The sequence below is a fragment of the Perca flavescens genome, chromosome 13, assembly GCF_004354835.1.
Source record: "Perca flavescens isolate YP-PL-M2 chromosome 13, PFLA_1.0, whole genome shotgun sequence".
NCBI classification, from domain to species: domain Eukaryota; kingdom Metazoa; phylum Chordata; class Actinopteri; order Perciformes; family Percidae; genus Perca; species Perca flavescens.
The window spans coordinates 24,476,986-24,591,202 of record NC_041343.1 but is presented as its reverse complement, the minus strand read 5'-3'; the positions used below and the strand labels follow the sequence as shown (position 1 = coordinate 24,591,202).

Genomic DNA, 114,217 nt, shown 5'->3' with positions numbered 1-114,217 from the left:
AAAATTACCCTTGATACTCATCCTAATTTTTTTCCCTCTCATTCAGAACACAAGACATAACGATTAATAACGATTAAAAATTTGATTATTTGCACAGCCATATCACCACTATAAGGTTTGCGTAGGTCAAAAGTGAAGCCCAAGGACCCTCAGGGGTCCGTGGCATTCTTGCCAGGGGGTCCTTGAAATGTTTTCTGATTCATCAAATTATCATGATGTAAAAAAAATGGCTTCATAGTTCAAACTATACTATTTTAATTTTCCAATCTATAATAGTTCATAAATCACATTCTAATCTAACGAAACTATAACATAAAACATGTGCCTACTATTTTTCTAATACACTTTTATATCTTTCTAATACATTTAATACATTTTGTTTCTTATGTTCTTTCACATAACAAAGACTATAGGTGTCAAAAATAGGCTTGATCAAAATATTTAAAGTGTCATTCATGATGGGGTCCCCGGTATATTCTCTGTATTGTAAGGGGGTCCTTCTCCAAAGGTTGCTCTAACATGGACTCCTACAGGCAAAAGAATACCTGGATGACCAATAAAGACCTAACTTGGTGTTATGGTTAAAAGAAACCAATGTTGACTCTTGGTAGGCGACAAGATGCAATCGCAGTCTCTGTGTCAAAGTCAGACTCTTTGTTAACCCAACCATCCATCCTGACACACTTAAATATTGTGCAGTAGTGTTGAACTACTTGCCCTTTTGTGTCTGACAAACAAAAAATAAGTAATTTACTGTAAGCGTGACAGACACACAACCCCAAAAATATTAACTATATTATATATAATATATAAATATGAATTTGTCCATCTGTTTGTGTGTCTGATTGTGAATTCTAATCACAGCTGAGAGCTTTCACATCTGTCTGTCAATAGACCTGGCATAGGACGGCATACTCTTCATTACAAAGTGCTGTGTGTGTGCCTGCGTGCGTGTGTGTGCTCTTTCACTAAATGAAATGTGTCACCTCCTCTCCTCTTCACGTTGACTGCATGTCTGTAATTAATCACATGCATGGAAATATTGCTAACCAGGAGCAGTAAGCCTCTGTCACTGTCGAGACAAATTGACCTCACTATGTGCATCTTCCAGAGAAAAACAGTCTAACAGCAGAGCCCTCAAGTGATCACACACAATAGCTACAGTTTAAATCTCTTAAATATATAAATGATTTAATCAGGAAGTTACACTGAGATTGAGATCTCATTTGTGAGACCGGATTACAGAGAAGAGGCCAAATTTGGATTAAATAAAATATTAAATATATTTATTTAAAAATTTTTTAGAAGAGGAGAGCACTTGTGCTTGCAATGGGGTCAGCATCTAGTTCCATAATTTCAACTATGCTAGTTAAAGGTGGGGATATTTTTATTTTTTATGTTTAGGACAGAAATACAAGCCTGTGTCGGTGGTTGATGTGCGTCAAAGCCATCTATCAGCTTTAACGTCCACGCACCAAGCTGCATTCAAACACCTGGCTGTTAAAGAGGCTGTTTACATAATTGATAAATTTATATAGACCATGACACATACCTGCTTAGCAATGACACAAATAGCAGCACATATTTCTTTGAAAGCTAATCATTTTTAAGTGACTTTGGCTGTTAGCCTTCGTATCTTTAGTGTGACTGGTGCTTTTTAGGTAAATGCTAAATATATAGAAATATCTTAATTAAGACAACATAATAAAAAGGTTACAGTTAGGCTTCCCGTTTTTTGCTTTCCAAGCTGCCTACTTTACTGAAAGTTATTTGCAATTCATTACCTTGCATATTAGAAATGACGTACTGAGAAACAAAATCTGATTGTACCAGTGAGTAAAACTTGACAGTTCAAGTTAACAAGAGTGGATTTACAGTAATAGTCATTCAACGATTGTGCCAAAGCGATTGAGAAAAACTGTAATATGTATGTATATGACTTATCAAAATGTTCAAAATACACAATGTGTTAAATGCACATTGTTGTTCTTCTTCTATGCAGTCAAGTGGTATGGTATTGGACGTTTACTGTTGCAGTCAGTCCCTCATCACCAACAATTTGCTCCACTTCTGGCCACACACACCGCTGATGTCACTGCAGGAACTTTGGCAGCTGATGGAAAACACCGCAAAATATGATGTTGTGAGGATCTGTGAGGCGTCTAACTTCCTGCCTGTCTGCCACACTGTTAGCCATGGTCTTTTAATGTTAATTATAGTTGTGTGGTCAGATTTAGCCCTGTTGCAGGTTGTAAAACTAAATATGTTTTATTGTGAAAACATGACCTTTAACTGGAAACCCACTGCATTTTAAAGGGAAGTTACAGGCTAGTCCTTGCGTCCTTTGGATGCTCACCGACTTCGGCACAGTGAAGCTAGTTATAACTATTCTTTTCTGACCCAAGGTCAGCAAGATCAAACAAAAAAGAATGTCATTAAGGCTATGTTTAAACAGTTGTGTTTATCAAATCAGATCTTTAAGACAGACTTTCCACACTGTTATTTGCAAGGGATCAGATCGGATTTGTTGGTCCCGACTCCAATAACCTGCATGGGTTGCTGTGGTAATAGTCAGCAGTAACTACGTAGCTACGCTGGCGGCGCAGCTTTCCAACACAGAAAAATGAGAAATGCAGGTCCGTCTTTTGTCAAGTCGCAGTGCAGAAATCACACCAGACAAACTCAGCAACTGTGGTCGCTAGCCTGTTGGATTCCGGGTCATGTCTAGATAGTAACCAAAGGTTTATAAAAATCTTGTGAGGTGGTTGAGGTTAGGCATAAGTCCTCGAATGGTTAAGGTTAGGCTAGGTCGTCATGCTGCAAGTCTTGCTAGAGTTTTAGCAAATCTGTTGTTACCATCCAGACACACCATGGATCCTGCTCAGCAATTCCATCAGAATGGATTAGTGTCTTGTCGTTGTGTGTCGCATTGTGAGTGGCTCAAGACACTCTGAAATCCGATTTAAGCGACCAGAGTGGCCCAACTGTAGAAATCCATTTGGAATTACATTTCAAACCACCTCCAAATGTGGTTTGGACTTGATTTGCAAAAATCTTTGGTTTGGTGTCCAGACTTTCTAAAAAGCAATCTGGATACAATCTGGATATTCCAAAAAACGGATTTGGGATGGTAGTCTGAACAAGGCCTAAACCCTTAATGAAGAGTATGATTTTTCTCAATACAGCGCTAGATGTAAACATTAATGGCGTCCTCCTCAGCTGAGCTGTATCAGGTGAGCTAGCAGTATCTGTCAGGCGTTATTATGGAACCCACGCAAGTTCTAGGAATGGCCCGCCCTTCAATAGCATCCACACACTACTATTGGCCAGGTGTCCATGCTTACACAAGGTAACGTAACCCGATTTGTTTAGGTTCTATCCCCTGACCAATCGGCTATCCTAACCTTAACCACTCGAGGTCAATGCCTAACCCCAACCAATCAAGCTGCTTCGTAGGGCAGGCCTTTCCTAGAAGTTACGTGGGTTAGCCGAGAAGGACTAGCCCCTCTGCCATGAGTACACTTCCTTCTGCACTGTGATACAGTTGATGGATGTAGTTTGTCGGCGCTTTGAGCACCACAAGCCATCTAGTTCCATTATATTCGAGAGGAGGCAGACATCTCTACAGCTCCAACACTGGGCAACTCACACCAAAACCATCTAGATACTGTAAATACATACAGATACATAAATACGCTAGCACTACAGGTAGGAGGAAAAATATGTATTTTTGATTTGGGGTTGAACTGTCCCTAAATGAAGTTGTTATAGAATAAATGTAGGGTTTAGTCTAAACTTTTCATAACCAAATAAAGACAAGTTCTACCACATTGAATCTCAAGAGTAAAAACAACATTGCTCCAACCGATTTTAATGACACTGAAACAAAACAACATACAACAGTGTAGGACCAACGGTTTAATACCTGGGTCTGTGAACTGTGATGACTCTGTGTTCACATGTGTTTTTTGGCTTGGAGTGTACAGGTGTTAACTTTTCTTCACTGACACTGTTTTTGTAATAACCTTGCACCCACGTGATGTACGTTTAACTTCCCTTAAAATCTATGTTCCTCCATCACACAATCTCCTGCATCATTTTGCATCAACAGTGCCAAATCAGACACAGTACACTATGTTTTCTCCTGCGGTATGAAAGATGAGCCCCTGCTGGATCAGGCCAGGGGTCGAGGCTGTAGCAGCTCCCCGTGTCCCTTTTCACTCCAGCTGGCTGAGGATTTTACAACCTAGAAGTGCGCAGGAATGTTCACGTCTTGGTTTTCTGTGGGACATAATGTTTTATTGCACGGACGCCATTTCTCTCTCTCCTTGTTTGGCAGCTATGCAGCGTGGCAACAAGTGTTTGCAGATTGGTACGGAGAAGATGAAAAAGAGGAGGGAAAGTTTCTTAAACAGACCAACTGGAGACCAAACAGCAGCGAGCCAGAGAGGAGGAGAAGAGGAGGACATCACAGCTTCAATTGCTAAGACAGGTAAGCAAAAAAAACACTTTCACTAAACACAGCAATGCAAATCCAGAGCAGGAACCTGACATTGCATCAACAGGGGGTTGCCCTAAAGTTGGCAGTAATTGATTTTCGTGCCAATATTCAAAACTTTCAGCTATAAACAAGTATATTATAGTTGCTTTTGCTCGGATTGTAATAAGACCAAATCAGTTTCTGTGTTTCAGTATCACTGGCATGCTCCATTAATTAGTGCAGCTCTTATGTGTGGTTAGGCATAGTGCTAATTGTTCGAGCTATGTGGACTGTTGTTAGATTTCATCTAAGTGTATTTTAAGACATATCAGATTAACTGTTTATAATCCCCTTCAATTAAAGGTATCAGTCACCTATCTCAACCATCTGGATTGAATTAAATCACATCCCATTCAAAGTAGCACCAAAGCTTTAAGAATCAGAAGGGCACGAGGAGAGTGATTTCAGACTGTCAGTTGTCCTACACTTGGGTCCAGAGCAAAAAAAACTGTCCTTAGTATAATTGTAGGCTTTAGTTATTTGTTAAAACCAGATTTCATGTTTTTGTGGTGGGAAACAATCCAAAAAGACAGTAACACAGACAACAACAATTATGAAAGAAAAAGAGTGTGGCAGAGAGTTCTAGCAGCACACTTTACATACTGCAGATCAAGAAAGCCATGTCTTAAAACATCTTGATGCATAGACATGGAATGAAAAGGTAAAATAAAATGGAGCTAAAAGGAAAAGTTACAACACTGTGAAACATCAGGAGAGAAATCAATCATGAATCAACCAGTAAGAGACACACCTAAATCGGAGAGGTACAATGTGATGTTCTGTATTATGGAACCTTTTGGATAAAAGCAATCCAAGCCGTTTAAAATTTGGCAGCTATGTTGCAGAACTGTGTTATGATTGCAAAAACAAAATGTTCAGAATAGATAAAAGTGCAGATTTAATGGCTCCGGCTCCATTGCAATGGCAGAATTTATAGTCATCAGCATAGAAAGAAATTGTAAAAATGATATGATACAAACGTCATCAACACACTTGCTCGCTGTGAATTCTCTGGACAATGACCTGCTCTATTACGCATGGGTTCACTTGGACATTACACAGACTTTGTACTCGGGAGCTTGCAGGTCTGTTTAATGCCTTGTTCAACTGATTCAAAAATTTGCGTTCTCACATACAGCTGCTCCGGGTAAAGTCTGGATAAATTCAGGTTCCAGTGTGTGAAAGGGGGCTTAAGAGTCTCTAAAGAGGTGCTAGAGGCTCTGTAAGCGGTGCTTACTCAGAAACCTAGAAGGCTTAAAACTTGTTTCCACGTTAGGTTAGTGTGCTAACATTTACTAATTAGCACTAAGTATAGCTGAGGCTGAGGAATGTCATCAGTTTTGCAGTTATTTGGTCATAAATGAAAGTGTTGGACAATTTGAAACTATACAAATTATAATTCTGACCTGATGATGGAGCTAGTTAAAAAGTTAAGGGATCACCAAAGTTATTACAATTCAAATAATACTTTCCGACACATATCACTCAAAACCAAATGTGAATCATATGGTGGTGCTGGAGAAAAAAGTCAGGGGATCCCTAGAAGTAATCTGGATAAATAATTTGGGAACCATGGATAACTGTACAAAACCAATGTATCTTGTTGAGATATTTGACTGGATAAGTGAACAGTTTGACCTGCTGGTAATAATGATGATAAGGCTCTTCCCTCTTTTCCACTCTATTAAACCGAAACATTACAGGCAAGTGTTGATTCCTGAAGAATACCACACAGACTATTTGCAGAGAAGGCTGAGATGTGCCAGGCAGTCCAGAATTTAAAGCATTTCTGTGAACTAGTTCTAGACACATCAAGTTTATTAGTGGCTTAGTGGCTCCCTTGTTTTGCAAGCTGTATGCACTTCTCCACTCCGGTCAGTGGTTGTTGAGTAGTGAGTGTTAGAGGATCTTAAGTGAGTGACAACGGTTCTGCATGTTGTCAGCAGGAGTGAGTCATCCTCAGCGCAGATTTACAGTCGATCAGAGACAGCTGAGCCGTGTCGCATGGTTTAACACTCCTTCACATCGTCGGCTATAAAAAGCAAAGCCCCTCTGCATTATAGGCCATTCAACCAAAAGATCTAAATATTTCAATAACAGCACAGTAAAAAAACAGGTTATATATTTTAAAAGCATTAAAAAATGACAAAATATTTATTTCAATGTATTCATTTGAAAGGAAAATTCTTGCTAATTCCTTACTTTCACCTTCTTGGAAAATAAATAAATAGGAATTTGCAAATCTGGCATTTTCTGCAGGTTGTAGGTGGCATTGACATTTAACATCTGTTGCAAAGGTAAAAAACAAATTAAAAAAATATAAAATAAAGATAGATATACTGCAGGAGTGGAAGAGGTGATGAAAAGATGAATAAGTAATAATGTGGAGGGAGAGATAAACCCCCGCTGTGAATGGCATGTATGCTATTTGTGGAAGAGGTGACAGGGAGGGGCAGAGAGAGAGGTTTTCATGGCATGATGATTTACTAGAAGCAAACTGTAAGCTTGTAGACATGTCTATCTCCAGTTGAAAACCCGATTTACTTGAATTAAAAGACAGAGTTCATAAGAAATGTCTGACCATATGCTGTATTTTTCTTCAGACTAAAACCAACACTGATTTGATTCTATTACAAGCATTGCCTGTGTATCCAAAGCTTGACATGGCTCATACATCTGTGCCAGTGTCCATTGTTGTCCTAAAACTATGAAAAACACATCCGTGAGCCATGACTGTTGCATTGAGTGACATGTTCCTTCATGGCCATGGTCACACTAGTTTATTTTGAGCATACAGTACATACAGTACGCTGCCCTGCTGCTCGAGCACTATATGCTGAAAATATACAGTCCACTATGCAGTATTCACTCCTGTGTGAGTAATGTTTACTAAAAACTACAGTGCCCAGCTGAATTAAAAAATTGCCTAGCCCTTTTAAAAATGAAACTCCATATTGAGAACTGTTCTTAAAATTGTGAGTCTTCAGAAGTTGCATATTTTAATGATAGCTAACTTGAAATCAAATCACATGAATGTCATGGCATCGTTGCTTTCGTTCATGTATTTCTATGTCCTGTTGATATAATACTCTAAACATTATATTCTTGTTTCTATTCTATTTAATTTTGCCATATCCGATGACTGCTCTAAAAACCTAGTTTCCCCACAGGGACTATTATAGTTTCATGTTATCTCCTCGCCCCTCTGGAACTTGACATGCTGGCAGGGGGGTCGTAACTAAGCCTTTTCCTAAAGGCCAGGGAAAGATAGCGATAGAACCAGAGGATAGAGAAACCAATAGGTTTGTAGGTTGGAGGATGTAGCACTATGTATGGCTTTGGAAACGGGGGTTGAAGGAGACTGAGAAATCTTTGTCCCTGTAGCTCAAGGGCAATGGAGGAGGGAGGGTTTGAGTACCAGGCAGAGGACAGAGGAAGAGCAGAGTTCCTGCACCTTTCTCTGCAGCCAAATGAGACATTTAAATTGAATTGATTTTGTTTCAATTTATACGTTTCCACCTTTACAAAGTGTGGCAGAACAGCCGAGACCAGAAAAATACCAGAGGAAGACACTGAAGAGTTAGTGAACTTTAGGATCCATTCAGGTGCAGCAACAGATCTCGTAAGTTATAATGCTCCCTCTAAATATTTGTAGAAGCACTTTGCTTGTAAGCGTATGGAACAGCATGACGTTTATCGGGTTTTGATATTCAAGGAATGCATTTTTTTGTCTTCTTAACTAAGGTTGGCAATAAATGTCATTGAGTCTGTTGATCCAATTTAATCAAGTATCTTGATCATTATTTGATGGATTTCTGTGCCATTTTGGTGCGCAGAGAATAAATCCCAATGCCACTGAGATATAGAAAAAAAACTACCGTTAACATGCTGAGGGTATTGTCATTACAACCACTAGTTGTAAGAATCTATACAATAGCAATGTTGTCTGTCCATGTTTTACGCATCCTGCAACTTTGGTACTTACTTACTGTAAGCATTGTCTGCCTGTGTGTTTCTTCTTCTTATATGTTCAGTACTCACCAGATCTCCAGAGGCTGGAGCAGAGGGAGCACATTGGGGTTACAGAGCAAGGTGTGTAGAGCAGTACTATGGGCAAGAAGGACAACGTATACGGATCTCAGAGCGGTAACCCTATTTTCTTTCTTATTTTTTGGGTCATTTAACTTATATTTATTATTTTTTATTTTCTAGTGCAGCTCACACTGAGTCAGTAGGCTATGTAGGAGCGTCTTACTCAAGCACACTTCAACAAGTAGTATGTGTATGAGAAGAAAACAGTAAAACATTGTAAATAGTCCACTGTTTCTCTGCATTAACTGCTCATACCTGCTCATTATTATTCAACTTAGGGTGACAGTTAAAAGGAGTTTTGGAAATCCTGCACGTTCAGTTATACGCAAGAAAATGAGAAAATTGAACATAAGCTCTGCTGTTTACCTCTTTGTTAGCAACAGCTTGTTTGATTTTTACAAACAATCTCAACAAATAAGTATACAGTAATATCTAATATCTATCAAATGTACTCACGCAGCAGTATAAGTCTTTCTTTGTGCTGGTAGATGGTGATGACCCCAAAACAGACATTCATGCTGACAGAAAGACTGGAAGATTCAACCAGAGGACACCCGGCAGCTCCTTAGAAACTGGTAACTCGGTACGACTCTCTTCCTGCTGTTTATCCTCCTCTCATTTTGATCTTTTGTCACAGTTTGAATGGAAATATTTCCCAGATCATTGGTAAATGAATGTTGTTTGGACTTCAGGTAGACACATCAGCTATACAACTAGAGTAGCCAAAAATATGGGACAAAATCTTTTAATCTTTTTTATTTTGTTCAACTGTTTGCTAGATATTGTGAGAGCTTTCTATAGAGGGACAAATTCATTACCATAAAATCTGAGCCAGACTGTACTATTTCTTATATGATTTCATCTGTGAATTATTTTTGCAGGGTTCTTGACACTTGATATGGTTTTATCTGAGGTTTTAGTTTGTTTTATTTGGATCTCCATTAGCTTCAGCATGAGCTAAAAGCTGTTCTTCCTGGGGTCCTACAATCTGTCAGAAGTGAACTTTCCCTGCTCTCCTTGCTCTTCTTGGTGTGATTTAAGTTCAAACTGTCACCCATTGGAAACTAACGTGTTTCAAATTGTCACCCTGGCTTTCTCTTGCACTGTCTTGTCCATATGTCTTGTCGACCTGTGTGTCACCATGCACACCCCATCACTTCATCTTGTTTGTGGCATGTGTCAACACTAAACTCAGCCTGAAGACAACTCGCTCCCGCTTGAATGTGCTTTTCCTGGTGACATGGCTGTCACTGCTGATGATGATGGAGTGAAGAAGAGTCACGTAGGAAAGAGCTGCGAGGACAACGAAGAGGGATACCTGGACTATCACATCGGCCTTGTGATGAAAGAAAGATGTACTCGACACCAGCCTTTGTCTTGTCCTTGTCATAGCTTTGATCTTTTTAGAGACATTTTCATATTTAAAGGAGCAGTGTGTAGGATTTAGTGGCATCTAGCGGCAAGGTTGCAACTAACATAATAATAGTATTAATAATAATAATAATAATAATAATAATAATAATAATTCATTACATTTTATATAGCGCTTTATCATAGACTCAATGTGCTTCAGGGGTGGGGGGGGACTACTCTCTACCACCACCAATGTGTAGCACCCATCTGGGTGATGCATGGCAGCCTTACGACATCAGACGCTAACCACACATTAGCTTGGTAGAAAGGGAGGAGAACATGTTTTTAGTGGTGGGGGAAATGGAGCACCCAGAGAAAACACACACGGGGAGAACATGCAAACTCCACACAGAAAGGCCCGCTACCTTCTTGCTCTGAGGCCACAGTGCTAACATTGGACCACTGTGCTGCCTTACATAATGCCACTTACATCACCCCTCCCTTTCCAAGCGTGTAGTAGAACCTACAGTGGCTTCAAGTAAAAACGCAAAAAGCCCTCTCTAGAGCCAGTGTTTGGTTTGGCCTTTCTGGGCCACTGTAGAAATATGGCAGCGTAACACGGCAGGCTCTGTGGAAGGGTGGTGTGTAAATGATAACCCTAGACCTCAGCCATCTAACCATAGCATGATAGTGCCTTTCAGGTGATTATACACTTGTGAAATTTATTATTCCATTGTGGCCAATAGATCCCCCTAAATCCTACAATCTACTGCTCCTTCAAGATATATATATATATATATATATATATATATATATATATATATATATATATATATATATATATATATATATATATATTATTTATCTTTTTTATATATATTTTTTGCCTCCTTCACATAATCCTTTTGTGATGGGTGAAATATTCTCTAATTCTTTTGCATTTACATTTGCCTTTTAAGACATTGCTGTTGACACTGTTAAACCAATGAAATGTCTGTCTGTCCTTCCCAGATGAGGTGGTATCCACACTGGGAGTAGGAGCCTTTGGAAAGGTTGTGGAGTGTATTGATAGAGACAAGTAAGCCTGCATGCTGATTGAACCATGACCAGGCACTTAAGGATGGCAATACTGCTTGTGATAAGTTTCCCAGACTTTTTTTTTGGTTTCCATCCACCATGAAACAATGTGCACACTTTTTTGTGCATAATCCTACGAATGTCCAGCAGCACAAGTGATCAGTACACCTGCACGAGCCTCTGCAGTGCATAACCTCTTTAGGCAACAAAACTACTTGGCTAGGTTTAGGAAAAGATGGTGGTTTGGATTCAGATATGTACGTTTGTTACTTAACTTAAAAAAAATGGAGTGGTTAAGTATGCAAGTTACGTAACGAGACTAACTTGAAAAAGGTCAACGTTGACTTTGGATTTCACAAGGTATGCAATAGCGTTTTTTTGACTGATCCATCCACCCCTACCTCTTCCCTATGCGGACTTGCTCTTTATACTGCGTCGCCTGACTTCGTCAGAGGCAGCCCTGCATGTCCGTACTGCACGATTACATGGGTTATATACAAATTAAATAGAAAGGTATAAGTATGAACAGTGAATAAGAACAGCCTGCATGACAACATCCTGATTTATTAGCCAACAAGCCTGAAACCAGAAACAGTTTAATCATCATGTAAACTGCAGAAGAATTCATTTTTGTGGCATAAGTGCAGTTACTTTTCAGTACTTGCAGTATCTTTTTCTGCATGTCTTTGTACACCTGTTTGGATGTTCAACAGAAAGGACCACGTGGCTGTGAAGATTGTGAGGAACATTGAGTGTTTCCGTGATGTAGCGAGGTCTGAGATCGCGGTGCTGGAGGAGATCAACATCCTGGATGATGACAACAGATTGTGAGTGTAGCTGCAGCAGTCCCTCAGAGTAAATCCTGGGGGGTGAATTTCTCCTCTAAAGCCATTCGATTTTATCTATCATGTCCTTGTATTAGCTACGGGCTAACACAACTGCTGCGCCTCGTGTTTATGGATCATTGACTCTCTCCTGCCAGTGCCTGTGTGAGGATGCTGGACTGGTTTGAGCATGACGGTCACATCTGCATCGTGTTTGAGCTGCTCGGCCTCAGCACCTTTGAATTTCTCCGACAGAACAAGTTCCTGCCGTTCAACGTGGAGCAGATCAGACATATGGCATTCCAGATCTTCAGAGCCGTCTGCTGTGAGTCAAGTGTGTGGGTTAGCCTCTTTCTACCAGCCATGTGTGACCTCTGACCCGTGATCTTGTCATTATTGATAACTTTTCATGGTGGAGAACTAAGGAAAAAATATATATAAATACAAAAATATCACAAAGAAGATTTTATGTTTGGCTGAGGTGGAAAAGTTTGTTTCCCTTTACTTCAGAGTGACATTGGATAGACAGGAAAGGTGAGAGAGAGATGGGGGGATGACAAAAAGCAAAGGACCTCAGGTCGGATTCAAACCTGGGCCACTGCAAAGGCCTCAGCCAACGTGGGGCGCATGCTCTTACCGGGTGAGCTAGAGGTCACTCCTCTGAGGTGGAAAAGTTAGTGCAGAAGTGCAGGACTTTCCTGCCAGGAAAAGCTCTTTGTATTTTGCAGTATACCGGAGTTTTGATGACGTTCCTGCACTGGTGCACCAGAAGTGATGCATTCTACATAAACCAGCCAGAGCTAAATGGAATCTGGAGTGGATGCTGCAGTTAAAAAAAGAAACTCGGGGTTCAGAGGAAGGATTACAATCAAAACGAGAAACGATCAACGGTGAGGACAAACACGGATCACAATCGGTGTAGCTTTTCCTTGTTGGGAGAGAACTGACAGAAGAGAAGGGACCAAGGGCAGATATAATGACCTTATCTGAAGACTCCATCCCTCTGCCTTTTCTTTCCCTCTGCCCTTATTTGCACGCAAGGACTTGAAGAGATCGCTCCCGGGGGCGGTGGAGATGCAGCGAGCTCACCTGCAGTCATACGTCATTGTGTCGATAGTATTTGTGTAATTACTCTCACTGCCAGAGGGGGGAAATAACAGTTCCACACAGCATGTTTAATATATTGGTTAAAACATAAATATCTTATTTCCATTGTAATGGAAGTTTCCTGTTGCAGCAGGGGAAGAGTTTTCAAAGTTTAGTAAAGTGAAACAAATAAGACAGTTGAAACTAAACCAAGTTTAGGTTTTTGTATTTTATTAAAAATATATATATTTGCAAATATAGGAGCAACATGATTTCACAAAAGGCACAGCGGCCCAGTGTGGAGTCAGTTTCTCAAATGAGTGAACAGAACACTAGGCTTATATGCATCTTCAGAGTGACAGCACACACACACTTGGCTAATTATGACGCTACAATTTTGACAGGCAATCTGATACACATGAAGACAATCAGGAAAAACACAAGAGACATCTCGGAGCCATTTCACCTCCTCCTCCCTGTACGACTTTCACCCCCCCAGTTACATCTTAACTGACATGGGAAAACTAGAGATAGTTTTAGGGTGACCTTGTAGCCCCTATCTGTTCAGACAAACAGTGCTCACATTATGTTCCAGACTGGATATCTCACAAAGATAGAATCAAAATCTACATGTGGGAAATGAGATAAACTCTTTCAGCATTTGTGAGAGAATTAAAGTACAAATAAAACATAAAAATATAAGGAATTATGCTTAAATGTAATTTTTCCCATTACACCATCATATTTTCCACATTATGAGGTTTGACAGGCGCTCTTTTAATTATGTAATCTCATTGCGCCCTCTTCTTCTGCAATGGTTTAATGGCACCCAACTGGAGAATTAGTGCCACCAACTGTTTAGCTCAATGCTCAATGTTTTTGTGTGTTTCACAGTCCTGCATCGTAACAAGCTGACCCACACAGACCTGAAGCCAGAGAACATCCTGTTTGTCTGCTCTGACTACGACCTGGAGTACAACGATGTGATGGTAAAAGTTCGTAAAAACAAATAAAACATGTCATGCTCTCATTTCAAGGTTTGTCAAGTAGTGAAGGATGTTTACCTGTGTGTGTGTGTGTGTGTGTGTGTGTGTGTGTGTGTGTGTGTGTGTGTGTGTGTGTGTGTGTGTGTGTGTGTGTGTGTGTGTGTGTGTGTGTGTGTGTGTGTGTGTGTGTGTGTGTGTGTGTGTGTGTGTGTGTGTGTGTGTGTGTGTGTGTGTGTGTGTGTGTTTTTACAGGAGTGTGAGGAGAGGAAACTGAGGAGTTTCGATGTGAAAGTGGTGGATTTTGGCACTGCAAAATTTGACCACGAAGACCATGAATCCGAGGTATCAACACGCCATTACCGAGCTCCAGAGGTCATACTGGGTATACACGCACACACACACACACACACACAAACTATATTTGCTTGTCAAATGATTAGGGGTGTGACGAGACGCTTACTCCACGAGACGAGACACATCACGAGATTGGGTTCACGAGAACGAGACGAGACGAGATTTTAAATTTTTTTTTTTAAGAAATCCTCAATGATGAAATATATGAATGGAAAATAGTTTTTTTATTCAACTGAAAAATCACAAAATGCAAAACAATTTAGGTGCATTTTGAAATCAACTATTAATGATGAATGTTATTTAACTTTTTTTTTTACTATTTTAATGAATCATATGTAGTAAAGGACATGCAAACACTGCAAAATGTTTTGTATAAAATCTACCAACTGGCTTCTGCCTTGTGAAATCTAACTCCTTTCCACAAATCGAACATAAAAAAATAAACAGTATAAATAAAATAAATGTGTAAACAACAGAAAATGTTTAAATGCAAACAGTAAGTGTATCAATAACCAAAGTACTGCTCTCTCAAAACTACAAGTGCAAACAGAAACAATTTTTTTCTATAAGATAAACTACACAGAACAGCCTAAGATATGGTCATGTTATTTTTCAAGAATATAAGCATGTCGACTATTTCTGGCAGCAGTTGAGACCTTTGGGCAGTAACTATGTCTCCTGCAGTAGAAAAAACACACTCACTTGGAACTGAGGTAGCAGGGATGGAAAGGTATGCTTTGGCAAGTGGAGACAGCAAAGGATATTTAGGAGTTGCCGAAATCCGACATTTTCCACCACAGAAAATGGTCTCATATCAGCTGCAATGAAAACGCCTATGTCCCTCGTTATTGCCGTGGCTCTTGCACTTACCGGTGCCAGAGATGCAAAGGCTTTTAGAGTTGTTCGGCCTTTTAATGTTTTCGTCGCGGGTGCTGTAGTTGGTAGAGAGCTGTGGTGGTGCTGTAAGTGTTTTTGCATAGTGCTCGTGTTAGCTTGTGGTATCGGCATTTTTTCTTACAATGTTTACATATTGTGTTCGTCTTGTCTGTCACTCTTTCGCCGTTTATTATTTCCGCAGGAAAACCCAAATGTTTGCACACAAATGATTTAAAAGTGGCAGGGGGATCTTCAATAGTAATTTCACGCTCCATCACGCTGACATCACATCGCCTCACGAGACAACTTTTCACCTCGACGAGAAGTCTCGTCACGTTTTAATCTCGCGAGATTTCGTAAAACGAGATCTCGTCACACCCTTACAAATGATCTATGTTTTTAGTTTAAACTTTGTGTTTGTGCACAGATCTGGGCTGGAACCAGTCTTGTGACGTTTGGAGTTTGGGCTGCGTCCTAATGGAGTTTTACCTGGGACGTACACTCTTCCAGGTACACGCACGCACACACACACACACACACACACACACACAGAAATAATTCTAGGTTTTTTTTTTCCCTGCCTGTCTGTTGTTTCAGACCCATGACAGTAAAGAACATCTGGCCATGATGGAGAAAATCCTGGGACCGATTCCCCCCCACCTGCTGAAACAGACCAGGTATCAGACACATATATAAGGGCGAGCAGACTAGCCCAACTATCCATTTCTCTAAAAAGATCCTCCCTGGCTCCCAAAGTTCTCCCAGGCCGGTTAGGAAGTGATCTGGGTCAGCCTTACAGTTGTGGAGGCATCTAGGAGGCATCCTTATTTGGTACCTTTGGCACTTCTGCCCTCACATTAACTGTACCCTGGAATTGCACTTCCTCCCTACCTCTAACACTGAGATGAGAAGCCTAAATGCAACCCATAAGCCAAGCTATTCAAATATAGCACAGTTGTCTGTGTTTCTAGCCACTTCTGTCGTGCAAAATCTTTACTCATCAGTCCAAAAACATGTAACGTTGTTGTCTGCCGAAAAGTTTAAAAGATGCTACAATCACATACAAATTATTTACATAGTGTTTGTTTAGACAGATTTAGAGGATTGTGTGCGTGCAGGGAAACAACAAAACAAAACATTTCTTTCTCAGACTGAAAGCACCACAGGTTATCTGTTAATGCCTTTTTCTTAATATGCTCTCCACGGCTGCAAGTGTGACTTGAAATTGAGTGCCAGTGGGGAGGATGTAAGTCTATCTTACTTGCAACTAACTACCGAATGACCCCATGTGTATGTGCTGTATTGTGTGAAGAAAGCTGCATTACGTGCACAACGGGCGTCTGAACTGGGACGAGCCGAGCTCCTCTGACGAATACATCTGGAAACACTGTATACCTCTCAAGGTACATAGATCAGCCAATCAGCTGCAGCCGTGAGGTAGCAGCAGAAACTCAGAGTAACTGTCTGTTTCTCTGCAGTCCATGCACAAGAAGAGCGAGGAGGAGAGTCAGCTGTTTGACCTGATCGGCTGCATGTTGGAGTACGACGTCTATAGACGGATCACCCTGGAGGAGGCACTATGGCACCCGTTCTTCAGCCCACTGAGGATGCAGAAGCCGCACAGCTAGCACACGCATAAACACACACACACACACACACACACACAAACACACTCAACATATGCCTCAAGCTGTTAAGCAATCCAGTTACTAGACTGTTTGGGTTTGTAGTTCTGAGTTGATGAGTTGAAGATTTTCAGTTTCATTTACAGTCATAATAGTTCTACAGAGCATTCCTGTCTACTTGAGATCAATTTGAAAACATGCCATTGTGATCCGTTTGCATGTCACTGTAAAGAAAGTCAAGTGTAATGCAGAGTATTTTTATTGTGTTTTCCTTTATTGATTTTTAGTCATTTTTGTCAGCAGTTTGTTAATAAATATTTTACATTTTGGTGTGTCTTAATTCTGCTATATACAATTAATTTCTACTATGTTTTTGCTTGTGCTCATACCTCATCAGAGGTGGGCAGAATATCCCAACCCTTACTTAAATTAAAGTATGAGTATGAAGTATGTTGATTTCGGTAACACTTTACAATGAGGTACACAAAAAAATGGGTAGTTAATGATTAGTTACTGTTTTTGTAAGGGTAACGAATGATTACTTACTGTTTTTCAGAAGGGTAGTTCTGAAAAACAGTAACTCCCCTTCTGAAAAACAGTAACTAATCATTTGTCACTCTTTTCAAAAAACAGTAACTACCCTTCTGAAAAACAGTAACTAATCATTTGTTACTCTTTCAAAAACAGTGACTAATCATTAACTACCCATTTTTTTGTGTACCTTATTGTAAAATGTTACCTTGATTTCTTGAGTACTAACAGCAATAAAGCAGGATGCTAAAAGATTAGCATATGCTGTCAGGCCTATGGGTCTAAAGTGTCAGGGCCCCCCTGGCCTTCACCAGCAGAATGTCACAAGAGACACACACCGACCATGAAGAGATTTAAAATGACCACAAAGCGACACAAAATGACTACAAAGTCTTGTGTGGGAGTGTTTATGCATTATTCCAAGGTGGGACGACTGTGATATGTTCAAACTGCAGGCTCTTTTTAGATGTATGCACAAATAATGCAGCATGATCCTGCAGGGCACTGCTAAAACCCTTTCTGTATAACAACGTGATGTAAAGAAAAAGAACAATTGGCAAATAAGCTCTATTTCCAGCTCAGGGTTTATGTAGAAGATGCAGTCTGTCAGTCTTAAGTAAATGTTAGCAATATAACCTAGAACTCCCTGACATCATCTGGTGAAAGTGCTCTGTTGATACAGGCTGCTGACATGTAAAGTGGACAATATTTATCAAGATTTAAGCAGCCGAGGAAGTTTCCATGACTGAATAGTTACCCAGCTATGAAATATTACGTGCGCAATAATAACCGCTTGGATGAACTGAAGGTTTGCCTGCTGTCTGAGAACCATCAATTTAAAGCTACTAAATCACATGCATGTTATAAAGCAGTATAAAACAAAGCAGGTCCATGGGCCAAGGCATACAATTTCTGCATAATGCCATAGCGAGTCTGGCTCATTACCTTTGCTGCCTGTTATTTGATCTGTTATGAATCAATCTACACAAAAGAGGGACCAAAATCCAAATGCCAAAAGATGGAACTCAAAAAGTGTTTATTTTCTGGTGGTAAACGTGGACATTATATAACTTCATGAATTAAGGTGGCCCACATGCATGGGTGGATTACGAGACAATGGGCCCCTGGGTACATGCAAATGTAATTTTGACATTCATTCAATGTTTCCCTTTTATCAAAGAGCGCACCCAAACAAGTTCCTAGCAACTGTCAATTCCGCAATTTAATCTACTATCTAGATCTAGATCTATCTTGAATTCCTGCTGTGGTATATTTTAGGAAGGCAGCGACCAGACAAAAACCCAAGTGCAGGCAAAGAGTACACCAATCAGAGAATAGAACCTGTCCAAATCATCATGAAAGTATCCCAAACTTTGGAAAGAGCCAGAACTTCACACTCCATGGAGAACGGAACACTAATGACACTGTCACTGGAGAAAAATGAATTTGACTTAAATTTCTCCTACTAGTTGGTAGTAATTCTTAAGTAAATTCTTAAGGTTCTGTGCTTGGCCCTTTGCTATTCAGTCTGTATATGCTTCCTCTTGGTAAGTTTATTGGTAGTTTTGAAGATATATCTTACTTATATTTATCTTTTAGCCCTGATAGGCTAGACAAACTGTCCTTGTTGCACAATTGTTTAGCCTCCATTAACAAATGGATGGCTGACAATTTCTTGCAATTAAATTCTGACAAAACTGAGGTGATGATCTTTGCCCCAGACAACATTAGCCCTAGGATTAGGCAGGCCATTGGGACTCATTCTCTGACTGTAATGCTGTGCAAAATCTGGGTGTCATTTTTGACAAATCTATGTGTTTTAACAGTCATGTGAAGTCTGTGGTTTGTTCCTGTTTTTTTTCCATCTCAGGAACATTGCTAAGATTAGATTTGTGGTTTCTAAAAAAGAGATGGAGATGCTTGTTCATGCTTTTATTTCTTCACGTTTGGATTATTGCAATGTACTGTACACTTGCTTAAACAAATCTTCCTTGGACAAACTGCAAGTCGTACAGAATGCAGGAGCAAGACTTTTATCACCAGCAGGAGGTCGCATATTACTCCTGTGCTTAAGGCTCTTCATTGGCTACTGATTGGTTTTAGAGTGCATTTTAAAATTTTCACCATTACCTATAGAGCCTTACATGGCCAAACTCCCTCGTATATCCAGGAACTACTGCACGCACACACTCCTGGTCGCTCTCTGAGGTCTTCAAGCCAAGAACTTTTAACTGTTCCCAGAACACGTTTTAAAACGAGGTGATCGTGCTTTTTCTGTGGTGGCCCCAGGGCTCTGGAACTCTCTCCTTTTAGCCTTGAGAGCTTTGGATTCTGTGGAAACCTTTAGAAAACTCATCTTTTTAGACAAGCATTTAATTAGCCATATAGCTTTGTACTTTATGTGTTGTTGTTTCGTTTTGTTTTTGTTTCACTGTAAAGCACTTTGTGACCCCTCTTGTCTGTGAAAGGTGCTATGTAAATAAAGTTTACATACTTACTTAAGCAAAAGTAAATTTTATATTCAACTTAAGTTTTTTTTTTACTTTGAACTAATTTTTCAGCCCACTTTCTTGTGGGTTTTTCCCTCTGAAGCACATTGTCCTCTACAAGTCTCTGCGGGATCTCAGACTTGCAGTAAGTGTGCACTGATTTCACAGTGGGTCAGGCCTGAACCCTTTTGGACTTATCAGGAAACGCATGTCTAAGTCTGGACCGTTGAACTCTTTAGTGCCCCTTACTGCCACTGACCTCTGACCCCTCTGGTTTCACTGGGAACTATGAAACAAATCTTTAAATTATACTGTAGTGCTGTCACTATTACGTGCCTCCTACTTACTGTCACTAAACTATAGCCATAGCCAGTAGCATGGCTAAAAATAAGTCATAATAAACAGAATGTTCCTTGAATGCTGCATATTTGTTGTGTGTTCACTGGCAATATATTCTACATATGCATGAATACAAACACATGGTGATAGATGGTCTGAAAGCAAAAGTAAAAGAAAGGGAGAGAAGGTTTTGTTTTGACTTTAAACTTTATTAGCTGTCAGATCAGGATCACAACGGGCTGAGGCCCATGTAACATTGTGTGCATTTGAGATGGAGACAGGACTTTTCCATGTGAATTATAATAAGTGTTGCAAATTTAATTTGGAAAGTAATACTTAATATTTTTACTTTTGAAAATCATATTGATGATAGCCATGTTTTGTTTCCACTGATTCTCTGGTTTCCCAGTTTCTTTCGCTCAATGGTGTTTTAAGCCCCCAACGTCGACTTCAAGGTAGCGCTGCGACTGTCGACTTCAAGGCACCTAACCCTAACCTTAACCCTAACCCTAAGACGACGTTGGGGGCTTAAAACACCAAACACCGTTTCTTTCACAAGCTGGTCATGGCAGATAGCGGCACAATGTGAGCCTTGTCGTTGCCGATAATAGGTTGCAACAGCAAAGGGTTGAGGGTATTTCCACCAGATGCATCAGCTTGAGTCAGCACAGGTGTTTGCGGGTCACATCTTTCTGTGACACCTGGTGGTCCAGCGGCCAACGACCTGCTTATAAAGCAGGAGAACATGGCCGCTAATTGCAGCCGCACCTCTCTTTGCCAAAAGGCGTACACCAGAGGGTTGATCAGTGAGTTGGACAGTCCCAACAGCCACAAATAATTCTCTAACATGGCAGTGAGTTCGCAGCGTTCACACAGAAGGTGCACTATGCATGCGACAAAGAAGGGACACCAGAGGACCAAGAAGCAGCCCACGAGCACCCCCACCGTCCTAAGGGCCTTGACGTGGCTCCAGTGATGGCTCCTCAGATGCTGATGCTGCTGATGATGCCCGCAATGTTGATGACAATGGTGGTCAGCCGTCCTGGAACCAGCTTGCCTAACTTGACATATCTGCTTCTGGTGGCTGCAGGCGATCTTCAGGATGTCCAGGTAGATGTAAAGGAATACAGAGAGCATCGGGAAGAAGCATGCGCTGAATAACACGATCATGCCCACCTGGTGAATGACGGAGAAAAAGGCACAGAAGCCGCCATATTCTTCCGCCTGCAGCTGCCGCACCATGACTGAGGAACAGAGGGCATGGGTTATTTGCTATACACAACTTCGATCAAGACAAAAAGCAATGTAACCCATCGATATGCTGCCAGTAAATCCTGTCTGATAAACCTTCAAACTCATGGATGTAGGCTATGTCTCAAACTTGATATCCCAGCAGAACTTTTTGCAACATGGCATGCAACAACAACACAGTGCCTTCTGAACACCAGCTCCTTTTACCATAACACACCATACATTTATTAAGCAGTTGTATATTTTAAGATCTCACCTGGCAAGAATCCCATAGTGAGGGAGCTGATCCACAAAGCCAGCAGGGACCCCACTGCTGTTGCCTTCCCAGAAAGCTGGGAGTACCGCAGGGGCATCTTGATGGCTGCGTAGCGGTCAAGTGAGATCAGGAACATGGACATAATAGATGCTGTGCAGGGTGATGTCACGAAGGCCATCCGCATCAAACACCGGGTCTTGCCCTGAGCAGGAGGCGTGGCGTTTGTGGGCGCATCGTCAGTGACCTGGTTGTGCTGGTTCGGAGAGTTGTTGCCGTCGCTGTTAAAGTCGAAGTTTTCTGTGGCCAGGCCAGTGATGGCCACACCCACCAGGGCATCGGCCAGTGCCAAGTTGAGGACAAAGCACCAGCTCTGGCTTCTCTTCCTGAGGAGTAGCTTAAGTAGAGCGGCTGCCACCAGCAGGTTGGTGGAGGTGATGAGGCAAGAGGCGATGCTCAGGGTCACACCCATCAGCCAAGGCTTCACATCACTTTGGGTTGTCGGCTCGTTGGTGTCCATGCTGTTAGGAGCCATGCTAACAGTGGTCTCTGTGCTCACAAGTCCACTCATATATGACATGTTGATAACAAAAACACACAGCTTTTAAGGTGAAATCCACAAAGCTGACATTGCTGCGATTAGAGACTGTGTTTTATCCTTTATAGTCATTCATCACAAAATGTGGCACTTGCACCATTAGAAACTGTTAGAAGAAATAGAGATGTGCACAAATGCTCCAACACAAACTAGGTTAAGACTGGGTTTAAATATCATTAAAAAAAACTTCAAGAACTCCAACATCTGACGGCACTTCACCACTGATCTTATCAGCCAATATCGTCCTTTTACGTTAATCCAATGTCATGTAATGTTTCCCCGGTTACTTATGTCAACGTTTAAGGAAGACAGTCTCGCTAAAACATCCATTCGATCTCACCAGTTTCATCTGTGTCCTAAAGATCCCTTCAACAAATGCAGAAGGACAGAAACACTGACAGCATTATCAGCAGTTATCGCTTGTCCCTCCCCTTCCCACACACACACACACGCGCACACACACACACACACACATGCACACACGCGCACACACACACACAGTCTATAGACACACTCACACACAGCACATACATAACCTTCTGCTGCTCATCCGTTGCTTCTGTTGCTGCTCTCTGGGATTGACCCTTGTCCCAGCCGCCTGCCTGCTGGCTCTCTGTCTATTTTTTATCATCAATTTAAAATATGTAAGCTTATCATTTGTATCAGAATTTTTTTTTTTAAACTGAGGCTCGGAAAGTGTTCCAAACCTTAGTAGGCTACATACAGAACAAGTTTAAGATTACACATTTATAAGGGCATGGGGAGAAAAGACCAACCGTGTGGCCACTTTTCATGTCAACACCACACAAAGCAGGTTAATGATCTAGAAACCCTATCATTTCTATTCAAATGTTAAATATAAATATAGATTATTACACCACCATACAATCATATGTTAAAGAAAGACACATCACATGACTTTGTCATTTACCTCTAAATCACAGCATGCTGGAGGAACAATGAATTCCACTGATGAAACATAAATCACAGATAACATTCAAATATAAGTGAAAACATTGGCTCCTTAGCAATGGATCCTATTCTGAGTCTAACTCTGATGCTGATTCGGTTTATTATAATAGAGCGTAACAGCATCTTATCCATGTGCCATGTGAATTCAAGCAAACTGTGTACTTTAATGTAGATGAGGGTCCTGTTACCACGCTGCATGCAATGTATTGTTCATTAGTAGTGACAGTGTTAAAAAATAAACAAAAAAAAAGGTATTGCTTTGTGTCATATTGAGACTAATTTACTAAAATCCATTTAGTAATATATAACAACAGCAGCTAAACTGTGTTTATGTGCTGTACAGAGCTGAATGAGCTTGGTTAAACTCTAACCCTGCTGGCTGCTGTCCTACTCTGGCCCCAGAGTTCCCAGGAGACACATCTGGCATGATGGGACCATTTTCCACTAAGATTCACATACAAATAGATCTGGCTAATGATGCTTTCTCGCTGCACCCACTCCAAACATCACCTGGCATCACATCAGCTTCTCAAAGTAGCAGCTATAGTCTGTGAGAAAAATACTAAAAGAAAGAACGGGAAAAAATCCCTATCTAAACTAAATCTGGTTAATGTTTAGCCTTGATAGTGTCCCAATAACCTTTTCATAACCTTTTTTATAGTCAGTTAACTACCTACTTTTTTAAAAAGGCGTTTGGTTGACCTGTCTGCACTTTATTTATAATTTTATTTTACTTTTAATGTGTTACTTTATGATTTTAATGGTGAACTGTGTTTTAATATATATCATATTGTATGTTTTATGTAAAGCACTTTGTGATTTTTGTCTGTGAAAAGCGCTATATAGGTACATTTTACTTACACTCACTAATGTTGGCACACTAAATATGGTGAACATTATCATTGTAACCATGTTTACATCGCTGATGTTAGCATTTACCTCATTGATTACAAATTTGCATATATTTAGGCTAATATTTAATTAAATAATACCTCTTTTGCATATTTAACATTTCAGAAAACTTGAAGTAGAAAAAAATGTAAGTAATCAATTTGGGGAAGTTTCATAGTGTTGTTATAAGTTTGACCCTATTTACCTGTGTCTACCCTTAAACATAATTGGATCGTGATATAATGTGAGGGTTCACCCAGCATCCCGTTAGGTAACACAACCCTATCCTCAAACCACAACACAACAATCCCAGCAAGCCCAGAGCAGCGGAGCACAGTTTCACCAGGTTCAATATGAGTCCACAGAAACCTGAGAGGAAAGATCCTCTTTTTAATACCTTTCACACCCCCCTCCCTCCCAACACACCAAAATAGCTCCAACAGACACACAATGTTATTCACCCCTGCTAGACCTTTCAGGACCTTTCAAAACAAAGTGTGGGTCAGCAGTAATTGTGCCCAGTGCCCAGCAGCACCCAGGGAGCCAAAATCCTGTTTATACCTCTGCCAACGCCGTCCTCCAACTGCTGTGACGAATTCTTGTGCCTCCACCTGGGCCTGGGATCTGTTTCTAAGAAGCCTCAGAGTGTTTTTAACCAACGTGAGGAGTTTTTCCAGATCAGTCTGTCAGGAAAGAGTTCATCTCAACAGGACTGTTAAGGTGATGATGTTATGCGAGTGATGTTTTAGGGTGATGTGTGGCGTTCAACAGGAGCAGGGATTTAGCTGCTGCTTCCCATTGTGGTTACACATCAATGTGGCCTGCAGCAGAGTTTGAGTTGTATCAGAGGCCTTGGGCTTGCGTCTGTTTAGTGACAATCAACTCAACTTTAAAGATCAAGTCCATTACATTACATTATTTTATTTTTTATACAATTTGGTTACTTCCCAGTAGTGTTCCTTACGGATTCAAATCCAAATATTCATATTTTGTTTAAGTACGAAGTTTTAGCGTCAAAAGCTGTTTTCCTAAGCCCTTCTTAAAACCTTTTCCTAAATGACCTGACATACAGTAGGTTTCTGGATGATGACGTTGCTACATATATCCTTATCTTATATAGTCAGTGTATTTGATTGATACAATATTTTTCACCGCTTTATTTGCTGTCAGACAGTCCTTCCCAACGGGGAACTGAAGCCGTTATATCGCTCTCTTCAAAGCCACCAGACTCCTTTGACAAAAATGTTATCTTGCTGGTCTACTGCTGCCTCGATCAGCTAGTTTGTTTGTGTTATTGTGTGACCTTTGGATCTGAACCAATGTGTCTCCTATAGCAGTGATGTTACATTGCTTTGCTTCTGTGCCATTATGTCCAAACTTAGCTAACTTGGACTCATTACATTATTCATAACCTCATTGATTAGCTTACTGAGGTAACCTGCTTTTCTGCTTTTTTGCTAAGGCTGAGTAGTTGTTTGGAATTCGCCTGTAAATAAAATTGCTTTCTAGCCAATTAAAAACATAAATCATAAAACATCAATAGACAGGTGGACAAAATTTCACTTTATTGTTGTGTTTGGAAAAAGGAAGGAAAAAGAAACTCCCAGGATTTTTTTTCCTCAGTCCACCTAATTTGAATCTGGCCTGAAGACTGCTTTGCTGTACCAAAATCTTTTAACCAGTAGATTGAACAAATAATGCAAACTCATAGTCTGTCAAGAAGAAAAGTTTCAAAATAAATATATGCATCATGTATTGGTACTTCAGAAATTTTAAAATACTGGGCATAGGCCAAGATCTTCGAATAAAATGTTTGTTTCTGCTTTGTGTCAGTGTACTAGCCACAGTCACCAATGTACAAGAAAGCAACAACAACAAAATAAGTGATTGCATTTGTGTTTCTATCAGACGGAAGATGTCCTTAAAGAGACGGCTGCTATCCATGTTGTTGTGCTGTGTTTATTGCGTGGCCTCGCTCTTCTGCCTCCACCCAAACCGCAACAACTGCTTCTCTATGGGAGCTCGGTGAGTGACAACTGTTTAAAAACTGTTTTGGTAGAGAAAATTACAGTTTTTGTGTATTTATTTTTTAATCTTATTTTTATTTTATTTTTTTCACATGCTGTATTACAAGTTGTACTTGAACATATCTGAAAGACTACAGCAAATGGACAGTTGACCATTTATTTAGAGGGTATGATTTTCATATTTTTTTAATTCTAGACCAATTTAGTCCAGGTTACTTTGCATGTGCAGTTAGTTAGCAAACTCATGTTAGAGGAGCAAAAAAAGTTGTCAATTTTCAAGTTAAGTTAAGAGTTAGGGTAAGTTAAGAGTCGAACAAAAAAGTTCTTTGACGTAAAGTATATTTGTATATGTGCTCTTTCCCTGTGGTTTGGGCATGCTAGTTTTTTTGTTTTTTTAAAACAGTTAAAGATGCTGACTCACTCATATGGCATTTCAGCACAGCTGCTCTTTTGGCCCTTTCTTCAGTATTTTTCCTTTTCTTCCTTTTCTTTCTTAATTTTTCTCTTTCTCCACTTCTCAGTTCAGTTCTCACTCTTCTTAATTCCCCCTAGGAATCTGGTGTCAGTCGTTCAGCAGCTTTACCAGCGTGTCATTCGACTGCTGCACACCACTCTGTGATCCACAGAGCTGCCTGTGTTTCAACCAATAACTCCAGACCTGTCCTGCCACTGCGGCCACTGTGGCTGTTTTCAAGCATGTCCACCAGTAGTGCATCACCAACTTAAAATAATAAGAAGAAACAGAGAAAGATGGACATGGACTTTCAGTTTTCTCTGATTTGGGATCCAAGTGCCCTGTTGTTTTCGCTACTGCAATTCCCTAACTACATTTTAGATGAAGTTAAAAAGTTAATTTTTTTTACTGACATAGATTAACATTGTGGATATCTGCTGTGTGAGATGCGAGTGATGTGAAAAGGACAGTAGTCTTTTAAATGCATTTTGAGGGTTCACTGTGAGCTTGGCTGCTGTTCTGTACACTGCAACAGCAGAAGAATGAAGGTTAACGAAACAGGCTTGTAACCAGGTGTTTGCTGGTTGAAATTCGTGGACACGCTGGCAATATCTTCTTCCCTTCATTAACAATCACAGAGCTGTCCCTGAGCAAGGCACAAAACGTTTTCAGTGGAGCTGCATTGTAGCCGGCAGTTGCACCTGTGGTGTGAGTGTAGCTTCAAACACACACATTAGAGGTCTTCACAGGTTTAAAATTTGGGAAATCCTGCCCAAAAGTCAACATGTATGAATTAATTTTCATGGAAAGGTCTTAAAGGAGACTGGGTCCACAAGGGACTTGAAAATAATCAGATCCAATCCAAAATGCAGTCGACCCAAACAGACAAAGGGAAGAGAGAGAACACACTAGCACTGGCAGCAGTAGCATGCCCCACCGATTAAAGAGCAGCCATAATAGAAAAGAGTAGCAATACATGTTAGTTTCCACTGAAACACTATGTGATCAGAACTGATAGTGAGTATTCTCAAGACCTGAGTCTTGCACCAATACCACCAGGCACTAGTCTGACCAGTTAGAGAACCAAGATGATCAGTGAAGACTTTAATATATCACATCAACACTTAAATTGTGCTTTGCAAGTGCACAGTTATACATAGTTTATAATGTGTCCTTACTTCCCGGTGTAAGAGCTCTACAGGGGAAATACAGCAAGAGACGCGTTGCCTTGTTTTTGCTGTAATGCCCTTTATAACTATATGTAGGGTATGTGTTAGACTTAAAAGGCATTTTGGACTGCCAAACAGTTTTCTATACAGACTTTATTGCTGTGTAGCTGCCTGTCCCCATTAAATGACAAACTAGGTCAAGGCATATGAGCTGATTGATGGCCTTACTGGCCTTACTGGATGAAGACCTGCCTGCAGCTCTTATTTGAGGTTTAGGCAACTAAAACCACTTCAAAGCCCCTTTCACGCATGCACTGCATCCAATGCTTGCACTGCATGCACTGCTACCCTGAAATTGACCAGAGGATCTGTATGTGAGAACGCAAATGTCCGAATCAGTTGGGCCGGACATTAAACGGACTTTACCCTGCCAGCTCCCTAGTACAAAGTCTGTGTCATTATCCATATTCTACCCAGCGAGCAAGTGAGGGGTGTTGATGACGTTTCTACCATGCAGTTTGTGCAAAACCAAAAGAAAGCAAACGTCCAGAAATGAAGAAGGATCATTTACAGGAAGACGGCAACGAACTGGAGAGACATCTCTTGCCGGCACTACCCCTCACCTAAACCCGAGTATTTCTAGTAGATGAGAATGTGTCTGACAGTGACCATCTTCTGTTGTGTGATATGAAAAAGGGCAATATCATTATTTAATAAATATAGAAAGATGCACTCCATTGTTCACTCCAATAAAACAAAATACATTTTCTTTAAAAGCCTATGTGTAATCTCTCCATTGTTTAACCATGTATTTCCACTAATGCAGGCAATATGCCAAAAATCTTCTGAATGACCTAGGTCTGTGGTTGTAAAGTTTCATAAGGCTTTTTTTTTTAAATGGTCTTACTACAATGAACTGGCTACTATGGGAACTAAATCATAAAACCCACAAGTCTTAGCCTTCCAGTCATAAATATATGCAATGCCAAGACTGTTTAGGGACCCCAGTATGCAGAAATATTCAAATATACCTTAAAATAACTCAAATACATTTTAGAAAAGGTGAAAATAACACATTTGTACGGCATGATAAAAAGGGCATGCTCTTAGCCCCAGACTCTCTGAGATTAACATAAAGTGCTACACTTACACAGATATGAGGTGAGAGGTCAAGGGACCTTTTTTCAAAATGGCCATACCAGTTTTTACCCTGCCAAAATGTAGCCTAACTTTGGAACTTAGTTCCCAACAAGCTAGCATGGCATGGTTGGTACCATGTGGATGTGTGGATGGCAATAGATCCCATATTGTAAAAAGTTAGATTTACGTGTCCTTTTTGATGAAAGCATGTTGAGGTGCTATATGAATACTGTGAAAGTATCAAAACGCTCAATCCACGGAGAAATGCACGCAGCCTGAAGTCAGAAACTGTGCTTTTAAGAGCCGTCAAGACTTCCGTACAGAACAGTTGTGATGTCACAACTATACAATATACTGTATAGGTAGAAAGTGCCACTAGAGTGCCCTTACAGTCATTCCCCGGCTGCAAAAGATAGTGCAGAGACTCCGCGAGCACAGTAGTGGAAGACCCATGGACTGTATAAAGATGGACAACACGACCCACCAATTGCGAGTCTATCAAAGCTGTCAATCTTTAGTTTTTTACCCGGTTTTTATAGAATCAAATAACTAATACAAACCAAACTTAACAGAAAAATTAACATTAGAACAAGCATCAGCGTGAAAAGAATTAGCCTACATAAAATGACAGAAACCATATTTGGAAACACTGACCAATCAGAGCAGACTAGGCGTTTAGAAAGGCAATAAAACAGAGTGTTTCAGACAGAGGTCAATACAGTCATACTGATATATTTAGACAAACAGTATGAGAAAAAAAACGTTTTTTGAACATTTAAGCATGTAAACAGTTCTAGTAGCAACCCAAAATACAAGTATGAACCTGAAAATGCATGATGTGACACCTTTAATTCGTCTAGTTTCAATTCACACTAATTAATATCTCCACTATAGCTTTTAAACAGAGCCAGCTACAGCCTGTGAAAGACAGTCTAGTTGGGGCCAGAGGGGGGCAGAGGGGGCCTGTGCACTGCCTCTCTCTTTAGAACCGCCATTGCTAACGGGAGAACAAGAACATACTGGAGTATGGTGGAACTGGTGGAACTAGACAAGGCAGAAGATGTTTGGTCAGGACTGATGGGGAAAATGTAACAGTGAGTGTTACTTGGGACTGTAGGAGTTAACTAACTCCAGAAGATGGCAGTAATGCAATACAAAGGATGTCAGCTGCCGTTAAACCTCAAAGAAGAAGAAGAAGACGAAGAAAAAGAAACTCATTTCTGCAGTATTTGACATTAGTTGAAATGAGAAGATAACCGCAGACAAGAAGTTTTCTGCTTGCATTCTACTTAAGTTAAGCCACGCGTTAAGTCATGGAAAACTGAGTCAAATAGCAGGTCGCGGATTTTATCGACATAACAGGTACGTGACATTTCGGCTGAATGTAAAGGTTAACGTTATTCGTTGCTAACTGGTAACGTTAAACTCGCTAACTAGCTGGCTAGTAGCGATAACTTCCACAAGTGTTAGCTGACTAGCCTTTAGCCTAGCAGGAGCTATCTGCTTCGAGCTAACGTTAACCGTCAGAAACCGTTTGCACGGCCATCTGTAATAAATTAACGATTGTAAGTTTTTCAAATTTTACTTAGCTAATTGCTAAAATAATGTATCGTATCATTTGTTTATAAAGTAGCGTATTAGGTCCTGTGTAAAACGTTACGATAATAAATAACTTTATTTAATTATCGTGACACTGTTGCTGTATCCATGGTTTGCTCCCCGGCGCCCAGCCAATTGAATCGCTTAAACATTTGATTGACCGATCTCACGGCCAATTGCAACCCGTCAACAAATATGATGGCTCTCCCCGCGGTGTTCGGCACAGCGGGCGTCTCTTTCCGGCGCAGTACGCTGGGATGCAGATGCTGAGGAGCCTCGTTGATCTGTAGCATCATTCGATCTCAATGTTTTTCGCTATGTTGTGTTGTCTGAGGTCGCAGCACTGCGTTGACCTCTGTCTGGGCGGCCTATTGTTGTTTTTAGCGGGGCTGCAGCAGGTGGAAGCAGCCGCCTCCGCGGAGATGGTCAACTTGAACTGGAAGCCGTTCATCTACGGAGGGATGGCCTCGATTGTCGCAGAATTCGGTAGGCGACGTGATGCACCACAACAACATGCAAACCCTAACCGTCATGTATACTATTGGATGTATACCTGTAATGCCATGGCTGTACATGTTCTATGCAAATAGTCTTTTAAATGTAATTCTATTGCAGCCATAGGAAAATTCTGCATCAGCATCTGCTAAGTGATCGTAGCTTTGGCTACCAACAGGGAACATGCATCCAGCTGAATACATATCAAAGCTCTTTGGTGCACAATGCATTGTCCTCAGGGTTGGAAATTAACTTTTTTGTCCACTTGCCCCTGTGACTGGTGGATTCCAGAAGCCTTTGGCCGGTGGTGAGTGAAGCAAATCTAGCAGCCACTTGTATATTTGGCTGGTGCTGATTTACAACCGTGGTTGTCCTCCAATTGCAGATGTACACAATTCAGCAAGTTAGAATTCAGTCAGGTTGTTGGTACACATCCACACTGCTTATTTTATAATTGGCACAACACACAATTGACAGCTTGTTTCATATAAACAGGCCCCAGTTTGTAACAATCAGGTGTTACCATGACAACTTAGTCACAGAGCTAGGATCAGTTTTTCAGTTAAGGTCTGCAGAATGATGAAAACTATTTAACCCATTCCCAAAGCTGCAACTCTTTTTGCTAATCAAGGACCTGAGCCAAACATTAAAAGTTGTACTAGTTATTTTTGTATATATGGATTTTGCCTTCTATTATGTTATAAATGTTGCCATTTCTGTTGACTGAATAGAATTCATTAATGATAATACACAAGAGGTGAAAACTGAGGCAACCCAGCAGCATGAATTTGACAGTGTATTAATATTTGGTACAAAATATTCTCTTTACCTAATCATTGTCAGCTCTACACTACTTTGATTTTCTTTATTAAGTTATTCTTTGTTTATCATTTTTATTCTTCTTGTTATTACATTTTTAACCCTCAGGGACATTTCCCATTGACCTGACTAAGACACGGCTACAGGTCCAGGGTCAGTGCCAGTACACGGAGGTGCGCTACAGGGGCATGTTCCACGCCCTCTTCAGGATCGGCAAGGAGGAGGGCATCCGAGCGCTCTATTCTGGGTATGGAATATGCTTATTTAGGCTCCTTACAAACAAACAAACAGACATTCTATGTTTACTCAAAATTTGGCCACCACAACTGCTTTTTCAAGATCAAACCAAGATCATGCTAGTTTGGAGCACAGTAGACACAAATTCACAAAAATATAGCATAGAATAATACAATACAGTATTATACAATAGCTTATATCTCATTGGGGGGGGGGGGGTTGTTGTTGTTGTTGACCCTGTTGCCACGTAGGATGCTCTACTTGAATATTATTGATTAATCAGGCAGTTGTCCTATCTCCGGAGAGCTCCGGAAAAAACAATTTATGAAGGAAGGAAGCTTCTCTTTGACTTTGAACGATGTGGGTTTGATTCAAGTATTTTGTGTCTACAGTTGTTAAGATTCATCTCTGCTTTTGAGTAATGGACAGTGAGACTGGATTTCAAACTCTTTTAAAAAGACTGACATTTTGTTGATTTGTATCCGAAGCCACATGATAAGCACTCTCTCTTCTTCTGCATCTGCCTTTAGTTTACCCCCAGGGTAAAGGTTAAGGAACATGTTTTACCTCTCCTCTCAGGATTTCTCCTGCTCTGTTGAGACAAGCTTCTTATGGGACAATCAAGATTGGAACCTACAACTCTCTGAAGAGGCTGTTTGTTACTCATCCAGAAGGTGAGTGTTAACCATTTCTATCTCTGATATCCTGTCTTCTACCTTTTTGCTAACCTTTCTTATAAACTCTTTCATAAGGCTTTAAAATTGCAGCCTATGAGACTAGCCTTTTGAATTCACAGACTTGAAAGAATTTTTGACCACAGTTAAGCTCAGCAGAAGGCTGAACAATGAACTATGGTGGTTTGAAAAGTACTGACAGCAAGCAGCGCCCTGTATTCAGATTCCTATTTTCATGGTAGCTTTGACTGGTTGAAGGCTGATGCAGGCCCCTGCAAACTGTTAAGTCTATAAGCATTGATGACAACCCTAACCCAACTGAAAACCCATTGTAAGCTCTCCAGCCACACAATGAGAAAAACTATTTACAGCCATCTCAGTTAGAGTAGAAGAAACAACCCTGAACCGCTGACTGCTGAGAGCAGGCTAGCTTATCAGCAATAGGAAAGAATTTGGCAGGAGTAGCACCTATATCATTTGCTTAAATTTACATTTTAGCTGGTTAACTGATGCTGATATCCAGAGTGAAGTATAATAAGAATTTGGTAGAACATGTTTCAGTCCTTAAACAAGTAGCCAAAAGTACAGTGCTGAAAGTTCAGAATAAGTGCACCTTTTTTGCTGTTGCAGTGAAGGTGGCAGAAAACATGTTTCAATACTGCACTACCTTTACCCTACATTAACACTCAAAAGATGCTGCTGAATAAATGCATCTCAATATCAGTTTAAGTTTACGTTATATTTAGAACATTTTCACCCCTTTACCTTGCTGTCAGACAGCCCTGTGTACACGGAGGGAACTGAAGCTGTTCTATGCTGTGGGTTTGAGGACTTTGGGTTCAGGTACTGGGTTCATGACTGAACCTCTCGTCAAAGCCACAAAAACAGTAAAAACAAAATAGCATAAAAAAGAGCGGGAGTTTCTGGTCTACCACAGTTTTTGTTATTGTGTGACTTTGGTGTTTTAGAACGGTTAGGAACTAACAAACTAACCAATCGAAGCAGCTTTAGACCAGCAACTCCCGTGTTCTGCGAGGTAAAGTTACTGTTTTTGTCAGTGGGGTCTGGTGGCTTTGACAAGAGATAACGACTTCAGTTATCTTAAACAAGGCAGTTTGATGGAAAGGGTAAACTGTGAAAATATTCTAAATATAGCGTACACTTTTTTTAGGTGGCTAAATACATTTAGCTGCTGTCTGCATCTTCAGTGCCAGTATTCCTGCCTGCTTCTCCAAACTGGGTGCATGCCGACCGCCATCTTCTGTAGGTAATGCACTGACAATGGATGAGTACCCAATATAACCCCACTTCAAAAAGTCTGAACTATTACTTTAAAATGAGTCTTACATTCTTTTGGCATTCAACAAATCTTTTGTCTTTTTTTTTTTTTATCAACTTTACAAGTCTCCTAGCAAGTGAGCCAAAAAGGTTTATTTCTGACCCTACTTATATTGCATTCTGCTTATATCTCACCCTGAGACTCATTCTTCCTCCTTCTGTTTGGACTCAAAACATCTTTGGTGCCTTAAAGAGTACAAACTCTTTGCAGGCCTTCACTCCTCTTTTGTTTGCCCCCTGGGAACCACAGAGCATAGTCACATACAGTATGCAAATAATGTCGGATCAGTGCACAAAGACATGAACTGCACAGCAATTTACCCTGGTGATATTGGTGCAGTGACATTTATCCCTAACACATTTTTGTGCATCAGTAGTACTGTACAGTATGTGTCTTTTGAACGTATGACTGTACACCCTACATCCACCAGAAAAAGGTTGGATGCGTCGTAATAAGCTGTGTTGACCTGGCTGGAAGCAGACTGAATGTATTAACCTGCCGGCACTAATTTGCAAGCTAAATAAGAGACAAAGAGCTTCCAGGAAGGAAGGGATGGAGAGGGAAGAGTGGAGACAGACTGTAAGTGCTCTGATGTGCTCTTTCCCTCCTATGTGATATCAATCTCATAAGGAGTACAAAATTATATATATTTAATTTTAATGGAAATAATAATCTTTTATTTATAAAGCACTTTTTGAAATCCAACATACAAAGTGCTTAATAAAAGCAGCACAATTAAACAGAAAAGTCATTAAATCATCAGGTTTTAAAAGAAAACCGACAATTTGGTGTATAAAAACCAATGCAGTGTAGGAAAACGTAATAGTAATTAGTATGGCCAACTCCATCTGCATTGTTTTCCGGTTCTACTCAGCCTACGCAAAAAGCAGTGACGTAGGTTTACCTCAGTAAGCTAATCAGTAAGGTTATGAATAATGTATATAGAATAATGTTGTGGTTTGACAAAACAAGACATTTGAAGATGCCACCTAGTACACAACACAATGACAAAAAGATTGATTAATCGAGAAAATAATCTACAGAATAATCTGTAGGCCTAAATAATGGTAAATTGCAGCTGTAAATTAGAGCAGTTAATTTTAGATCATTACCATGTGGTGTTTTGTTTCCATGAATAATAGCTATGTAATTAGCACTGTTTAAAGATTTGTTAGTTGCTGTGCAGTAAATCTTGCACTTATAATTTACAGCATGCACCGAAGTCAAAGTGGATCAGTTTTTTGTTGTTGGGAGCTCTGAAATTCACAGAGAGCCACTTCAGTTATCAGCCAGATGGGTTTGTGCTACATTTATCAGCGATTGGCCGCCGCCAGCATGTTTCTGAGACTGACAGGAAGTTTGTCACCACAGGCTCTGTCCTTTCCTTTATTACCCTTCTGTCTGCTTTTCTTATTTGTCATTTCTCTTTTCCCATTGACTGGTTCCTTTTTTATCTGGCACCACCTTTTACTGTCTCTATTCGGATGCTCTCTCTCACATATCATCCCTGTAACATCTGTAAATAATAAATTATAGACTAATCTTAATGGCATTGTGTTTAAGTGCTTTTGTCTGAGTGTGTTAATATCATGTCTCTTTCCTGCCAGACGAGACCATGGTCATCAACGTCTTCTGTGGTGTCGTCTCTGGAGTCCTGTCCTCTTCTCTAGCCAACCCCACTGATGTCCTCAAGGTGATTTGATTAAAATATCTGTTCACCAAATATATTAATCAATATCAAGACCAGCCATCGATTCCTAATTCTTAAAGGACTTGATCACAGATACTGTACAGTTCATTAAAGAAAGTGCTGCAAATCAACCAAAAAATTTTTTATTTTCCTGGGTATCTGGTTCAGTTTCTCATGATCCAAATGTCATTTATTGTCTAGTTGGTTACTCTAGATCATCCACAGACTTAGTTGTTAGCAGTTTCATGGCGAAGCTGTTTTCTTTCGACCAGCAACACGCGCCAATCGTATCACGGAAGTGTTCTCACAAGCCGAATGCCATCTAGTTCCATTATATTTAAAAGGAGGCGGACATCTACAGCCGATATCTCCAACACTGGGCAACTCCCACCAAAAGAATCTAGACTGATAAATATCACTACAGTTAAGAGGAATATGTATTCTTGATTTATTTTTATTTTTTTGGGGGGTTAACTGTCCCTTTTAAACTTGTCAATTGTTCGTTAAAAATTGTGAGACACTCGGCAAAGTTCTGCATAAATGATCAATGCATTAACAGATAGTTAATCGATGATTATCTTGGTAATCAAATTGTTTTAAGTCCTTGATCAACAACATGCTGATTACACCTACTCAAATGTAAAGAGTGTTTTAAATATATTTACATTTTGAAATTGAACTACAGTAAAATTAATCCTTTATCCTGAGTTCAGACACCAAGTGCCAGGTTGTAAATTAGAAGCTAAAAATGTTTGACCATTTATTTATTTTCTGTCTGTTTTTGTTTAGATCAGAATGCAAGCGCAAGGCAGTCTGCTCCAAGGCAGCATGATGTCCAACTTCATCAACATCTACCAGACAGAGGGCACCAGAGGGCTGTGGAGAGTGAGTGCTGGATTACTATGTAGTGGATATGGTTTTCCAAGATGGCGCCCCATTCGTTCTTTGAGATATTATTTTTTTATTGGACCTCATGGCTCAAATAGTCATAATACAACATTTAAACTTGGGAGTGTTTGTGAGACTTAAATTTAAGCGTATGCTGAAACTGAGCCATAAGTGGATAAATTGTCATTAGTTTTTTATTCATTAAACAGCAGCTTACTACAGCCATCTTTAATGATCAAATCACCTTTTAACAGCGCCAAAATAATCGTATTTACATGTATCTTGTTATCCAGTAATATGAGATTGTTGTATATATCGAGTCAGCTCTGTCAGTCACTAAATGGTACTGTTAAAATCAGGCTTATTTTCTTCGACCTCCTCCTCCTCTTTAGGGTGTCATCCCAACAGCGCAGCGAGCAGCCATTGTCGTCGGAGTGGAACTTCCTGTCTATGACATAACGAAGAAGCATCTCCTTCGCTCTGGCGTCATGGGAGACACTATTTTGACACATTTTATGTAAGTTTATTTATTCTCTTTTTAGGTCAAGTGTGGTCCTCCTTTATGGCCATACATGTCTTTAAGTAGTATTTTAGCAGTGATGAAAACTGCACTGGAAGCCAGTGGCTGCAGTGCACGATGACCTTTTAACTGCTTGTTGTTTATCAGTTTGTTTTCTTAAATGGGTAGACACTCGAAATTTGAATGAAACTTTGGACTGGTCCATTAACTTTGTTCCATGTCTGGTTGGGTGTACAGTTCAAGTTTCACGTGTGGCTTGGCGGGGGCGCTGGCCTCCAACCCTGTGGACGTTGTCCGGACCCGTATGATGAACCAGCGAGTTTTGTCGGGAGCCCCCATGTATAAAGGAACACTCGACGGACTGATGCAGACGTGGAAGAACGAGGGCTTCTTCGCTCTCTATAAGGGATTCTGGCCTAACTGGCTGCGGCTGGGTCCTTGGAACATCATTGTATCCTTTTTAAAACCTACAGAATTCCTTCAGGTGGGTGAAAAACAGGGACAATCAGATTTCTAATAATTATTAAATTCTTGGGAAAATAGTGGAATTCTATCAAAAGAAATAAATTGTTTCCAGATATACTGTATACCAGACTGTTTATACTTTAAAATGGATTATTTTTTTCTATCTATGAGTTGGGGAATATAAACGTAAATACTCCCAATATTGGTGCTAAAACGATACTATAACAATAAATTATTTCACGTGTCAATCGAGTTTATCGAGGTGCAACATGAGAAATACGAGATGCAATTGAATGAGTAAAGACTTGACGAAGAAGTCCTGTCTGTGTTGTTTCTATGACATCTCCGAATCTGGGAGTGGCCATGGTGTCTCGAAAAGTGCAGCTAGGCTACGCTGTGTCTTTAGCTTCAGGCTGTTACACAGCCTGGTAAGAAAGGGGAAACACTAAAGTTCTAAACTTTATAAATGGCATTGGTATCAATAAAATCCTATCAATTACCATCCCTGTTCCTAGTAGGCTATAATCGTGAAAAATCTGCCGAAAGTAATGAGTTTTATTGATGGTAGCTTAACAGCAAATGAAAAAAACTGAGTGTAAGCGATTGGAAATAATTAGTGAGTGAGACTTAAAATGTACATTATGCTGAATTTACACCGTGAACCATTACAGTACAGGTAATTTACCCCATCAATGTTTTTGTTGCCACTATTGTAATTATGGCTTTTATTTGAGAATATGATAAACTGCTTTGAATTTGAAAATGAAGTTAAATGCTCCAAAATATCCATTCAAATTATTATATTGCAAAACCGTGTGCACACAACTATACAAAGTCCTGTAGGTCAAGGTTGACCCAGGAAAGGTCTGGCATGAGGCGAGGTTGCTCATATTTCAGAGCTGCATGAGTCTGCTGAGCAGATTCAGCCCGTATACTGTTGTGATCTGAATCATGAAGCTTTCCTTAACACACCTCTCAGTTCTTCATCACCTTTGAGCAGCTGAAGAAGCTCCCGTTTTAACAGGAGCAGGAAGTGGGACTTCACTGGTCTGTTTGATTGTGCCAGACATAAGTGGGGTGTGAGCACGGCAGCACCTGGAGTTTTGGCACCGGTATATTTACACAATACAATACATTATTATTCGTCATCTGCCCATACTCATCCAAATCGTGTTGATTTTTCTTTTTTTGCAATGTGTTTTATTTATTGTCACTGGTTCGTTTTTAGTACTGTTTTAAGGACTGCTTCTTTGGTGATTGCTCTCACCTCAACCACCTGCGACACTCCCCAGGCAGCTTCATGTTTGGTTGTAGCAGAAGACTGCAAGTTTGGAAGACTACGTTTATTTCCTTGAGCTGATTGAAAAGACAGAGTTTGTGGGTTGTGTGAGTTTCTCAAAAGACAAACCGAGATGACACTTGTGATTGTTTGTTTGCTCAGGATTCCTATATAGATCTGGAAAAAAGAATTTATAAAAAAGCCTAGGAATTGCAGAATGTCAGTTCAGTCTTGCATGGCTATGTACACAGTTTGTGGAATTTAAAAAAAGGAGAAAATAATGAAGTTCTAAAATGAATGACGTTTAGGAACCCTATACTTAGAATGCGTGGGCGCTGCATGAAATGTGCTCGGAAAATAAGTCAATTTAACTGCTAATGTGAGAACTTGCATGGAAGAGTGGTACAAATAGATTGACTGACTGTTACTGGTAGTTACTGTTCTGAGAGGGAATTAAGACACTGACCGAAAGGAGAAAATAATGCTCAACAGCACTCAAGGCAGGGTGCAAAATTACGTTTTTTTTTGTCCACCGGCCAAATGGTTAGTGAATGTTTAAATTTTACTAGCCTCTTAATAGAGTACCATTGTTTATTTGACTGATAAGTAAAGCAAATCTACCAGCCGCTTGCATATTTTACCAGCATTTGGCTGGTGGATGGTGCTAATTTTGTACCCTGACTCCAGGTGATCAATGGTTGATCTCTGTAAATGGATAATGATACTCGGCGATATCATGTGATCTTTGGTATATTAAAGGGATAGTTTGGATTTTTTGAAGTGGGATTGTAGGAGTATTTGCATCTATGGTTTCTTCAAACTGATATTTTGGTGTTAAGAATTACAGTTTTTCAATTCAATCGGTCAGTTGCCAGAAAATAACACATATTTTTCTTTTATTATTTCATAGGTAAACTAAAGCAATGTCCTGTACTCTGAACATCTGTGATCTTAAAGAGCCACTGCAGTTTTACTTGATGACATCAGAAACTTGAACCAAAGCCTTTAATGACAAAAGGGAGACACTTTTGCTCTTATTCATTCACAACCAAAAGAAGTTTGTTTGTTTTCTTGTCCTCGTTTTAAAGGAAATAAGCAATCCACATCAGTTACTGCTATGAATGTGTTGTTTATTTTTTATTTTTGCTGAAGACATTTTATTTTTTCACATCGTTCATCTACAGTCTGCTGCAGTATTGGGAGCTAATTTCATTATTAACCCACAAAAAAAACGGTCCTGTACATAATGTCACTTGCTGAAAAGACTCATTCACACATAAGAGGTGGATGTATCTTTTTTATGTCCAGGTGTTTATAAAATGCCTTGTTGCATGATTCTTACTGTTGTGTGTTCCGTTTGAGGTCAAGTTCTGGCATTAAAAGAAAAGGGGCAGCTGGTGTGGATAGAAAATGCAAAAGGGGGCCTTTGTGCCAAAATGTGTTTCTCCCAAGCTGGGTTAAATTAATTAGCAGATCATTTTTAAAGAGATTTTGTGTGCAGCGACTCTCATTTGGTTTCCAGGAGAAAGTCTATGCTGGAAAGTTTCTATATTCTGTATTGATTACATGTTTGAATTTTGTAAATCACATTCTCTAAACTCCACCCAAATATAACCAACCAAATGCATTTTTAACTAGACTGGCACTCGGAGAGCGCAGACCTCCGCCAAGGCCAATGGTGCATTCACGTGCTCCAGGGATGGTCCCATTTCCCCGAGAATGTGAAAACAACATGGACCCTACAAAGCAGATATGTTGTACTTTATTGCTCAGAGCGTTTAAACCAAGGTTATAATAGTTTTTAATTTTCAAGTTTTGATATTTCAATTTCATTATAGTTTAGTTTTAGTTATTTTTTCAGTATTTCAGTTTAGTTTCAGTTTTTCATAAAGGTTTAGTTTTAGTTGGTTTTGTTAGGGCTAGGTATAATGTCTCTCAGAAGTATGTAGCTACATATACATACAAAATACATGGTTGAAAATTGGCCTTAATGTTTAATCTTCGTGCTACTTCAGTGTCTGATGTGAAGCACAGCGCAATTTCCTGGAATGGCAAGTCTGAGATTCTGTGGTTCAAGGTCACGAGAGTTGACAGAAATGCATGCTGTCTCCTTCTTTTGGGTCCATACAAAATAAATTTACATTCATTTATATTTGATTTTTATTGTTTATCCGCAACATCGGTTTAGTTCATCAACTAAATATAGTTTTTGCTGATTTCGCTACTATAACTCTCATTTAAACAATGAGTTGATAGCTGTTTCCAGTATCCAATTAGCCATGAAATTTGATTAGGAACAAATTTTTCCAATAATTCCGAAGCCAGCTGAATGCTGCACAAATGCCTTATCTCACAATGTTAACGAAAGTGAAAATGAATTTGTGTATCCGCCCCGTGGTGCAGCTCTGCTCCAAAAATGGTTCTTCTCTGGTCCATGTGTCACCCTTCCAACAAAGTTTCATGAAAACCGGGCCAGTAGATTCTCCAAAATCCTGCTAACTGACAGACCAGACCAAACCGAAATGAAAACGACTTCCTTGGCAGAGGTAATAAGAACGTGTATTTTTAATTATTTATGGGAATATTGTAACAGTAATCCTAAAACATGCTACAAACTACCTACAGCCTTGTAAACTGTATCAGTTTACAAGGCTGTAGGTATTTGTCAACGTTTGGTTAATCTGGTGGTCAGTATCATTCAGTCAGTTGCTCATTCTGGCAGCAATTTTCTGTAGCTTCGTAGCTTGTCATCAGATGGGTGTCCGAAAATGATCCTAAGACTGAGATGAGTCATTGTTCTTCTGTTGCAATGGCACAAGCATGCTGGATTCTATAACTGACACACATTGAAAATATATAATAATTTATAGCGTTGGCACTTCTACATGTACTACTGTAGGCAACAACAATGGTTTGAGCTGTTTGCAACAACATCTGAGATTTTATTCGGCCATAAGTAGCTACTCCAGTTGGCTTTATTGTGTGATGAATTAGAGTGCAGTTGGGACACAACTCAAACTTTTGTGCTGAAGAGTGTGTTTGTGTCTATTATGTCGGGAGTTCCCACGGTATTTCTGTCTTTCTGGGGAACTTTCTGTGAAGTTATTTTAATACAATCCTGGAGTCCTGGAAGAGTTGTACTGTTACAGGCTCACACTTTACGTTGATCCCTTGTTCATAATAGCCGCTTTGCGACCGGAGGGATTTTTTGCTAGCCTAGAAATCTAGAGGCACCCTAGCGGCAGTAAATTTAATTTGCAGCCAGGGGGTCTAGGCACTCTGCGTTGGCTTGCGAGCTGGAAAAACCAAACTCTGGTCAGGCCAATCACATCATGTATAGAGCCGGTGGGCGGGCTTATGGCTGCTGCTGCTGCTGTTGGGAACAGCGGTCTTCTGGAAGACTTGGAGTTAAGCTTTTCTTTGAAAAAAGAACAAAAAGCGGCACAGAAATCATTCTTAAAAAAGGAAGATGTGTTCAGAATTTTGCCAACCGGATACGGCCAAAGTTTAATCTATCAACTAGCTTCTCTACCTTCTTCGTTGCTCTGCCTGGTTGTAGCGCTATGCTATTACACGCAGAGGGAATTTGAAAGACAACCGTTTATCCCGCCCCTCGGATTGAGCCCTGCCAATGGGGAGTTCCCAGAACCAACATCTTGATGTGGGTCTGGCTTGTCAGGCTAATTTTTTGCAGTTCCTAGAACATAACGTTCCTATAACCCGGTTTTTCTTGTGTTCAGACTGAACCAATTTGGGGATTATTAAATTCCTCTGACTGCAGTTCCTGTAACTCTTTCAGCTCCTACTTCAGGGCAGGGTCTTTTTGCCTTTTCCCTTTTCCGCATAGGAACCCTTAGTGACCTAGCAACGTCTGAAACACAAACCGTACATATTCTTCACTGTCTGTTGCAATTCGCCTACGAATGCTAACTCATAAGACAAACATCACACATTCAACCAGCTAATTGTTAATGCTAGTTAAACTTACCCGTAGTTTCGTTTGCCTGTTGCACTCTGCTTTTCTATCTTCTTCCATCATTAATTAGGATCATTTTACGCTGGAGCCTTCGTCTTCTGTGTTTCTCTGTTAAGTACTCCCACCTAGTCTTTAAACGCCACCGTTCGAACTCCGTTATGAGGTTCCCGGCAAGGCACAACAGGAATATTCCGATGGCCTCCTCCATGCTGGTTTGTTGTATGTGGCGCTACACTAAAGTCTAGTGACGACGCTATAAAGACCGTTGCCGTGCTTGCATCACTCCCCTACCCCTCCTACCAGTTCCTATGGCCACTTGGCCAGTGCGAATGCAAATGGAAAAACCGGTTTTGGGGGAGAGTAGTTAGTAGAACTGTTTAGAAGTGGACCGTTCCTATAACTACGTTCCTGTAACTACTTGGTCGGAAAGAGGCTAATGTTGTCTCCTCTGCCTACACTGATGCCTCATTAACATTTTGATTGTGTGGGGTTTTATTTTAGTTACTGTCCAAAGATTGTGCTTAAGGTTGTCAATATTGAAGGTAAAATTTAAATAAAACCGGTTCAATACATTTCAGTGCATTTGTGAGGAGATGTTTTGGGGTGCAACCTCAGCAGTCGTGCTTTCCTGAGCCATTCAAACAGTCTGTTTGAAACCGTTATTAGTATTTATTAAACGGTTATTAGTTATTAGGGCTGCGTATCGGTATCGACTGAAATAACCCAGTTGGAGTAGTACGGAAACTTCTCCAGTCAAACGATGCTGTCACGAGCCATGACAAAAGACAAAGAGATACAGTTTGCAACAAAAAAAGTTCAACATTTGTTAACTAAATTTTCAAGAAAATCACAATGAATGCATTCGATCCTTTTTGTGCCCAGATCTAAATTTAAAAAAAAAAACTACTATTTGTGTGGTTTTGCTCATAGCACCAATCACTGCAAGCGTTCTTCAATTTAATGCAGCCATTGACTGTAAATATTAATGGACCGAGCATGTGTGACGTCACCCGTCAGTTTGTGGAGATCTGCTATGAATCGCAGAGTTTGCCGTTACGGGCGCAGCCATCTTGGTTGCGGATGTGACTATTTTGAAAATGTTTACTGAGGTAATAAATCAAGTGAGAAGTGGGTCACTTTCTCATAGACTTCTACAGAAACCGACCTCCTTTTGCAACCGCACGTGTCGCCCCCTGCTGGAATTCCGATAGAATGCCGGTATAAGGCACTTCGCATTTGCAGCACTTCGCTGAACCGGAGGCTTTGTCCATTAATATTAACGGTCTGTGAATGCGACGTGTGATTGGCCGTCTACCGCAGCAGCTACAACCCATACGGTTTGTGGTGTGGTGTAAAAATGGTATCAAATGAAGTATTGGTATCGGTATCACTTTAGGGGTACTTGTACTGGTATCATTTTTTTTTTAAATGACACCCAGCCCTTACAGTTAGGTATAGTACTCGAGTACAGCAAAGTATCACAGCATCAACCACTGTTAATTTATAAAACATTTTACCTTCTTATAAACTGTCCTATCATCCTAGCAGTGTGTTAGCTTTGTGTTCAGTGTTAACATGAACTTTTAACACGTCCAGCAGGATTTCCGTTTCGGTTTGCCTCTGATCGTCCTGTAGTTCATTCTCGTGATCGTGTTTGTGTTGTAAAATTTTGTCCTTTTGGCAACAATTATTTTAGAACCATAAATGTATTTGGGAATTTAATGTTTAAGCGTTTTGCAGAGGTTTATCTATTCTCTCATTGTTTTAAATAAGCTTTGCTTTTTATATTGATCTATGTTTTCTGGGGGGGCATTTTCGGCCTTTATTTTTGACAGGACCGCTGAAGACATGAAAGGGGGGAGAGAGAGGGGGAATGACATGCAGCAAAGGGCCTGGCCCGCTGAGTCGAGGAGTAAACCTCTATATGTGAGCGCCCGCTCTACCAACTGAGCTATCCGGGCGCCCAAGTTGATCTGATTTGACCTTTTTAAATGATTTATCTATTTATTTGACTCTTGTCGAGTGAACCTGAGAACAGTTCAGCGTGTGCTGCTGCCCATTCCTGCTTGAGTTTTTGCACAAAGTATTTAGTCCTTACACTGGCCTGTTTTTATATTTATTGTTAACGTTTTTGTGTTTTGATTTAAACTGTTACCCAGTGCTCTGAGTCGACCAAGATTCAAGATTTCATTTGCATGGTAAAAGAGAAATGGGCTATACAATCTATTTCTGACTGCTAGTTTACTTTCTAGTGCTAACTATGCACGATTAGTTGCAACTCTGACTGTGTGTTATCCTCACGCTCCAAAAACAAAAAGGAATTCTATCCACAAAACTGCTCTCGTCCAATCAGAACATAGTTGATATGAAAGCTTGTTTTAATAAAAACATGTTTTTGTATTAAAAGAGGAACTTTTGCTCCTTAAACGGATAATGATTGTATAGCACTTTATCTTTATGAAAGAGAGCTTGTGATTGTTCTCCCCTGACTACACAGGAAAGCCTCTGCAAAATGTGCCATGTAATCAGATTTTAATAAAGTAAATACAAGTAAAAGGATACAATTTGAAATAAAGGTCAGTTGGTTGTTGATTATTTGGTGCTTTTCTGTTGTTTTACCTCAGAAGTAGTATAACATTTGTTCCACTTTCCCTTCAGACATGTGTCTCTGCTTCTTGACTGAATCGTGTTTTTACTTTTTCTTTTTTTTTCTTTCCTATCTAGAGCACCGTTTCCCTGTCTCATGTTGCACGAAACAAAAGCACTGTTAACACTGATCAAATTAAGAAGATGTTGGCCATTAATTTAGTATTGATTATTGGCTCTCGACCAGTCAGCATCATTCCTCCTGATCACATTCTAAAAACCTGCTTCGGAAATAGTTTTCTCTGGACATTTAGTTCACAACTTTATAAAGTGATTCATAGTAGTGAATTCTCTACTAAACAAACCTCGTGGAGGTTTTTAAAGGAGAGTAATTCACGTCCCACTTCTGTCAAGATGTTCCAGAGGCTTGAGTGAAAATGTTTCGTCATTTTGATTTTAAAATGCATATGAACTGACAAACCTGCATCTGTGTGGTTGTCTGACATTTTGCAAATGTCCTCTGAACTTCGACTTGTTGGCACTTTGTTGCCGTCTATAACCTTTACGCTTGTTCACTTGATGAATTTCTACGATGGAAGTTTTAAGTGGGGAAGATTTTTTTATTTGACAGACTGGGTTCAGCTTTATGTAAATTAAATGTTCACTCAAATAAAATATGCTATAAATTGTTCCTTTCTTTATCAGTTTGTGTCTTCTTGCTTGTTCAGTTAGACTGGTACAGTCAATTTCCTTGATTTTAATATTTATTGTTCATTTAAAAAAGGATGTTTAAAAGATCAGAGAGTGAGTTTTTAAATGGTTTGGGTCAGTCAGTGAAACCCAGCTTCTCCATGACATTGTGTAGCGTCTGCTTTTCACCACAGGATGGAGCTGTTGAATGAAAGTGGCTTCCCCCCCCCCAGGAAAAACCTACACATAAAACGGAAATATATACATAGCAGTTCTAGAATTATAACCTGAAACGGGCAATATGAAACAATAAAGAATAGAGCTGCAACTAACAAATATTATTTATTATTGATTAATCTGCAGATCCATTTTCTCAATTCAGAATCCGAAACCTTTTAATTTCCATATAGGTTTTCACATATACAAGGAATTTGCCTTCATGTTTGGTGCTTACAATAAACCTATTAAGAGGCAATAAAGCAGCAAAAGTGTATCGGTGTTTTAAGCCCCCAACGACAGCGATGCCTGGAAGGCACTAGGATTAGGTTTGGTTATGGTTAGGTGCCTTGAAGTCAGCGGTCACAGCCTGGAAGGAGACGTTGGGGGGCTTAAAACACCATCGAGCGCAATGCAACGGTCAATAACAAAAAAAATAGGAAAAGTACTAGAAACAAAAAGGCTTAAAACTGGATAAAAAGTAAATTTATGGAAGCTTCTGGCAGACAACCACAACACTGACGCTACATAAAGGGGAGATGAATATTGACAGGCAACCATTTGTAACCAACCGTTCCCTTGAATAAAATGACAGATTTCTCTGGGTTTGAACATTGTTGTGAACATTTTGGATAATGTAAGTACACAACTAAATTTAGGTCTAGTCGTTTTATACATATAAAATACAGAAAAGTTAGCCTACATATTGCACCTTTTTAAAAAACAAATCAAAATCTTTAGGTAATGATCACAATTAGTTTTATTGACTTCTCCATGTGAATGTTTACGGTCCAATCATCGGTATGTTTTTTGGAAAGTGGGAGAAACTTGAGCACCTAGAGTGAACCCACACCAACACGGGGAGCACACACACATGCGTGCGCGCGCACACACACACACACACACCTCACAGATAGGGTGACGGCAGCAATCCCTCACCATGCTGCTGAGAAGCTGCAGAGTAAACTTCGCATCATCATAAGGAGAACATCTGGAGAGTTGATGAGATATTTTCTTATTCGACTGTCAGTGTGGATCTGAGCTGAAATGGCTTTAACTGCCTGACTCAAAAAGGGGAGGGAGGGGGGTCATCTAAAAGTTGGCGCTACCACGGAAGCAACTATTGAAGAGATTCACAATAGGTTTGCCCAAATATGAGAAGAACCGGAAAACAGCGTTCTTCTTTGGAGTTGGGGCGGGCACAGTCAGCTGAGTCCTCAGGGCCTGGATAAGAAGATCTTCAACAATCCGATTCTGTGATGAGATGGCTTTCAGAAGCCCCTCTGCGGAGCTGAGCTCCTGATGCAGGTCTGCGAACAGAGCCTCGTAGATCTTCTTCAGTCTGTGATTGGTGTCGTGATCTGACTCAGAACTACATGTGTCAGAAGAAACAACTGTGGAGTCAACGGGACTGACCGGCCGGGAAGCTGCCTTCAAAGTTGGTTCAATGTCCGTATTTTCAACTGATGCCTGGCTGATCAAGTCCTCACATTGGTCCTGTGTATCTGTGTCCTCGAAACTCTGCAGCCTCTCGCTGTTGTCAGGTAGGCCTTCTTCATTACGAGACCTATCGTCTGCACTCCAATATGATCCGATATCATTAGAGCTTTCATTGGATATCCAGCCTTCCAAATCGTCACACCAGAACCATGCATTTTCATCTGTGACAGTTGGGTGCCAAAACTCTGTAATCTCTGTCAGTATTTCCACGGCCACTCTTTGTTGAAAGTAGAATAGGTTATGTCACAGGGCCCGTGCTCTATTACCATACGCAGTGGCTTTTCCGCTGCATCGATGCGGTGGAAGGCTGTCGAAATAGTGGCCCTCTCTGAGCTTTTGCTCACTGTGCCCTGATAATTCGATTGGCGCATGCATCGTAGTGTTTGAGTAACTAGACCAATCATGGTGTTAAGAGTTGTGAAAGGGATGCAGTTACACTCCAAATTGGCCATCAGAGGCTAAGTGTGGGATTCCATTAACACAGCTATGCGAGAGTTGACTTTTCCCGTCACCTCGCTGGCTGGCGGCTAGCTGGATGAATTCGTCTAAGCTCTGACAGCGAATGTGTGTCGAGTAATTAAAAGCATCAGCAAAAATCCGTGGAAGGGTGTTGTTCACGTTAGCCAGGACATCATTCTCATTGATGCCGAAGAAACACTGTCTCGGGTTAACATGGTTGAATATCCGAGGGGCTTTCCTGACCAGTCTGAAGTCACATGTTTTATAGCTTCCTGGATAATCGTGCAAGACATGTTTACAATGTGCTGACATAAGTCAACAAGCAAAGTCATACTAGACTTACCATGCGTGCCAGATACCACCGCGTCCCAATAATTTCTAACCAAAGACCTCACATATGGGCCAATGTTTATGCCACAGTCTCTGATTGGAGGGAATTTCACATAAGCGATCACTTGGAGTCCTAATGAGTCCATGTTGATGGTTGACAAAAAAAAAGAAATAATCTCACAACACAATCCTTATTTTTCAGTTTCTGTTGTCTGTCGTTCAGTCTTCACTACAGAAACATTACTTTGCTGCAGTTGTCTAAGCAACCTAAGCATTCTGTTTGCTTTCTAGAACGACATCAGGCGTTCCATTGTGACGTCATAGGGGCGGGGCCTTTCATCCGTCTATGCAAATGAGGCCTGATAGGTCTATACTTGTTTGCAGTGATTACAATATATATATATATATATATATATATATATATATATATATATATATATATATATATATATATATATATATATATATATATATATATATATATATGTATGTCTGTTTGAACCTCTGTATATGAGCATGGGTACAATAAAGAAAATATATATATATATATATATATTTGAAAGAAATATATATTTTTTAAATATATATATTTAAAAATATATATATTTCTTTATTGTACCCATGCTCATATACAGAGGTTCAAACAGACATATAGACAAAAAAGACCAAACCATAAAAACAAAAATTGCATTTACATTTTATTGTGTTTCTTATACTATGCATCATGTTATAATTGTTTAATAACTTAAAGGTCTTGATAGTTTGTTTTGTTTTTAACATAAGATTGTGCTATATTGCTTAAATTCATTATATTCAATTAAATGTACGCCTGACCATTTTCTTATGAATATGGCATTTTCCAAAACTAGTAACTTGTAAAAGAGGCTCTTATCTTGACTCAAGTAAAGCACTACATCAAACATATTCATTTCAACATGTATCTTAAAATATTACTTTAAAACAGTTCAAGGTTGTAAAAAAATATGCTTTCAAAGTTATGCGCACAAATAGGCTGCAACAGATGAAATGTAAGAAGCCACAACAAATGTATTTACAGAAAACAACTGTGTTTCAAGGGGAGACACTGGTGAATGGGGTATACATTTAACTAATATCACCTTTCCCAGTTGATTACTTACATAAAAGCTTTAGTAGGTAGATTTGTTTCGCCACAAAACTCTCTCTGTATTTCTCAGTATGGCTATGTTTAGAAAATTATGTATGGAGTTCCATCGTGTTTTTTTTAATCCTCTGTGTCACCGAGGTTGGTAACATGTGGACTAGAGGATAGAGACAAACTACGCACTATAGCTTTAAGGCAATTATTTTTGTATTAGAAGTTTTTTGTGATGTGATGTTTTCATATGCAAATATGTGCTAATTTGCATAAAATTCCTGAACAGACAAACTGGATAAAGCCAGGTTTAAAATTCTTGTTTCGTATTATAGGCCATTAGAGCCAAAGGTTTTAACCGAGGGAATTTTGGATGTCTCTTTTTATCACCCCATATATAACAAAATACTGTCAACAGCCATTAAGAAAATCAATTTTTTTTTAACTGTTTTTACTGCATTAAAATTCAAAATCTAACTCCGCTTTTGTTTGTTTTTTGTACTTTGGGTGAACTGACCCTTCAATGTTTCCTCTGATGGTATTTTAGACACAAATCTAGTGTCTAATTGTAAGAGTCATAATGTTCCTCTATGTGTCTTCACATTTAGACACAAGTGCTGCACACACACACACACACACACACACACACACACACACACACACACACACACACACACACACACACACACACACACACACACACACACACACACACACACACATAGTCGTTAAGTCAACCAGCTTCAGGTGTGTGAGCTTGTCACACAGCTGAACGGTGATTGTATTAAACCACATGAGAAACTAAGGAGGGAGTGACTCTTTTAGTGTCTGATGTATGTGAGGCTTCTCTACTGAACAAGCTGCTGCTTCTTCATACACAGATTAAGATCTATACATTTTGTTGTTTCATTGGTGTAAAAGCATTCCAACTCAAAGCTGAGTTCCTCCAGCAGCAAATATGTTTGCTTAAGTTGTTCTGCTTCCAGTTTGTCTTGTCAGTTTTATGGTATTTTTTCTATAACGGTAGGATCACCCTACACATGTTTTATTCTCTGCAGAGGTTTTTTTAAAGGACAGGTTTGAGTTTGCTTTGTCAGCTAGAGGGTTAGAGAGTTGTGTGTAGCCATGAAGGAGGAGATCGCTGCTGCTGTGTTCTTTGTTGCTCGGCTGGTTAAGAGATATGGATGTCTGGATAATGATAGCAGGGAGCGCTTCGCCTCTGTCCTCACCTCCGTTCTGTTTGAGAACTACAAGAACCACTGGCACCCAGGTGCACCCACCAAGGGACAGGCCTACAGGTCAGTAAATTTCTTTTTTGAGGTGTGTTAGCCAAACTAAACAAATATGGGCACATAAGCCAAAGCAATCACAAAGGAAGAAACAATAGTGGTAAATGAAATACAAAAAATACAATATAAATTGGGTAGCATATTGTCAAACATTTTAGGAATATTTTCAGGTCTGTAAACTTTTAGAAAAGAACAGTTTTGGTCCATTTTGTGATTGACCTAAATCAATGACAGTCTATATGTAAGCCAACTTTTGAAAGAAGAAATTTTAAATTTTCTCTTAAAGTGGAGACATCCTCACTTTTGTCTGGTATGACCAGTAGCAGGGTAGCTAATCCTAAGTAATGTTAAACCTTTAGATATGTATGTGGAACTGCCATAACTCAGTTTGCAAACTGAAATCATTAATTGTGATTCTTTAATCCTACTGGGATTGTCACCAAAATCTCATATCTGGACTAAAACCATCTACCGATGGCACTAGTGGTAAGAGTGAAAATGGGGTGTTAATCTTGGTGAACCAATACATTGAAATTATACTTTCAATTTTCAACAAGAACTGTGAAATTGCAAGAAGTCCTCAATCTAATATTGCTGAAGCGGCGTTGTTTTGTGTGTTTCAGGTGTCTCCGTATGAACCGTGTGCGGCTGCAGGACCCGGTGCTGCAGCAGGCCTGCGTGCGGAGCATGGTGCGGTACGAGGATCTGGGCCTTCCCCAGGAGCTGACCGTGTGGGTCGACCCTGGAGAGGTGTCCTGCAGGTCAGGCCGCTTAACTCGGTAGAGCATAAGACTTGTAGTGAGATCACAAGTTCAGAGGAGCTGCATGTCATGAGGCGTGTGTTCACCAAAAACAGCAGATCTTCAGTAACATCGAGACACCACCAAAAAAATGGTTCCAACATATCTAATAACATCTAATGGTTACATTTCAGTTTGTGTATGAATTAAACCAGTGAGATCCTACCTATTAAATCGGTAAGCTTCGAAATTGTTAAGTGGGAGTTTCTAAAACTTTGGAGAAAACCAGGCTAGCTGTTTTACCTGGTTTCCAGTCTTTATGCTAAGCTAATCATCTGCCGGCTCTAGCTTCATGTTGAGGGTACGGACCTCTAACTATCGCCGTCCTCTTCGCAGGTATGGTGAACAAAGCACTCCATTCTGCATCTCGGTGGTGGACAGCTGTCGGCGTGGGGATGGGGAATTTTCCCGCCGCATCCATGACGCCGTGGAGCGGGCCAGCCTTGACATCCAATCGGGAAGCTCTTCAGACGAGGAAGAGGGGGGCATAGACAACAGCATGAGTAGTAGCATAAGTAGTAGTAGCATGAGTTGTAGCAACCTATCAGCTCTCTGTCCCGCTCCAATCCTGACCACAAACCCTGAGCACAAAACCATCCCAACTGTTAGCAACCCAAACAGTGTCTACCGGGTAGGTTGAATACATCTGTTTCATTAACCGTAACCATCAACTATCATCTTTGTAGTCTTGACGTAGTTACCATGTACAGATATTGTAGAATGAATTTTAAATGTTGGCTATGGAGTTTTGCTAAGTAGTCAATTGATATCCTTGTCTGGTCCTATCTGGGGCTTTCATATTTAGGTTTCTATAATCTCTTTTAAATGTGTGAGAATTGAACACAGATTTGCCAGTCCATCAACTGGTTCATCTTCTAATAAATGCAGAAGAATTGAACCCAGTCCAATCTTTTGACTGCAGGACATTTAGTTCTGCTTTTTTCTTCCCCATAAACGTATGGTAGTTGACAGCTGGAAAGAATTGATAGTTAACGAATGTTGTTGCCTTGGCGGTTTCTGGAAGTCTGTTCTATTACTGTCTTCTAACCCTTTGCTCCTCTGGTTCTCAGTTCAGCGAGTATTCTCCGGGCGCTCCTCAGACCTGGCTTAGGGAGAAGCGGAAAGCCTTCGCTGGGGATGCATTCCCACCTCTGCCTCCCCCAGTTGGAGGGCCGACCTCCCAGTTCTCAAGCCAGAAAGGCTTCAAGCCATATGGAGCCACATTCACCTTCACTGGGCCTCGTCTTGACAAGTACCACTGGGTCAGCCAATCCCGATCCTAGAGTGAGCCCAAACTTCTTCCTAGAACCAGAATTGGGTTACTGCTCGGTGCGGAAGCAGGAACGGCTGCCATGATGCCAGATCAAAACCGTTTCAGGACGGGTTTACGTATTTGTTATTTGTGTATGATTTAAAGTAATGCTGTTTAAGCATGTTTTTAAACTTTCAATATTCAAGTATTTTAAATGATTCTCTCTAAATTTTTTTTGTTTTTTAAACTAAAATTAAACTAAGTGTAAATGAGTAACATTAACTGTCATGGAAAAGAAATAAATGCATCCGTGTCAGCTCTACGTTTTGGTTTGGTTGTTAACTACTACTGTTTCATTACATCAAGTTCTAGTTACGCTAACATTTGGCTGAATTGTCTAATTTCCTTATCCTAAAAGTGTGCTGCTGCTTTCTGCGTCAGGATACTTGTGTAAAACAGATTTTTCATCTCAGCGAGACTTTCTTAGAGACCCCTGGTGTCAAAAATTCAAACTGTACTTCTCTCAATGTGTCAGGGCTAAGCAGGTGTGTGTTTTCCCCCAATGTAATCAATTCAGACGTGTGTATGTATGACACGACACTGCCTGCACAGCAATCACATTCACCACCGGGAATCGGTAATGCAGTATACGCTGCGAAATGGACAACAGTATACCCAATGATGCGCAAGTAATTGCTTAAAGAAATGGCTTGACATTTTTGGAAATTTAATTGGCTTCTGGGAAGACTTGAATGAGAAGATTGATATCACTTGTCTGTTACATATAAGGTTGCAGCCAGCTAACTTAACAGACTTGAAACTGAGGGAAACAACTAGCCTGGCTTTGTTCCCCAAAAAATACACCTACCAGCACCGAAGCCCACTAAAAATGTTATTTCTTCGATTATGCTGTAAAAAAAAAACTGTCCTTGCTCTGAGTAGGCAGGTTAAACCAAGAAATAGTCCAGTGAGCTTTAGGACTTTGTTATAGTTTGGCTAAAGTATCCAGACACCTCATTTGAATGTCATTTCTATGCTAACTTAAGGATAAACAAGGATAACTTACCAAAATTGTAAGAGTTTGTTGACATGTCAATCATTTTTATCCCAGTTGAACTATTGAAATCATTAATTTATCATAGAATATGTTGACAAGGTAGAGAAATGATTTGTTTGAAGGTATGCTGGGTTCAAATTCTTTCTTTTCAAAAGCGCTGCCGTGATGCTCCTCCCACTGGGAATAGATCAAAGGTTTTTTTTTTTTTTTTTTTTTTATATGGCTCTGGTATTTTAACAGGTTACCATAAAAGTAAATACTGATTAGCAAATATTAATAGTTAAAAGACTCCAGAGTTTACCAAGGACTGAGGCACGCATGCTCCAGCCAATAGTTTTCAGATATTTATTTTGAAATTCCTTTCAATTGGCTCTTTCTGAGGCTGGGTCACATTAAGAAAGGAAGTTGAACTCCAATTCTGCTGACCACAGGCTGAAAGCTCTGTGTACCTCCGTATGATTGGATTAACACAACTTGAAAAATGTTTGCACTCATGTAAATAACAGCAGTGTCTAAACTAACTATTGGTGCTGTCATGTACAGTATAAAAGTATTTATATGTGGATATATGAGTGCTGATCTTACCTGCTGTAGCAGCAATTCTCATGGCTCTGTTTACAAGTGACCACTGCTGAAGAAACAACCGTTTCCACAACTACGCTTTACTGTGTGTGTGTGCGTGTGTGTGTTCCTATGCCCATGTCTCAGGTCATGCCTCGACTGGCCCCTGGCTGGCAGGTATGTTGCCGGGCTGCAGCAGTAAACACTCACCCTCAGCCCCCAGGATTTCAATTTGCCTGTTGTATTTAATGTGACCACAGCACTCTTGCATGTCGTTACATTTATTAATTTCAGCCCCACGTTATTCTCTTTTTCAAATCTTAGGAGGCTTTGCAGAACCCTGATTTATTTTTGCACTCAGGGATGATTCACGCATAGGTACTGAAGCAATTTAGTATTGCACTTCCAAATAGTTGGATGACTTGCGAGAGAAAAACAATGTTAAATGTAGGCCTAAAATATGTAACATTTGGGATTTTCCAGTTTTTCCCATTAGTTCAGTTTCATTTACTTTATTAGTCATAGTTAAAGCAAGGTTAACAGTCCAATGCAATACATTGGACGACTAAATGGGTCAGCTCAGCAATAAAAACACTAGCCATATAAACATGAAATTAGATAAAAAATGAGAATAAGATGTTAGATAAGATAGAAGAAAATGTAAATGCATACATGACACAGGATAGTTACATTACGTGTCATTTTTTTTTGATAGCGTGTAAAAGTAGTTAACAAGTTCATCCAACAGTAGAGATATGGGATATGAAAGATAGATACATAAAAATATAGCACTATATACATGAAAAAGAGGATTTGTGTGTGAGTGACGATTGTATACAACAGTTATGCACAAAGGATATGCAGCAGTCCACGTTCAATAGCAGCAATTATATAGTGCATTCAAATAGTCGTGATGCATTGTTAGAAACAAAAGCCCACTTCTGAGAATACCAAAACTATGTTACCATTTGCAAAACTGCAATCGGTGCTCCACAAGGTGCTGTGTTCTTAAAACTGGTCAGCAAATTAGAATACTTTAATAATAATATTATAACCTTTTTTTTAACATAGTAAAGTTCAAACCTGGATCCACATCACGCCTATGATTCCCCCTGCTCAGACACTGTAGATAAAGACGTCTGTGTGACAAATCACTGGACATGACTGCGGTAATGTCATCACATGCCAAGCTCATAACCTCTGAGTGTATATTGACCTAAACTTTGATTTTGTAAATGCACACAAAAAAATCACTTTATTTGAGTAGAAGAGACCGTTGATGCATGGTTTTGGAAAACACTCCTAAACTGCTGCAATGACAATGGTTCATATTGTCTGATCTGAAACTGTAACAAAGTTGGACAACTGTTGTCCCCTTGTGGATTATCCTATCAAATATTTGCACACCATACCATCGCAGCTAGCCTTCTGTTCCTTCCTGCTTTGCATCTATTTTCCAGCAATCAAACAACTTTCTGTGTCTCTGCTAAGTGACCTCATAATGAATCAAGATGAGAAATATAAGTAGTGTAAACAAGTGGCAAGTGGAGTAGTGCAATAGCAACAGCAGGCTGAAATACGTTTAGCTGCTGCCTCCATCCACAGCAGTAGCCTACATTGATAAGCTGTCTGTCCTCCCTGCTTCTCCAAACTGGGGACGTGCTGCCATCTAGGCTATATCCACTCGCCATATCTAGGCTACTGTATGTAATACACATATAGATAAGTACCTTATACAACCGCACTTCAAAATATCCGAACTAACCCTTTTATGTGAATGCATTTGGAGTTGTGACACACATTTTCAGGGTTAGAACACCGTTGACATAAGTGCATCAAAACCTATGTCATATACCATAAAACAGGATTATTTACCCCTATTAATTTGTATGCAAACTACATTTGTTTATTAAAACTGCAACTAAAAACATCTTAAACTAAATTCTGACATAATCATCAAATACCCCTCATCAGTGTGTCTACCGGCGTGCCTGTTCTTTGTTACCGTTACCGAAATAGAAAGTGCGCATGAAACCCTGCAGTGAAGAACTGTTCATTTCTAAAGCTGCTTGAGACCATGGATGTATTAAGAGAACTTAATACATGCTTTTTTATTCGCCGAGCAAAATATATATGTAGCATTGTAGTACCGCATGCGCATCGAGTAAAATAAAATGTAATAACAAACGCGGGGCAGTAAGAAAGCATAGGAAACGAGGGACATTTGCTGCCGTTTCCTCTCTGTCATCAATGCGTCAGCTAATCAGCCAATCACATCATGTCTTTATTCGTAAATGTCCAATCACAGACTTTGTCATTGCGACGTCCTCTCAGCTCCTCCTCACATCCGGTCGTATATATGTTGCCACGAGTTAGCGGCGAATTTGGAGTGTCCATTTTGAGCAGCGAGTCGGCGTCTCCGGTATTTTCCCCTTAAAGTAAGCACGATTTATTGTTTATGTTATTGAGTTTACATATACTGGAGGGAGTTTAGCTTTGCACCGCGTTTCATTTCATTGAGGTATTTGCTATCAGCCTGATTTCATCGGTAATGTGTCTCCTTGTTAGCAGTAAATCTAGCTACCTCTGTGTGTTAGCCGCAGTGGTGCTAGGTAGCTAAATACGTTAACGCGGTTATTGCGCTTATTGATGAGCCGTTTATCAACCGTAGTAGAAATTAAGCCATTCTGCGTGAATGTGATTGTTTGTGTTATCTGTTCCGCCTATTCGGACTTTACTGGTTATTTTTGATTCAGGTTCAGCTAATGTTACTAGCCAGGCCTGCACTCTGTCCCAAGCGGCAACGGAGCAAAGCGCGGTCCGCTTGAACACTGAGCATGGAGATTCACGCTGGATTATTGCTCCTTTTTTGTTAGCCAAGTCTTTGTTTCCTTGTAAACCTGCAACAGTGTATATCACCCTGCACTGTTCCAATATTGACCTTAAGATGGTGTTTGACTACAATATAATACAATATGGTCAAATTAAAAATCAGATTAAATAAAGAAACCTTTGTGTTTATCACTAGCAGATACTTTATTTATCCCCTTGGGGAAAATCGGGTGTCCAGTAGCTCAGCCATTTAACAAGACTTAAAAAAAGTCATGTAAAAAAAAATAAAAGGGATAACGTGAAGGTGACAATAAATACAACTATATTGAAGGTGCAAATGAAGCTAATTGGCCAGCTAAAGACAAAGAGACTAGTATACTAGACGGTATGTTGTAAGAAATGCTTAAGGCCATTTGAATGTATCAACGTTTGCGTTTACCAAAATGTGTTATGCAAGATTTTAGGCATATTTATTTATATAAGCACATATGTCGAAAACCCAAAGGCAACCCAATGTGCTTTACAGATCACACGGATACAAATAAAATAAGTGATCTTGGGAAAAGAAGTATAAAAGACAAATGATTAATAATAATGTAATTTTATATATATATAAATAAATAAAATGTTATTTCTTGCCAGCCATTTTCCCACAAGGAAATTGTTAATAGACCTTATCTATATGTTAATGACCCCGATCCTAGTTTTCATCAATCTCAGGATCATCCTAAATTTGTCTTGTAATATCTCAGTCTCTTGAAGAGCCCACCGTCAGAATGGCAGACGCTGATAATCTCCTCATGGAGACATCGGACCAGAACGGCAACGAGGGAGAGGACGACCAGAACGGAGCCGAGCAGGAGCTGATGGGTGGAGAGGAGGATTGCCTGGAGAGCCAGGAGGGCCAGGAAGGTCTGGAAGGTCAAGAAAGTCTGGAAGGCCAGGAAGGTCTGGAAGGCGTGGAAGGTGGCGCAGATGGAGGCAAGATTGACGCCAGCAAAGGAGAGGAGGATGCTGGGTGAGTTTTCCCCTGAGACCATCTCACTCCTTGTATGAGCACCTGTAAGGTCATGAAACAAAAAATGCATATTCACTTGCGGATGAAACATTAGTTTTATTTATCGCAGGTGATATCGTTATCGCATTTTTTTTTCTCTATCGTACAGCACGGGTATAACTAGTCCGTCTTTTCGGTTAATTTTTTTCCTGGCAACTTGTGCATGAATTTCCTACGCAATTGACAAAGGATGCCAAGTGCAGAGGGAAATAAAGGGAAGGGCAGAAGACAAATATTTGGGTGATCAGAAATGGATATATGCACTTAAAAAGCGCTTTGTATTCTGTATCGGTTAAGGCTACACATGCAATAACTGGTGTAAAATAAAAAATAAAGTAAGAAACAGCAAGGTGTCCCTATTTGTTTGCAGTAAAATGTTCGTGGGCGGCCTCAGCTGGGACACGAGTAAAAAGGACCTAAAGGATTACTTCAGTAAGTTCGGCGAGGTTTCAGACTGCACCATCAAGATGGACTCAAACACTGGCCGATCCAGAGGCTTTGGCTTCGTTCTCTTCAAAGACTCCTCCAGCGTGGAAAAGGTGCGTCACTCTGATTACCAGCTCTTTAACATGTACCATCACTCTATTGGTCTATTATCAGGGCAATACTTGCATGATGATGCCTGAGTGGAAGCATAAGATGAATAACTCCTCGAGCTTTGTTTTTATTTCGGTGTGCACCTAAAGGTAGTGGTTTGTGACTAATATCAAATTCAATTTTAATGAGCATGCAGTTAAAGTGGACCACAGACAAAGTCGTCATATTGCTCAAAAGAATTGGGGTTTCACTCCTTGGGCTGTACCTCAAATGTTGCCACGCCATTCTACCGTCACTTCTAGAGACGGTTACATGAGATGTCACACAATGCAAGGGGATATTTCCAGGCTTTCGATCAACCATTGCCGTGTTTTAGAGCTCCATGCAAACTATGATAATGTGTGTCTTCAGGTGCTCGAGCAGAAGGAACACAGACTGGACGGACGTCCAATCGACCCAAAGAAGGCGATGGCCATGAAGAAAGAGCCCGTCAAGAAGATCTTTGTCGGTGGTTTGAACCCTGAGGCCACGGAGGACACCATCAGGGAATATTTTGGGGCTTTCGGAGAGGTGAGTTTTACTAGTAGTCCTATTATTAATGCACATATGCATTGCTCAAATACAAAATTTGGAAGGGAGGATGATTTATTTTTTATTTAACCAGGTAGGCCAATTGAGAACATTCTCATTTGCAACGACAACCTGGCCAAGACAAAGCATAAACGTGCGAGACATTAAATACGCGCAAAATATAAACCTAAAATACAGTGAAGAATCTACCAAAAAACGGGTCTAATATTGAGTCAATAGTTTGTGTAATGTCTAAGTAGTATGGCAGTAACGCAGTACAATACAGTAGTTAAAGTAAAAATATAGTGTAGTACGGTCTATATGCAGTTTGTGCAAAAGGGCACTATTTGAATACTATGACTGCCACACAACCATGTTTGATTGGTCAAATCCTTGAGTTTGCTTCCAATTAAGCTACTGACTGATGAACAAGGGCCTGGTTGAAACCAAGTTGCAGGTTTATCTGCTAGTGAGAACTCCTGTAGTGTAGTTTGTCCTCAGACTAAAGAAAACACAAAATCCAAAGGAATGAATCTTATGCAGGGAATACAAATGTTCATTGTCTAGGCAAAGATTGCATTTTGTTAGGTTTTATTTTTTTTTCTCTCCAGTTTTTAGCACGCCAACATTGCAATAAAAACAATGGTATCTCTTGACACTGGTAAAACCCTTCAGCCCTTCCTGGTGTCTACCTGGTACTATCCCTGCTCACCCATAAAAGTTAACTTTACCTGGAGGCTCACACTGACAAAATCATACTGAAGGTTTATTTTTTCTCTTTCATTTTAAAATGACCTAAATTTTGAAATGTTGATCATAGATGTTGGGCTTGTGATTGTTGAATTATCCAGAGACTTGACCTACAGGTTGGTACAGACTGGGTTTGGTCTGCCAAATAAAACAACCAGTAGAAAACATCTGCTAAATGAAAATGACGTTTATTGTGATGCCATTGAGTTTCATAGATGTGCATCAACCCTTTTAACACAAGAATCTCCACTCTTATTCTCCTTCTAGATCGAAACCATTGAGCTTCCCATCGACCCCAAATCAAAGAAAAGGAGGGGTTTCATCTTCATCACGTACAAAGAAGAAGCCAGTGTCAAGAAGTGTCTGGAGAAGAAATACCACAACATCCAGGGCGGCAGGGTACGTACACTTATCTCAGCAGCGTTGGGTGGTCGATGGTACCGGGGACATTTCTGATCCATTGCGATGGCGTCCCTGTTACCTTGTGTAGGGCCCTGCAGCGTGACTCGTAGGGCTAGGTATCGCCAGTGATTTTCCCAATTCAATTCACAAGGATTTTTTTTTCTCAATATTGATTGGGTATGTTTCGGTTTCACTACCAATTTTGCTTGGTTATGAGATTCTGACAACTAATGCTGTAAATTCTACAGGACACCTCTTAACTGGTGCATTATTAAAAATATTAATGTTTACATTAAGAATTGACCCCAAAGCTGTTGCATTAAGTACTTTTAACATGAACACACTCTTGCAGATGACGCTAGAGCCCGACCAATAAAGGATTTTTAAGGCCGATATCTATACAAATAGTTGGTGATTTAAAAATCCACGATCGTCCGATATATATTTAAAAAAAAAAAAAAAAAAAAAAAAAAAATCCAGAAACTCGTAAACAAAACCTAAACAGATTTCCTTAACCTTAGTTATTTGTAGTTATTGAGTCCTCACTTAAATATGATAATGAAGTTTAAAAATGTTTTTATTGTCAGAACAGAGGAACATCAAAATCTATTAAAGTTCTGATAAATAAAATGTGTAAAAATACAAACTTAAGATATGAAACTTAAAGTCCTTTGAACAAAAACAGTGTTGCCAACAGGGACGTTGTAGAGCACCCTCTGGTGGACAAACTATGCAACCCCAACACTCGTAACATGGCTGAAGGGTGTTTCATCCTTATTTTATTTTTAAAATGTTCATAAACCTCCATTATAAACGCCGATACTGAGTTTGGAAAATGCTGAATATCAAGGTTTGTCTTAAGGCCCACACGGTCAACCCTCGGCAGAAAAGGCAGTTGGACTGATCGGTCTCCCCGAGTTGGTCAAAAAAGTGCCTCGGAACACCAAAGCGACGAGACATGATAAATCTCCATAACAATCTGTATTGTCGCCCAAAAATTAAAACCGGCAGCTGATTGGACAAACTCTGACTGTTTCTCGGGCTTTAGGTCGTCTAGTTTCATGTGCTGCCACAATCCTCTTCTAGCTTTTAAACAGATTTAGAATTTTGAATTTATGTTGGATCATAAGAGCTGCCCTTGTGACCTGTAACCCCTTGATCTCTTGGTGAGGGATGGGTCATTGGTTCGCAACTTAATCTCACCACAGATGAACTTAAACTTAATTTAGACAAAATTGCAGGAATGTAGTTGAATTATGTGTGTGTTTGCGTCCCTTCCACAGTGTGAGCTGAAGATCGCCCAGCCAAAGGAGGTGTACCAGCAGCAGCAGTATGGAGCGGGACGTGGTGGTGGTGGTGGTGGCGGCGGCAGTGGTTATGGAGGCCGGGGAGGCAGGGGCCGTGGAGGTAAGGAAGGAAACTTTCTGGGTTTCATCTAGCAAAGGAGGAGTGAATGGGTTGTCCCAAACTCTGGAAGCACATCTTACTGGCTGGAGAGCAAAATCAATGTCAAAATTTAATTGAGAAACTTGATTTATAAATGCCTCTTTGCCCTGAAGGTTGGAGTGGTATAGAGAAAAATGGGATAGTAACGGCACAATGTAACAAAGGAGAAGGCAGTTCTCAATGCATCAATCTAGAGTCTGTTAAATGCTTCTTCAAAAATGTATACTTTCATCATTGACCCGCAACCCCTTTTTAAAGGTGTAGTTCTGATATTTGGAAGTTGGGTTGTATGAGGTACTTAGCCATGGTCAGTATATTACCTACAGTAGATGGTGGTCAGCACGTATCCCCGCCCTTTGGCAGACTCTGATCCCAAAGTGTCTTGCATATCTTTTTTTTATTTGACAAACTATAGTAACCAGAACATACCACTCAAACTTGGAAAATGATTTTCAGCATTTAGTGGTTATAATTGTATGAAAAGTTGTCAGGTGTGAACTATGCACTTTGTGTCTCAGGTCAGGGCCAGGGCTGGAATCAAGGCTATGGAAACTACTACCAGGGATACGGTAACCAAGGCTATGGTGGATACGGTGGCTATGGCAACTATGACTACACTTCTGGTTACTATGGATATGGTCCCGGATATGATTACAGTAAGTACTCCCACAAGCTGTCATGTCAGTTTTTGGGTAGATCATGGTTACATGGATCTTTATTTTTATTTTATATTGTGATGGGTATCCATAGAGAAAATGTAGACTAACACGTGTTGGAGGGACAAGCTGTCAATCTTCCTCAATTATGCCATTTGATTTTGGTTAGTTATTTTTGTTCTGTTTGAATTTAATTATTGAATGCTAAAATTCAGCCTGTTTTTTAAATTTTTTTTACTACACTACTTAGGCCTATGCAATGACAATGCCACCAGCCGAGCTCCTATAACAGGCCATGCACACAAGATTGAGTTAATTAATGTAACGTAAGCATTTTGACTCGTCAGTTTTTAAGTATTTCCCATCCATCTTTGATTCCTAGCTGTCACTTCCTCTCTGACTCAGTCTCTCTAGAGTAGCTCCATGTCCCAATGTCCAGCCTTGTGGTGTTTGCTCCAGCAAACTTTATTGTTCAGATGTGACAAAAGCATTTATTTATATGCATGCAGGGCAAGAACGCATTATAAAAAAATACACATTTGAATAGAAATTTTAACATTCAAGTAGTATTTTTTTCCTTTTACTATTCAACTCCTGGAATTTGTTCCAACAGCCTTAATCGGTATTGGTTTAAGTACGACTCAATATTATGTCGGCGCATCACTCGCTTGATTAAAATGCTTCGATTATGTTAACCTTACTATTGTTCCATTAAGACGAAGTCTGTTGTTTCTTCATAGTGTCTCAACTGGTCTTCGACTCAATCTGGCATGTGAACAGAATACAGAGCGATCAACAACTTTAGCACACACCTGTCAGTCTGTGACAATGTAAACATCGTTTGAAAGAAAGCAAATGACTGTATTTCTAGAGTTGTCTTTCCTTGGGAGTCTTACCGGATATTCCAATAACGCGTCTGTCTCCGGAGAGCATGTAAAGTGGCCAGTACTAGCCGACCTGAACTTGAAATTCCTGTTAGACCCCTCGATTTTTCTCTCGTAGATGGCCAATGCGACTTGTTTTGTTTCCAGTTAGCAACCTCCTATGTTTAATTGTTCCTCAACACTGAGCAGATTGAATAGTGCTATGTCTTTGCTGCATGCCGAGGGACTGAATATGACTCGTCTATCCTCTCTGCCCCACAGACCAGGGCAATGGCAGCTACGGAAAAACACCAAGACGGGGGGCACACCAGACCAGCTACAAGCCATACTGATGATCAAGTGGTAGCGCAAGGTATGCCATGGCCAAAACTTCCCTTCTTTTAGATCCTGTCACAGTGCCCGTAAGCACAGGCAGTTAAAGGGATCGTTCAGGTTTTTTGAAGTTGTATGAGGTACTTAACCATAGTCGGTGTATTACCTACAGTAGACGGTGGTCGGCACACCCCCAGGTTGCTTAGCTTCGATGTTTCCTGCTCGGTTAGTTTGTTGTTGTGCAACTTCTTTCTGCTCGGTTAGTTGTTATTGTGTGACTTTGGTGTTTTTTTAAAAGTTAGGAATTAACCACAAAACTAACCGATCAACGCAGCGGTAGACAAGCAAATCTGTTCTGGGAGGTAAAATTACTTTTTGTCAAAGGAGTCTGGTGGCTTTGAGGAGAGCATAGATAACGCTTCAGTTCCCCCAAATGTTTAAGAACTATTTTCTCAACAAGGTACCCCTTTTGTGCAGCTTATTTATGTCTGTTTTCTGAAGTGAAGAAAATGTGACCAAGTTGTGTCGTCCCTCAGGACTCCAGTGATCCAGTGAGACCGACGGCTGGATGGACACACTGGGCATGACACAACCTCTTTTATGACAGACGACCATTTGTACAGAAAACATCTGAAATGTAACTTTTTTTTTTTTTTTTTTTTTTTTTTAAATCCTATCATTTTTAGGTTTTACTTTACCCTTTGGTGTCTTTTTTTTTTTTCTTTTTTTTTCTTCTCTCTTCCCCCTTCCACATTTCCATCAATGGAAGTGTAATTTTTACTGTACTTTTTGGTACCTGTTTTGATTCTAATGTATTGTAAGGCTTGTATTTTACATGTTTGCTGGCTTTACAGGTTGAAAATCTTGGCGCTGTAAAGGAGCTTTTTTGACAAATAAACAGTTTTCAGTAATTTTTTTTTTTTGGTTCTGGTGCTTCCAGGTTTTGGGGTGGAAGATTATGAAGTTCAACGGGTTTAGGATTCAAATTCAGTTGTCAACATTGATTTCTCGGTCTTTTGTAGCCGCACAATTCAATAATCTGTATTGAAGCAATGTTGAGTGTAACTCAAGAATTATGTTTCACATTCCCTCAAATCACACTTTTTTTTTTTTTTTGCCCTTCGCAGTGTATCGAGATTATTTTAACCTTAGCTATAATTTCTTAAAACTGAAACGACTGGCTGCAAGCTTCATCCTTCCAGGACGTTCTGAATTCACCAAGAATCAACATCTCAAAGCATATAGCTGTGTGGGATGTAAAAGGCGGGGGGGATGAATTGAAATACATTTTTACATAAGCAACTTGTTTAAGTTTCTATGCTGGTTTAGTTTGCGTTTGTCAAGTGTTAGTTTTTTTGTTTTTTAGAAATAACCGCTTTGAAGTTAAATGTTTGCTTAGTTTTTTTTCTGGACAGACTTCAGGCCACTGGAGTCTCCTCAACTAGTGTCTCTGGCAATTTATTAGTAATAAACCTTTCCGTTTGTAATATATTGTGTATTTCTAATGCTTAATGTTACTGTTAATTTATTAGTCCTGGGTAATAAACCGTTGAAGTTCAGGTGCTTGAATGCGCTCGGTTTTCAGGACTTAAGTGTGTACAGGAGAATTATTCCTGTCATCCAAACAAGTATGATGCCATAAGGGTGAAGTGTTTAGTAACTGAATTTGGTGAATTATGCTGACCTAAATTGTATCATGATGCTTAAAAGGAAAAAATGGATTTGCCAAACTAAAGACGTGTCCCACTGGCTGGAATGGAAATGCTCAGAAGTCATGCAAGTTTAAATTATTTCTGTTTAAAAGTGGAAATTTTGGTTTGAAGGATGGTTCGATCACCAAACTCGTTAGGGTTCAAACTCCCGAGACTGCAGATACGGAGCAAATATCGGCACAATCTGGCTTCTTATTCAGTTTAGACTATAGTACTGTCTGAGAAGCATCAAGTTCCCCTTAGGAGCAAGAAGTGAAGAGGTGAAAACATTTATGCCTCAGGGTTGTTGAATGTAAGGACTACCACCATAAGTAGTCATCTGTTCACCCTACGTACATTTTTAACTTTGGTACAGTTTAAAGCCAGGATTGAAAAATTGTACCTAAAAGGATCCTCTGCCCTGTGTTATATGGGCCAAGTGTTTCAAAAAACTAAATCTGGGTCTGATCCAGATTTGGAAATCCCATGTTTCGAACAATGGATTGGATTACTGATCCAAATATCAAATTTCAAGATTACCAAATCTGGTTTACCAGAGCCTTAAAGGGAACCAACAGTGTAGCCTACTGGCTAAGCAAAGAACAGGTTGGCAAAATACCGGTGGCCACAAATAGCCATTGTTTTTAGGTCCCATGACATGGTGCTCTTTGGATGCATTTATATAGACCTTAGTGGTCCCCTAATACTGTATCTGAAGTCTTTTATATAGACCTTAGTGGTCCCCTAATACTGTATCTGAAGTCTTTTATATAGACCTTAGTGGTCCCCTAATACTGTATCTGAAGTCTTTTTCCTGAAATTCAGCCTTGGTGCAGAATTACAGCCACTAGAGCCAGTCCCACAATGAGCTTTCCTTAGGATGTGCCATTTCTGTGTCTGTAGCTTTAAATGCTATTTAGGAGGAGAGAAGGTGGGTTAAGGTGGAGGGTGGGGGTGTGGCCTTGACCAACTGCCACTTTGCTCATTTGAAAGCCATGATGTCTCTCTCTCATGGGTGGGCCAAATTCTCTGGGTGGGCAAAGCAGAGAAATGGGAGGTAACCTTGCTCCTTATGACCTCATAAGGAGAAGATTCCAGATCGGCCCATCTGAGCTTTCATTTTCTCAAAGGCAGAGCTTTGAGTTTTGAAAAACCCAAAGGGCAGGTTTGATCCAGATCACATGTAAAATCAGATTACATGCTCTGTTCTTAGTTCGGAATCCCTCTTTTGCTTTTGAAAAACCCATTTCCAAGATTTGATCCAATCCGTGATCCGAAATCCCACTGGATTACTTTTGAAAAACTGGGCCAAGGGGATTCAGCTTTTGCTGATGATCATATACAGTCAGGCCCAGAAATATTTAGACTGTGACACACAAGTTTTGTTATTTTAGCTGTTTACCAAAGCATATTCAAGATAGATTCAAGAAGACAACAGTGGCGGATGATAGCAGGATCCTTTTCATGGTAAAGAAAAACCCCTTCACAACATCCACCAAGTGAAGAACACTTTCCAGGAAGTAGGTGTATCAGTATCTAAGTCTACCATAAAGAAAAGACTTCATGAGAGCAAATACAGAGAGTTCACCACAAAGTGCAAGCCATTAATCAAAAATAGAAAGGCTAGATTAGACTTTGCCAAAAACCATCTAAAGAAGCCAGCCCAGTTCTTGAACAGCATTCTTTGGACAGATGAAACAAAGATGTACCAGAAAGATAGGAAGAAGAAAGTATGGAGAAGGCTCATGATCCAAAGCACACCACATCTTCTGTAAAACATGGCAGAGGAAGTGTGATGACATGGGCATGCACGGCTTCCAATGGCATTTGGGGTTTATTGATGATGTGACAGAAGGCAGAAACAGCTGGATGAATTCTGAAGTGTATAGGGATTAGGCCTGTAACAATTATTACACAATTGTCTAATTGTCGATTCTTTTAAATAATTGCAGTTGCTTTGGTAAACCGCAATTAGACAAGAAGGAGCTGGTTGAGCCATCATTGCAGCAGCGTTAGCACGTAGGCTACTTCCACAATGCGTATTCATGACTCAACCAGCTCCTTCTTGTCTGTTATTGGCTGGAACACTGTTTGTTATGGTTTGTGAGGCAGGTTGGCACAGTTTGTTTTTGTTGCCGTTTGTGGAGCCGGGGCTGTCTACAGAGACCGCGTTTTTTTTACAGTGTGTTCAGGGGACAGGCAGCTAGCGGATAGTGAGGAGATGTTTGCTGTATGTGACAAAACATGTTGTAGCCTAAAAAACGCGTCACATCACTTAGAGCACCTTTAAGACAAAACTTAAGGCAGAAAGACCCACAAACAAGCAACAACTGAAGACAGCTGCATTAAAGGCCTGGCAAAGCATCACAAAGGAGGAAATCCTTTGTTTGGTGATGTCCATGAGTTCCAGACTTTAGACAGTCATTGCCTGCAGAGGATTAACAACAAAGTATTAAAAATAAACATTTTATATATGGCACAGTTAATTTGTCCAATTACTTTTGAGCCCCTGAAATGAGGAGACTTTGAATAAAGATGGTTGCAATTCCTAAATGATTCATAGGATATTTTAGTATAGTATGTCGAAAATAGTGATAAAAAATCATAATATAGTATGTCGAAAAAGTCATAGTATGTCGATAAAGGAGATTGAGATCTTTTCACTACATTTATTTGTAATCCTCATAACTGTAATGTAGTTCTTCAAAGTTATTGCTCCATTCAGGATTTGAACACTCAACCTTCTATCTTACAAGCATTTTCTCATTACCCTAAGCCAACTGACCTGACAAAATGCATATGTTTTCGTGAAAGAATTGTATAGTATGGTATGGTAATGGTATAGTATGTTGAAAAAAGTGATAATTAAGTCATAGTATAGTATGTCCAAAAAAGTCACAGTATAGTATGTCGAAAAAATCATAGTATTGTGTGTCAAAAACAGTGATAAAAACGTCATAGTACAGCATGTTGAAAAAAGTAAAAAATAAGTCATAATATAGTATGTTGAAAATGTAATAGTATAGTATGACAAAAAAAGTGATACAAAGTCATAGTATAGCATGTCGAAAAAAGTGATAAAAAAACGTTATAGTATAGCATGTAAAAAAAGTGATAAATAAGTCATAATATGGTAGGTTTAAAATGTCATAGTATAGCATGTCGAAAAAAGTGATAAAAAAGTAATAGAATGGTTGGTTGAAAAAAGTGATTAAAAAAGTCATAATATAACATGTCAAAAATTGTCATTATATAACATGTCGAAAAAAGTGAGAAAAGTCATAGTATAGTATGTCAAAAAAATTGATTAGGGAGACTGACAACTTTCCACTGCATCTATCTGCAATCTTCATTACTGTAATGTAGATAGTAATTACACCATTCGGGATTTTAACACACAACCTTCTGTCTTCCAATCATTCTCTTATCACTGTAAGATATATGACCGGAAAGAATAGATAAGGATTTTGGCATATTCATCTCTTTCACTTAGTATATTGGCCCACAAAACTTCCTCAAACATATAAGATTTGAACATTCAACCTTCTGTCTTCCGATCATAACCTTATCACCTAAGCTATCTGACCTGATAAAAAGGACACGTTTTCGTAAAAAAAGTCATTTTATAGTATGTCGAACAAAAATCATGGTTTAGTATGTCGAAAAAAGTGAAAAATAAGTCATGATATAGAATGTCCAAAAAGGTCACAGTATATGTACCAGAAAGTGATAAAAAAGTCAAAGTATGGTTAGTCGAAAAAGTCATAGTATATCGAAAAAAGTGATAAATAAGTCAGAATATAGTATGTTGAAAATGTCATAGTATAGTATGTCGACAAAATTGGTGAGAGAGACAACTTTTCACTACATCTATCTGTAATCTTCGTTACTGTAATGTAGGTCTTGAAACTAATTGCACCATTCAATATTTGAACACTCAACCGTCTGTCTTGCAATCATTCTCTTATTACCCAAAGATACCTACACGCACATTTATGTTTTCCTCATTTATCTCTTTACATTTTCGTAAAAAAAGTCTTAGTATAATATGTGGAAAAAGTCATGGTATAGTATGTTGAAAAAAGTGAAATATAAGTCAAAGTATGTATGTTGGAAAAAGTGATACAAAAAAGACAGTTTAGTATGTGGAAAAAAGGGATAAAAAATTCATAGTATGTCGAAAAAAGTGATAAAAAGTCATAATACAGAATGTCAAAGAAAGTCTGGAAGAACGTGCAAACTCCACACAAAAAGGCCAAGCCTTGACTGGGTAACGGAACCAAAGGTCACTGTCTGCACTGCCCACTTGCTGGTGTAGTGGAAACATTTGCTAACAACTGAGCCACCCTGCCAACAAAGAGCATTCAACGAATATATGAAACTATCAACACTTTGATACTTTTGAATGCAGGACTTGTAGTTTTTGTACTCTGCAGCTCAAGTACTACACACTCCTGTCCAACCTGCCATCCCAGTCCGTCTAGTTATTCGGCTACGTCACAGCTCGGTTCACACACACACACACACACACACAGGCGTCCAGCCAGCCAACAGGAAGCTCCTTATATGGTTGTCAGGACGTCCTGCAGCGACAGGAAACACCTTATTTGGGCTGAAGCCGTGTTGTTCTTCCTGTTAAGAGCTGGGGCGGTGACAAAGTCTGATCCCATTGGCTGTTTAACACACTCACACCACACACACTGAGGATTAACTGCTGACACAAATGACAGAGTAGTACAGAGGGAGTGTATGTCTGCAGAATGCATCTTTAAACCTCTGAATTTGACATATTCATTTTTTACCAGAAAACTAAATTGCTGTGTTTCATATTCCACAGCAGCATTGTTTTAAAATAAATGTTTAGCCCTCTGTGAATACAAATGTTGTATGTATGTATGTATGTATGTATATATATATATATATATATATATATAATTTTTTTTTTTTTTTCGGATTCATTATTATTTGCTCTGATACGTAGTTCGTATATACGTAGTCTGTACTATGATTAGACAAAGTTTCTGTTCAGCTGCTTGTAGTAAACATTTCACATCATTTGTGTATCAGTATTAAACTTGAACTGGCACTGGTAAATCAAGCCAACAGCTTTCAACTGTATCATACGGTCTTCATCAGATGGCGATGGAGTTACCGCACATAAATGATATGATGGAATAATATTGTAAGTTCTCTAAAATACCACGGCAATCACATTAACTACACCTGCTGATGAAAACCATGCGTTACAATCGTAAGCTCCACAACTCCACACAATCAGTCTGAAATAAAATCACCAACAGTATTTTGACCTTTTATTCTTGTCACTCTTTGCTAGAGGAAAGACGTTCAGTATAAAATCAAACAATGACCTGCATGTAAAAATACAAACGTCCCAGAACCTACTCAGTAGGTAAATACTAGATGTAAACATTATGCACGCTACAAAAGTACTCATATTTACAGTCATACATCAATGACAGTGTCTATACATTCAGGGAATTTGAAGTCTCTTAAACTCAGCCGTTTTCCCTATGAAGTTTGGTCCTGAGAATTTTTTGTAAACTCAGTTTGTATTTTCTGCTGAAGGTTAAAGTCCAACACATCATTTTTAACTCAACATCTCACAGACACATGTTGACCTTTGACCTCGTAACCACTGGACGAACACAAAAATGTCTGTGGACGGTCAGATATGTCCGTTTTTCGTTAAAGGCAGAGTTTGGGACTGAGGTCAAAGGTCACGATGGGGCAGGTGGACTCCCTCGTCTGTCAGCAGATGTTGGAGCCATGGGGGGAGGGGAGCTCCGACTGAGGACTTCCCATCGGAGAGGAGCAAGAGGAGGAATAGAGGTGCGGGGACGTTGAGGAGGCGCAGACGTGTGACAGTGATGAAGAGGAGGTGAAGCAGGAGGAGAAGGAGGAGGTGGAGAAGACGGAGGCAGCGGGGGAGGGGGAACTGTGAGCGGGGGAGGAGTAGGAGGAGCAGGGGGAGGAGGTGGGAGGGGAGGAGTAGGCGTGGGGCCTGGTGATGGTGATGGGGATGGGAGCAGAGGAGGAGGAATTCTTGCGTTCCCGCTGCCTCTGGTGGATCTTGGCGTGCCTCTTGCGCTCGTCGCTGCGGGCGAACTTGCGTCCGCACTCGGTGCAGGCGAACGGCTTCTCGCCAGTGTGCGTGCGGATGTGCGTCGTCAGGTGGTCGCTGCGGCTGAAGCTGCGCATGCAGATGCGGCACTGGAACGGCCTCTGGCCCGTGTGCACACGCACGTGGCGCGTCAGCTCGTCGGAGCGGGAGAAGCGGCGGTCGCAGCTGTCAGCGGGGCAGGCGTACGGGCGTTCGTGCGGCGGCGTCTTGCACGGCCGGCTTGTGGGGCACTTCCTGATCCGGCTGGGTTTGGCGGTGGGCTGGGCCTGGAAGGCTGGGCATTGAGATTGTGTCTGCATCTGCGAGGAGAAGGCTTTGATGGTGGAGAGCGGCGTGAGCGGGTTCAGGCTCTGCGACGGCGGCAACGGCTTCTGGTCCTGGATCAGGCCGAGCTCGCCGTCCTGCTGCTGAGACAGGAGGTAGTCCGGGAGCATCGGCACCGCGAGGGAGGACGGCTGGGGGCCAAGCCTGGAGGTAGGGTAGGCAGGAGGGGGGCCTTGCGGCTGGAAGGCGAGGGTCTGGGAGTCAGCAGGGGGGAGGAGGAGGTCAGAGCTGGCGTCGGAAGTGTACGTCGGCGTCGCGGAGAAGACTGACTGGACGTCACCGGAGCCACAGCTGATCTGGACGGAGCTGAAGCTTGGCTGGGACAGCGATGATGATGATGATGATGATGAAGAGGAAGGGATGCTGCAGGCGGGGGGAGGAGCCCCAACGCTGACCAACCCTGTGAACAGACTGAGGAGAGGCTCCGCCCACAGGCTGCTGCTGCTGGAGGAGGAGGAGGGCTCGAAGGTGAAGCGACCACTGTAGGCCAGAGGGGGGAAGCGGGGGGTGAGCGGGGGCAGACTCTGCAGGTCCAGGTCCTTCAGAGAGTCTGAGACAGAAACAGAGAAGAAGAACTGCAGGTCAGCGACAAATCACTGCAACAGGAAACAACTAATTAGCTGCTGGACAACACCTGAGAGAGAAGTTTGCTCCGCTCGGATTGGCTGCTCTGATTCTGCCAGGTCTCTCTTGAAAAAGAGATTTTATATCTCAATGAGATTAACCTGGTTAAATAAAGGTTAAATAAAAAAATTTAAAAAATTCTTACTGACAAATATTTTAACTTGACATCTCTCAACTCTTATAAAAGTATGTTTATTGGCAGCCCCCCAATCTCTTAGATGAAATGCACGCCCATGGTTGCAGTCATTGAGGGGACAAACTTCTTAAAAAAAACTCATTATCTTAAATAATCATGACTTCACTAGCACAATAATAGACAGTCAGGACTTCACTTTGCTCTATTCATGATTAAAAGTGATATTTTAATCATTAAAGTGACTTTGGATATATTTTACTTGCATATGAAACGTGTAAGGAGGTATTGCCTACTTAAGGAGTTGTATTCCCCTTTGACGATACTTCTCTCCTCTCCTCTAAACATCCTGCTAAACAGCCCACCACCACCTCCACTACTGCCCGCTCCTCACCTCCGTACTCCCCGAGCTCCCCGCTCAGCAGCTCGGCTCCCTCCGCTGCCGACGCGGCCAGCAGCGAGCCTCCGGCCGCGGCGTTCCGCAGCAGCATCTGCAGCTCCTCCAGATTCGAGTAGTAACCGTCGAGCGGAGAAAGGGGCGGCAGGAGACCGGCCAGAGGGTCGGACATCTGCATAGCAGACAGGAGCATCTCTGCTTTGGTCGCTGCCATCTCTCTGGAAGAGGAAGAGTGAGAAGCAGCGTGCTGTTCCTGCGGCAAGGACCGAGCTTGTCTCCGTTCCTGAACTCCTGAACCCGGCGGAGAGGCGCTCTGACCAGGCTGACGCTGCTGCTGCTGCTGCTGCTGCTGCTGCTGCTGCTGAGGGCGTTGGAAGCCAACGCCGGGTCGTCAGCTCCGGGGTCCCGCGTAGAAAATATATTTTAAAAGATGATTTTCGGATCTTTGTGATGAGTCATCAGGAAGAGTAAATAGCATTAGCCTAAATGTTTGTTTCCGGTTGGTGTTTTAATGTGTTGCTGGTGACAACTTGAACTTGAGTCTGTCAGTTTCTTCAATGAGGATTCTCGGCTTTTTAAAGACTCTCCTGCGTGACGTACATCCCTAAATATGGCACGGAGGAAGCCCATATTTGGTCAGAGCGGTGAGCGTGCAGACCGGGGTGCACACGGACGCTCCGGTGCTCTCTGAGCTCGTTGTGCTACGGGTTTTGGAGCGTGAAAGAGCCGGTAGAGTCCAGACTTCAATCTGGGTCGGTGGCTGTTGTCTTTAGTCGGACTGCAGCCTGTAAACTGCGCATATGGAGCACAGCCAGCCGCCATGGCCGGAAACCCGGAGACATGTCACAGCTCGGATCAGTTTTTTTAAGGCTTTCCGTCACATGGAGATCTTCCAGCGGCGTCATCATTTCCTCGAGCCTTATTTGGGTGTCTTCCTGTCCGACTTCTGATCTGAGAGCGGTTGGAGGCCCCATGGTGGAGGCTCGTAACGTCCTGCAGTTCAACTCCTGCAAAACACATAAATTAATAACATGCAGCTGCACTGCACATTTAACAAAAACAAACAAACAAACAAACAAACATTTCAAGTAGGCCTAGGCTATCAAAAGTACCCTACTACAAGTAGGAGAGCAATAAAAGTGCACAAGTAGGCCTATTAATACTTAGTACACATCCATGATATAAAAGTATAACAGTCACAGGGGACATTTGTTTGCTTTGTGTACTTTTACTTTTCATACGTTAAGTAGCCTACAATTTCCTGATTATAGCCTACTTACATCATTTTAAGTATGTAAAATTTCCAATGCTTTTGTAACAGTATTTTTTACAGCGTAGTATTTCTTTCTTTTACTTGCAACAGAGTAGGCTATAATTGACATGCAGTGAACGTGGGGCTTAAACATTACGTCCTGTCTTATTTATAGTTTTGCATTTCATTATCAAACATCTCGTCTGCAGGTTTGAACCATAGAGTGTAGGTTTGAACTTATGATTTGATACATGTGTTGAAAAATACAGCAGCTTGTTGTTGCACTATTTTCATTTTCAGACACCAGTATGTGAAGGAATTTCTAACAACTTTGTTTCTAACAATGTATAACAACAGGTAAGATTGCATTTAGTGCAGTAAAATTGAGCAGCAACATCGCCACCTGCTGGATGATAAATACAGACCTAGCAGTAATTCATAAATCTAAAACTAAACCTTTTTTTTGCTTTGATTAGTGACTACATTTATTTCAGTTTACATTACAATTTTTTCACTTTGCATTTAGCCTACTGTACATGTCTGCCACAAATCTATATGATGATGCCGCTCCGCAACAATCGGGGTGACGGCGTAGATAGGCCGGTATGGACGCCAGGAAGGGCGGCGGCGTACCTGACTGACCGTCAGAGCCGGAGAACGGCACTTTCTCCGCAGATTTACATATACTTAAGAGAGTCAGGCGGTCATACACCAGCAGCGGTGACACATTTCGAGTGACAAACAGTAGAAACAGACAAATCAACAATAATCCCAGCAGAGGTAAGCGGCGAGACACACACAACGGCGCCATCTTAAACCTCCCGGTATTGATTCCCTCCCTTCCCTTTTTGCAAATATTCACTCATTTTGAAATTGATGCCTGCAACAAGTTCCAAAAAAAGCTGGGACAGGGGCAACAAAAGACTGGCAAAGTTGAGGAATGCTCAAAAAACACCTGTTTGGAACATTCCTCAGGGGAACAGGTTAATTGGAAACAGGTGAGTGTCATGATTGGGTATAAAGGAGCATCCCCAACAGGCTCAGTCGTTCACAAGCAAGGATGAGGTGAGGTTCACCACTTTGTGAACAACTATGTGAGCAAATAGTCCAACAAAGAGGAAAAGGACCATCTAGATTGTTATCAGCGCAAAGTTCAAAAGCCAGGATCTGGTAATCAATTACCTGATATGATTACTGGCAAACTCCTGAAAGTCTGTGCAGATCAGTAATATATATTTTTACCGATATTTTCAATTCATCTCTTACACAGTGTAAGGTCCCATTACTGTGGAAGGAGTCCACTGTGGTGCCGGTGGTCAAGATGGATAAAGTGCAGAACCAGCTCGACCGGACGCAATGTGCTTACCAACCTTTTAGAGGAGCGGAGCATGCTACCACTACTCTACTGAACTTTTCTTACAAGCATCTAGAGCAGAGATCTTCAACAGGGGGTCTGGGGCCCCTTGGGGGGTCCTCAGAGTTACTGCAGGGGGGCCATCAAATTATTGTTAATTTTGTGAAAGTTTCCAACAAAATAAAAATGTGTTAACATGAATCCAACATAGTATTAACAAATATAAATCAGCCTATTTGTGGAAAAAACCCATTGCTGATAGGATTACTGGCCTGTAGGTAAGGTAGTCACCAAGGTAGACTCCACAGATCCAGTTCATCCTAAGGTTTCACTGGGCCACATGTATGTTTAACATTTAAACATGATTTATAAAATCATGCCAGCAAGTATTAATAGCATAGTATTCTATGCAAAAAAAGGTATGTCTACCCCGTACTCTATAAGTTTATATGCTAACAGATCTCTATTGATCATATCAAAAGCTTTGTGAAAATCAATAAAGCATGAATATGTTGGCTTATTTTCACTTATTCTATTAGTTATAATTGTAGACAATACAAAAATGTGATCTAAGCATGATCTTGATTTACAGAACCCATTTTGTTCTTCCACAAGGAGCTCTTCTTTCTCTAAATACAACATGAGCCTCTCATTAAGTATTGTAGAATACAGTTTATAAACTGTGCTCATTAGACTAATCCCTCTATTTAAAGGCACCCTTGGATTCTCATTTTGGGATTTTGGTATCGGATTAATAATTGATTTAAGCCACATAGATGGTATTTTGCCGGATGCAAAACATCCTTTAAATAAATCACACAAAATATCAAATAGTTTGCGTGATTTCAGTATTTCAGTTGGGATATTTTCAAACCCTGTCGCTTTTCCCAATTTAGCTTTATTAATAGCCATTTGAACTTCTTCTTTTGTAAGACTATCATTAAGATCCTTATTTATCCAACATTACCCTTTTAAAATGTGGCTCTCTATTACATTTTTCCTCTGACATAAATCCTCATGGTACCCTCCATCAAAGTCAAACATCTCACAAGAGAAAAGATCTTTGAAATCTTTCTCCCACCTATTAATTACATCAGACAGCCCAGTCACTAAACTACCGTCATTCCCCAGCACTTCCATGGGTATTTTACAACTACGCCTTGGCCCTAGTTTATTAATTTCTGACCAAAATCTCTTAGGGTCAGACGTTTGGATTCTCTTCAGGTTTAATACAAATCCTCTTTGATAACGTCTTTTGTAGAATCTGTATCTTTTATCAAACCTATTCTGACTATTCTTTAAGGTTTCTAATAGTTTCTTCCTTTCTATATTATTATTTAAGCACTTCAGAAACATATTTTCTGTTTTACGCATAGATTGCCACAATTCTTTTAACTCTTTGTTCCAATAAGGTTTCATATTGAATGGCTTTTTTGTAACATTGTAGTTTTCTCCATCTTTAATATCAGACTCGTTATCTTCTTTAATCAATTTACAAAGGTTGACATACCAGTTATCTAGATTTTCTTGTTCTCTAAAACATAACTGTATATCATTCTTAATTTTCAGAAGGGTTGATTGCTGTAAACTGGAGGATAAGAAGTTAACAGGTAAAATCCTGATGACTTTCCTTTTTGTGGATGAATTTTATAAACTCTCCTGATAAGCTACATGACAATGAGCCTCATTCTTTATAAGAAATTTTAACCACAGTAAAGAATGATCTGGGACTCTGCTTCTTTCTCCAATCAAATCCATACAATTTGCCATTTTAATTAATTGATTTGAAACTAAAACTTACAGCTAGCTAAGTTAGCTTTAGTTGATAAGTTCAAGTTCATTTATTTATATAGCACATTTAAACAGCCGCTAGACAGACCAAAGTGCTTTACAGAGCTAGCATAAAAAAACATAAAACCAGCAAGACAGAGCGTAAAACACATAATAAAAACAACATGGCTAAGAGCAACCTTAAAACACTAACTCAAATATACAAAAGAAGGACAACTCAAATAGGAAATCAATATGCTAATGAGAATAAGTAGGTTTTTACCAGCGACTTCAAGATAGCGAGGTTGGGGGCTGTTCTAATCTCTAGAGGCAGGCTGTTCCACAGACGAGGCCCTGCCACCGCAAAAGCGAACTCCCCTCTCCGCTTTAGTCTGGCACGAGGGGCTACCAGCAGAACCTGGTCGTGTGATCTAAGGCTTCTGGTAGGAGTGTACGAATGAATGAGTTTGGGATAGGTAAACCGGAGCTAAGTTATGTAGAGATTTGAAGACAAAGAGCAGGATTTTGAAATCTATTCTCTGACGAACGGGCAACCAGTGTAGAGATTTGAGGATAGGGGTGATATGGTCATATTTGCGACAGTTAAAAATAAGTCTGGCCGCAGCATTTTGAACTAACTGAAGACGGGCAATTTGGGAGCCAAATATACCACAGTAAAGTGAATTGCAGTAATCTAGCCGGCACGTGATGAACGCATGAACCGCCATTTCCAGAGTTCTCGCTTTGAGAAAGCCTTTGATTTTAGACAATAGGCGAAGTTGGAAGAAACCGGAGCTGATTACCGATGAAATATGTTTATCAAATCATTTCTACAGATTGGCATGTAAATTTGAGTGTCATCCGCATAAAAATGAAATGATACATATAGCGCCCAAGGGCAGCATATAAAGAGAAAATAGAGAGGGAGCCAGAATGGAGCCCTGTGGAAGACCACAGGACAAAGGTGCCATAGAGCTGGAGAAGTTGCCCATCTTTACTGAGAACCTTCTATCAGAAAGGTAAGACTGTAACCAATTCAGAACTGAGGCTTTGAGGCCTACTCGCTCTCCTGCGAGTGCTAAATGACTATTACTACTAGAATCAGTAGAAATGTAAACGTCATTTAGCACTTGCAGGAGAGCGGTACCATTGATACAATTAGCTTTTCCCAAACGATCAAAAAAATCAACTGGGAAGTACAAACAGTGAGTGTAATGAAGAATATAAAATAGAAAAAATAGAAAAAAGAATATATATAATATAATATCTTTTTTTTTCAAAAAAAAGAATAGAAAAAAATATAAGCAGGGAGTGTTATAAAGACTTATTTCATTCAGACTTACTGAACGTACACTTTGCACAACAAAAACAAAACAAAGCAACAGAACTGGCAAACAGAGTTCCTTTCAAAACAATCCTTTGGAGAGGTAAGTCGCACTTTACAGCAGAGCTGAAACTACTTTTTTACTCAACTCTTTCTCTCCGTATTTTGTTGGGGAAGAAGTAGGCTACATTTACTTTCCTCACATGTTTCTGTCAAATAAATATATTTTTTATCAGTTAGCTATATTCCAGCTATCAGATGTGCTGTCTGTGATCAGGAGATGCAAATGCATTTTGTCTCTTGCACAAAACAATTTTAATTATTAAATGTTGCATTACGTGTTGCCTAAATTGACTGCATGTGTAGTGTTTCCTTGCACTCGAGGACACTTTAAATTGACCAAGAAGTAATTTCTATACTCTTTGAATTTACTAAGAGGTTTGCAGTCCCTACACTTGTGACATTCTGCAGCTTCTATCACAGATCACATGTGAATTAAACATTATTTTTCAAATGTATGACTAAATATGTCCTGTTTTAAAATTATCTGTGGGTTGTTGATCTAAAACCAAAATGTCTTGTTGTGTTACAGTGAAGTCTTTCGAGATAGCTAGTCGTAGAAAACACTGCTTTCATTGTAGTGTTTTTATTATTTGTATTATTCTTACTTAATAATAGAAATATTGTCAATAATTTGTCTCAAAAGGTTATTTTTCAAAAAGTTATTTTTCAAGAAGTTATTTTTCAAAAACTTTGTTCGCAAATCGTATGTAGAAAAACAACACTACCCTTATCCTAAGCGTTGCAATGACGTCATTGTTTGGTCCAACTCGCTGTTGCCATGGAAATGTTTACAGTACCATGTCTTATACATTGACATATATATAAGGTCTTATATATATATGTCAATGTACCATGTACCCGCATGTACCATGTACCATGTACCGTGTTTTGGTGGAGCTGTTGTATTATGTAGCTAGCTAGCTACTGTGCTAACGTCGAGCCGTTGTATTTGTGCCGGCTGTGCCTTTAGTGGAGCGTATCATGTCGTAGCACCGCCACCTAGTGGTCTGCAGATGCTTCAAAATGTTAAACTGTTGTTGGCACATTTTTGCTTTTTATGTTGTTGTTTTTTGGTATGTTTTATGACATTTGTGTGACGTTGGTGCATATAAATAAAATAGCATGATGGCAGTTTATACCTTAACATGGCAACGGTACACCTTTCTGCTACGTTGATTTGAATGGAAATTGCCTTTCTATCCATTTTTATTTCTATGGGTTGGTGTGGTTTGAAAATAGGGCCTGTGTGTTGCAAATGCCTGTAGCCTACTAGTTGCAGCTGTAGTATGTCAATGGATATATGTACTGTTTATGTGTCTGATATACATTAATACTTGATTGATTTATTTGAAAGTACATTATACTGTAGTCTGAAGTCTATATATTATTATTATTATTATTATTATTATTATTATTATAAGTGATATTTGTGGCAGACCTTTTTAATTTTTTTTGACAAGCAATAATGATGTGAATGACCAGATAAATATTTCTCAGTTCATTTAAGTTCAGTTAGAAGGTTTAGTTAAGTGAAATAACTTGCTTAATGTGCTGCTTGAAACAATAATGTGATTATCAGTGAAGTAATTGCTGTGTGTGTTTGTGTGTTTGTACTTTCAGTTTCACAAACGCCAAACGAAAAATCATTGAGAACATTTTTAGATCCTTTGTTGGAGAAAAATTCTTTACAAGACCTCGGTCTTCAGGAGCTAAGGACTCTTCTTCTAAGAAGTCCAAACGAAGGAGTGAGAGACCTTCGTCTCCTGAAGACCTCAACCCTCCCACCATCTTGAGGGAGCACGGACGAAGGGGTGAGAGACCTTTGTCTAGTGGAGACACCAACCCTTCTACCATCATGAAGGGGCACAGGCGAAAGGGTGAGAGCCCTTTGTCTTGTGCAGAACACAAGCCCTCTACCACCAGGCAGCAAGCATGGAGGGGTGAGAGCCCTTCATCGTCATCTTCTGAAGATGACCAGCGTTGTACCACCAGGCTGCGATTACGAAGGTTTGAGAGCCCTTCCTTTTCATCCTCTGAAGACAAGCAGCCTACTACTCTGAGGCGGCAGCAAGAACGGAGGGGTGAGAGCCCTTCGTCGTCATCTTCTGAAGACGACCAGCGTTCTACCTTAAGGCAGCAAGTACGAAGGGATGTGAGCTCTCTGTTCATCGTGGGCACCAACGATTCTGCCATCATGAAGGAGAGCAGGCAAAGGGGAGAGAGCTCTTTGTCTTCCTCTTCTGAAGAGGATGAGCCTTCTACCACCAGGCAGCGAGTACAAAGGTTTGAGAGACCTTCCTCTTCATCCTCCGAAGACAAGCAGCCTACTACTCCGGCAGCAGCAAGCATGGAGAGGTGAGAGCCCTTCTGAAGATGACCAGCGTTGTACCACCAGGCTGCTAGTACGAAGGGATGTGAGCTCTCTGTTCATCGTGGGCACCAGTCCGTCTACCATCACGAAGGAGCGCAGGCAAAGGGGTGAGAGCCCTTTGTCTTGTGCAGAAAACCAGCCCTCTACCACCAGGCAAAAAGTACGAAGGATTGAGAGCCCTAAGTCATCATCTTCTAAAGATGACCAGCGTTCTACCACCAGGCAGCGAGAACGAAAGGATGTGAGCTCTTTGTTCTTCGTAGGCACAAACATGAAGGAGCGCAGGCGAAAGGGTGAGAGCCCTTTGTCTTGTGCAGAAAACACGCCCTCTACCACCAGATAGCAAGAACAAAGGGCTAAGAGACCTTCCTCTTCATCTTCAGAAGACAGTCAGCCTTCTACTCCGAGGCGGCAGCAAGCACGAAGGGGTGAGAGCCCTTCGTCTTCATCTTCTGAAGACGACGAGCCTTCTACCACAAGGAGGCAGCAACAAGAAGTCCTTTGTCCTTCGTAGACATCAACCTTTCCTCCATTCTTTAGGCAGAATGGAGGAATTGGTGAGAACCATTTGCCCTGCATTGACATTGACCAGCCTATCATCTGGTGGGAGCACGTACGAAGGAGTGAGAGACCTTTGTCTCGTTGAGATTTCAACCCTTCAAACACCTTGAGGCAGGAAGGACAAAGTGGTGACAGCCCTTCCTCTACATCTTCGTCTTCTGAAGACGAAGAGCCTTCTACCACAAGGAGGCAGCAAGAAAGAAGGGATTATAGCCCTTTATCTATCAATCTGAGTGCACGAAAGGAGATGGAGTTCATTGAAAGAGAAAAGCAGCATTTGGAGGAGGAGGGTTTAAAAAGAGAAAGAGAGAGGTGTGAAAAGATGAAGAGAAAGAACCAGGAGAAGTAGAGGAAAACGTTTAGTCTGCGTTCAAGAATGTACATTTGGTGGCTCAGTTGCAAGATAGACAACATTGCCAGGGACATCCAATCAACTTTTGTGGATGAGAGCTACCTCCTGCGTCATGGTAAGAAAGTAAACTTACATTTTGTCACATAAAATGTCATACAGGTATATGTATAGCCTCCTTATAGATCACAGTAGATCAGTAGTGGAACAAGTATTCAATTTCTTCACTAGTAAAAGTTCCAACACCACTATGTAAAAAAAACAAAAAAAAACTCCATTACAAGTAAAAGTCCTTCATTTAAAGTCTTAGAAAGTGAAATTATTATTCACTAAATTCATTGAAAGTAAGTAAAAGTAAGTAAGTAAGTAAAATAGCTCTTATCTCACTTATGGCGCCAGGCCTACATGTATTTTTAACAACTTGCAACAAAACAAATATGTTGATTATTTCCTTTTGGGACGGGTGCGAGTGTACAACTGGACTCCAGACTTAACCTTTCATATGCTTTTGGTTACAGATCCCCTCAGAAATCCAGAGAAAATGGCAGAAAAAGAGCGGCTGCTTGACCGAAGGAGGGAGCTGGTCGTGTACAAACGCAGACAAGAATTTAAGGTGGAGAGGGAAGTAAGGAAGCAAAGACTGAAGGTAGAGTGGAAGGAAATAAATGCGAAGAAGATGGAGAATATCTCTGAGTTATGCAGCAACTCAGAATACCCAGCTCTGTTAAATTTTCTCTACGGACCAATGCCAATCAGGTCACATATATATATCAATTAAGATAAAATTAGAGCAATCAGAAAAATGGCACCAAATAGAGAGAGGTAATTGAGGGAGACCGCAAACATTTCAGAAGTAAAGAAAAGTAAAATTTCTTTTAAAACATTAGCAACCACCATCAAATATCCTTGTAACCACATGATAACACCTTAGATGTTGGCTTTAATTTAGTTATACAGTCAAAGAGCATTGTGCAAATAACAGTGTCCTAACTTAATGCCACCAGACCCAATCTAATGCATCCTAACCTAGGCTAATTTAACCAAGGATAGGCTCTGGCAGAGACCTTAAGGTTAGGGTTAGACCCTAAAGACAGTAGAAAGAAGAAAGTAAGGCAAGAATAGGTTGAAAATAGTAATAAAAACTTATAAAAAAAACAGTAGAAAGAAGGAAGGCAACACTAGGGCGACAAAAGTGAAAAATTCAAATAGCCTAAGAGACAAACTTCGAAAAAAGCAGAATAAAACTTTGAAAAAAGAGACAAAAACTTTGAAGAAGGGCGCCTGGATAGCTCAGTTGGTAGAGCGGGCGCCCATATATAGAGGTTTACTCCTCAACGCAGCGGGCCTGGGTTCGACTCCGACCTGCAGCCCTTTGCTGCATGTCATTCCCCCCTCTCTCTAAAAAAAAAGGTGACAAACTTCAGAAACAGCACCAAAAACTTTGAAAAAAGTGAAATAAAATGTTTGCGATGTAGTAGGGGGTCCCTGCTACGTCTCTCTCTCTCAGTTGGCTTAAAACTCTTTGAAGACCCCTGATCTAGAGTGTACGAAAACCCATGCTATACTCTTATTTGCTTACTTCACCTCAGCTTTTAATACAATCCAGCCTCCCATTTTATCCAGTAAATTATTTTCAAATTTTAATTTTGATATTCGCATTGTGAAGTGGCTTATGGACTTTTTAACATGCAGGCCCCAGTCAGTTAGGGAAAAAGGTGTTTATCTCAAAAGAAGCTAGCATCCACAGAATCACCCCAAGGGTGTGTGTCCCCATTATTGTATATTTTGTATACAAACGACTGTACACACAAACCGGCATCTCTTGAAATTTGAAGCCGACGCAGTTATAGTAAGTCTGCTCCCAGATGCAGAGGTCGATCACGGGCCAGTAGTGACAGATTTCGTGGAGTGGTGTGACAGCCATTTCCTCAAGTTAAATGTTCAAAAAACTAAGGACATGGTTGTTGACTTTAGAAAAACCCCACATCCACCTCTCCCCACCACTCTCAATGGCACAGTGGGGGAGATGGTTGAGTCCTATAGATACTTGGGAACAGTGATTGATAAAAACTTGACCCATGACCTCAATGTATCCAAAATCTGCAAAAAAAAAGGCCTGCAGAGATTGTATTTCCTGCGCAGACTAACTTCTTGTAATGTGGACAAGACTCTGACGGTTTTATTCTACAGATCGTATATTGAGTCCATTATAACTTTTTGTTTGATTTCATTCTATGGGAAGCTTACAGTACAAAACAAAAGTCATCTGTCCAAAATTGTTACAAAGGCCAGCAAGATAATCAGCATACAGCAGCTCTCTCTAACAAAGATCTTTGACAGACAAGTTTTGCAGAAGGCACAGCCAACCTTCAGGCAAGCTCTGACCACCCACTCTTAGAGGAATTCATTCCTCTTCCCTCTGGTCGGAGATATAGGCTCCCTAGAGCAAAAACAACAATTTTATTTTGTTCCTTGTGCAATTAAAGATGTTAACTTGCACAACTGTGCACAAAGTGATGAAATTGTTCTTAATCAATCTGTGATGTTTGATGTTTTGTGCCGTGTTTATTGTGTTGTTGTTTTTGTTGTTTGTTGTACCTCCAACTGCAAATCAAATTTCCCCTCGAGGGACAACAAAGAACTCTGAACTCTGAACTCACACATCTGTGAAGGCACCATTAACGCTAAAAGGTACATACAGGTTTTGGAATAACATAGCACATCCAAGCAACATCTTTTTCAGTGACGTCCCTGCTTATTTCAGCAAGACAATGGCAAGTCACATTCTGCACGTGTTACAGCCATGTTTAACCGTGTTTACTCCAGCTGCTAGCTAACAGTAGGCTAACGTTACCTGCTACCAAGTGTAATGTTAACTAGCGTCCCGTGCGGCGATGTTTCAGTTCCCTCTAACGTCTGTTTTCGGAGCATCAGAGAGAAGCACAGGCATTTAAGTGGCACCGAAATAAGGCACCAAAATCTGCGTTGCTATTCGGTCCGGTAGATAACGGTTGTTAAGGCACCGGTGCCGTATTAGCACCGGGTCTCGGACCCCCCCAAAAATAAAACTCTTTGGATCTACACGATTCACGTGGATGACATTTTCACATTCAAAAGGGCGTTTTTCGCCGAAAAGAGACTAGTTTGCAGGTATGTACAACAGTGTGGCTTCGTAGTAAAAGAGTGCAGGTACTAGACTGGCCTGCCTGCAGTCCAGACCTGTCTCCCATTGAAAATGTGTGGCGTATTACGAAGCGCAAAATACGACAACGGAGACCCAGGACTGTTGAGCAACTGAAGTGGTACATCAAGCAAGAATGGGAAATAATTCCACCTACAAAGCTTCAACAGTTATTGTCCTCAGTTCCCAAAACGCTTATTGAGTGTTGTTAAAAGGAAAGGTGATGTAACACAGTGGTAAAAATGTCCCTTTCCCAGCTTGTTTGGAATGTGTTGCAGGCATAAAATTCAAAATGAGTGAATATTTGCAACAACAAAAAAAGCTTTGAACATTAAATATCTTGTCTTTGTAGTGTATTCATTGGAATTGGGGTTTGTATATTTACTATCCTAATTTCGATGATAAAAGGCAACATTATGACATAACATTATGGGCATAGAAAGTGATTATATTGTAACTAATCTGATCATGTTTGCTATGCACACTAGTGGGTCCTGGCTCTGACACTAAATCAAATGTTAAAAATTGTCATAATTCTCAGCACAAACCTACACTTTTTACAAAGCTTTCTGATAAGATGAAGTAGTGCCGAATCATCTGGCAACAATGAATATCTCAGGGCATTTTATTATATAGAGCAGGTCTACACCATACTATTAATTAATATTAATTCTAGTTCAATTATAGTATTCACTCAATGAGCAATCCTACCTGCCCACTCTGGAGTCATGAGCTCATGGCTGGTGCTTGGTACTGGCTCTTCATTGTCACTGTTAGCAGCAAACTGAACTAGTGGCTGCTGCTGAGGAGCTACAAGAAAAGGTTTGATCAAAAACATCAACGGTGGTTTCAATGCCACGTTGTAATATGTTTTGCACAACTGCTAGCATCCTGCACTGCTCCTAACTAGCTTTGCTTTCCCGTCTCATCGTCATAATTTTTAGTTGGAGTTTCACTCTCGCTGGTTTCAATGAAAAAGTTGCTCAGTTTAGCAACATTAGTACAGTTTAGTACAACATAATGTGGCTCGGGGAAAGGGAAGTTTGGGGTCCCCTGCTGGAGCTGCTCCCCCCGCGATCCGACACCAGATAAGCGGATGAAGATGGATGGATGGATGGATAGCACATCTGGCCGCGTCACTTTCTGGAGCTTTCCTTTTTTAATTGTCGCCTTTTCAGCGCCGTTTTTGGGCCGATTTTGTATTGTTTTTGTGCTTTCAATAATCTGTTTTTATAGCTTATTTTTGCTCACGGTCACATCCTCCAACAAGCACCACTGACTGAAGTGTCAAGGACGGTTTGTGTGCAGAGCAAAGAGGCAAAACGCAGCGCAGGAACGTTCTGGAATTGGTTGTGCCTTGTATGGTCAGCGGCAATGAGGTCAAAGTTGAAATAATTTGTACTTTGAGCTCAGCGCTCTGTGGCAATTCTGACCGGTGCACAATACCAAGGGTAGAGCTAGGCCTAGTTGGGTGGCACCACTCTCCCCACAGGAAAACAATGCAATGGCAAGCACAGAACAGTTTTACCGCAGATCATGTGTAGGTGGCTTTCAGGTCCTCTGCTGCTGCTGTACTCTCCTCTGACCTGAGAAAGTGGATAAAACCAGGGTAATTAGAAAATTGTTTTGACTTCTTTCTTGCCTGCTCCACACCAGCAGCCAACTGTGTCAGAATCTGGTCCTGTCGCAGTTTGATGGAGTAGGCAGGACATCTTACACAGAACACAAACAGAAACTTGATCCAGTGTCCTTCCATGTTCCAAATGTGCTGCCAGGTCAGTGCCCTTTCTTTCAGGCTCTTCCACTTAGTCCAGCTGCACTACTTGTTCATGGCTACAGCCTTGACGTGTCTGCTTTCCACCTCTGCCTTGCAGACATCCCCCTGCACCATGTTCCTTCAGGTTAACCCTGTTCCAACTTGCCCTGGTGGAGCACCCCATTCTTAGCCTGCCTTGGGCTACTGACCCGGCAATGTCAGCATGATGCAGGCGATCTACTGGCTGACCACTTACAACCTGTTCTGACCTCAATATCTGCCTGGCGCACTCTTGCATCTTTGCTTTCTCTCAGCATCATTGCCTGGTATGTTTTTGTTGCTTTGCACTCCTTGACCACCAATTTTACCAACAGCTGCACAGGCCAATGGAGCAGAAGTTTCTCAGGAAACCCAGCCATCTCCTCAGGTGGCTGGGTTTCCTGGGTGTTCATCTTCCTCTCCAGACCCTCAACAGTGGAGACGGGTACCTCATAAATGAGCAGCACCCAAAGCAGTCTGGGAAGTAATCCGTGTTGGTATCCAAAGGCCTTATTACTTTCCAGGTAGGCCACTCTTCTCCAGAACTGTCGTCCAGCTTTCAGCATGAATGAGCATCTTCTTCACACTCCATTTGTTGTTGTGGTCGGCCCTGTACCACTTCCCCAAGCTCTTCACTGGTTTCTCTTGGTCTGTTGGGATGACATCCTCCCCCGATCTTAAAGCGAAAGCGATCCTGGACTCTTCAGTACTAGGCTTCTGGATTTTGCAGGTTTGAACTGTTGTCCATGAATGCCCGGATGGGCGCCTGTTTGATGTCAAACTGATTTCCCTCTATCCTTTGTAAAAAAGTTGTTGACTTCCTGCTGGCCTGGTTCTGTTTACAGCATGTAAACATAGTCATTGATACATTTCTAGCAATCAACTAAAGTTTTAAGCTGACTATAATTAGAAAGCTACTGTGATGAAGATCTGGTAAAGTCTATACAGATCTAAGTAAACTCAAAGAACACCATCCTGACAATAACAAATGTATTAATACAACAACCCAAAAATAAGTCTATAATTTGGATTAGAGATGGTATCCGATACCGCCTAAAACGCTGGTATCGATATCGGGAAGTACTGGAGTTTATGCACCGATCCGATACCATGTAATAAAATCTTTAATAAAAAATCTACGTTAAAAGTAGTTTATTTATGTTCTTTTTCCGTTATAACTGACCGTTAAATTCTACGGCATTCATTGTTTGTGTTTGTTCATGTTTCACAAAGAGTTTAACCTGAGACAGACCGACAACAGAGATAGAAATAATATCACATCCATACAGGGATAGTAGTATACAGTTGTTAAAACATAATAAAATATATGACACACTTGTATCGGATCGGTACTAGGTATCGGCCGATACGCAAGTTAAGGTATCAGAATCGGTATCGGGAAGCAAAAAATGGTATCGGGCCATCTCTAATTTGGATTAATCAGTTTTTTATACAATAGCATAATAATGGAAAATTGTACAGTGTAATGAACCAGGTGTATTTTGATAAAGACAAATTTAATTAATATTGTATTAAGTGTTTTGAACATTCACTCAGACAACTTGTGTTCTGACATCATATTCTTTTAAACACATTGTGAGCAGTCACCATGACAACAGTAAGATGAGTGGCTGATCCCAGAGTTGTGAGCTGACATAATAATCAGTAGTACCTTAGATTATATATTAGATTAATGATCAGATAATCGATCAAATGCAGGGAAAGGTACTTTTTAAATCATTTAAAAATCAAGTTGAAAGACAAAGAGGCTGAACCGCTGAACGTCAATATATGAATCCCCTAACATGTTTTTTCTGACAAAGATGATTCCTTAAAGATAAAAATATGTTTAATTCTTGTAAAGTCACTCATGACGTGTGTGTGTGTGTGTTCACCTGCTTTATAAAGACCATGACAGAGTCCTGCAGCAGAAATAGAACAAAGCTGAGATGTCTCGGCATTTGGCAGCAGGCTGCAAGAATACCAGCCGGGCTGCATTTAGACTGTGAGCACAAACACACACATACACACACACACAGGAATGCTGCTGGAACTTTCCGGTGGGGGGGGGTTGTGCGTATATAAACAGCAAGGGCAGCAGGACATCAGACAGACAGTCAGACAGACTCCAGCCTGAAGCTACTGATCTGAACCTTCCACCTCGTCAGGATGTTGTGTCCCAGCGTCTTCCAGCCGTCCCCCGTCAACATGAGGCCTTTCCTGGACATGCACTGGCCTGTCCGCAGCCTGTGGCCCGAGACCCGGCCGCTCTTCTACCACATCGAACAGGAGATGATCCGCCACATGCAGGAGATGAGGCAGAGCATGGAGTACATGGAGAGGCTGCACCAGAAGATCTTCGAGGAGATCGACCAGACCTCGTCCTTGACAGGGGTCTTCAAGCCCATCGCCTTCCAGGAACTGGGGAGGGACGGCAGCAGCTTCGCCCTCAGCCTGGACACGAAGGAGTTCGCCCCAGAGGAGCTGTCAGTCAAACAGGTGGGCAGGAAGCTGAGGGTGAGCGGCAGGACGGAGAAGAAGCAGGAGGACGAGAAGGGCTCCTACTCTTACAGGTGTCAGGAGTTCAGGCAGGAGTTCGACCTGCCGGACGGCGTCGAACCCGAGACCGTCACCTGTTCTCTGGTGGGGGGGCGGCTGCAGATCCAGGCCCCCCGGGAGAGAGCAGTGCACGATGGGAAGGAGAGGGTCGTCCCCATCAGCGTCACCTCTGTCCCGGCCGTCACATCCTCCAGCAGCACTGACTCCTCCCCAGAAAGCAACCCTGCTGAGAAAAAATGAACTGAAAAACACACAGTGAACCATCTCATCTATCTTTGCAGTTTCGGTGTGGTTTTATTGTGTATAATATTAGAGGGAACATGGATCTGATATTCTTTACCTGCACTTTGACTTTTAGAAATTAACTGTTTATAATAAACTTGTTTCACGTTTTATTTATCTTCGTCACACTTTTTGGTTTCCTGTCCGACTCTTTTTCTCTTAATGATGGCAAAATATGAAAAACATTCTATTTGTCTTATGTTTTAATTATTGACAATGTAGTATATTTTTTCAAACATTACTATCCTCTATTATTGCTCTGAATGCTTATTTCAATAACTTAATAAAAAAAATGTAGGGTAACATCTGTTCAGCACTACACCAATGTTTATTATATGCAATAAAACAATAAATGTTTATCACTGATCTCATAAATATGACAAAGAAAAATAAATTGTGACTTTTGTCAATTTGACAAACAATAATAATTAACTTCATCTTCATTGTGTTTTTATTTTCTTATAAAATTGCTAATTTATTCTTTTTCTACTGAGAAATTTGTCCTCATATTACTTTTATTTTAATAAAATTAAGATTTATTTTGATTTTATTATAATCTTTTCAGATTAAATTGACACTTTGTTCTCATATTATCATGACTTTTCTCACAATATTGACCTTTTTTTTTACCTGCTTAAATGTGAACTTTGGCTTCATAATATATTTTTCTCATACAATTGTAAATGTATTCTTTCAGTATCTTTTTTTATTCCAATAGCACAACTTTTCTCACTTTTAAACAGTCACAGTAAACATAACTAAAAATATACTGATGTTGACCTGCTGTATAACAGCTTCAGAAAAATAATAACTAATTCAGCTGTCTACTGTTAATCCCTATATTGAAAGACCTGTCATTCAATCCAGAATGTTTGAATGTTGATGGTGGGCGGGGGTCATACTGTAGCTAAACCTGTTAGTTCTTGGACTAAAACATACAAATCTTGACCATCATGGATGTGCCGAGATTTTTCTAACATTTTAAAAGAACTAGTTTCTGATTGACTTGATGGGGGTGATGACAATAAACACAGGACACCATTTTTTTTCTCCTTTCTTTGTAAAATAATTCTCAATAAACTTAATTTATTCACAAACTGCTTTTCAAATTTCCATGTTGTCATTGTTCTTTTTTTTTTTTAATCACATACAATAAAAAACATTTCTAAAAGACAAGAGATGTCCGAGTCTCTCCGCTAACTTTGTACATGAGTGCTCCTCCATTTACAGCTCCTCCTCCACCCCGAAGCTTCTTTTATTTTTTCAAAACACAGATGCGTTCATTGCTGACACCTTGTCACGCTCAGACATCAGATTAGAAATATTAAGAAAAAACAGCAGAAAATAATGAACAGAGGGACTAAAAATTTAACAGCTACAGTACACATTTCCTTTTCTTCTCCGTTAGTCTTTTCCTTTTTTTCTTTTTAATGTTTTTGATTTACAGAATAATAGAATATGTTCATTTAAGGCTTATGTTGGGTGTTATGGAGTGATCAACAAAAACAAACCAGGTGGGAGTGCCAAGAGGGGCATTATTTTGTGTCTTATGGGGACACTGTGTGTATATGATACAGGGACATTGTGTTTGTATGTGTGGTACAGGGACTTTTGTTTGTATGTGTGTGTTAGAGGGACATTGTTTCCAGACAAATTTCTGTTTTTTTAAATGTAATCTTTCATGCTCAATTGTTTTGTAAATTTGGGCGAACTTAGCCTTAAGTTGTTAGTTCTAGTAGACAGCACGTGGTGCTAACATGTTAGCTTATAGCAAACTTCAACCTTACCTTAAAAGAGTAGTTCAACATTTGGTAAATAGTCTTATTCTCTTTCTCTGTGAGAGATGTTCAGATGAGAATATCGATCTCATGTCTGTGTGCTCAGTACAGAACTGGAGTCAGGATGTGATGTGGTTAGCCAAGCTTATTAAAGACTGGAAGCAAGGGGAAACCAAAGATACCAAAAATACACCCAGCCCTGTTTAAAGTTTGCACAGGGCGAACTGGAGCCGTTATCTATGCTCTCATCTATCAAACCAGATTCCATTGACAAAAACATTGATTTCACCTCGCAAAACACAGGAGTCGCTGGTCTACTTTGTTAGTTTGGTTAGTTCCTAACCCTTTGAAAACTCCAAAGTCACACAATACTCCCTTGTTCTGAGGTAAAATTGCTGTTTTTGTCAATGGAGTCTGGTGGCTTTGACAAGAGCATAGAGCGACTTCAGTTTAACACAAACAGGAGCCCGATATCCACCTGAACATTACACTATCAAGAAAATGTGAAAGTATTTCTCAAAATGTTGAACAGTTCCTTTAAGAGTGGAAGAGGATGTTTTTCAGTTCAAAAATCAAAAAAAAAAAAAAAATGTTTACCCCCCTCAACAATGTGACGGATGAAATCTGACATTAGACAGAGAAACAATCACAAAACTGAAACCCTCTGAATGAAACAACTGGCTAACACAAAAACTATCTTTTACAAAGTGAATTTGCTGCTGTTGAGTTTAAACAAACTAAAATTTAACAGTAAAGTTGCCACAATTATAAATGACAATAATCCATCACAGTCAACATACAAACATCTTTACGTTTTAGTGACTTTAAACGTAACGCTGTCCTATTTTTGGTGCATTCAGGGACATTTCAACATGATCTGAGTCATCTGCTGAACTGAAATGACCCAACACACACTTTCTTTTTCAAACATGATGTTCTTGTTAACTTGTTGATTGTCTTCTGGGTCTTTGAATGCATCAACAAAGAGATTTTCAACTGTATCACCACAAAGTCAAATAAAAACACTGGCTGTGATGGATTATCTCACTACAGGTCGATCAATCTGAAACGTAACGGAGGATTTGAAGTGATCAGCAGGAATGTGAAGTATGATTCTCGGTAGAAAAGCTAAAAACGTGAAACAGGCCGTGTGGTCCTTTATGCAGCGGTGCAGCTTGACGCTCAGTGAAACAATGTAAAAGGTTCGGAGACCTTAAACGTAGAGCTTTTGTTCTTGGTTTCAAGCAAAAATTGGAGAAAATAGAAAACATAACCTGCAAGCATTTTTCAGACAACTTTCCTGACATTACATCCATACCTGGCGGTTCGTGCATCTTCAGCATCAAGATTAAATCCAGATAGAGAATAAAAGCAACTGGAATTTGATTTCTGTAAATGAATTCTATGGAGTATTGAAAACTGTCCAGTACTGAAGGTTAGCATTGAATGTTTGAAAATATGAAAATAAACAGAAAGGTCATATTTCCATAATGATTTCCAACGTTTAAGCTTTGACTGGAGCTCTTGTAATCACCTCTTCTTCTTCTGCTGCAGTAGTTTAATGGCATCAACTGGAGAATTTGCTCAACCAGGTGTTTATCTACATTACACGCCTTAATAATTTACATTTTCTTTTGACCGTTTTCTGGAAATTTTGTTTAAAAACAAAAGTTTGGAAACGTGACCACAGAAGTCATACATGTTGACTGCTCAGAGAGGAAGATTTAAATAAAACATCTTCAGACCGCCGGGTGTCTATGCGGGTAAATTATATCAGGGTATAATCTGGATACAAGTCACATAACCATTAAGACACACACACACACACACACACACACACACACACACACACACACACACACACACACACACACACACACACACACACACACACACACACACACACACACACACACACACACACACACACACACACACACACACACACACACACACACACACACTTGAGTGAATGAGCAGGAGTGTGTAGTGACAGGTGTATGACAGGAATGTGTGAACACTCAGGTGAACAACAGCATCAGTGGCTACCTGCCCTCAGTGAAGCCTGATGAAACGACACCACGAAACCGCAGCGAACCTGAACGCATCACCACGCTGAGGTCACATAGTGTGTGTGTGTGTGTGTGTGTGTGTGTGTGTGTGTGTGTGTGTGTGTGTGTGGGGGTTATTTGCAGTAGTGGTTTTGATACGACACCAGTGTCTGAACTATTTACGGTTATAAAGTTGTGCCAATAACAGATGATTGATTCTGATCATTCTTAAAAGGTCCCATGACATGGTGCTCTTTGGATGCTTTTATATAGACCTTAGTGGTCCCCTAATACTGTATCTGAAGTCTTTTATATAGACCTTAGTGGTCCCCTAATACTGTATCTGAAGTCTTTTATATAGACCTTAGTGGTCCCCTAATACTGTATCTGAAGTCTTTTATATAGACCTTAGTGGTCCCCCAATACTGTATCTGAAGTCTTTTATATAGACCTTAGTGGTCCCCTAATACTGTATCTGAAGTCTTTTATATAGACCTTAGTGGTCCCCTAATACTGTATCTGAAGTCTCTTTCCCGAAATTACAGTCACTAGAGCCAGTCCCACAATGAGCTTTCCTTAGCATGTGTCATTTCTGTGTCTGTAGCTTTTGAGGAGGAGGGGGATCGGCCCATCTGAGCTTTCCTTTTCTCAAAGGCAGAGCAGGATACCCAGGGCTCGGTTTACACCTATCGCCATTTCTAGCCACTGGGGGACCATAGGCAGGCTGGGGGAACTCATATTAATGTTAAAAAATCTCATAAAGTGAAATTTTCATGCCATGGGACCTTTAATATCATGATGAATATAACAACGCCTCGATATTAACATGTATTCATAATGACATTGTCACAAACTAAAATGCTTTACTCAGATAACAATATAAATCTCTATCCGAGATGTCCATTGAGGGCTGCGACAGATTTAAACTAAGATTTGTTTTGTTACTTAGGAAATCATTTCTTGAGTTGAACTTATTTACTGCTGAAAGGGAAGATAGGAAAGATGCCTTCTGATTTAGGTAAACTGACCTTTTAAATCCTGACTGAAGATTAAAGCAGCTCTTTGAGGTTTAAGAGGTTCTGGTGTTTGTGTTGGACGTGGTAATGGCGTGTCAGGTTTGGCGCTGCAGTGCGGCGACGGCGGCCTCATCAGACTGTGGTGTGTTACGGAGACTCGGCAGCTGTGTGTTGGAAGACGCCAGGACGCCGCGACGCACCTGGACAGACGGAGTCCAGTCACAGAGGAGGGAAAACTCTGCATCTGGGCTTCAGGTACCTGAACAATGGCTTGTTGGAGTGTTAGCATGACGATGCATTGTTGATCATGTTGGTAACTGAAGGACAGATGCAGGAGGGCTTTCCCTGTTAAATACTTTCCTCTCGTCACAGGCGACCAGAGTTAATCTCACTTTTAAAAACTAGCTTTCTAACAGCACAAATGTTAAAAAGCAGCCAGGAGGATTCCACAGCGTCGAGTCTTTACAGGTGGTAGTCACATCATTACTGTCGTCGTCAATCAGCTTTGTTTACCCCAGCTCATCCAATGAGAGAAGGTGTTGTTCCTGAGAGCCTTGCTGATTGGTGGCAAGGAGGCGCAGAGTGTTGAGACAATGGTGGGGGGGGGGGTTCAGATCAATTCAAAACTAAATTTAAAAAAAACGGAAACAGAGAACAGCCTTCCATTTACAAATAAGTCAGTTTTCTTCTATTAAGTTCAAGTCGAGTTCTGTACAATCCCTCTCAAACACTGCCTGCTGCGCGGCCTCGCGCTCCTCGGCCTCCTCCTCACCGTCGTCGTCCTCGTCGTCGTCCTCGGGGCACTCCTCGTCGCTCTCGCTCAGCGGCCCGATGCTGGTCCTACCCAGGCACTCGGCCGGCGAGCAGGAGCCCCGGAAGTCGCCCATGAAGGACTCCATGCCCATGCAGATGTCGCCACCGCAGGCCAGCCTGCCGCCGCCGCGCTCCAGACACTGCGGGTCGATGCTGCGAGTCTGCAGGAGCGACAGGAGGAAGGTCAGGAGGGAGAACACAGAAACTGATTACAGACATTAAGAGAAGTTTGAAATAACTCTGAAAACTAGAGCTCCATATTACCATTACATCAACGGAGATTAGGGTGTTGCAGATACATCATATCATATCAGTGTGTGTCGACCAATAAAAAAAAAATGGTTAGATTGTTGCTATGGTTACATGCAGTTTAATATAGATAACCATTCATTTAGGGCAGCGGTTAAACTGTTAACTGAACTGTGAAGTGTGTGTGAAGTGTCCACAATATGACTTCAACAACAACCTGACAGTCAATCAGAAACTAATGCAATGGCATTAGATCATATTTCCAAAGTTTTATAATATCAATGCTAGTTGCCATGGTAGCAATGCAACATGCCAGCTGAACAGTTCCATCAATTAGTCAGTACAGTGGTTTAGGTTTTTTTTTTCTCGATTAATCGATTAGTTATTTGGTCTCTAAAATGTCAGAAAATGGTGAAAAATGGGAATCAGTGTTTCCCAAAAGCCCAAGATGATGTCCTCAAATGTCTTGTTTTGTCCACAACTCAAAGATATTCAGTTTACTGTCACAGAGGAGAGAAGAAACTAGAACATATTCACATTTAACAAGCGGGAATCACATCACTGTCGCATGTTTTTTTACTTTTGTCTTAAAAAATTACTCAAGCCGACTAATCGATTATCAAAATAGTTGGCGATTAATTTGAGAGTTGACAACTAATCGATTAAAATAAATTTGCAGCTCTAAATCCGTTGATAGTTAATCCGATCGATTCATCACAATCTCCCAGAATCAAAAGGTGACGTCTTTTTGTTTTGTCCCAAAACCCAAAGATATAAAGTTACATATATAAATTAACATTTGAGGAACTGCAACCAGACAAAATGTGGCATTTTTGCTTCAAACATTACTTAAAGGAAAAAAACAGCTTATAAAAGTTGTGGATTAATTTCCTGCAGAACCTGAGTCATCTTGGTGAAGTCGAGGACGGGCCGAGCGCAGGGTCTGTCGGGGTCGCGGCGTCTCTTCAGACCTGGTTTGAGCAGCAGCAGGTCGCAGGGCTGCGAGTGGCAGCGCGGCAGCTGCGGCGGCAGACTGCGTCGCAGAGACGAGGGCGTGCTGCAGGCTGAGGAGGGCGAGGCGGGCACGGGGCCCCCCACCGTCACTCCGGCTACGGCCGAGCAGCTCGGCGGACGCGCCGCCGCCGCCGCCGCGTGACTCGGCACGGGAGGCGGAGGCAGGAACGTGGAGGCCGTCGAGTCTCTGATGAGCACAGGGGAGAGGGAAAAACGCCTCTGAGGAGGGGGAGGCGGGTGGAGGGGGGAGGGCGACGAGGAGCAGGAAGAGGGGGAAGGGAAGAAGCAGCAGCAGGCTCCTCCCCCCGCCGCCGCCTCGCTGGGGTCCCAGGGGAAGCTCCAGGGCAGCGGGGAGTCCGGAGACAGCGCCAGGCTGAAGAAGGTGGGGCTGGATGAGGAGTGCAGCGACGAGTTCAGAGAGGAGCTGGGAGCGCGGAGAGGACAGGCTCCTCCCCCCGCCGCACCGGCCCCTATGACCCCTCCTCCTGCCCCCAAGCCTCCACCTGTGACCCCTCCCCCCGCTCCCCCATGGCACTGCTGGCGGCTGACAGGGGTCCAGACCCGCGAGGCGCTGGGCCGCCAGGTGTAGCGGCAGCGGGACAGGTCTTCGGGCACCGACAGCGAACGGCAGTGCCGTTTCGGGGGCGGCGGAGGAGGTGGAGGGGGCCCGGGGCCGGGAGGGGCTGCCGGCGCTCCCGGGAGGCACAGCTCGGACGCTGAGGTGCTGGGCGCCAGGGGCCGGTGCTGCTGCGGCTGAGAGGGGGTGCCGTCCAGGGGGTCGCCACCCTCCTGCAGGTGAGCATCTGGGGGCACCAGGGGCACGGGTCCGGGGGGGAAACTAGAGCTCAGTAACCCCCCCTGCAGGCCGGACTTGGAGGGAGGGCAGAGCTGCCAGTAGCTGCTCTCTGAGAGAACACAAACACACAGAGGTCATGGTGAGATTATTGATATGCATGCATCGTTTCGGTTTACTTCTTTTCTTCAGTATTGAGCTGCATCATGGGAAATGTAGGATCCAGTTGTTGTTTTTTTTTTCAAAACCAAAAGTCTGGATATCGCCAACTCTGCTGTACAACCTGAGTTCCCCAATTTTCTAGAAGTGTACATACTAAATTACTGGTTTTTTTTTTTTTTTTTAAAAGGACTATTCACTTAGAGCAAATCACAGGTAATCCTTGAATCTGAAGCACTCACCAGGCATCAAGCCATCTGGGGGCCAGCACTCTGCGAGGGTTTTCGGGTCCAGCAGGGACTGAAAGAAAACAAGAGACTAACAATCTTATTTTACTACTAACACAATGATTAGTGATTAATAATAAAAGTGTTGCATAAAATGAAATTTCAGACTGAATGCAGGTGAGACTCACCAGCGAAAAGTCCCCTGGCTGAGCAGGGTCGCCTTCCAGAGTATGGTTCCTCAGGCTCTCCACAAGCAGCGTGACCACAGCATTGTGGCAGGGGACGGGGCCGAGGGGGGAGACGGGGGAGGGCTGCGGAGAGGAGAGGGGGAGAGAACGGGGAGAGAACGGGGAGGAGAGGGGAGGAGGAAGAGGAAGAGGAAGAGGGAGCCACACCCGTTTGTGTGTCCGTCCGTCCGTTCGGTTTGTCGCAGGAGGAGAGGGGTGAGGGGCTGAAGTCTGAGACTCCTCCTCCTTACCACCTCAGGGCCAGGTAGCCCCGCCCACTCTCACAAGGACATTGTCAGTCAGCTGTTGCCCCTGGCAACGCACCTGGTGAGGAAGAAGAGACGCACATGAGTGTTGTAGAGTCGCGTGTTAATTTAAAGAGTACAAGTGGGTGCAGACCGGAGAGCCTATGGGAAGGGAGTAAAGACTCCATACATACAAATGAAATAACAACACTATGTATAAACTAGGGGTGCGTGATATATCGACTCAATATGGTTATGGCAAAATCACGTAAAAGATAGATAGATAGATAGATATCTATCTATCTATCTATCTATCTATCTATCTATCTATCTATCTATCAAAAGGGGTTGCAATACTTTGTTTATATTGGGGATCGCTGCGTCCCGTCCACTGGCTGCGTGGCTGGTAGTTGTGTTTGATTTAGAGCCCGCTTGAAACGCTATAATGATCATCATTTCATTGGCCAGTTACCGTGCCACTTGCACATGTTAGTACACCTCAGCACACGACCACTACGTGACAAACACTATAGAGCTCAACAGTCCCGCCCACAGCGGGTTCCGGAAGTAAAAATACAATGCAATTTCTCCATTGACAAATTGGAGTATAAGCCCATGGTAAGATGGTAACCGTCCATGGTGGACTTGACATGACTAAGCAATTGTATATGCTCATAAAGACGCCAAAAATCATGGGGCACCAACCTTGTTTTGAGATAAACGTCTTTTATTCGCAATGTCTTGGATAAGTACTTCATTACCCACAATCCTGAACAATCCCACAATCCCACAGTGATGCCTCTGATTGGTGGAACTCATGCTGGTGGGGGGGGGGGGGGGGTGGTCAGTACCATTGACATATGGTCAGTACCCGATCTGTGCTGCCTGCACGATTCGTCACAAGGATTTACGACACTGCACGAATCACGATCTGTTCCACGCTGTTGCCGTTAGCCTCCGCCGGGAAGCTAACGTTAGTTTAGCTAACAGCTAAATTGGCTAACCGCTAGCTAACAGCTTGATTCAGTCTAAAATAATGTTAACTCAAACTAAACACTGGGGAAAGCTGGCTACAGCTGGTGTAACAGCCGTTATATATTTTAACGGTTATTTTTCAGGTTTTATTTTGAGGGTCTTTAAAAGTTATTACATGCTGTCTCAGATAGCGGTTAGCCGAATTAGCTGTTAACTGAACTAATGTAGCCTCCTTTATTCAGTGGTGTGCGGTGGTTTATGGGATGAATAGTTCCTTCGCTCTGAAATGACGATATGTACACAGTCTTGTACCTTTGTAGCCTGGATGCCAGCCGAACTTAGCCCCGCCCACAACATTCGAGGTCGGGAAGTTCACATTCTGACTAAAATCTGAGTATGACCACGTCAGGCTAGTAGGCTACCTTTGACTTTTTTGGGGATTTCTTGTTCGTTTTTTCACTCAAAATGGTACGTTGTATGCTTATGAGTCACGTACCATCTGGTTAGCCTAAGGCATGGTCTAAAACTCTTTATGTACGGATTTTTCCAGACGTCAATGGGAGAAATGAACGGGAAATTTACTTCCGGAACCCAAGGTCTCTCAAAGGAGGGGCGGGACTGTTGAGCTCTATGGAGCGTACCACGTGTGTGCATATTTCGACAGAGTGATAGTGTAAGTGAAGAAATAGATAGAGACAACAAAACGGAACGAATCAGAGAAGGGAAAGAAAAGTTGTGTCCTGTTCTCGTTATTTATTTATTTTATACTGTTGTGTTGTAAGAAAACTTGGCGATTAAGTCAAATAATTGAGGACTGCTTTAATTTAATTAATTCAACAATATAATCATTCTATGATTTTCAACACATTGTTCTGAATATTTTGGGGCTTTGGACAAAACAAGACTTGTAAAGATTTCCCTTTGGGCTTTAGAAACTATGGACATTATCATCTGTATTAATTCAATTAATCCTTTGGTCTATAAAATGTCAGAATATAGTGGACAATCCCCAAAATGACATCTTTATTTTTATATTTGTGTGGAATCCTTGAACTCAGCACAGAGTTTTTCCATTGGTGACGGTTTGCCCCAACCCCTATACTTTAGCACGCTCCTTTTATAACTTATGAACCGTTTGACTCAGACAATTGTGGACACAGGACAACATTTTCAATACACCATTTCCAATGCCGCACAAGTCTGTCCATCGTCAATCCTATAGCTCCACTTCAAATATTGTTTGTGTTATACATTTTTTATGTTTATTTTTAAGGTGTCCCCGGAGCTGTATTCTGAGCTTTATGAATTGTTTATTTTTAGTGTCTTACAGTAATCAAATTCTTAAAAAATAAATTACCCGAACAAACAAATTTAAATTTTCAAAAACAATATCTTCACAAGTTTTCACTTTCTTGTAACCAAATTGACCTGAACTGATTGACCTGAACACATAGCAATATTTCACAGAGCCTTCCCTCTCTGCATAACAGCCTCATGCATGTGAAAAGTAAGACGTTAAAACAACCACCAAGCGTCAGGGAAAAGAAAACACCAAACTTGTCAAAAAACAAAGCCTATCATTGTTAAAAAATATATATTTTAAATACATAATTGAGAATTGTATTAAAAGTTCCTAAAAAATAAGGAGGAAAATTTCTTTGATGAAACATTCACAGGAAATAATCTGCTCTAAATTCATATAAATTGCTTGTTTAACACAAACGTCCTGCAGTTTAAGTGTTCACTATTTGGGTTAATTGTACAGTTTATCAGATGTCCTGTGCTGTTATTATGCTTTGAATATAATATGAAATATTCATAATATGTCACTTAAGAAGTCAGCTTACTCAATGATAGAAAAGGGGTCCCTTAAAAAAAAAGGTTGGGAACCACTGACCTAATCGATTCATAGAGAAATCACACACACACACACACACACACACACACACACACACACACACACACACACACACACACACACACACACACACACACACACACACACACACACACACACAAATATTCCACGCTCTATTTCTAACTGAACCCCTCTTTGAAATATGATACAACATCATGTCAACACATGAACTGATGGAGCTTTGGCTCCTGGTCCAAATGAGGTCAGGGGCCACAGTTGAGATCCTGATTGTACTTTCAGGGACTTTAAACTGTCCTGATGTTGGTTCCAGTGTCTGGAGTTACTGGGTTGTGATTAAATAATGGCACAGTGTTTGGTGATGACAGGCTGTCCCTGGCAGTGGAGGCCATTGTGCAGCCTGAGCAGAGCCGCCTCTCTGATGCCGGACTGGCTGAGGCCGCTGGGCATCTCCTGCTGCTGCTAGCTTGTGGCTAACAGATCCCATTGTTTTCAATGAGGGATGCTAACACACCGATATAGCGGTTTCCCCGTTTGAGTGCAGAATAAATGTGGGAATGTCATTATGATTTTTTTGTGGAAAAAAATTAATAATTAACATGTCTGATGTTAATGCAGCAGGTTACATCAGCGAGCAAGCTCGCGCTTCCGTGCAGTCCACCTGAACAGTTAGCTTGCTATAAATAATATGTCATCTCGTTATTACTTTCAAGGTCGGCACAATAAATTCAGCCATTTTGCTCGCTGAAACAAATCGGCTGACTGCCCCCGACATAGCTTCACTGACTCCCGGGGCTCAGTCTGGTCTGCACCGGGGTCTTCGGGGCTAACAGGGAGCTACACTGGCCGCCTGGCTGCATCCAGGGGCAGCAGCTAGCTAACGGGAGCTAACTGACCTGCCCAGCGTTAGCAGCGTTAGCGGTGGTGATTTCACAAACAAACCCAGTAAATATCAGACGGGATGTTGTCGTGTCTCGTCCGACCTCCAGCCTTTAGCTGAGAGAGGTTATTTCTGAATAAACCTGAATGCCTCACAGGCTAATTCACACCCAGAATCGGCGGCAGCTAACAATAATAATAACGGGGATGATATTAACGTCTGGCCGGCCTGTGAGCTCTCCGAGCAGCATGTGAGGAGGAAAACACGGCGGGATGCTGCGGGATGGAGCAGCCCGGAATCGCTAGCTACTAGAGAACCACCAAACAAGCGATCATTTTTTTCTCACTCTCAGCCGGCTGGCATGCTTACCTTGTCGGGCAGCACCTCCGGGTGACGGGGTGAAGCGGCTCCGGTGGATGCAAGACAGCGGCGGACTCGGTGTATTGACCCAGTATTATTAAAGAGCACCGCTCCGTCTGCCGCCGCCGCTGTCAGCACCACACCGACCACAATGAATTAAAGTCTGGATTTAACCACACACAGCGAGCACCCCAGGGTCCGGGACTAACCTAAACATCGGCGGTAATCAATGTCCAATGTCTTGTAATTATTACAACATAATAATAACGAATCTGCGTGCACACGCCCGTGAGCGGTAGGCATTCATAAATAACATTTACGGTGCCAGGCAAGGGGAGGAGGGGCGGTGCTACACCTCATCACCCCGCACCAGCACCTGCCACATATTTATATTGTTCTTTTTTTTTTATCACATCCTCACTCCAACTAACAACGGGTTATTAAAATAGAGACATAACATAAATAAATATGATTCAGTAAGTGTTGGAAGAGAGCTGGAATGCTGAAGGATGATGGGAGTTGTAGTTTAAAGCCTGGTCAGAGCAGCTTGTTTACAGCAGCAGATCTGCGGTCTGTTTTGCCTGTCAGTCAGTTCTGCGGTTATTAAATCATCGAGATTGTTTAGGAGGTGAAATGGTGTGTGAGCGCTGCAGTTAAAGGACAATCACAGAAACAAATGATTCACGTCAGATCAGACTGATGCTGTCCGGCTGCAGCAGCACACCGTGTGGACGAAGGCACTCCATCCTCTGCAGAGCACTGACTAAAATAACCTCAGTCTGCAACTGCTTACATTAGATAAAGGTCCCATGACATGGTGCTCTTTGGATGCTTTTATATAGACCTTAGTGGTCCCCTAATACTGTATCTGAAGTCGCTTTCCAGAAATTTAGCCTTGGTGCAGAATTACAGCCACTAGAGCCAGTCCCACAATGAGCTTTCCTTAGTAGGCTATGTGCCATTTCTGTGTCTGTAGGATTGAGGAGGCGATAGAGAGAGGGGGAAGCAAGGTGGAGAGTGGGGGTATGGCCTTGACCAACTGAGGACTGAGCAAAAAAAGGGGAGGTAACCTTGCTCCTTATGACCTCATAAGGACCAAGATTCCAGATCGGCCCATCTGAGCTTTCATTTTCTCAAAGGCAGAGCAGGATACCCAGGGCTCGGTTTACACCTATCACCATTTCTAGCCACTGGGGGACCATAAGCAGGCTGGGGGAATGCATATTAATGTTAATATACCTCCAAGTGAAATGTTCATGCCATGGGACCTTTAAGGAGTTGTTCATGAAGGAAAATACATTCATGTTACATTAACAAAAGGGTTATATTTTTAACTTTTAAAAGCCTTTAAAAAAAAAAAAATTAAAAAGAAAATCTAATATTGGGTATTTTATTTCATTTTGATATTGTCCGATTTGATTCCTGAAATATTTAAAGCACCATATGAAACACTGTTTTGAAAAAAAGAGCCCCACCTCTTGCCCAACCCTTGTATACTGTCCAATGGAGACCAATACATATTTAGGTCTTTAGAAGAAGAAAACAGGTCAGCCTGCGAATTTATAACACTTTATTTACATCTTTATTAATCACATCTTTCAGCTTTGCTTGATATTTAAGCAGTAAATGACAAATTGGGAAACAAAAAAAAAAAAAAAAAAAAAAAAAAGTAAAAGAAAACTCACAACACAAAGTGACAGCTGTTTCCCCCTCCATTAATCAAGGTTTTAGTTTTTTAGAAAAAACATGGGGAGGTAGAGAAATGAGCTGCTCAGCCAGACAGAGCATGAAGGTGACGGTGGGATAAAGACAGCCTGCAGAAAGGCAATAAAGTGACACCAAATGGGAGTAATAAAGTTAATGTGACTTAAAGTACCAAACAAATAGCTTTTCCATCAGTGCAGGACTCTTAAAACTAAAACATGATGCAGGTGGGGAGTGCTCCATCTGATGCAGTTCAACAGAAATATATAAAGTGCAAAGTAAAGTACCATGCTCAGGTCAAAGTGTTCAGCTGAGAGAGGAGGGTGGTTCCTCTCAGTTCTCTTCAGGTTGCAACCCTCCTCGTGGAGGGGCGGATGTAACTCGGGATCAAGGATCAATCACATCCCTGCTGTCGTTATAGTAAATCTTCAACCATCTTAAAAAGACAAATGTACTGGAAACAAACTTTACTCCAACACATTCAGGATCACCAACGTCCCATTGAGTTATCGTGGCGATAAATCGAGGAGTTGAAACGTTGACAAGACAACTAAACCTTGTTTGTTTCAGACAAGTGGAGATCCAGTGACTTTTCAGTACGGATTCCACAAGAGCTGGTCAGAGAAAACAGGAACCTGCTGGTCATCAGAGCCAAAATCTACCAGAAAACAAAAATGGAATAAATTAAAAACGAGTCAGGAGATGAAATGCAAGAAACAAAGACACTTGAGATCGTAGAGAAACAAAAAAAACATAAAAGTCCAGAACCTGTGGTTTAACAATTTACAGAATTTCTCAGAGCTTCAATAGCTAAGAAACCGGAGACACTTTATTCCCCCAAAGACTTGTTGTCAATATCTTTTATTACTGCTCCGACCAGTTTCAAACTTCAGTTAATTTTTAAATCTTTCAGGAGATGCCTGAACAAAAAGCTGATCGCTGGAATGACTTTTCACTGATTAAAAGACACTTACGGCAGTTTTATTATTGAGGTAGTTGAGCAAGTTTGATGTTGTTCCGTTTTAAGACTTGGATGGTAAACACATTTCTTTACATGGAATATTCTTGGATTTCTACGGAAATCCTGAAAAGGTCACTTTTGAGTTTCCTCTGATCCAGTAGTACATGTATTCAAGTACTCCACTTTAGTTCAACTACCTCAAGTTTGTACTTGAGTATTTAATATATCAGCTATTTTATACCAGCTGGAACATTAAAGTAATGAGCACATTAACGCATCAATAATTATAAATACAAATATATTCTCCTGCATAAGGAGTACTTTTACTTTTGGTACTGTTAAGCATATTTTGATGCTAGTACTTTTACTTCAGTAAGATTTGGAGTGCAGGACTTTTAACTTACTTTCTACACTGTAGTATTACTACTTTTACTAAGTAAAATATCTGATTACTTTCTCCTGTGACCCCACCTTGGCCGTTGTCGGCCTCCAGCAGGAGGCGGAGCCAGTCGGTCATGTTGTCATTAGTGGGCAGCCGATTGCTGAAGGAGTAGCTCAGGCCGGGAGGAGAGCGAAGAGTCCTGTGGTTCATCTCTGCCTCCTGACAGGACGAAAACTGCGATGAACAAGTTTCCTCCAGGTCTTTATAGAAAAAAAAACAGTTGGAGCTGTCCAAAGCATCTGACATTTCCCCCTAAAAAAAAACAACTCTATAAAAAAAGGGTTTCGTTTGGCTTTATGACCTCAGCATTTTTAAAATCCTGCTTCAGCCCTGCTAAGCCATACTCACTAAAGCACCAAACGTGGATTAATCTGCTGCTGAAAATAGTCCAACAAATGCAATATTCCTCCAGTTTGATTTTAAAAATACAGTGACCAGCTGTTTTAGGAAATTTAAAAAAGAATTTAATAAAAAAAAAAAGTTAAAAAAAGTTTTTAAAGATTTAAAAAGATACTATATTATTAATCCAGCTGTTGAGTCGTTACCGGAGAGAGTGGGACGTTCCAGGTTCCAGGCCCATCCAGTGACATCATGGCAGATAGAGGAGACACAAAGGAGGCTTTAGAGGCTGCTAGAGTCTCCTTCTCTCTCTGCTTGTCTCCTCCATCCTCACACAGGTCAGAGGTCATCTTCGCCAGCTGGCTTTGCCTGAAATAAAATGACAAAAAAGGAGCTCGATTTACCACAGAGTCATTTTAAAAAAAAAAGTTTCTAACTAAAAGTTTCCCCATAAAATACTGAAATTCAAATCACAATACCCAAACTTCTAATGATCAATTAATTTAAGAAATAAATCACAATGAATAATTAGTTGCAGTTCTAGTTCAGACATTCAGTCATTCCACCCACAGTTGCTCCACTGGGTCCTGTGTGTCAGCGGCGTCCGGCTGGTTGTCAGTCGGAGGGTCCCACAGGTGCAGTGCTCGCCTCCACAGACGCACCTGCATGTCCCAGGAGCGCCGGCTGTACTTCCTGTACTTATTGGGAGTGGACGGGTGGAGCTTAGGATCCCTCATATGTCTGAGGAGGAGCGGTCAGATTTAAAAAAAAAAAAAGAGCAGATACGACAGTCCGATTATTCTACGTTTCTCTTTAATAACTGAATCATTTTCCTTCCACTGCATTTTATCAGCTCAGTGTGAAAGTCAAAAATGCCATTGCTAATCTGATAGATGCCAACTTGCCTATACCAACATGTAGGCCCATTTGTGAACCAACATGACAGAAATAATGAATCCGATCAAGACTCTGTAAAAGCTCATCAAAATGGTTGTGATGTCAGCTATAGGTAGGTACTGCTGTTCTTTTTACAGACATATTTTAGTCTACATTTGTTTTCATTTAGTCTCCATTGAAGTGTGCAACTGTCACTGGATTATTTTGATTCTTTAAAAAAAAAAAAAAAATAAAATAAACAAACATGATTCTGCAGCTTCTTTTCCCCCCCTATGATTTCTAAATGGATTTATGGACGTTCATTTTGGATTTTCTCACTTGGGGACTTGCTGCAGGTAGTTCTGGTAGCCGCTGGTGTTTTTGCCGTACTGAATCTGTTTCTGCCGGCGCTTCATAACTGCAGCGTTGGTCTCAGTGTTGGCTGGGTCCGGGACACGAGGGTAGCAGCGACCGAGAGGGGGCCTGCAGGGACCAGATGTAGGCTTAATTACAAAAAGATACCCTGTGGAGCGTTTGACCACTAGTAGCACCATGGATACATCATTTTTTCGAGTGAGTTTCTTATTAGTCTGAATCGCACAGTCACATGCATGATGGTTTCACTGATTGACATTTTGTGTTGTCACAGCCACCAAATGTCAAAGAAGACGACTGCAAGCTTGCAAACATGGATGTCATCAACGCCCTGTGTTGGGCACTGGTTCTGGAGAGACTTGCTGCGGTTGGATTTTCTTTTAAAAATTATTTTTTAATGCTGGGAGTAACCTTTGTCCCAAAACATAATACAACCTGGATTATGAAAACATCTTTCCAAAGAAGAAGGTGTAAAAAAAATAAAATGTAGATTATGATCATAAATTACTTGTAGCTCAGTCAACAGAGATGACATCCTGCCATGAATCTTCTTTAATCTCACAATAAAGATCTCCTTGCCATATTCATTTCAGGATTTCACATATTCTAGTTTGAATTTTTAAAAAAATTTTATAAAATACTGCAACCCTGCATCTTTTACATTTGTTAAGTAGTTGATGCATTAATTAAAAAAAAAAAGGAACACGCCGACTTATTGGGACTTTAGCTTATTCACCGTAACCCCCAGAGTTAGACAAGTCAATACATACCCTTCTTATATCAGTGCGTGCTGTAACGCTGTCTGACACCGTCAGCGGCATCAGGCCAGCACAGAACATGCAGGTGAATGGTTCCAGTAATCCTACTGCTCTGAATTGTGACAAAATAACGCCAACATGTTCCTATTTACATGTTGTGATTTGTAGAGTCACATCGTGTACAAAAACAACGTAACATGAGACACAGCTGTCTTCTAACTGTAAAGAAACCAGGAACTATATTCTCAGAATGAAGGTACCATTCACCTGCATGTTCTGTGCTGGCCTGATGCCGCCGACGGTGTCGGACAGCGTTACAGCATGCACTGAGATGAGAAGGGTATGTATTGACTTGTCTAACTCTAAGGGTTACGGTGAATAAGCTAAAGTCCCAATAAGTCGGCGTGTTCCTTTAAAAAAAAAAAAAAAAAAAAAAAAAAATTATATGTCAATGATTGGCAACAACATTTACTGATTTTGATGCATTGCATCCAACACTATAGTTCGCCATAGTACAGCAGCAACTAGAAGGGCCCTCGGAGAGCACAGACCTCCGCCATAGCAATGGCGTATCTCACAATGTTAATGCAGCGAGAACTAATTTTTCAAGTTGTTCTGACACCCCATCAATGCAGCACAAATGTCCTATCTCACAATGTTAACGGAAGTGAAAAATAATGTTTATCTGCCCTCTGATCTGCTCAAAATTTTGTGAGTTTTTCCCTTGGCCCATGCTACAACTTTCCACCAAGTTTAATGAAAGGTAGGTCAGTAGGTTTTCCATAATCCTGCTAACAGACTAACAAATTAACAAACAAACCAAGCCGCTAGTGAAACCAGGAAAATAGCATGCATTTGCCCCACAGGGCAAAACATGAGAAAATGAATCTGGTGGAAAATAGAAAATAAAATTTTGAAGCCAAGGCTCTAGATTCAAAGTCTGATATAAAGGAATGCATGATTTTATTCTGTAATGGCCAAGGGATCCACAATTTGAGTTTTAAAAAATGGGACAGGGTCTATATTAGTTTACTATATACTAAAAAAAATAAAAAAAAAGCGCAGGAGGTACAACTTCCAAAACTCTAAAAAGCAAAACACCTTAACCCTTGTCAAAATGTATGCCATAGGAATTAACACAGTCAGAATTACAGTGGGGGAAATAAGTATTTGACCCCTTGCTGATTTTGCAGGTTTGCCCACTTACAAAGAATGCAAAAATCTACAATTTTAATCATATGTACATTCTAACAGTGAAAGACAGAATCCCAAAGAAAATTCCAGAAAATCACATCATATGAATTTATTAAAATTGATAACCATCTGATGAGGAAAAACAAGTATTTGACCCCCTGGACAAACAGCAAGTATTCTGGCTCCTACAAGCCAGTTAGTCTTTCTTTAAGACACAGCCCCAATCCGAACCAATTATCTACATCAAATACACCTGCCTCACCTCGTTACCTGTATAAAAGACACCTGTCAACACCCAAACAACCAGCATCCAACTTCACCACCATGGGCAAGACCAAAGAGCTTTCTACGGACATCAGGGACAAGATTGTTGATCTGCACAAGGCTGGGATTGGCTACAAGAGAATCGGAAAGCAACTTGGACAGAAAAGATCAACTGTCGGTGCAGTTATCAGGAAATGGAAGAAGCACCACACCACCGCCAACCTCCCTCGGTCTGGGCCTCCACACAAGATCTTGCCTCGTGGGGTGTCCCTGATCATGCGAACGGTGAGGAATCATCCCAAAACCACAAGGGGGGGAACTGATGAATCAACTGAAGGCAGCTGGGACCACAGTTACAAAAGAAACGGTTGGTAACACACTACGCCGTCATGGGTTGAAATCCTGCAGCGCACGCAAGGTCCCCCTGCTCAAGAAGAAACATGTACAGGCCCGCATGAAGTTCGCCATTCACCACCTGGACGACTCAGAAGAGGCCTGGAAGAAGGTGATGTGGTCAGATGAGACCAAAATAGAACTTTTCAACTTGTCGTGTTTGGAGGGCAAAGAACACAGAGTACAACCCAAAGAACACCATCCCCACCGTCAAGCATGGTGGTGGCAACATCATGCTTTGGGGGTGCTTTTCAGCCAAGGGGACGGGACAACTCCATCGTATTGAGGGGAGGATGGACGGGGCCATGTATCGTGGAATTCTGGACCGACATGTCCTTCCCTCAGTGAGAGAGCTGAAGATGGGTCGAGGATGGGTGTTTCAGCACGACAACGACCCTAAGCACACCGCCAAAGCAACAAAAGAGTGGCTGAAGAAGAAGCACATCAAGGTTCTGGAGTGGCCTAGCCAGTCTCCAGACCTGAATCGATTGAAAATCTTTGGAGGGAGCTTAAAATTCGAGTTGCCAGGCGACAACCTCGGAACCTGAATGATTTGGAGGCTGTCTGCAGGGAGGGTGGGCCAACATCCCTGCCGAAATGTGCACAAACCTTGTCACCAACTATAAAAACCGTTTGACATCTGTGCTGGCCAATAATGGCTTTTGTACAAAATATTAACATGCTGTTTGTCCAGGGGGTCAAATACTTGTTTTTCCTCATCAGATGGTTATCAATTTTAATAAATTCATATGATGTGATTTTCTGGAATTTTCTTTGGGATTCTGTCTTTCACTGTTAGAATGTACATATGATTAAAATTGTAGATTTTTGCATTCTTTGTAAGTGGGCAAACCTGCAAAATCAGCAAGGGGTCAAATACTTATTTCCCCCACTGTAATTAAAAATAAAGAAAGGGAAAATGTCCCACGTGATGCATGAGGGTCAAACGTTTTCGGTTTGTTGAGCAACTGTGTTCAGAGTGTACTGACCTCTTGTCCAGATCGTCCGTCCCCACAGCCACACTGCTGGTGGATACTTTGAGGATACAACGCTCCAGTATGGACGGCCTGCAGGAAGACAGACCGTTTAGCGTGACTGCAGACAGGGTGGATATAGTTTAGGACAATTCTAATAATTAGAAGTAGTAGTATCCAGCATGTTGGCATTCAAGTTTCTATTGTGTAAGTTAACGTTAATATTAAATTATCTTGGCTGTTCAAATTGATGCAAAAATAAACATTGTGCAACATTCAGCATTATACAAGGAGTTTTTTTTTTCTAGGCACCCTCAACTCTGACCTTTCAAAGTCTCTGCTCTTTGAAATAAATTAAAGTTGGCGGACCTGCGAGGTTTGTTGTTGGCAGCTCTCTCACGTCCTCGCGGGCTGCTGGCAGCAGGAGGAGACGGTGTAGGAGAGACGTTACTGTGATGAAGAGGAGGAAGAGGACAAGAAGTACTCAATGAGTGGGAGATTTGACCTAGTGTTTTTATGTGAACTGGTTCCTTCTAATCACCCCCCCCCCACCATCTCTTGATTATTCAGCAAAATATCTGCTGTATTTAAAAATTAAAAGTTGTATTTATAAAAAAAAAAAAAAAAAAAAACCCATATTTTACTTTGTCAGGTTTGAAATCCCAGTTTATAAAATCTCATGTTTCCAGTGTATTGATGAACAGTGGTGGGAAGTAACTAAGTACATTTACTCAAGTACTGTAAATCAGTACAATTTTGAGGCATTTGTACTTTACTGGAACATTTCCATTTTATGCTGTACTTTTAGGCCATCTCAGAGGGAAATATTGCAGCATGAAGGCCAGTATTTCTAGACTGTAGTATTACGGCTTTTACTTCAGTAAAAGATGAGTACTTAACCCTTGTGTTGACTTCGGGTCAAATTGACCCGTTTTCAATTTTTGTTTTATATCAGAAAATATGGGACGTAGAAATAAGCGCTGAACATGTGTAGAAGAAAAATTTTACAATTAAAAAACTTGGAAAAAGAGAAAAACAAAACTGAAAAAAAAGGCGTCAAAAAAATAACTGTTTTTTTCCAAGGTTGACGGGAAGGCAACACAAGGGTTAAACAGACCGGTGACCCGTCAACCAATCACTGCAGAAATTCAAGAGGTTATCATCATCATCATCATGATGTGAAACGCTCTTCAGAACTCGTAGCTCCATTCAGAGACCTCCAGGTGTGTTTCTCACCTGACCAGGCTGTCGTAGACGGAGCTGCAGCCGGGGAGGAGCCACGGCTCGGGGGCGGAGCATCTGGAGGTGGGCAGAAGTGGGTCGGGGAGGCCGTTCCACACAGCGGCCGACCAGCCTTTCACACAAACGCATGACCACGGACTGAAACAGAAGCTGAGGACATTTAAAAAAATAAAAACATACATCACATCTGGGATGCAGTTGAATAGTCAAAGATTGTTGTTGAAATTACGTCCTTAGTTCTTCAAAACCCTTTTCCCCCAACCTTAAAGGAAAACGTCATGAGGTCATAGGTCAAGGAAAGGAGAATTTTAAAAAAGGACAACCGTGATGCTCAGAGAATCCAATTGCACTTATACTCAGGTACGCAACTATGTGACTGCAGATTTTATTGACGCGAGTCTGCTAAAAGCATCTTAGATACTTTACCCTGTGAGGGTTTCATGCAGGCTATATTCATTATGTTTACACTTTTTTGGGGGTGGGGTGGGGGGGGGGGAACTCATAGATCATTAACCACAATTTACGAGTATTTAAAAAAAAATTTTGAGTAGCCAACTATTTCACTGTTACATTCCTTAACTTGACTATTTTACACCAGAGTTTTTGTTTATTAAGTGAACGAAACATTGTTTCTTGCATTTATCTATTCATAAATCTAGCAAACATTGTTTATTGGGAATTCCAAAGGAATGGTCTAAAAAAGAAAAGAAAAATCAAATAAGCTAAACAAATGTTTTAAGCGGCCATTTAATTATTGTTTAACCTGAACGGATACCACACCGAATGATAAAATATTACTTACTACAAAGAGTCCTGTCCTTTATGACAAAACTGACTATCAACAACATTAGTATTATATTTAACAGAGAAACGTGCAGTTTAGAGAAGTTTTTTAGCCTTGGCCTGTGGGTATAACCTCCACCAATCATAGAAGAGAGTTGTAGCCTGAGAGGTAGTTAATCACTCAAAGATTTACCAGCAATGTCCAGCATATATAAAAATGCAATTAGAACATAAATAAAAAATATGATTGACGTTGGGTGGGGGAAGAGACATGTGCCCCTTCTTAAGTGGAAAATACTGATTTTGCAAACAAACTCTGAGAGTATAATCCGGGTGTTTGCCGGGACAGTTGACCTGTGTGTGAAAAAAAACGTGTCGGCTATGTGGAGCTCTGTGATTTAAATAACAAAAATATGAAACGTGTTTCCGGTTGTTGTTACAGACCTGGAGGAGAGCAGCGGGCTCTGAGCTGCCGTTTCCACTCCGCTGGTTGACATTTTTGCAGTTTGAGTTTGGCGCCTTCAGTTCAAACGGACAGACGCCATTGTTCCGCTTTCACAGCTCTTTAATGAGCCGCACCTGAGGGGGGCGGGGCCTGCATGCCAAAACCAACCTGGGCTGCTTCCGGTCCCGCAGATGATGGAGTTTATGTAGCCTATGTAAAAGAAAGTAAAAACAAAATCACTCCGAGAATAACAGTCATCAGAACTCACATTGGGAAGAAATAAACAGTAGTAGTCTAGGAGCAGTAGTCTAGTGTAAAAGTGACTTGAATATGCTAGTTCAGAGATTTTAACTAGCCTATTATTTTAATAAATATAATAATAATAATAAATTGAATTTATATAGCGCTTTTCACGAACTCAAAG

The 114,217-nt window shown here is 40.9% G+C and overlaps 9 protein-coding genes across 21 annotated transcripts; 5 read left to right on the top strand and 4 right to left on the bottom strand.

The window, feature by feature from the left end:
• Positions 1–4,306: 4,306 nt before the first annotated feature.
• Positions 4,307–17,141, top strand: LOC114567373 (dual specificity protein kinase CLK4). Of its 7 annotated transcripts, none has more exons than XM_028596465.1 (9): positions 4,307–4,492; positions 8,575–8,686; positions 9,121–9,207; positions 13,867–13,961; positions 14,211–14,340; positions 15,616–15,698; positions 15,786–15,865; positions 16,501–16,591; positions 16,667–17,141. In XM_028596465.1, exons 2-9 carry the CDS (start codon positions 8,650–8,652, stop codon positions 16,814–16,816), a joined length of 753 nt encoding a protein of 250 aa, XP_028452266.1. In that variant the 5' UTR covers positions 4,307–4,492; positions 8,575–8,649; the 3' UTR covers positions 16,817–17,141. The 7 variants fall into 7 exon arrangements, with proteins under 7 accessions (XP_028452266.1, XP_028452268.1, XP_028452263.1 ...); XM_028596467.1 differs by lacking the exons at positions 4,307–4,492; positions 8,575–8,686; positions 9,121–9,207 and adding exons at positions 11,003–11,063; positions 11,776–11,889; positions 12,045–12,211; XM_028596464.1 differs by lacking the exons at positions 4,307–4,492; positions 8,575–8,686; positions 9,121–9,207 and adding exons at positions 11,441–11,575; positions 11,776–11,889; positions 11,985–12,211.
• A 3,541-nt stretch (positions 17,142–20,682) lies between these two features.
• Positions 20,683–22,630, bottom strand: gpr119 (G protein-coupled receptor 119). Its single transcript, XM_028596281.1, has 2 exons — positions 21,680–22,630; positions 20,683–21,416 (listed from the first exon to the last, which is right to left on the bottom strand). Exons 1-2 carry the CDS (start codon positions 22,254–22,256, stop codon positions 20,725–20,727), a joined length of 1,269 nt encoding a protein of 422 aa, XP_028452082.1. The 5' UTR covers positions 22,257–22,630; the 3' UTR covers positions 20,683–20,724.
• A 7,271-nt stretch (positions 22,631–29,901) lies between these two features.
• On the top strand, positions 29,902–44,782 carry slc25a14 (solute carrier family 25 member 14). Of its 3 annotated transcripts, none has more exons than XR_003694075.1 (10): positions 29,902–30,289; positions 30,911–31,012; positions 31,949–32,087; positions 32,657–32,751; positions 35,698–35,783; positions 36,570–36,665; positions 37,061–37,185; positions 37,426–37,639; positions 38,633–38,765; positions 44,744–44,782. XR_003694075.1 is itself a non-coding variant. In XM_028595209.1 (9 exons), the coding sequence occupies exons 2-9, from the start codon at positions 30,949–30,951 to the stop codon at positions 38,672–38,674; spliced, it is 861 nt and encodes a 286-aa protein (XP_028451010.1). In that variant the 5' UTR covers positions 29,902–30,289; positions 30,911–30,948; the 3' UTR covers positions 38,675–40,267. The 3 variants fall into 3 exon arrangements, 1 of the variants encoding a protein (XP_028451010.1); XR_003694074.1 differs by lacking the exon at positions 44,744–44,782 and adding an exon at positions 39,843–40,267; XM_028595209.1 differs by lacking the exon at positions 44,744–44,782 and having other exon boundaries at positions 38,633–40,267.
• A 5,779-nt stretch (positions 44,783–50,561) lies between these two features.
• Positions 50,562–53,466, top strand: btg4 (B-cell translocation gene 4). The gene is made up of 4 exons (XM_028596388.1): positions 50,562–51,101; positions 51,716–51,853; positions 52,229–52,523; positions 52,963–53,466. Exons 1-4 carry the CDS (start codon positions 50,929–50,931, stop codon positions 53,173–53,175), a joined length of 819 nt encoding a protein of 272 aa, XP_028452189.1. The 5' UTR covers positions 50,562–50,928; the 3' UTR covers positions 53,176–53,466.
• Positions 53,467–57,097: 3,631 nt separating this feature from the next.
• Positions 57,098–65,695, top strand: LOC114566523 (heterogeneous nuclear ribonucleoprotein A/B). Its single transcript, XM_028595048.1, has 9 exons — positions 57,098–57,200; positions 58,347–58,612; positions 59,022–59,190; positions 59,600–59,758; positions 60,776–60,907; positions 62,194–62,317; positions 62,875–63,012; positions 64,158–64,248; positions 64,745–65,695. The coding sequence occupies exons 2-8, from the start codon at positions 58,371–58,373 to the stop codon at positions 64,226–64,228; spliced, it is 1,035 nt and encodes a 344-aa protein (XP_028450849.1). The 5' UTR covers positions 57,098–57,200; positions 58,347–58,370; the 3' UTR covers positions 64,229–64,248; positions 64,745–65,695.
• A 5,503-nt stretch (positions 65,696–71,198) lies between these two features.
• Positions 71,199–75,622, bottom strand: LOC114566530 (early growth response protein 1). 2 transcript variants are annotated; one of them, XM_028595057.1, is made up of 3 exons: positions 75,303–75,622; positions 73,517–74,526; positions 71,199–72,915 (listed from the first exon to the last, which is right to left on the bottom strand). In XM_028595057.1, exons 2-3 carry the CDS (start codon positions 73,731–73,733, stop codon positions 71,669–71,671), a joined length of 1,464 nt encoding a protein of 487 aa, XP_028450858.1. In that variant the 5' UTR covers positions 73,734–74,526; positions 75,303–75,622; the 3' UTR covers positions 71,199–71,668. The 2 variants fall into 2 exon arrangements, with proteins under 2 accessions (XP_028450858.1, XP_028450857.1); XM_028595056.1 differs by having other exon boundaries at positions 75,405–75,622.
• A 14,030-nt stretch (positions 75,623–89,652) lies between these two features.
• Positions 89,653–90,508, top strand: hspb9l (heat shock protein, alpha-crystallin-related, b9-like). The gene has a single exon (XM_028595907.1). It carries the CDS (start codon positions 89,709–89,711, stop codon positions 90,336–90,338), a length of 630 nt encoding a protein of 209 aa, XP_028451708.1. The 5' UTR covers positions 89,653–89,708; the 3' UTR covers positions 90,339–90,508.
• Positions 90,509–94,942: 4,434 nt separating this feature from the next.
• fam53c (family with sequence similarity 53 member C) lies at positions 94,943–103,358 on the bottom strand. Its single transcript, XM_028595955.1, has 6 exons — positions 103,053–103,358; positions 98,669–99,031; positions 98,496–98,553; positions 97,805–98,206; positions 97,188–97,750; positions 94,943–96,199 (listed from the first exon to the last, which is right to left on the bottom strand). Exons 3-6 carry the CDS (start codon positions 98,500–98,502, stop codon positions 95,903–95,905), a joined length of 1,269 nt encoding a protein of 422 aa, XP_028451756.1. The 5' UTR covers positions 98,503–98,553; positions 98,669–99,031; positions 103,053–103,358; the 3' UTR covers positions 94,943–95,902.
• A 1,238-nt stretch (positions 103,359–104,596) lies between these two features.
• On the bottom strand, positions 104,597–113,967 carry slbp2 (stem-loop binding protein 2). Of its 4 annotated transcripts, none has more exons than XM_028595660.1 (9): positions 113,793–113,967; positions 112,560–112,703; positions 111,693–111,773; positions 111,339–111,416; positions 107,705–107,848; positions 107,060–107,230; positions 106,696–106,858; positions 106,180–106,402; positions 104,597–105,405 (listed from the first exon to the last, which is right to left on the bottom strand). In XM_028595660.1, the coding sequence occupies exons 1-9, from the start codon at positions 113,843–113,845 to the stop codon at positions 105,341–105,343; spliced, it is 1,122 nt and encodes a 373-aa protein (XP_028451461.1). In that variant the 5' UTR covers positions 113,846–113,967; the 3' UTR covers positions 104,597–105,340. The 4 variants fall into 4 exon arrangements, with proteins under 4 accessions (XP_028451461.1, XP_028451460.1, XP_028451462.1 ...); XM_028595659.1 differs by having other exon boundaries at positions 112,560–112,715; positions 113,793–113,965; XM_028595661.1 differs by having other exon boundaries at positions 106,180–106,309; positions 112,560–112,715; positions 113,793–113,962.
• Between the last annotated feature and the right edge of the window lie 250 nt (positions 113,968–114,217).

Excerpts from the sequence above, each read along its gene's own strand:
- LOC114567373 (XM_028596460.1), top strand. The coding sequence starts at position 11,765 with ATGTTCAACAGAAAGGACCACGTGGCTGTGAAGATTGTGAGGAACATT. Across the intron at positions 13,962-14,210 it reads TGGAGTACAACGATGTGATG|GAGTGTGAGGAGAGGAAACT; the intron begins GTAAAAGTTCGT and ends GTGTTTTTACAG. Across the intron at positions 14,341-15,615 it reads AGCTCCAGAGGTCATACTGG|ATCTGGGCTGGAACCAGTCT; the intron begins GTATACACGCAC and ends GTTTGTGCACAG.
- gpr119 (XM_028596281.1), bottom strand. The coding sequence starts at position 22,256 with ATGTCATATATGAGTGGACTTGTGAGCACAGAGACCACTGTTAGCATG. Across the intron at positions 21,417-21,679 it reads CACTATGGGATTCTTGCCAG|TCATGGTGCGGCAGCTGCAG; the intron begins GTGAGATCTTAA and ends TCTGTTCCTCAG.
- slc25a14 (XM_028595209.1), top strand. The coding sequence starts at position 30,949 with ATGGTCAACTTGAACTGGAAGCCGTTCATCTACGGAGGGATGGCCTCG. Across the intron at positions 32,752-35,697 it reads GTTTGTTACTCATCCAGAAG|ACGAGACCATGGTCATCAAC; the intron begins GTGAGTGTTAAC and ends CTTTCCTGCCAG. Across the intron at positions 35,784-36,569 it reads ACCCCACTGATGTCCTCAAG|ATCAGAATGCAAGCGCAAGG; the intron begins GTGATTTGATTA and ends GTTTTTGTTTAG.
- btg4 (XM_028596388.1), top strand. The coding sequence starts at position 50,929 with ATGAAGGAGGAGATCGCTGCTGCTGTGTTCTTTGTTGCTCGGCTGGTT. Across the intron at positions 51,102-51,715 it reads ACCAAGGGACAGGCCTACAG|GTGTCTCCGTATGAACCGTG; the intron begins GTCAGTAAATTT and ends TGTGTGTTTCAG. Across the intron at positions 51,854-52,228 it reads CCTGGAGAGGTGTCCTGCAG|GTATGGTGAACAAAGCACTC; the intron begins GTCAGGCCGCTT and ends TCCTCTTCGCAG.
- LOC114566523 (XM_028595048.1), top strand. The coding sequence starts at position 58,371 with ATGGCAGACGCTGATAATCTCCTCATGGAGACATCGGACCAGAACGGC. Across the intron at positions 59,759-60,775 it reads ATTTTGGGGCTTTCGGAGAG|ATCGAAACCATTGAGCTTCC; the intron begins GTGAGTTTTACT and ends TTCTCCTTCTAG. Across the intron at positions 62,318-62,874 it reads GGGAGGCAGGGGCCGTGGAG|GTCAGGGCCAGGGCTGGAAT; the intron begins GTAAGGAAGGAA and ends TTTGTGTCTCAG.
- LOC114566530 (XM_028595057.1), bottom strand. The coding sequence starts at position 73,733 with ATGGCAGCGACCAAAGCAGAGATGCTCCTGTCTGCTATGCAGATGTCC. Across the intron at positions 72,916-73,516 it reads GGAGCTCGGGGAGTACGGAG|ACTCTCTGAAGGACCTGGAC; the intron begins GTGAGGAGCGGG and ends TTTCTGTCTCAG.
- hspb9l (XM_028595907.1), top strand. The coding sequence starts at position 89,709 with ATGTTGTGTCCCAGCGTCTTCCAGCCGTCCCCCGTCAACATGAGGCCT.
- fam53c (XM_028595955.1), bottom strand. Across the intron at positions 97,751-97,804 it reads AGCGGGGGGAGGGGTCACAG|GAGCCTGTCCTCTCCGCGCT; the intron begins GTGGAGGCTTGG and ends CGGCGGGGGGAG. Across the intron at positions 96,200-97,187 it reads ACTTCACCAAGATGACTCAG|ACTCGCAGCATCGACCCGCA; the intron begins GTTCTGCAGGAA and ends TCGCTCCTGCAG.
- slbp2 (XM_028595659.1), bottom strand. The coding sequence starts at position 113,845 with ATGTCAACCAGCGGAGTGGAAACGGCAGCTCAGAGCCCGCTGCTCTCC. Across the intron at positions 107,849-111,338 it reads ACGGACGATCTGGACAAGAG|GCCCCCTCTCGGTCGCTGCT; the intron begins GTCAGTACACTC and ends TGGTCCCTGCAG. Across the intron at positions 105,406-106,179 it reads GGAGGCCGACAACGGCCAAG|ATTTTGGCTCTGATGACCAG; the intron begins GTGGGGTCACAG and ends GTTTTCTGGTAG.